Source organism: Conger conger, chromosome 16 (assembly GCF_963514075.1).
Source record: "Conger conger chromosome 16, fConCon1.1, whole genome shotgun sequence".
NCBI lineage: Eukaryota > Metazoa > Chordata > Actinopteri > Anguilliformes > Congridae > Conger > Conger conger.
Genome location: NC_083775.1, coordinates 11,417,082 through 11,561,260, shown reverse-complemented (window position 1 = coordinate 11,561,260; position 144,179 = coordinate 11,417,082). Strand labels below are relative to the sequence as shown.

The following is a 144,179-nucleotide window of genomic DNA, read 5'->3' as shown; positions in this document are numbered from 1 at the left end:
AGGTTCTTTCTGTATAATATACGCCGTATCCGTCATCTCCTGACTGAGAAAGCCACCCAGCTCCTAGTCCAGGCGCTCGTCATTTCCCGCCTGGATTACTGCAACTCCCTCCTAGCCGGTCTCCCAGCATGTGCCATCAAGCCCCTCCAGCTGGTCCAGAATGCTGCAGCCCGCCTGATCACCAGTCAGCCCAGGTCGGCTCATGTCACTCCGCTTCTCATTGGCCTCCACTGGCTTCCTATTGCCGCACGCATCCGTTTCAAGGCCCTAGTGTTGGCATTTCAGGCTGCTAAGGGGACTGCCCCACCTTACATACAATCCCTGATCACTCCCTACTCCCCAGCTAGACCACTCCGGTCTGCCAGCTCTGGTCGCCTTACGGTTCCCTCTCCAGGTGCACCTGGCGGTCGAGCTGCACTTTCACACCTGTTTTCCGTTCTGGTTCCTCAGTGGTGGAATGACTTGCCTACCACTGTCAGAACAGCAGAATCCCTCCCCCTATTTCGACGCAGACTCAAAACCCACCTTTTCAAACTCTACCTTAGTCCTCCCTCCTGATTTCCCCTGCCCCTCCTTTCTGATATCCCTATCCTTGTCTAACCCCCCCCCCCAAAAAAAAAAAAAAAAAAAGCACTTCTGATGACAACTATGTTTAGAACAGCATTTCCGGTGTATTTTGCTAGTTTCTGGATGTGATGCTCTGACTTATGGTAGAACCTATGCACTTGTAAGTCGCTTTGGATTAAAAGCGTCTACCAAATGACTAAAATGTACATGTAAAATGTCACAGTTTTTTGGATAAAATGGAAATAAACGCAACAATAATTTGAGACATTGATGACTCAAGCACAAGGGGGCAGAGTGGATGGGGCTAACCTGGATAACGTAACTAAAGTGTTGCATGTCACAACACATTGCATGTTTAATATGAAGAATATCACTCAGAATGCATTGCATGTTTAACCTGGAGGACATAACTAAAATAGTACATGTGTCAGAATACATGACATGTTCAACCTGGTGAATATCCCTAAAACACTGCAGCTGTCAACGCATTGCCTGTTTAACCTGGATAATGTAACGCAAAAACATTAAAAATTAGAGCCAAAGAGGCAAGTTTATTTCTAACATGCTGATGTGATCCGTCGCGATAGTGATTTCTTGTGACGGTGTGATACACTGTGACAGCCCTGACAGGTTCAGGGTCTGGTGACGCGGGTACCTTCATGATGGCGCTCCAGTTGTCCCCTGTAAATACCCTGAAAAGGGTGAGCAAGGCCATCCCAAAGTTCTCAAATGTGGCGTCACTGCCCAGACTCTCAAATTCTTCATTGCACTTCATTGTAGCTGGAAGCAGAGCAACCAAAAATTACACAGAGGCAGCCTTACTATAGAATACATATCTATGTGTGCATACAAACGTGCAGTACCAGTCAAAAGTTTTATTTCCACTGTTTGTAATTAAACAATTCATATGTCGTCAACTTGCAGATTCTCAGCTTTTATTAAAGCACGTTTTTATACAATTTGGTTTCACCATGTCGTAATTACAGCACTTTTTATACGTAGCCCCCCGTCAATGTTTGAGACAAATGAACATACTGTCAAATAAAATAGTCATTTTGTTGCATATCCATTGCAAACCATGACTTCATGTTGTCTGTGACCTATCAATATCACCAGAGTCTGGATATATTACTTTCAGGTTGTCCTGCTATCGATACTATAACTCTTTGTATTTGAATGGATCTCTATGGGAATTGGGGGGTGGGACTAGATTCAGCTGTAAACTATGCTGATACAGTATTGAACACATTTGTTGGCTGAATGGCTTTAAGTCATCAAGGGTCCGAGGTATCAGACCAGCCTCAAACAACCGTGCTGCTACTAGATATGCAGTAGATACTTAAAGGATTGTTTATCCTGAATAATTATTCCATTGAGTTCAATAGGAAAATCTGTCAGGAACAATATCCCTTGTAGTATCTACAGCACATCTGGCAGCAGCACAATGGTTTGAGGCTCATCTGATACCCTTTAGCCAACAAATGTATTGTGTATATACAGTCCTGGCAAAAATTATGCACTGCAATTACAGTATGAACAGATTTTTATGAATGCAATATTTTCCAACCATTCATTTTTATGGGATAATAAATATACACTCAGTAAGCATTTTATTAGGTATTTATTAGATTTTTATTTTTTTAAAACTTATTGGCCTTCTGCTGCTGTAGCCTGTCCACTTTGACGTGTTGTGTGTTCAGAGATGCTCTTCTGCAAACCACTGTTGTAATGTTATTTGCGGTACCATCAACTTCCTGTCAGCTTTGACCAGCTTTGACCACTCCTCTGACCTCTCTCATTAACAACACGTTTCTGCCCACAAAACTGCTGCTCCCTGGATGTTTTATGGTTTTTCGCACCATTCTCTGCAAACTCGAGAGACTTTTGTGTGACAATCCCAGTAGATCAGCAATTAGAGAAATACTGAAACCAGCCTGGCTGGCACCAACAATCATGCCACAGTCATGCCACACCGAGATCACATTTTTCCTCCATTGTATATTTATATTTACATGGCATTAATGTCATTGTGTGCTGTATGGCAGCAGTAGTACTCTCTGCTTTCCCCAAGGTGCACAGATTAGCCTTTATTTCCCAGTTACTGTATCTGGCGCTGAGACTGATCTGAACTGCCACTGCCCCCAGGACAGCTTCATCCTGATGTCATCCCTGATAATGGCAGCTCTTCATAGAAAGGTCACAACGGCAGAGAAACGTTTTACTGCAGATGCCTCCGGGAAGCAGGTGCCTTTGCTCTAACTCGTCCTTTTAACCTGGTTCAACAGTCCATGCAGAAGATCCATCAGATTAGAGGAGTCTCAGGTGCGCTTGTGTAGGGAGAACACAGTGTAAGGTGTGTACCTGTGACTGCATGGCTATGCACTGCACAGACCAAAAAATAACCAAATCTCATTAAGTATTTTAGTCTCATATTGAGACAACAAATCTTATTTTGGTGACTTTATTGGTAAATAAGAAAAACATACCCAATGAGGTAAGAAAATTTGACTCATTTCATGATTTCCCTATGGGGTATAAAAAATATGCTTGTCAACAGTAACTTAAAACAAGCTAATATTTACTTATTACAAGACTAAAATGCTTGTGAAGATGGCCATCTTTGCAGTGTTTAATCTTCCCGTTGTGCTCAGTGCACAGAAATGAATACGGTGATGTGAAGTGTGAAAATGCAACTGGCTGCACTGACCCAGTTTCCCAAAGAGCTCCACACCCAGTGCAGCATATAGAGAGAACAGCAACATGAAGAGCAGACCCAAATTCCACATCTGAGAGAGAGAGAGAGAGAGAGAGAGAGAGAGAGTGAGGGAGGGAGGGAGAGAAAGAGCAAGAGGGCAGGTGGAGAGAGGGGGGAGAGAAGATGGAGAAATGGGGGAGGTAAACATCCTCTGCAAAGTGAAAAATTGCCTGCACGCACACACATACACAAGCATGCATGCACACAAACATGCACACACATGGACACACACACACACACAAACAGACATACACGTACACAGACACACACACAAACAGACACACATACACAGACACAGCATGTTACCTGTGGCAAGGCTTGCATCACTGTGTCCAGCAGAGACTGCATCCCTGTAGCTTTTTTCAAAAGCTTCAGCACTAAGGACAAAACAAGGTCAGTGAGCATCCAACGCTAACACTACAACCATACACAATGCTAAACATAGCAGCCATGTGTAATGCTAACACTGCAACCGTACACAATGCTAAACATAGCAGCCATGTGTAATGCCAACGCTGCAACCGTACACAATGCTAAACATAGCAGCCATGTGTAAAGCTAACACTGCAACCGTACACAATGCTAAACATAGCAGCCATTTATAATGCTAAAACTGCAATCGTACACATTGCTAGACACTGCAGCCATTTGTAATGCTAGCACTGTAGACATGTGTAATGCTAACACTGAAGCTGTGTGTAACACTAACACTGAAGCTGTGTATAACTGTAACACTAACACGAACACTGAAGCTGTGTGTAACAGTAACACTAACACTGCAACTGTACACATCGCTAGACACTGCAGCCATGTGTAATGCTAACACTGCAACTGTACACAATGCTAAACATAGCAGCCGTGTGTAATGCTAACACTGCAACCGTACACAATGCTAAACATAGCAGCCGTGTGTAATGCTAACACTGAAGCTGTGTGTAACTGTAACAGTAACACTAACACTGAAGTTGTGTGTAACTGTAACACTAACACTGAAGCTGTGTGTAACAGTAACACTAACACTGAAGCTGTGTGTAACAGTAACACTAACACTGAAGCTGTGTGTAACACTAACACTGAAGCTGTAACTGTAACAGTAACACTAACACTGAAGTTGTGTGTAACTGTAACACTAACACTGAAGCTGTGTGTAACAGTAACACTAACACTGAAGCTGTGTGTAACAGTAACACTAACACTGAAGCTGTGTGTAACACTAACACTGAAGCTGTGTGGACTGGCAGTAAGGTGATGCCCGTTCACCTCTAGCGATGCGCAGGACCCTCATGATGCGGATGATGGGGGGTTTAATGGGTAAGGCCGCACTGTTTTTGATCTCCTCCAGAGTGATCCCCATGATGGAAAGCCCCACAATGGCCAGATCCAGCTGGTTCCACCTTGGGTGGGGAACAGACATGGCAATCAATCAATGGATATTCCAATAATCCACCATTCCAGACTACTCCTCACTTAGTTTTATATTGAAAATGGATGCATGTCTCTTTGAAATTAGTCAGGAATCTTCTGGAGTTTTTCTACAGAGTAGAATCTCACATTAAATCCAAGATTTCTGTCCAAATCTTCCTTGTATAGGCTGGGCTGTTAAACAACTGATGCTATTTGAGAACAGACTGTAAGATAATGGACTCCGCTGGGATACCGTTACCTGGACCAATCACAGCTCAGGACACTGTACTTCAGCCTCTGGAATGTGGGGAATTTATTTTATTTAAATCTCTTATTTTGAGATAACACAAGAAGATAGTGGATCCTGATAATTACATATTGGTGACAATTAAGAAACAGTGAATTGACCATTTATCAGAAGGTAAAGGCATGTATGTGTGGGCCAGAGCAGTTAACTATGCATCATATGAACACCAGGCAATGCATACATGAATTTCACAATTTTTTAATAATGTAAACATTTAAAGCTTCAAAATGTCAATATTATTTCAAACATAACTAATATTCACCCAGATGCAGAAAGGGTGTTCATGACGAGGCATTGAATTCATGCATGTATACAGGTACAAGCCTTAATTAACAGCACAAAAATATTTATTTAGGTTTAAATTCATACATTTGATGCTCAATTTCAGTGCCCCCAACAGCAATGAACATATCACATACGGTTAAAGTAAAAAGAATATATTATTTATACCAGGGCAAAACAAAACTGTATGTACACAAGGTCATTAGGTTTTGAAAGAAAATCCCATCAGAATTACACGTGGTAAAAATATGCATGGACTCCATCCAAAACCATACAAAAAGCTCCATGTATATATTTTTTTGACTCAATAAAGGGCTTATGAGTCAAAATCAGCAGGTACCATTGGGCACACGGGTTTCTTGTTGTGTCAGTTTGTTGTCCAAGCTTTCTCCTCTTTTTCAATACCAATAGCAAGGATAGGATCAGGTGGTTGGCCTTTGTTCCTTTTCCATTCTGAAGGGTTGTATGTGTCATTACTCCCAGATGGAGCCTCAAGTTGATTAGCTAATTGTCACTAACATGTGATTATCAGCTCTTTCTCTGCTCATTTACAGTAAAAGACGGTATAAATGGTGCCGTGGGAAAACGCTTGTTATAATGCTGAGCACTAAAGCATCTTTTTATACTGTGTGAAATAAATACAGACTTAGAAAAACACTTTGCCAAAAAAAGAGTGCCATTTAAAAAGCGTTCCTGTTGTTGTTAAATGAGAACCTAAGGAAGTATACTCCAGGCCCATTAGATCTAAACTGGAACTGTGATCCGTGGAACAGCAATCACTTCCGCTTCGGGAATAAGCAAATCCTAATGAAGGCCGGTGATGTGTTACAGTACATAATGATAACAAAGCTTTCACTACAGGGTCATAATAAGGGCCAGGCTAATGTGACCACTGGGGAGCCCTAACAAACTACTGCATATGCCATGCAGCCATCTTCAAACTTCCTGTAATGACAGCAGCGCCTCCCTCAGGCCAGGAGAGGAAGTAATGTTTATTTCTGCACATTGAGAGCGACAGGGCGCCATTGGGCTCTGGGGATGTCGGCACATTTCCTTGCGTTTTGTTGACCCTGCATGAGTTGAAAGAAAGAGCAAGTGCAAGCGGGATGGAGAAAGATCAGGTGATCACGAGGGGGCGGGGATGAGAGCGTTTTAGTCGTGGGTAAAACTGCTGAACCAAAATGGTTCAATACTGACCAGGACATATTTCAGTCCTACAAACAATACAGCTGACAAAACCCCCATTGGTTTCAATGACAGGTTTCAGTCATCAACAGAGCAATATCAATTCAATCAATTCATTTCCATGAGGAATGGAATAACATACACTCAGCGAGCACTTCATTAGGAACTGAGACTTGTTTTTTAGACTACTGCTGTAGCCTGTCCACTTAGAGTTATGATGCGTTGTGTGTTCAGAGATGCTCTTCTGCATACCACTGCTGTAATTTGTGGTTATTTGCGTTACTGTCAACTTCCTGTCAGCTTTGACCAGTCTGGCCATTCTCCTCTGATGTCTCATTAACAAGGTGTTTCTGTCTGCAGAACTGCTGCTCACAGTTTTTTTTTTTTTTGCACCATTCTTTGCAAATCCCGGGAGATCAGCAGGCTCTGAGGTACTCAAATCACCATGTCTGGCACCAACAATCATGCCATGGTTGAAATCACTGATCACATTTTTTCCCCATTCTGATGGTTGATGTTTTGAACATTAACTGAAGCTCCTTACCCGTATCTACATGATGGTATGCATTGCACTGCTGTTACACAATTGGCTAATGAGTGTATAAAAATGTTCCTAATAAAGTGCTCAGTGAGTGAACACGCAGCACTACCGAACCACCCTCAGGCACAACTCTCTGCATGTGACTTTAAGTCGACTTACCTGTCTTTCAAGAATCTGGTGAAGCCAAAAGCAATCAGCTTGAGCAGAGCTTCAAGGATGAAGGTGACGGTGAAGCCATAGTTGCAGTATTTCAGAGCCTCTTCAAGGTACTGCAGAGAGAAAAATCAACCATGTGGTCACTTTCCAGCGAGTCCCGATATACACTACTACGTGCGCAATATGCCTTATACCGTAGATTGAGTATCAAGATAGTAGTATTCAACTGCTCAAATGTGTGTGTGTGTTTGTACTGTATGTGAGTTTGTATGTACTGTATGTGTGTGTGTGTGTGTGTGTGTGCATGGAGAGCTTGTGTCATCTCTGAAATGCTACTAATTCTAGTTCTGCTGACAAATGACAAGTGTCATTTCATTTATAGCTGCTGATAGTCCCATTTCACAGAAGATAGAGCAGGAATTAAATGACAGTGCTGTTATGAGACACTTGCTCATGTGGGAATAAACAGAATTTTTTTTAAATTACCTAGACAGATACGATTACAGTCAGCAGGAAAGAGTGACGGGCAAATCAAATAAACCAAGTATAACAACAATTATAAACAGCACAAATCAATTCCACCACACTACAGAAAATACAGATAGAGCTACACAGACTGCAGGAGAAACTGTGGACTCTTGGGCAATTGAGTCCAGTAGGAAAAAAAGTTCATTTAACACAGAGCATGTAGTGACCTAGGAATTATAAGGTTCCATCAAATATCAGGGTCCAACGTCATTTTTGTGTGAAATTTCACATATATATTTAGCACCCAATAAACAACATATTTATGACACCAACGCATTTTCGCCAAAAATGTCAGTTAGAAGCTTATAATTCAAAAGTCTGGATGTTGCTGTGCAGAAAGGCAGAAGCTCCAGATGCCTCAGCAGACACGCGTCGCACGCCCTGTGAGGAGGACTCACCGGGGGCTGGTTGTAGTGCTCCATGGACATGGTGACCACGTTGATGGCGATGATGAAGGTGATGAAGAGGTCCAGGTAGTGGTTGGTGCACAGTGTGTGGATGTAGAGACGGACGGGGGAGTAGTCGGCATAGTACGGCCGCTGCTGGGCTTCTGCCGGACATAAACGCATCACAAAATGGCGTGAAGAGAGGGAGGGAGGGAGGGGGAGAGATAGAGAAAGAAAGGGGAAGGAGAGAGGGAGAGAGAAATAGGTAGAGCAGAAGAGGAGCGGGAGAGATTTAAAGAGAGAGAGAGAGAGAGAGAGCGAGCCTCCACTATCAATCAGTCCAATGGCAGGCATTAGACCATGTGGCCACCAGAACGTTTGTGAGCACAATGTTTTATCTTGTAAGATTATGATGTAAAATACATTAAGGGAGATAATTACTGTACTGCTATTGAACATTGATTGGCATAACTTTTGAATGCAGCGAGATCAAATAGACATCTGTTCTTTTGAAAGAATGACAAGTTCTTGTTAGCCTATCGCAGTTGGTGTGTGTACAGGTGAATGAGAGTCCATTTACAAATCAGGTCTTCATAGTTACTTTAACATTATGATACATGGACATCTAAGCAAAGCTAGACTATGCATTATTTACTGGAAATTAATTCTGATACATTTCCATAATTTCCATATTTCCTGCTGAGTGATCGTAGGGTGCCTTATTCCAAATTGCAGTGTGAGAACATAAATATTGAATATCCATACTAAGGGTGAGATTAAATTAATCTGGTCAACATAGGAGCACAATTTAAGCACCATGTTAACAACCATCTATCTATATCTGCTGATGAGCATGTGGACCACACTAAAATGAGCAATGGAAAGTTATTATTGGTCGCAAATTCAAATTTCTCTGAACAACTTTTTTCTCAGTTCTCTGAACTGCCAAATTAGTAAGAGACAAGAGACGTATTTAGCTGCTCAAATGTACGGAAGAATCACACTATGGTTAGATTGATCTTGGGACTTAATTTCATGCATGGTTTTCATGCTTGTGATCCGTTAGTACATGCAAACTGAGAATATGAATAACCAGTCATTGCAGAGTAATTGTTGGTACACAGACACAGTAATCTAATGTATTTGCTTGATCACTGAGATAGGAGATACTTCTTAATCATTTTTCCCTGCGCCGAAGCACACTCAACAATGATACTGGTTAATTTCAGTGCAATTACTAGTTTGCCGTTTTTCATTTTGCAATGATCACACACTCAGCTCAGCACAACCTAATAGGTTACCATCTGTGATAGAAAACTTGGTAAAAGGACAATCTATTTATAATGCTACAACATGGACTTAAACACCTATTACATGTATGGGAGCATGGACAATTAACATACTGAATAAGTGTGAGAACAAAGTGGCCAATTATAAGGATAGCACATGCTGTCTATGACACTGATACAAAAAGGGCTAACATTGGTGAATATTACCATATTTAGCCAGAACTAGGAAAATATTTTATCTTTCCACCTTGTCAATTAAGTGTAGACATACCATTAATACATTAAGAGTATCCATTGACTTTCAATGCAGTGATAACAAAGTGCTCGGTGAGTGTATATTTAGCTTTCTCAGATTTCCCACATACACTGAGGTCCGTAAGTACCTCACAACTAGTCCAAAATTCTGCTGCTAGACTTCTGTCTAATTCTAGTCGCAGATGCCACCATATTAGAAGACCAAAAGTAATTGGACAGTTGGCTTCTCGGCTGTTTCTGATTAGACAGGTTTATTCAATCGCTGCCTTAGTGCAGATATAAGAAAGCTTTCAATATTGAATCTTGATTCTAGGATTTTCACTGTTTCATTTCAAATCCAATGTAGAGAGCCAAAAGAACAGAAAATGTACCACTGTCAAAATACTTACAGACCTCACTGTATATCTAAACATGCATTTATTACACTTTGTAAGTAACATTTTCCCATATTTCATTACAGATTCCCCATTCCCCGTTTGTAATTGGTTTCAAAATACAGAATTATTGGGTCAAACAAAGCAAAGGTTGTAGAATTCTACATAGACATGCCTTTTGTTCACAGATTTTCTTCCAATAGAACTATTTGAAATGCAGCTATGCCATATGAATACCGCCGATGGCACCGAATATAGATGACACCAGGATCTGAGAAAATAATTTAGTATATAAAAAATAAGAATAAAAATAAAGTCTAATTTTAATCTCTTCCTGAAATGCCATCCCTCTTTCTAATATAACTGCTGCACTGCAGAAAAAAAGAAACCAAGAGGGACACAAATGTTATCAAGTAACACAATTCCAGGACAATATGGGGAAACGGTCACTTTTGTAATATCACACAGAACACTCAAACTGTGCTACTGATCATCACACCTGACTCCCAGGTAAAGGGAGGACGGCAGAGCAGCAGTTCTCAGCCCTGTGAAGGAGCTAGGGTGATACTTTTTCATGTGGGGTTTTTAGGGGATGCATGCGGGACATGCGCTGGAACTCGGTCACTCTCTGGTGTGGGGGTCCCTGTTCCCTTCACTTTCTCCCTCCCTCTCTCTCTCTCTCTCTCCCACCCCCTCTATCTTGCTCCTCCTCTCTCACTCCCTCTCTCTGCCTGTCTGTCCCTCTCCCTCCCTCCCTCCCTCCCTCTCCCCCTCCCTCCCTACATCTCACTCACTGGTTCAGGCTGTGGCAGCAGTCTCTCGCTCTCGCTCTCTCTCTCTCTCTCTCTCTCGTTCAGGCTGTGGCAGCAGGCAGGACACAGAAAGACAGACTACCGACCGGGCGCGGGCTCTCCCTTACTCCTGCGCCTTTTCTCCAGCCTTTTCAGCCTCTTCTCCTCCCGCAGCCGCGCCTCCTCCTCCTCCTGGTGCTGCTGGCACTTGTGGAAGTTCTCCACCACCAAGCCCACAAACATGTTGAGCACAAAGAAGCTGACGATGAGCAGGAAGGAGATGAAGTAGAGTAGCATCCAGGGGTTATAGTTCCGCCTTGGCTGGGAGGGGAGAGGGAGGAAGAGATGAGGGGGGGTGGGAGGGAGGGAGAGAGGGAAAGGAAAGAAGAGACAAAATAGAAAAAGGGATGATTAAAGCAGTCAATACAGACACAGCACAGAAACAGTACTGATACAGCAGCACAGCCATGTGAGCGTGTCTTCATGAAAGAAGCTTGTATACAGGTGTGACACTGTTAACGCTAGTTAAATCAGTGAAATTTGGCCAACTCAGTTCCTGGATGTTGCGAGCTGTTGATGAAAGCCGGCAGATTCAGTTCCATCGCTCTGCCTGTCACCATGACAACACCACACCTGCACGTCCACTGCTACGGCGTCCAGCCCGTCGTACATGACGTCCACCCATGCATCCAACGTTGAGAGGACGAACAGTGTCACGAGGGCCTGAGAAAGAGCCACAGAATGAGTGTTAGAACCAAAAGCCAAATCCCCCACACACACACAAGCCCCACACACAAACCCCGGGCACACACACACTGCACACAAACACCACACACACCCCACACACAAGCCCCATGAACACAAAAACCACACAGACCTCACATAAACACCACACACCGACTGCACACACAAGCCCCACACACACCTCACACAAACACCACACACACCACGCACATAAACCCTACACAATACTAAAGTTGTAATTTCATATTTAAAGTATCTTTTAGTCTGGATATACACTTACCGGGCACTTTATTAAGTGCTCGGTATTATACTATACTATATTGTACTAATACTGGGTAGGTCCTCCCTTTGCTCTCAAAACTCTTGTGGATTCCACAAGATGCTGAAAACATTCCTTTGAGATTCTGTTCAATGTTGACATGATTACATCCCGCAGTTTCTGCAGATTTGTCAGCTACACATTCATGCTGTGAACTCCCGTTCTACCACATCCCAAAGTTGTTCTACTGGATTCAGATCTGGTGACTGGGAAGGCCACTGAAGAACACTGATGCAATGATTGATTGGTATTAATGGCAGAAAAGTGTGCCAAGAAAACATTCCCTACACCATTGCACTTCATTTTAGACCCTACCGTTCATCAGACCAGGCTACGTCTTCAACAGTCCAGTTTTGGTGAACCTGTGCCCACTGCAGCCTCAGCCTTATGTTCTTGGCTGACAGAAGTGGAACCCGACATGGTGTCCTGCTGTTGTAGCCCATCCGTCTCAAGCTTTGATGCGCTGCGCATTCTAAGATGCTTTTCTGCTCACCACAATTGTACAGAGTGGTCATCTGAGTTACCATAGCCTTTCTGTCAGTACGAACCAGTTCACCGTTGACCTCTCTCATCAAGGAGTTGCCATCCGCTGAACTTCCACTCACTGGATGTTTTTTGTACCAAACTCTAGAGACTGTTGTCCGTGAAAAACCCAGGAGATCAGCAGTTACGGAAATACTCAAACAGCCCGTCTCGCACCAACAATAATGCCATGGTCCAAATCACTGAGATAACATTTTTTCCCCATTCTGATGGTTGACATGAACATTAGCTGAAGCTCCTGACCCGTATCATGATTTTATACTTTGCACTACTGCCACACAATTGGCTGATTAGATAATCACATGATAAAATAGGTGTACCGGTGTTCCTAATAAAGTGCTCAGTCAGTGTATATTCAATACAATTCAATTCAACTAAATGCAATCCTGGGCACATACAGTTTTTGATTTGACATTTCATTTTCAGATTTTTGCCTCCCAGCAAGTTCATTCTCATCACCTACGTCCGTGCATTTCTCTTCGACCTTTTAGGTCAGGTAGTACTTCAGCAACAGTCAATATCATGATTGATAAATCAATAAAATGTTTGGCAGATCTGCTTTATTCAGCAAAATTAATTAATAATGACTTGTTTTTGACACATGAAGCACATATGCTTTCTCCTACTCTCCCGTATTGCCTGATGTGTTTCAGAAGACAACTCGTCTTTAACCGGAATAAAATTATTATTTTTTTATCGATTGTGTCTTTTTTAGAGCAGGTCAGATCATCCCAATGCAGTGTCAATACAGTTCTAAATCAATTTGCGTTTGCCTCAGTCAGACGCATTGTTCACACAGACTGCCACATTATGTGATTATGATAAATAGTAATCCATCTCACCTGTCCAAGGTTGTCAAAGTTGTACTTCCGTCTGCTCCAGCGATTGTTAGTTGATAGCTCGCAGTCGGACCTGTTGGTGACATTCCTCGTGTCTGGTCCCTCACAGTGATAAAACTTCCCCTTGAACAGCTACATTCCACACAACAATTAGGTCTCAAGAGTCAATCTACCAGACACAATTTAAAAAAACAATAACTTTGTTTATAATCTCAATTATCTTTCATTAAAGACGGGCACAAAATATACCACAGCAGTCAATAACGGTTTTAAAAAGGTGTTCCGAACACAACACTGCTGCAGTATAAATCAACAGGGTGGGTCTCCCTGTTCCAGGTTTTAATTCAGTCTCCCATGATTCCTGATGAATCTCTAAGTTTTCCCCTTAGGTAAGTCCACTGAGGGCAGGGCAGCTTCCAGTGCCATCTAATGAGAGCATAATCTCAAATGTGAGCGTAATCTCTGATGTGAGTAGAATTTTTAATGCGATCAGAATCTCTAATGTGAGCGGAATCGCTAATGTGAGCAGAATCACTAATGCGAGCAGAATCTCTCAGGTGAGCAAAATCAGTATTGTGAGCAAAATCAGTAATGTGAGCAGAATCTCTCATTTGAGCGTAATCTCTAATGTGAGCGTAATCTCTAATGTGAGCGTAATCTCTAATGAGAGCAGAATCACTAATGTGAGCGGAATCTCTATTGTGAGCAGAATCTCTAATGTGAGCAGAATCTCTAATGTGAGCAGAATCTCTAATGTGAGCAGAATCTCTAATGTGAGCAGAATCTCGAATGCGCGGAGCCCTCACTATGCTCTGTGACCGGATTCTGTTCTCTCTGCTCTCCTGCTGTAATGATGAATGTGTGGCAGGCAGTGTAAACACGGCCTCCCGCCTCCTGAACCCTGCCTCATCTGAACCCTGAACCCCCGCGAGTCCAGCAGCTGCTAACGAGGCATGTTCACCGCGGGGAACGAGGAGGGAGGGGATCAGGAAGCCTTTTTCCAACAGGGCGGAGTCGGCTATGCCCGTATGATGATTCAGAGCTGTTTGTGCCAAAGGAGGGAACAAATGATGACATTGAGAAGCATCAGACTGTAAGCACAGCTGAATCTTTTTAGGAAAAATAGGGGGAAAGCAAATCCCACTGCTGTGGTGATGCAGCTGACCTATATTACACACAAATGTGTCTAAATTCAGAGGCATTCAGACATGAGATGCCATCATCCCCCCCTCTGCTTGCCAATTAATCTAGATCGACAGCACAGTCTGCAGTGGTCCCTGCATGCAGGATCTTCCGATCTCTGGCTCTCATCTTTTTGCTTTTTATATTGTTTGTTTCTCATTATGAATTATTTTTATTTGTTTTTTATTCACGCCAGTCTAGGGGTGGGGGTGGGGGGCAGAGGGAAAGCAATGAAGGGATCATGGGTGTGTCCTCTAGGATGCAGGGGGGTTGTGACCTATAGGAGGTGAGGGGTATGACTATGGGAGGTGAGTGGTATGACCTATGGAAGGTGAGGGGTATGACTATGGTAGGTGAGGGGTATGACTATGGGAAGTGTGGGGTATGACCTATGGAAGGTGAGGGGTATGACCTATGGGAGGTTAGTGTTCGCAGATTCTCACCTGCACCCCCAGGATGCCGAAGATGATGAAGAACGCACAGCAGATGAGCACAATGTTGCTGATCGGTCGCAGCGATGTGATCAGTGTCTCCACCACAAGCTTCAGGCCAGGAGCTCGACTGATCACCCTGAGGTCACACACACACATACACACAAAAACACAACACACGCACGCACACACGCACACTCACATGCACGCGAGCGCACATGCACACGCACACGTACACATACACACACATACACACTCACACACACACACGCACACACGCTCACACACGCACACACACAACACACACACACGCGCACACACACAGACACACACGCACACATGCTCACACGCACACACACACAGACACACGCTCACACGCACACACGCACAACACACACACACGCGCACACACAACACACACACACAACAAGCGCATACAACCCGCACACACAACACGCACACACACAAACACATGCACATACACACAATACACAAACAAGCACGCACACACACACACAAAAACACACACATGCATGCACAAAACACACACACAAGCATACACACATAAGTGCATGCACACACACACGCACACACACACACGCACACACACACGCACACACACACAGCATACACACACAACACACACATGCGCACAAACACAACACACACAAGCACACATGCACACAAAACAAAACATTTTGGGAAATGTTTCTCAGTCACTGAAGTTTTATGCAGTTTAACCAGTTCCCAGCTCTGAGTAAAGGGAAAATGGTTGGCATTTATATAGCACCTATAAAGTGCTGCACAATTGGTTCCTCAGTGACCCATTCACACACAACGGCAATTGGCTGCCATGCAAGGCACCAATCAGCTTGTCAGGAGCATTTGGGGGTTAGGTGTCTTGCTAAGGGACACTTTGACACGTCCCGGGTGGGAATCGAACCGGCAATCCTCCAACTGCCAGACGACTGCTCTTACTGCCTGAGCCAATGTCACCAACGAGTAACACACAGATACACTTGCTAACGGAAGCCAGGCTATGGTCCAACTCATTAAGGAAACCACTGTAAACATTGTGTAGCCATATCCTGGCAGCTCAGAATTTTCACAGAGAATGCTCCTGTTAATTTCCTCCAGGTTAAAACAGGGTCAATGGAGAACAGCGCCCCCTTGTGCTCACCTGAGCAAACGCAGAACCCGCAAAATTCCCAAAATCCGGTTCCCGCCGTCTGATGCCACGGACACCAGGATGTCCACCAGGGAGACGAAGACCAGCACGCCATCCAGGATGTTCCAGCCACTCTGCAGGTAGCTGTCCGTCCCTGAAAAGAATCCGTGCGCCACCACCTGCCCAGGGAAACAGGGTGCCCAGTTCAGAGGGTCCCGCGACTCAAAGCATGACACTTCCCCTCTCCTCTTCATTTTGTCCTTGCTTTGGGACTCTGATATTTACATAAATTTAAAAAATGCAGCGAATCTTAAAAGCTATTCAATTTGCTATATCAAGTGTTTGATTATAAACTGTATATCTCTATTCTGTTTTATTATATCATAACCCAAGCAGTAAAATAAACTCTACTTCACAGGGAAATATATGCCGTAATTATCATGGAACACCAATGTGGATTCCTTTCAGACAGTGATTTATTTCCTGTGTGACCTCTAGTGTTGACCTCAGAAGCAGAAATACTTATGCATTACAGAAAGGGAGACATCCCCAGATTTTCCCGGCATTTCCTGAGACACACACAAACTCCAATGATAAAAAAACTATTTTACCTTCATAATCATCTCTGCTACAAAGATCACAGTGAAGATGTAGTTTGACATGGTGAGAAATGCACGCTCCTGAAAAAGAAAGAAAAAAGAATGAAATCTGCATGGAAGAACTGTCATCAAAGCTTATACTTGGACAGAGAATGTTCCAGGAGAATATATAATATACACTCACTGAGCACTTTATTCAGGTGTAATGAGACACACTGAGACACACTGAGACACACTGAGACACACTGAGACACACTGAGATATATGGAGATACACTGATACACACTGAGACACACTGAGATATACTGAGCCACACTAAGATACACTGAGCCACACTGAGACACACTGAGACACACTGAGACACACTGAGCCACACTGAGACACACTGAGACACACTGAGACACACTGAGCCACACTGAGACACACTGAGACACACTGAGACACACTGAGACACACTGAACCAAACTGAGACACACTGAGACACAATGAGATATACTTAGACACACTGAGACACACTGAGCCACACTGAGCCACACTGAGCCACACTGAGACACACTGAGACACAATGAGCCACAATGAGACACACTGAGACACAATGAGCCACACTGGGACACACTGAGACACACTGAGACACACTGAGACACACTGAGACACACTGAGACACACTGAGCCACACTGGGACACACTGAGACACACTGAGACACAATGAGCCACTGACACACTGAGACACACTGAGACACACTGAGACACACTGAGACACACTGAGACACATTGAGACACACTGAGACACACTGAGCCACACTGAGACACACTGAGACACACTGAGACACACTGAGACACACTGAGCCACACTGAGCCACACTGAGACACACTGAGCCACAATGAGACACAATGAGCCACACTGGGACACACTGAGACACACTGAGACACAATGAGCCACACAGACACACTGAGCCACACTGAGACACACTGAGACACACTGAGATACACTGAGATACACTGAGATACACTGAGATACACTGAGACACACTGAGATATACTGAGACACACTGAGATATACTGAGACACCATGAGTACCGTGCTGAGGATGTTGGGCCTCTCCAGTGCAATGGTGGTGCAGTTCAGGAAGATAAACACCAGCACGATGTGATCAAACATCTTGTGTGCGATGACCCTCTGGAAGGCGACACGAAACCTGGGAGAGGAGAGAAGGGCCAGAGTGGGAGAGGGTTACAGCAACTATTCAAGATCTTCCCAGGACCAATTCAATTTAGGTTTATTTTATTTATTGAGTTTTTCCTAAGGGACCAATGACTGGAAACACTTGATAGGCACAAAAAAGAAAAGACTTGCACACTCACTTCTGCTCCAAAAAACAAATAATGACAATTTATTGTACCACGTGGACCCACAGACACTTTTTATGTTCCTATATGTGACCCAGCAATTGTTTTGTTGTGCGTTTTTGTTCTCTGTAAAGTGAAACAGACATTCTGGGCCAAAGCTCCTGAAGCCAGGATCAGGTGTGGCTGCAGTACTCACTGGTTCTGTGGGGAGAACAGGTACAGGGACCAGTCTTCACGCTGACGGCAGAACTGGGGCTTATGGGTCTCCAACGACTTCCGGATCCGCAAGCAGAAGCTCTGCGAGGAAGCAAGTGGGACAGAGACGGTGAGCTCAGCCCTACTCCCCCCATCCCCCACCGCCCAATGGAAACATACAGGACCATGAAAACCTAACCAGCTCAGCTGGAAACGATACAACGAAAAACAACAAGCCCAAAGGAAACGATTTCACAGTCACCTGAGCATATGGCATGTCTAGCTCTGCATCAGACTCCCATGGCTCCCTGCGCCAGCACCCCCCACTGAGCCCTGCTGTCTCCCAGAATCACCTTCTGCCCCCTTTTTACGGCCCTTCAAGCCCAAAATACCGCTCCCCTGAGCAGGCCTGATACTGCCCAACACCTGTGAGGTTTGTTTCCACCCACTCCTTTACTGGCTGGCCTGAATACATTACGGCACTGCAATTAGTCTCTGTACAAGCTTGGGAGGGGGGTTTCACACTGCAATGTCGCAACCCCTGGATTATCCTTGGCTCCAGGCGAAGCATAACCCAGAGCTAGTTTATCTTGTGTTCACACAAGCTGTTAAGTGTTGGGCTAAGTGTTTTGGCTATTTTGACACTAGAATAAGCGTTCACTCTGGCTATTTGTACTCTGGGCTAAGTGTTCACACTAGCTATTTGGACAGTGGGCTGAGTGTTCACACTGGCTATTTTGATTTGAGGGTCAGAGTCGATGATCACTACACTAGAGATGATGTGGTCGCTCACGTCGTCCTGGTCCTCCTCATAGTCCCGCTCATCCTTCCAGCAGTCAGGCTGAGTGGAGTGGTGCTGGGTGCGGCCGTTGCAGTCTTGGCGCGGCATGGGGACCTGCAGGGGCTCGGGGGGTTCGGGGGGTTCAGGGGACCGGGCCCGGTCCCCCACACTGGACTTCCCACCGTCTGAGCTGTCCTCCTCCGAGCTGCCCTGGCCCTCACCCGTCAGCAGGGACTCACGCTCCCCCGACGGGTCCTTCCGCTTCAGGCTCGGCCCACGGCTCAGGCTGTTCCAGCTGGACCGCCGGCTGCCCCAGTTACTGCCCGCACCCCAGGGCCCCCCGGGGGGGCTCCGCAGGCTGGACTAGAGGATAAAACATACCTCTGTAGCACTCACACATCACCTCAGTAACACAGGCATCACCTCTGTAGCACTCACACATCACCTCAGTAACACACACATCACCTCTGCAGCACTCACACATCACCTCAGTAACACACACATCACCTCTGTAGCACTCACACATCACCTCAGTAACACACACATCACCTCAGTAACACACAAAAATCACCTCTGTAACACACACACATCACCTCTGTAGCACTCAAACGTCACCTCTGTAACACACACATCACCTCTGTAACACAGGCATCACCTCAGTAACCCACACACACATAAACTCAGTAACACACACATCACCTCAGTCACACACACACATCACCTCTGGAACACACACATCACCTCAGTCACACACAAAAATCACCTCTGTAACACACGCACATCACCTCAGTAACACACTCACATCACCTCAGTAACACACACATCACCTCATTCACACACACATCACCTCTGTAACACAAACATCACCTCTGTAACACACACATCACCTCTGTAACACACACACATCACCTCTGGAACACACACATCACCTCAGTAACACACACACATCACCTCTGTAACACAGGCATCACCTCAGTAACACACACATCACCTCAGTCACACACACACATCACCTCTGTAGCACTCACACATCACCTCAGTAACACACGCACATCACCTCAGTAACACAGGCACCACCTCAGTAACACACACGTCACCTCAGTAACACACACATCACCACAGTCACACACAGAAATCACCTCTGTAACACACACACACATCCTCACTCCTGGTCCTGGAGAGCAGCAGGGTGTGCTGGCTTCCGTTGTTACTCAGCCGTTCACTGATCAATTAAAGCAGTTAATTACACAGTTGATACACCTCACTTTGTTTCTTGGGTTTTTAATTGGGTGCTGATTTTAAGGTGAAAACAAAAAAAAAACAGCACACCCTGCAGCTCTCTGGGACCAGGGTTGCTGACCTAGAGCTTCATGTGCAACCAACCAGAGATCCACTCACCAGGGACTTCTGGTCAGGGTCGATAGACGTGTTGCTGCCTCGCCGTGACTCGACAAAGGCGTGGGCTGAGTCTGTTCCCAGGGAGCTCTTGGGCGTGGGCATGGGTGTGGCCACGCTGGCACGTGGATCTGCGTACGCATTGGCTGTCATCATCAGTGCACACATCTTCAGCTCTGTGGGGGGGGGGGGGGGGGGGGAAACACCGCCATGCATGGTGATGGCTATCAGAAGCGCTTGGAAACACAGCAGGGCTTTCACCATCTGCCTGAGCGACTAAGCGCAGTCACAAGAGATCTACTGTGTGTGGCTGTTCACCCAGAGGAGGAATAACCCAGCGAGCCACCATTCGCTCCCAAATTACCAAGCCCTTTATATACCATGCTCAGAATGAAAATGCTAAAGACTAATAATGTACTCGTACATAAAGAAAGCGGGATTACTCTCTTCGGCTCTGAGGAACCATTAATGCTCATTTCATTTCATTCATGCTAAGAAACTAGTGGACTGTCTACCGGCAGGCCCTGCGATCTTTGGCAAGAGCCATCTCCTTGACTTCTATGCTCGTTTGGGGGCTTCTCCAAACAGCTTACGGCTCTTGGCCTGAGCTCCTTAGGCCTTAAATGGTTTGTCTCCTACCTGTCAGACAGGGACCAAAAGACTGAATGTCTCGGCCATCTTTCTAGACCACTGCCTGTGACGTGTGGGGTCCCACAAGGAAGTGTCCTAGGCCCTTTGCTGTTTTTAATATTTATAAACGATCTACAAGCTGCTTGTAATTCAAATTTGTTCCTTTACGCAGACGACTCAGCCATTTTGGCTTCCGATAAGAATGTGTCCAATCTTCAGGCCACTTTATCTGCAGAATTTGATAATATCAAGTCATGGCTCACTGATAACAAGCTGTCCCTCCACATGGCCAAAACTGAGTATATTTTATTTGGCTCTAAACCCAGGTTGAGCCGTTTATCATCACCTGATATTGTCCTTGGAGGCCAGATCTTCCCTGCTAAAAACTCAGTGAGCTATCTGGGTTGTATCTTGGACAGCAGCCTGGGTGGTGAAACCATGGCTCTCAAGACCATTAGTAAGGTCAATGGTAGAACCAAATTTTTAGCCAGAAAAGCTCCTTTCCTAGATGCAGCTAGCCTGTATTTGTTGGCTAGCTCTCTAGTTTTATGCTGTTTTGACTATGCCATCAGCTCGTGGTATGGAGGCCTGTCAAAAGCCCTCAAAGACAAACTTCAAGTTTCACAAAACAAACTAATTAGGCTAGTCCTGGGTCTATCTCCTAGAGACCATATAGGGAAAGAGCACTTTAAGCAGCTTGGCTGGCTCCCCATAGATGCCAGGGCAGTCCAGTTGCAGCTTAGCATGGTCCACAACATATGTAACAACAGGGCCCCCATGTATCTTAAGGATTATCTTAAGAGATGTGGTGACACTCATGATCACCATACAAGAGCCAGTGTTGCTGATCTTTGCCTGCCCAGGTTTAAAACCAACATGGGCAAAAACTCGTTCAGGTTTAGTGGAACTGTCAACTGGAACATGCTGCCCCTCGAGATCAAAAGTGTATCCAGTGTGCACTCCTTTAAGACCAAAGTAAAGTCCTGGCTCAGAGAAAATGTCTCTTAGTAACATGGTGTTTTAGTCTTATCTTCCTTTGTGCCTATTGTGCCTGTTCCTTGTTGTCTTGTTTGTCTGTCCTTGACCAAGGACCACAATGGAAACAAGTCTGTGACTTTATTGTGTTTTTATCCTTGATGAAGTTTGAGATGCATGTCCTCTGTTCCATGTATTCTTGGAACTATACATTGAATAAAATCAATCAATCAATCAATCATTATCACTTCAGCAGGGCCTGAGCTGTCTACTGAACACTGCTACCATCTCCTGAGCACAGCAACAGTCTATATAACACTGCTACAGTTGACTGAACACTGCCGACTGAACACAGCTACAGTTGACAGAGTATTATTGACTAAAGACAGCTATAGTCTACTGAACACTACTACAGTCAACCAAACACCGTCTCCTGAACACTGCTACAGTCGACTGAAAACTGTCTACTGAACACCATTAATGAAAACAGGAACCATTCATTCTCATTTCATTATCAGCAGGACCTGAGCTGTCTACTGAACACTGCTACCATCTACTGAACACAGCTACGGTCCACTGAACACTCCTACTATATATTGAAAACAGCAACAGTCTACTGAACACAGCTACAGTCCACTGAACGCTGCTACTACATATTGAAAACAGCAAGTCTGCTGAACATTGTCTACTGAACACTGCCAGTCTAGTGAACACTGCTACAATCTATTAAATACTGTCTACTGAACAAAGCTGCAGTCGACTGAACATTGTGTACTGAACATAGCTACAGTCTACAGAACTCTGCTACTGTTTATTGAACACTGCTACAGTCTACAGAACACTATAGTAGCCAATCGTCACAATGAACACATGAACACTTTAATCATTTCACAGACGCATTTAATCTAAAGTGACTTACAAGAAATGCAAGTTCCTCAACTAGTGAAAAACATCAAATCCATGTGAATAGCAGAACACTTGAATTTTGCAGGGTCATAAACATAAACAATAGTCACAGTAAGTGCAGATTTAGAATAATAATAATTGGGGAATAACAGAGGGATATGGGGGACGGCAAGGGTAAATCAGGAGGGAAGACTAAGACTAAGTTTGAAAAGGTGCATTTTCAGACTGCCTCGAAACAGGTGAGTAAAGCATTCACTCATTCGTTGTGGTGATTGATGTAGGATTGCGATGCTCAAAGTAAGATTGGTAGGCGGTCCAGAGCCTGTGACTGGTGCGGTAATCACCTGCAGCTTGAATCTCCCTCATTATCACCTCCTCAAAATTTGCTGAAATTCTCTCGTTGTCCGTGTCTGACCTTCTTGCATCTTCCTGTGTGGAACGAAAGGCATTTTGAAAGGAAAAACAAACAACACAGCAACAATAACGGAATCACAGGAGACAGCTAGTGGCAGCTATTTGGCAACTGCAGGAATATAATTCAGAGTGAGAGATAGAGACTGGTGATTGAGCACAGCCTAGAACAACACAACAAATGCAGGGGGGGTCTCTAGGCCAGTCACCAGGGTTCAGACCTGGGTCAAATATGTGATTCTCTTGGATTGTAATATTTTCTTGGCTTAACTGAGCTTGTCTAGTGCATTGGAAAAAATTAAATACTCTCACCCCCGCCATCTGGTCCTCTTGGTTGGCTCAATTGCACCAGACAAGATCAATCAAAGTATTAGAATCCAAAACAATTACATATTAGTCCCAGGTCTGTCCAGGTTGAGTAGTATCTCCTCCAAATCCACAAGCAGTGTGACAGGGATGAAACCATTCTATTGGATAACTCACTGGATGTGCCATAGGAGTGAGGCTTACCTCTGCTTGAAAACCTTCCACCAAAATGGCCACCAGCAGGTTTACCAGGACGTAGTTCCCAAAGGTCATCAAGGCCACGAAGTACAGAGCAGCCCAGGGGGAGGTGGAGGCCATCCCGTTATACAGAACCATGTTCCAGTCCTCCTGAGTTAGGATCTACACACACGCACACACACACACACAGACACACACACACACACATATACACCGTTATATAGAACCATGTTCCAGTCCTCCTGAGTTAGGATCTACACACACACCTTTATAAAGAACCATGTTCCAGTCCTCCTGAGTTAGGATCTACACACACACACACACACACACACACACGCACACACGCACACACACACACCGTTATACAGAACCATGTTCCAGTCCTCCTGAGTTAGGATCTACACACACACACACACACACACACACACACACACGCACACACACACACCATTATACAGAACCATGTTCCAGTCCTCCTGAGTTACGATCTTGGCACACAAACACACACACACACACACACACACACACACACACAGTTATACCAAACCATAATCCAGTCTTCCTGAGTCAGGATATACACACACACACACACACACACACAGATACACAGAGACACATGCACACACACAAAGAGTCTCCTCCACTGGCTCTCTTCTAACAGTGCAGATGTCGAGAACAAGATATGCCGGTAAATAATACAGCTGGGTTATCGATTGAGACCAATCAAAAGGAAGACTGTGAAGCGGAGCAGAATTCCAAGGCTGAGGAAGCCTGGTTATCAGCCATCTGAAATCTCAACAAAAATTTTCTGTTCCCTGCAGGCCAGAATGGACCGAGAATGTTTCACACTGTCTGCAGCAAGACCAACAAACAGACGGAGGTCCGGGGCTTGCCTGCCAGCATTTCTTGAGCGCTGTATGGAGTTCTGCAAGACCCCAAGCTGTTCTGTGTGTATGTGTGTGTGTGTGTGTGTGTGTGTGTGTGTGCGCACATGTAGCAGACACCGCCAGTTGCTTTTGCCATTCCCTAAGCTACCAGGAGGGAACAGGACGAAAACCAGATGCCTTTCGTCTGAATTCCCGTCCTCTGTAAAACCGGCCGGTGCCCGCCCTGCTGGCAGCAGGCCAGAGCGGGCTTGTGCCAGCTGGCAGGAGTGTATCCAGAGCACAATCTCTCCCTGGGGAACGGCACCTGTGTTAATCATGGCCATGTCTGCCATGCCCTACCATGTGCCACACCCCCAAACCAGGCACATGACCCCGCCCCGCACTGACCTGGAACACAGTGACAATCGCCCACAGCAACGAGTCAAAATTCTTCCTGTCTGGGAGTGTGTCTCCGTTCTCTGTCTCCAGGCTAAACTTGCACCCAAACAGATGCATTCCAAGTATGCTGTAAGTAACACAAAAAACATACATAAAAAAGCTGTTTAACTTTGTTCCCAGATGGTGGCCAATATTGCACTTAAATGCCTGCGTGAGAGAGTGCCTTTTAACTAAATGTGTCAGTAAGACTTACTGAACCCCACCACACTCCCAATGTTTATATACTGAATTTCAGTATTAATCAGTGTTACTGAACCCCATACAATCTTGTTCAGTGTTTATATTACACTAAAATTCAGTACTAAAGCCCCATACTACAGTATCACATTCCCAGTGTTTATATTACACTGCATTTCAGTACTAAAGCCCCATACCATCTCATTCCCAGTGTTCATATTACACTATAATTCAGTACAAAAGCCCCACACCATGACATACCTAGCGATTATGAACTTCAATGTGTATCAGCGACACTGAACACCATAGCATTATATTCAGTGTGTATATACTGCATGTCAGTATTATACTACAGTATTATACTAATCTGTATCATACAGTTTTTAAATGTGTATCAGTGTTTCTGAACCCCACACAATCCTGTGCCCAGTGTTTATGAACTGCATTGCAGTGAGTTTCAGTGTCACTGAAGAGTTGATTAGTTAAACAGTCACCTGAAGATGAAGATAAAGAACATTAGCAGCATGCAGAAGGTGGCCACGTTATCCATGGTCTTCTTCAGCACCTCCAGCTGCCGCCGAAGGGCGGGGAGGAAGCGTACCTGTGTCAGTACGCGAAGGAGCCGGAAGGTTCTGACCACCGACAGGCCCGTGCTCTCCCACACACTGCGACAGAGCAGAGTATGAGCATGTACACTCCCAGCCACAATTGGTGCGTGAGGGAACTGTGCACCATTAAAGGCCAGAAATGATGATTGCCCAACCAGCAGTGAAAATGCCCTGCGTTGACCTGCTAGTTCACATACATATGCACACATATGCACACACATGCACACACATGCACACACACACACTCACACACACACACACAGACATGAATATAGATACGTGCTTGCATGCTCACATATTCAGTATGCACATCCTCAGACAGACACACTCTCACACACATACACACACGCAGGAGATGAGGCAGCAGACCTGATGACCACGATGATCCCGTCAAAGATGTTGTAGGGGTTTCTGATGTAGCCGAAGATCCCGAAGGCCAGCACCTTGAGCACCATCTCCAGGGCGAACATGCTGGTGAAGACGATGTTGCTAATCTCCAGGAGTTCTGTCAGCTCCTCAGGCTGTGGAGGGAGAGGCCGGGCCATTAGGGACCACTGCTACTGAACACCAATACTGAACATCGATACTGCACAGCGATACTGAACACTGATACTGCACACCAATACTGAACACAGATACCAAACACTGATACTGAACACTGATACTGCACACCAATACTGAACACAGATACTGCACAGCGATACTGAACACAGATACTGCACAGCGATACTGAACACTGATACTGCACGCCAATACTGAACACAGATACTGCACGCCAATACTGAACAATGACACCAAACACCGATACCGAACACTGACACTGCACACCAATACTGAACACCGATACTGCACACCAATACTGAAAACTGATAGTGAACACTGACAGCAAACACTGCTACTACATACAAATACTGAACAGCTGCACGTTCACGCCTGTTTTCCGTTCTGGTTCCTCAGTGGTGGAATGACTTGCCTACCACTGTCAAGACAGCAGAACCTCCCCCTATTTCGACACAGACTAAAAACACACCTTTTCAAACTGTACCTTAGTCCTACCTCCTGATCCCCCCCCCCCCCTTTCTGATATCCTTATCCCTCTTGTCTAACAGAACTTCATGTGTATTTACTAGTTATGGATGTGTTGCTTTAACTTGTGGAAGAACTTATACACTTGTAAGTCGCTTTGGATTAAAAGCGTCTGCCAAATGACTGAAATGTAAATGAAATGTAATGTAAATGGATACTGCGTACCAATACTGAAAGCTGATACTGAACACAGATACTGCACACCAATACTGAACACTGATACTGCACATCAATACTGAACACTGATATTGAACACTGATACTGAACACTGATACTGCTCATCAATAATGAACACTGATTCTGCACATCAATACTGAACACTGATATTGAACACTGATAGTGAACATCAATACTGCACACCAATACTGAACACTGATACTGAACACTGATACTGCACATCAATACTGAACACTGATATTGAACACTGATAGTAAACATCGATACTGTACACCAATACTGAACACTGATACTGCACATCAATACTGAACACTGATATTGAACACTGATACTGCACATCAATACTGAACACTGATATTGAACACTGATAGTGAACATCGACACTGCACACCAATACTGAACACTGATATTGAACACTGATACTGAACATCAATACTGCACACCTCTACTGAACACTGATATTGCACACTGATAGTGAACATCGATACTGCACACCAATACCGAACAATGACACCAAACACAGATACCGAACACTGATACGGCACACCAATATTGAACACTGATAGTGAACATCGATACTGCACGCCAATACTGAACAATGACACCAAACACCGATACCGAACACTGATACTGCACACCAATACTGAACACCGATACCGAACAGCAATACCGCACACCGCTATGGAACACCAGTACTGCACACTGCTACATCACTCACTATGCGTAATGGTGTGTGCGTGTGCCTGTGCATACCTGCCCACACTGGATAAAACAGAACACTGTGTGTGCATGCCAGTCTACAAACCACATGATGGACAGAATGTCAGTGTGTGTATTATGGGCTTATTTGTAGCACTTGCTGCATGTGGCCTGCATCTTTGTGTCCTCTGATAGTCTTCTTCTTATCACATGATGGATTATAGAAGTGATCCACAGACTGTGATGCAAAGTGATTTTGAGCATGTGCGCAAGCGATCATGTGTCTGTGTGTGAATTTGCATGTGTCTGTGTGAATGTGTGTGCTTGATATCCACAGAGAAACTGAGAAATACATTGAGGGAATCTTTATGGACCAGGAGTAAGGGGTCAGGGGGGTGGGGGAGTAGGTGTTGTGCACATGGGGGTGCAGGTGGGGACTTTTTCTCTTGGCAGTATGTCTATAACATGGTGAGGGCTGTGCGTCCAATCCATGAAATATGCTGCAAATCTGATTCACAGAAAGGCAACAAGAATATACATGTGCGTGTAAGTATTCATGCACATGTATGTGCAGAGGTGTGAGAGTAAATTAGAGATTAATTCAGTGTGACAAGAAGTGAAGTGACCTCTTTTTGGTTCATATCTGAGGGTTTTCACCCACAGTTTACACCTTTTTGCCCTTGGAGGGCTTTTTTATTTGTAATTTTTTCTAAAGACAAATTCGCTCATGATTTCCATACGAACAGGCTACACCATTCTGGGTTCCAGACCTGGGTCAAATATTTAATTGTTTTGAATTCAAATACTTTTCTGTGCTCGACTGAACTTGCCTAGTGTAAAGTAAAGTAATTACTGAAACTGAGCCAACCAAGAGGACCAGAAGGTAGGGTTTGCGACAGTATTTCATAGGTTCCCAAAAAAAAGAAAAAAAGAAAAAACATATGTAAAAAATATATGTATTTGACCCAGGTGTGCTGAGTTCAATATCATTTGTTTTTTCTTGACTTGGTGGACCGTAGTGGTGTTGATACCATTTGTTCACCACAAATGGTATCAACAGGGAGTAAATGAGCATGCATTATAAATAAAGGTAAATATAAATTGACATGCTCGAATACCCCAGTCTCTACATAGCTGTGTGGGGGTCCGTGCAAACTTCCCATTGGCCTGCAACCCTATAAAAGCCTGTCCCCGCTGGCCCCAATAGCCAAACAGACACTGCCACAATTCTCAATAAACAGTCAAAATCTGCTCTGTTCCACAAGAACAGATCAACAAAATAGATAGATCAGATAACACACATCTCAAAATCCAGCCCTGGTTCTCTTTTCCCTTGGGTAATTAGTGCTACTAAATTGGGCAGACCTTCACAGCTGACTCCGAGGGAGGATGGAAAGCAGCAGTTCTCTGTGGGGACTGTGAGTTGCTGATCACCCTGCTCTTACGACACGGATATTCACAGCGGTGGATTTGGGTGCTGGCACTCACTCACCTGCTGGTGGTACTCAATGCCCATGCTGAGTGCGTTGATGAGGATGGCGATCATAATCCCGTGGTTGAAGTACTCACTCTTCGCAATGCGTTTCAGCTTCTTGCGGAAAACCTCCCAGCAGAAGGCCAGGCAGTTCCTGTCCCGGACCTGTGCTCGTCGCCGCTGGCTACAGGAGCGCCCTGGGCGACCCTCGTTGCCACGGCAGCGGTCCTGGGTGAACTCGTATATCCCGTCGGCTGCGGAGACGCCAATGTCCGATTCGCTGAGCTCCAGTTCGGGGTTCTTCCTCCGCTTGCTCTGGCAGCTGCTGTAGAGGCGCAGCAGACGCCGCTTCACCTTGCGGTACAGGTGGCCGATGTAGCGCAGCATCTCCTCGTAGCAGCTGCCCGGCTCCGAGAAGCTGGCCAGCGTGCTGTCGTTGGAGCGGAAGCGCGCCCGCTGCTGCTGCATCAGCCGGTTCTCCCGCTGCTTGGTCTCCGAGAACTGGGTGGCGATCACGACCAGGCACAGGTTGATCATGAAGAAGGAGCCCACCTGCCGGACACACAAGCAGCAGCACATCAGTTATTCTGCTCGGCAACCGCCCCAACAAATTAACTAAAACTACAGGCTACAGTATAACAGAGCTGTTAGTTCGAAGCTTTGCCTCAATCGTCTACAGCAGGGGTCATCAAATCTGGTGCTCGAATCCAAATCAGTTTTCTTTTCTCACAGGTAATTAACTGAACAATTAGTGCTACTGATTGCCCAGGCTGTCTTCACACCTGACTCCCAGGTAAAGGGAGGGTGGAAAACCAGTGGTTAACAGGGCAGTTAACTTAACTTCACAGATTTTAAAGAGTTTCTTTCCAGGGCTTTTGTTGAACTGTGCGAAGCGCAGCTTTTTGCAGGCAGTCTGAGTGCAAGGTTACACAGTCGGGGAGTAAGCAGTGTGCACCACTGCTTGGTATGGTGCCAGCACCACAGATAACACCACTGCAGAATATACTCATATTGTCTGCTGTAACATAAATACGATCTGCACCATTTCATTGATTTGAACTAATATGCAATAAAGCAGCACATTACATTTCATGCACAAAAAAAATTCAATACATAAATGAACAAAGTTTACTTACTATTATGAGCAATATAAAATATATAAAGTTGTAAAAGGAATGTGCATCCATTACATAATACATGATGTCCACCCATCCTTCCAAGGTTATGACCTGCAGGGAGAACAGAAGGGAGAGAGTTAAAATGGAGGGGGTCAACCCAGCGCACATTTCAATTCCACAAAGCGGTGCTTAACTTCAGTTCATAAGTGTGGATTTTAAATGACCTCATACTCAAAATGTCTACTGTTATTCTACTGTCACCAAGATCACATATTCAAATGAGCCTTCTTCCCCCAAGCAGTTTATTGGGTTTACCCAGTTCTTTCTGTGTAAATAATGACTTTGCTCAGAGCAGATTTGCATCCACACCATCCAGCAAGAAAATGAACAATAAGGAATTATGTTTTTGTATGGCTTTCCTTTGATATTTATTGAATATTTATAAAACTTCAATCCTGAAGTGAAAGAATAAAGGTCTTGAATTCTGCAAACATTTTCCAATTTCCATGCAATCAGATTCTGATCCAGGCAATTAGCTTAGAGATCATACAGGCAAATATTAACTTCTACCAAGCAAGAAAATTAATATTTTTAAGGAATTGTACTAGGTGGAGTTTTAGGTTCTCTTTTTACCTATTTCTTATTGAAGTGAACAAATATGTGTTAAAATTTTGCAATTACCAAGCAATCATTCTGAGAGACTGGCTTTGATATCACAGGCAAATATTGGCAAAAACAATTATTCAGTCTCATCCTTTCTTCAGTCCAGCCCCAGAAGTACCTAATTGAGAGCAATCTACCTGCACACACACACACACACACACACACACACACTTGCAGGCACTCACTCACTCACACTGCAGACAACTATCAGCTGAAAGTGTTCACCTCTGTGGAGAACCTTCTAGAAAAACTGTCTCTTGACTACAAAGCTTGACTGCAACATTTTTTTGTGTGTGCTTGCGGTTTCTCAGAAGTGAGTGGTAGCCAAACACAAAAGGAGAAACAATGGGGTGGAAATGAGGATAAACCTTGACTGCACTTTTCAGCAGCAAAGAACGACAGCCAGCTTGTTAGTGCAGCAAACTCCTGTAGTGAAATCTATATGGTCTGGACTTCATCGTATTTTCAGCATTACTTTTAAAGACACGTGTACTGTGCTGTACTTCAGAAGAAGACAGTATCACACATTACTGTGCTGCTGTGGATTTGAACATGGAACACCAATGCTTGACTTGACTACAGCAATCATTACACCCAGGCATTTTCTACGCTTTACTAAACTTGTCTATTATACTGGAACCTATGAAACACTCTATGAAACCACCTTCTGGTCCTCTTGGTTTGCTCAATTGCACCAGGAAAGGTAAATCCAAAACAATGACGTATTTGACCGAGGTCTGATGAAACACATGGCACATTAGGATTGCTTTGATGGAGTGGTGTCTTAAGTGAATGAAGAGCACAAGACCCAGAAGGGACTGTTACTCCCCTCACAAACCCTGTTTAACCCCCACGCCCCTGTCCTGGATGTGGAACAGGCTGCTCTGCGACCCCGCGTTATCCAGCACACATCCAATCACAGCTCGCGTGGTGCCTGATCCACGCTCTTCCCAAATGCTCCTGCGCCCTCATTGGGAGGGCTTCGTTCACAGAGAGGGTCATTTAGCCTCATCGCAACACGTATTAAATGTGCGGCCATTCCATCTGGTGCCTGGTTGCTCTCCCTGACAGGCTCTGGGACCAAAGACCTCAAACAGTGCCCAGCAGCAAGAACCCATCTACAGGCAACTTGAGGCCTGATGAACCAATAGGTAGTTAATACCCATAATGCTGTTTTTAATGTTGTTATTCTTTAGCATTTCATCCACTGAAACTTCCAGAACTGCTCCCTTCTCAACGTGTCATTCACAGCACAGGTCAGACTCTCCTTTACACCCAGTTACTCAGGGGTGTAAATTTTACTATAGCAACTCCAGCCAGTTACTCAGGGGTGTACATTTTACTAGAGCAACTCCAGCCAGTTACTCAGGGGAGTAAAGTCTACTGTCGTAACTCCTGCCAGTTACTCAAGGGTGGAAAGTCTATTGTAGTACCTTTCCAAGGGTATAAAGTCTACTCAATGGTAGGGGTAGACAATTCCTGTCCTTCAGGGCTGGTGTTTATACAGGTTTTTAGTTTCATCAATTACCCTGACCAACTGAGTCAATTTGCTATATACACCATCACTGGTTCACTCATAGATTAGATCACAGTAAAACATCTCATATAGGGACCCAAGAACAGTGTTTGGCTGTCATTCATGCGCTTATCAAGAAGCATTGCTAAACTGTCAGATGGCGTAAATGTTAGGACTAATTAAGTAACAGACACAGCCCTCCTTGTCCCCCAACTGCTCAAGGGTGTAACTTTTGGAATTAACCTGGGATGTGAACTCCTAACCTTCAGGTTTCAAGCCCAGTTACCCCAGTTTGCCAGGCTGTATTTGATGAGGGAGGTCTGGCAGCACACCTGGAAAATGACAATCAACGCGTATCCGATGTTGTCGAAGTTGACGGCCTCCTTGTCGGGGTTGTGATCCCCCGGCTTGCACTGGTTGTAGTACTGGTTCCAGTTGATGCAGCTGTTCCGGCCGGCCCCGTCCAACCCGTACAGGGCCAGGTTTTGGTGGGAGACGTTGAGTCGGCACTCCACCTTGTCCTGCTTGAGGGGGGGGAGGTTATGGCAGCGCAGCATGCCGTTGTGGCTGGCAGTGGAGCAGATGGAGGGGCTCTCCTGGCCCTCCTCCTGCCTGTAGTACGGGCTCAGGTGCGACAGGTTGTACTCCCTGATGAGAGCAAAGCAAGACGCAGGCGTTACTGAACATTCACAACAGCCGAGCATCATGGGGCCTGATGGGAGAATGAATTAAGCTCACTTGAGAGTGAGCAAGAGAGAGAGCGAGACAGAAATCAATAGAGTGAGAGATAGAGTGAGCGAGAGTGCAAGAAAGAGCGAGCATGAAAGTGAGCGAGAGGGAAAGAGAGTGAGAGAGCACAAGTGTGAGAGAGTGAGAGATAGCAGGAGAGAGTGAGATAGAGAAACAGAGTGAGAGAGAGAGTGAGAGCGAGAGAGAGAGAGAGTGAGAGTGAGAAAGCAGGAGAGAGAGATAGAGAAACAAAGAGTGTGAGAGAGAGAGAGAGATAGAGACAGTGAGAGAGAGAGGGAGAGTGAGAGTGAGAGAGGGAATTAGAGTGTGAGAGAGTGAGAGAGAGAATGAGAGAGAGAGAGGGAGGGATTGAGAGTGGTGGCTCTTACGTCTTCAGATCATCCTGTAAGAAGCAGCGGTTCCTCAGAAGCCCGGCCCAGAGCTGCACCCCCACGATGCCGAAGATGAAGAAGACAAAGAAGCAGAGGAGCAGGATGTTCCCCAGCATCGACAGCGAGTCTAAGAGCAGTGTCACCAGCATTCTCATACCTGCAGAATAGCCGATACACCCGCCCTGTTACACAGTCTCACAAACCTGGGCTGCTGATTACCCAAAAAACACATCACCCTGTGTCAAATTCCCAAAGACCTTTCACTGTGACTGCTACATGAATAATTACAGAAAGTAAACAGGCATACACATGTACATACATACATACATACATACATAACACAGCTGTGCCTCTCATCTTTTAAACACAAACACACACACAGTTGCTGGAAACACCGATGTGTGGGGGAAGCCTTATTACAGACATGACAGCATTTGAGAGAATATCCAGAGCGTGATCTTGGTGCTGAATGAACCGGACTGAAACACTGCCATAGGCTCTTAAATGACACTCCCCTCATCCTCCTGGGTGACTTCAATCTCAACTCAGAGTCCACCCAGTCTACCTTTCTCTCCCTCCTTTCTTCTTTTGACCTTACCCTCACACTTTCCCCTCCCACCCACAAAGCAGGCAACCTTCTTGACCTCATCTTCACAAGGAGCTGCACAACAACCAACCTCTCTGTAACACCACTCCATATATCTGACCACTCCTTCATCTCTGTTTCTCTTCCACTCTCCTCTAACACCCATCCATCTCTCCCACCATCCACTGTCACCTGTCGGTGGAACCTACGCCACCTGTCTACCTCCACCCTCTCATCTGCAATCCTCTCCTCCCTACCATCCGCGGAGTCTTTCTCTCGAATGTCTCCCGATGATGCTGCTACAACCCTCATGTCCTCCCTCTCATCTTCCTTTGACTCTCTGTGTCCCCTCACCACCAAATTAGCTTGGGCCTCCCCCCCCCAATCCCTGGCTTTCTGATGCTCTACAAGCTGTCCAAACCCAACCGCAGGCAGCGAAAAAATGGAAAAGGTCCTGTCTCCCCAGTGATATAGCTTCCTTCCATGCCCTCCTATCATCTTTTCACTCCTCTGTCTCTACCTCTCTTCTGGCCCCCCCTCCCCCCCCACCCCCCTCATCACTCACACCTGATGACTTTGTCTCCTTCTTTGAAAAGGTTGATGCCATTCGCAATTCCTTCTCCCAACCCTCTCCCCCTGCTGACCCTCCTACCTTCCCCAACTCCCTAACCTCATTTTCTCCCCTCTCTGACTCCGACACATTGAAACTCCTTACATCCCACCGCCCGACCACCTGTCCTCTTGACCCCATCCCCTCTCCCCTTCTACAATCTATATCTAATGACATTCTCCCTTTTCTCTCCTCTCTAATCAACACCTCCCTCTCTTCCGGCACCATGCCCTCTTCCCTGAAGAGGGCCAGAGTCACTCCCCTGCTCAAAAAATCTACTCTTGACCCCTCTGCTCTGAGCAACTACCAGCCTGTCTCTCTTCTTCTCTTTCTCACTAAGACTCTGGAACAGGGGATCTGCTCGCAGCTGTCCACTTATCTTCTTCACAACAATCTCCATGACCCAAACCAGTCCGGCTTCAAGAGTGGCCACTCCACTGAGACCGCCCTGCTCGCGGTCACTGAGGCACTCCACTCTGCTAAAGCCAAATCCCTCTCCTCTGTCCTCATCTTCCTCGACCTGTCGGCCGCCTTCGATACAGTCAACCATGAGATTCTTCTCTCATCACTGACTGGGATGGGTGTCACAGGATCTGCACTCGCTTGGTTTTCCTCCTACTTTTCTGGTCGCTCCTACCAGGTGACTTGGAGGGGCTCAGTCTCTGACCCTCCCCCCTACAAAATGGAGTCCCGCAGGGCTCGGTTCTCGGTCCTCTCCTCTTCTCGCTATACACTATGTCTCTTGGTTCTGTTATCTCTTCCCATGGCTTTTCTTATCACTCTTACGCCGATGATACCCAACTCTTTATTTCCTCCCCCCCGATACCCAGGTCACCACACAGATCTCTGGCTGCTTGGCTGATATCTCTGCGTGGATGACTTCCCACCACCTGAAGCTTAACCTTGCCAAAACTGAGCTTCTCTACATCCTGGCTAAGTCCTCTCCGTCAATCGACCTCTCACTGACTGTTGAGGACTTTCTAGTTTCCTCCTCCCATACGGCAAAGAATCTTGGGGAAATGCTTGATAACTGCCTCACCCTGGCTCCACAAGTATCCTCCACTGCCAGAACCTGCCGGTTATTTCTGGACAATATACGCCGTATCCGTCATCTCCTGACGGAGAAAGCCACCCAGCTCCTAGTCCAGGCACTCGTCATTTTCCGCCTGGATTACTGCAACTCCTTCTTAGCCGGTCTTCCAGCGTGTGCCATCAAGCCCCTCCAGCTGGTCCAGAATGCTGCAGCCCGCCTAAATCACCAATCAGCCCAGGTCGGCTCATGTCACCCCGCTTCTCATTGGCCTCCACTGGCTTCCTATTGCCGCACGCATCCGATTCAAGGCCCTAGTGTTGGCATTTCAGGCTGCTCAGGGGAGTGCCCCACCTTACATACAATCCTTGATCACTCTCTACTCCCCAGCTAGACCACTCCGGTCTGCCAGCTCTGGTCGCCTTATGGTTCCCTCACTATGAGCACCTGGCGGCCGAGCTGCACGTTCACGCCTGTTTTCCGTTCTGGTTCCTCAGTGGTGTAATGATTTGCCTACCACTGTCAGGACAGCAGAATCCCTCCCCCTATTTCGACGCAAACTAAAAACACACCTTTTCAAACTCTACCTTAGTCCTTCCTCCTGATTTCCCCCACCCCCTTTCTGATATCCCTATCCCTCTTGTCTAACTTATAATGATTATATGTTTAAAACAGCACTTCCTATGTATTTTCCTAGTTATGGATGTGAAGCTTTGACTTGTGGAAGAACCTATGCACTTGTAAATCGCTTTGGATTAAAAGCGTCTGCCAAATGACTAAAACGTAAATGTAAAATATAAAGGCAGCTACAGAAAAGAAGGAAATCACGGATCCCAGGCTGTTCAATGCATTTCTGTCACTATCCGCTGTAGGCAGCTCCCAACACTGATGTCAGTACAGCTGAACCGTCCGCATCAAATGAGGGGGAATATAAACTGTCGCCTGCCTCTTCACTGTGGTTACACTACACTATTGGCACTTGGAAGACGCTCTTATCCAGAGCAACGTACAGTTGATGAGATTAAGCAGGAGACAATCCTCCCCTGGAGCAATGCAGGGTTAAGGGCCTTGCTCAAGGGCCCAAAGGCTGTGCGGATCTTATTGTGGCTACACCGGGATTAGAACCACCGACCTTAGGTGTCCCAGTCATTTTACCTTAACCACTACGCTACAGGCCGCCGTTTATTAATGGCTGCAACAAAATACATCCCCATTCCTCTCCCACACTGGGTGTGAGCCTGCACCGTTTGTCTTATGAAAAAATGCCACCATAAGAGAGAACAGTTCATTACACCTAATGAGAGCTAAAGGCAGTGTTTCCCAGGAAATGTGTTATTCGTTATGTACCGCAGTAGGCTCCTATCTCATGCATTGCAAATGGCTCCCTGAAGATGCACGCTTGATGCACGCGTGGAGAGAAATGTTAATACGCTGAAATTGTTAGGTAAATCACACTCACATGCAGAAGAATGCAATGGATAAGCCGGACAAGACAGCACTTTGTAGGATATCTTAAAATTATGACTTCATTTAAATATGTTTTATTCTCCTTCATGAGACTGCACACATGGTTAAACTGTTAATCATGAGAATCCATCCATCCATCCATCGTCACCCGCTTATCCGGAGTCGGGTCGCGGTGGCAGTAGGCAAAGAGAGATATATAATCTCTCCAGCGGGTTCTGGGTCTACCTTGGGGTCTCCGCCCAGTTGGACGAGCCCGGAAATCCTCCAGAGGGTGGCGCCCGGGAGGCATCCTAATCAGATGCCCAAACCACCTCAGTTGGCTCCTTTCGACACGAAGGAGCAACGGCTCTACTCCGAGCTCCCTCCGGATGTCCGAGCTCCTCACCCTATCTCTAAGGCTGAGCCCGGCCACCCTACGGAGGAAGTTCATTTTGGCCGCTTGTATACGCAATCTCGTTCTTTCGGTCACTACCCAAAGCTTGTGACCATAGGTGAGGGTTGGGACGTAGATCAACCGGTAAATCGAGCTCCCTCTTCACCACGACGGTCCGGTGCAACGCCTGCATTACTGCTGATGCTGCACCGATCCGCCTGTCGATCTCACACTCCCTTCTACCCTCACTCGTGAACAAGACCCCGAGATACTTGAACTCCTTCACTTGGGGCAAAGACTCATTCCCAACCGGGAGGGGGCAATCCACCGTTTTCCGGCAGAGAACAAAGTCACCAAACCGGACACTCTCCTCACCTCGGCTGCGCCTTGAGATCCTGTCCATGCAATACCACAAACAGGACCGGTGACAAAGGGCAACCTTGGGCGGAGTCCAACACCCACTGAAAAAGTGCTTGACTTTGTGCCGAGAATGCGGACACAGCTCTCACTTTGGTTATACAGGGACCGGATGGCTCGTAACAACGGCCCCGGTACCCCATACTCCCGCAGTACACCCCACAGGGTTCCCCAGGGGGACACAGTCGAAAGCCTTCTCCAAGTCCACAAAGCACATGTGGACTGGATGGGCAAACTCCCATGACCCCGCCAGCAACCCCGCCAAGGTAAAGAGCTGGTCCACTGTTCCACGACCAGGACGGAAGCCACATTGCTCCTCCTGAATCTGAGGTTAGACTGTCGCTGCTCCTTTCCAGCACCCTAGAGTAAGCTTTCCCAGGGAGGCTGAGGAGTGTGATACCCCGATAATTGGAGCACACCCTCCGGTCCCCCTTCTTCAAAATGGGGACCACCACCCCGGTCTGCCACTCTGCAGGTACTGTCCCTGACCTCCACGTGACACTGAAGAGGCGTGTCAGCCAAGACAGCCCAACAATGTCCAGAGCCTTCAGCATCTCAGGGCGAATCTCATCCACACCCAGCGACCTGCCACTGAGGAGCTTTTTGACTACCTCAGCAACTTCCTCCAGGGATATAGGTGCAGATTCCCCCGAGTCTTTGGGCTCTGCCTTTTCCACAGAGGACGTGTTGTTCGGGTTCAGGTGCTCTTTCCACCGCCCGACAATATCCCCAGTCCGGGTCTGCAGTTCTCCTTCCCTGCTGAAAACAGCCTGAGACAAGCCCTGCTTTCCCTTTCTCAGTCGTCGGATGGTTTGCCAGAATTTCCTCGAGGCCAACCGAAAGTCCTTCTCCATAGCCTTCCCGAACTCCTCCCATACCCGGGTTTTTGCTTCAGCGACTGCCAAAGCCACAGCCCTTCTGGCCACCCGGTACCTGTCTGCTGCTTCAGGGGACCCCCGGGCCAGCCAAGCCCGAAAGGCCTCCTTCTTCAGTTTGACGGCCTCCCTCACCGCTGGTGTTCTTGGGTTGCCGCCCCGACAGGCATCGATGACCTTCTGGCCACAGATCCTGCTTGCCGCCTCTGCAAAGGAGGCTTTGAACATGGCCCACTTGGACTCCATGTCCCCAGCCTCCCCCGGGATGTGTGAGAAGTTCCTCCGGAGGTGGGAGTTTAAGACCTCACGAACAGGGGCCTCCATCAGACGTTCCCAGTTCACCCTCACTACACATTTGGGTTTACCGGGTCTGTCCGGCAGCCACCCTGGCCACTTGATCCAACTCACCACCAGGTGGTGATCAGTTGACAGCTCTGCTCCTCTCTTCACCCGAGTGTCCAAGACATACGGCCACAGGTCTGATGATACGACCACAAAGTCGATCATCGATCTTTGGCCTAAGGTGCTCTGGTACCAAGTACACTTATGAGCTACCCTATGCTCGAACATGGTGTTTGTTATCGGCAATCCATGACCAGCACAGAAGTCCAATAACAAGACACCGCTCGGGTTCAGATCAGGCAGGCCATTCCTCCCAATCACCCCCTTCCAGGTTTCTCCATCATTGCCGATGTGAGCGTTGAAGTCGCCCAGCAGAACTATGGAGTCTCCGGGCGACACCCTTTCCAGGATGCCACCCAGTGACTCCAAGAATGCCGGATACTCTGAACTGCCGTTTGGTGCATAAGCACAAACGTCAGTCAGAGCTTTCCCCCCAGCGACACGTAGTCACAGAGAGGCGACCCTCTCGTTCCCCGGGTGGAACTCCAACACAGTGGCGCTCAGCCGGTGGCTTGTGAGTATCCCCACACCCGCCCGGCACCTCTCACCTTGAGCAACTCCAGAAAAGAACAGAGTCCAGCCCTTCTCCAGGAGTTTGGTTACGCAATCAAACAATGCCAATGCCAACAAACATTGGTCCTTAACTTTGACCAAAACAGCTAGGTGTACAGGGAAAGGTTTGGTGAGTTCAGGATTTCCGTTAGTGAAATGTACTGGCCAAAATGTGCTTTGTAAAGAAACACTTTTGGGTAGTGTGTGTAGTCTGTGTGTATGTGTGTGTGTGTGTGTGTGTGTGTGTGTGTGTGTGTCTGTGCATGTGTTTGTGTAGTGTGTGTGTGTGTGTGTGTGTGTGTAGTGTGTAGTCTGTTTGTGTGTGTGTGTGTGTGTCTGTGCATGTGTTTGTGTAGTGTGTGTGTGTGCGTGTGTGTGTGTGTGTGTGCGTGTGTGTGCCATGGCGGTCACTCACTGGGGACTCTGTTGATGGCGCGGAGGGGGCGGAGCACACGAACGGTGCGGATGGCTGATGTGGCGTTGTGGCCTCCCAGCGAGTACTCCAACATCCTGGAGAGAAGCACAGCGCAGCATGAGTCCAACCAATCACAAGGCAAGGACCGCCAATCCAGCTGACATCACTTCCTGTTTCACAAACCTGCAGGGCTTCCCCTGGTGAGAGTACACTGAAGAGAATTTCAAAACAGCAACATGTTAACATCTGCTCTCCAAAACTATAAATGGCACTGTTACAACACATGTTACATCAATACAACAAGTCTATCTCTTAATCTGTCCACTTAGCTACTCCATAACACCGTATTATTATCAGATCCAAAGGCTGTTATTATGACAATCATAGTACAAGTTATGATAAAGGCTGTATCATAGTTATAATCATCTTGATTATAATTTCACTTGTGAGAAATTCCCTTCCCTTAAAGGAGTGATCCCATTCCCTCTGCTTATTATTTTGGCAGTAAAAATGTATTTACACTCAAAAGGTAATGAGTAAAGATCTTTATGCAGCCAATTACAATTATGAAATAGTACAGAACAGAAAGAGACTTTTCTTTGGCTCTGTATTCCAGCAAATTGTCCTGTACCTTCATAAAACACCAGTCCTACATATTGCCAGAAGTTATTAAGTATTAAGCTGATGTTTAAATGATAATGATCGTCCAAAGACAAACACAGTTTCACTGGCGACTGCAGAAGACTATGCATATTTTCACCTCATCATTATTACATTTGAGTTAGAATTTTGAATTGACTTTTTGAGAAAGCATCTGAATTAAGTGTAACTGCAACCTTATTTCAGTAAAATGTTTTGGTGTAAAACTTTTTAACAGCCTTTCAGTTTCGCCATGCACAAAAACACATAAAATAAGCTTTTAAGGGAATGTGTGAGACCCGGCAACACCACAATGTTTCATCAACATAAGAAAAAAATTAAATGAGAGAGAGAGAGAGAACATGAGAGAGAGACAAGCAGTGAGAGTGTGAGAGTGAGAGAGAGAGAACGAGAGAGTGAGAGAGAGAGAGAGAACGAGAGAGAGTGAGAGAGTGAGAAAGAGGGACTGAGAATGAGAGACAGGGAGTGAGAGAAAGAGTGAAAGAGAGTGAGAGAGAGAGTGAGAGAGAGAGATAGAGATATTGATTTAAGGTGTTTGATTACTGGGGAATTGCCACCCTCCAAGCAGGTACTTAACCCAAACTGCAGCTCTAAAAACGGTTTGTATGTTGAAGGAATGCAAGCGGAGCGAGTCGCTCAGGATGAGGGGAACACTGAAGGCCTGAGCGTGAATGTAATGGCAGAAGCTGAAAGAACATTGTGTTCTGTCTGTCTAGGAAACCTCATGGACCAAACGCCAGACTTGCTGAAGTTAGGGCGACATTGCGGTATGTTCCGGTGCTTCGCTGTAAATCACCCCCACCAGGGCGAGCAGGCCGGGCCTGCCGTCCCCCTCACCCCCTCTGGGGGAACACAAGCAGGCACACGCAGAGGGGGTAACTCCAGGTGCCCGAGTACCTGCCCCTTTTGCCCCAAGTGGCCAATGTGCCCCTTTGACTTGATTTAAGTGATAGAAAATGCATTATTACTGTTGCTATGATTAATTTCCATTCACTCATGGGGGTAAAATATATTCTGTACAATAACTGGGTGTGGTCTAGGTTGCTGAGGCTGTTTCCCATGAACAGGCCCTGTGGAGCCCTGCTGCTCAGCGTTGACTCCAGAGAGCGTTTTAGCCCACCGCGGCGCACCATTAGCCTTCCCATCAAATCATACACACACGTGTGAGAGTGTGTGTGTGTGTGTGTGTGTGTGCGTGTGAGTGAGTGTGTGAAAGAGAGTCAGAGAGATGTACTGACCCGGCCATGACGATGAAGAAGTCAAGCCGGTTCCATGGGTCGCCCAGGTAACATTTAGACCCGAAAATCCCTAGCGCCAACATTTTGAGGACCATCTCCACAGCAAAGAACGCAAAAATGAAGTCATCAAAAACCTGTGGAAGAGCAAAGTCAGACACAAAGGATCACCTGGAGCCACATTAAACAGGCTGCAGTGGCAATGCTACAATCAAACAGCATCTCCCCAGCCTATTACACAGTCTAAAAGATGATTTGTTAAAAACAACACATAATGTGTCATTTTTTTAACACATCTCCACATCTAGTTAAGGACAACACATTTTCTGCTACTTTTAACACAGTCTTCCTTTGTAACACATATATTGTATAGTTGTCACACAAAAGTAGTTAGTAGTAAATTGTCAAAGACATGAATTTCAAATTAATCTCCAAAGCTAAACAAAGACAGTCGACAGTAAGTGTACCTCCAAACCATCAACAATTACACATGAAATTGACCCCCCCCCCACTCACAAAAAAATACACAGGTATAAGCATCCCCCCTTCACAATTACACATAGACAAAGGTGAACCCAACCCCCTACCACTACACACACTCATGTACAGAAAGACACACACACACTTACGCATGCACAGACATGCATAGACACACACACACACTCACGCAGACATACATACACATTCACACACACACACTCACAGACACACATACACATACATATACACACTCATACAGACACACACTCATGCACGCAGACACACACAGACAGATACACACACACACACACACTTGCGCACAGACAGACACACTCACGGACAGACACACACATGCACACACACACACGCACAGACAGACACACACAGAGACACACACTTATGCACAGACACACATGCATACACACACACTCACACACGCACGCACAGGCAAACACACACACAAACTCACGCATACAGACACACACTCATGCACAGACATACACACACCCACACGCACACACACACATACACTCGCACAGACACACATATGCACTCACGAAGACACGCACACGTACATACACTCACGCAGACACACAGACACATACTCACACACGCACAGACACGCGCAGAAAGACACACAGACAAGCGCAGACACACACACAGACACACACACAGTCATGCAGACACACACACGCATGCACAGACAAACATACATACACATACACACCAACACAAACGCACACACACTCACGCTCGCACAGACACACGCTCACGCATAGACAGACACACACACACACAGACGCACAGACACACACTCACGCACAGGCAAGACACACAAACAGACAGACACACACACACACACACACACTCACACACAGGCAGACACACAAACAGACAGACACACACACACTCACACACAGGCAGACACACACACACACACAGACACAAACTCACCTGCAGGAGGGTGGACCATTTGAACTCACAGGGCTGGAACATTCCCAGGGTCACACAGTTCAGGAGGATGACCAGCATGCTCATGTACTCGAACCACGTGCACAGGAGTCAAGGACAACCACGAGAGACAACCCACCGACACCTCAGCAAGCCTACGTGTATTTAATTTCAAAATTAAATACACACATTAAATTAGAAAATACTGTGTTTTCGTTCATTACAACACATCTAACTACCAATGTATCCAACTACTCAAAAAGATAAATAACTGCAACGTTCCTGCTAAAGCATAGTTTCATGGAAACTCCCCATCCCTCCCTACCTCCCTGTGAACCTTAATTGTTGTCTCTGTGACTTGCTTTGTGTATCGGTATTTTTAGTTGGCTAGGTAAGCAGTGTTTGGATAGTTAACTTTGGTGACTTTTGCTCTGTTTGTTTGTTTGTTTGTTCAAAAAAAAAAAAAAAAAAAAAAAAATGATTCCACTCTCTTCTACTGTTTCCACTATTCCCTTTATTTAGAACCACAAAAAGACCATACTGAAACATATATCAAGTATACAGTAAACAACTAAAAAGTAAAGCTATAGGTATCTTTTGTGTGGGCAATCTAAACAAATGTTCCCATAGTATTTCATGAAAAATGAGGAATTTGAACCAATGAGTTTGGAAGTGCAAGATTTCTTCAAAGATATGAATGCACAGTGCATGATTTGAACAGGCGAATGGGCTGTTACAAGTGCTTACCATTAAGTGTTGCATCTAAGGTTTAGAAAATTAAGCAGAAGCTTGTGAGATTAGGGTCGAAGTCATTGTAAAAAATTGTAATGTGACAGCCTGTAAATGTTGTCGCCATTTTGTTGCAGGTGGATACACATCCTTACTCCTGCTCTTACCACCATGTAAAATCAATCATCAGTCATTTGACCACCAGCTCAAAACAGCTCAACCTCTGTGACAAAGGATGGTGATGCAATATTACATTCAATGATAATGTTGTAAAATTGATCCTGTTCCAAAGAAAAAAAAGTGTCAATCGATAAATTTATCCTAAAACATTTGTGATATGATCTAAACATGGAATGTTGTTACAAGTAATCTTTTTCCATAAAACTATGTTTTCGGAGTAATGTTTCAGTTATTTATCATTTTGAGTAGTTGGATACATCGGTAGTTAGATGTGTTGTAATGAATGAAAAGACAGTATTTTCACATTTAATGTGTATATCTGATTGTGAAATGCTAATACTTTGAATGTTAAGTTGTATCATCAAGTGATTTGGTTCAATGAACAAATTATTTTTGGTTTATGTATATTGTACCCAAGCAATTGATGTTTAGAAAGAGTTAAGAGTTGGAAAATGTGCATTTTGATTATCCCTTTTGAGTTTTGTGTCTATAGTTCTGAAAAATGACCTCAAGGTAGTGTCAAAGTGATTGTAAAAAACTGTAATAAACCTGGCCTCATTTACTGAGAATCTATGATACAAAATAATGTAATGTATGGATAAAGGCAGTATATGAATGCCAACCATTTATTTATAAAACCTTTTTTTTTTTTTTACATTTTCTGGGAAATTATTATTGAGGTCAAAGACAACCATTTTTATTTGTGCTGCAGGATGGCATATGGCATATGGTGACCAACTACCAACTCTAGGTGTGATATCTGCACCTGAATTGTTTATGTTTAGGGATCATTTTTAGGTGAATGTGACATTTCGATATCAAATGTCATCGGTGTTGAGTGCATTTCCAGAAGTTATGGGTTAGTTAAGCAGCAGGCCAAAGCTGGGAAAAATCCTGCTTCCAAATAACAAAGTGTGGAGAGGACATGGCTAAGCCACTCATCCTGGAAGTGAGAGCATTACGGTATGTCTGAAAATTAAACCTCAAAAATGAGAAAAACAGAGGGGAAAAGAGGGAAGGGGGAAGATGAACACAGACGCTCAGAGGAAAGGGGGAAGATGAACACAGATGCCCACTGACGTTCTATCTGACTAAGGGAGATAACGCCAGGCCTTTAGCCTTCGCTGCCCCGTGCTCCTTTCATGGAGTCTGAAATCAAGGTTTTCAGGTGATCTAACGCACTCAGCCATGTAAAACTCTGCTGTCTACAGGAAGGCACACAGAGAGCACTGCACTGGATTACATAACTAATCAGGCGTCTTCACTCCAGACTGACAGGCTCCAACAGGTTTACACCAACAGGGCAGAATTAATGCGGCCTTGTTTATCAGGACTCAAACTGCCACTCTTCAAGAAAATGACCCAGTTTAAATATGTTTTAAATAAGAACACTCTGTAGCCATTCCACATTCAGAACACAGAACCACAACAACACAACATCCTTTTACATGCACTGAAATATTCATCAGTAGAACCATCCCCACCTCTCTTTATTTAATACAGACCACCCACAATGTATAATGATTTTGGAATTAATTAAATTAAATGGGTATTCTTCCCTCCCCTTTACAATGAGGCCTAGAGGACCTTGACCTTCCCTGAGCCATCAATCTGTCCTATTCAGGCCAACAGCCGTTATGGAAACAAACCAATTACCTGCATTAAGCTATTGCCTCCTGAAAAAGAGCATTTCATATTTAAACAAATACATGTTTTATGCTGAAAAGCTGCAGGGTGTAGATATAGTGGTTAGTGGGGACTGGGACTTTGGCTGCCATGCTTTTCTGTTCTTTTGCTTTTTTTTGCTTATGCATCTGAAATAAATATTTGGCATGAGCAAGCTTGTGAGAGCGCACATTCTTCCTCGCCTGATGTCTGCCAGCACGCAAACTGTGAAACAAGACCCAGAGAGGACATATTGTGATGTTGGAAATTAAACAGATTTCTACACCGGAGGAACTAAGAGACTGGTCACCGTTTCATTGCCATCTGAAGAAAATCATCATCAACAACATGTTGTTAGTTATATCCTGGGACACGAGTTCCTTAAGCAGGAAATAAGTAGCAGTCATTACTGAGCTGTGAGCAGCTTCAGACAGTGTTGCTGTTTCTTTGAGAAAAGAAAACCAAGAGAGTTAAATACATTAAATAATTTGCTTCACTTACAGTTGATTAGACTAAGCAGGAGACAATCCCACCTGGAGCAATGTGGGGTTAAGGGCCTTGCTCAAGGGCCCTACAGCTGTGTGAATCGTGGTTTTCTACAGCCACTGACCCAAAGACAACCCCTACTTCATGCAAACCCCAAAATTGCGCAATTTAAACTTTTCCCCCACATTCTACTGTGACATGTGCATGGTTTTTACTTTACAATCAATGTTTATAACTTAAACATTTGAAATATACCTTCTGACAGATTGGTCAAGCATGTATACTCTTTTTAATTTGGAACATATATGACCTCAAAAAATACTTCATCAATCAATGTGATTTCAGTGACTTTGACCGTGGAATGATTGCTGGCACCAGACAGGGTGGTTTGAGTATCTCAGAAACTGCTGATCTCCTGGGATTTTCACACACAACAGTCCCTACAGTTTGCAGAGAATGGTGCGAAAAACAAAAAAAAGCATCCAGTGAGCAGCAGTTCTGTGGGCAGAAACGACTTATTAACGAGAAAGGTCTGAGTAAAAGGCCCAGACTGGTCAAATCTGACATGAAGGTGACAGTAATACAAATAACCACACATTACAACAGTGGTATGCAATAGAACATCTCTGAACACACAACACATCAAACCTCTATGTGGATAGGCTACAACAGAAGACTTAATAAGTCTAAAAAATAAGTCTAATAAATACCAAACAAAGTGCTCACTGAGTGTATGTGTGGGGACATATATGGTAAATGGAAAATTGTGGGCATTCATACAGCGCCTTTATCGAAAGCGCTGTAAAATTAATGCTTCTCATTCACCCATTCATACACCAACAGCGATTGGTTGTATAATTTATCACTATTTCCATTTTTTCAGTTGCTATCTTGCCAGCCTTTTTCTGAATCAGCTCCAGTGTGTTATTTTCCTATGTTACCCAGAACTATTTTCACCTCCCCCCTATGTGGTAAGGGGTGCAGTGAACACAGCCAGCTAGATTGACAGCTGACATTAATTAGTTAGCTGAAAGTGCTTAGCTGAAAGACTCAAACTTGGATTTTTGACGCTGCTAGCACTGCAGAAATCAGTATGACCACTTGATAAATGATTGATTTCTCTCAGTAGGAGTACTGCAGATTGTGGATTTGTGGGGCTGAAATTAAGATTTGATACTTATAGCTGGTGCAATAGCAAGTTGAAGACTCTTCAACTCTACTATTATTATTACCGTGCCTGCTGTGATAATATCACCCTGTCACGTCATGTTGTCTACCGAACTACCGAGTTCAACTGTGAAAAATTGAATTACTACACAAAATCATAGACTGGGCTGCATTTTACATTGCCAATATGCACCTTATAACAGTGTCAAAGTGCTTTAGGCCGAGGTTTTCTGGAGTTGAGGCTGGCAGCGGGCCGACCCACGGTTCAGGGGGAGGTGGGACAGACAGTCTGCTGGCGGGGTAACTGCGCTGGCCACCAAGCAGAAATACGCCGGAATATTCTGCAGCTGCTCTGAATGCTGGATATTTCTGTATCTGGGGCAATCGAACCTCAAAGCTCTGACTCAGCTGCAGAATATGAAAGGGCTGCACGATACACATCTTTTTTAATAAGAATAAACACCACTATGCCGATCGTTGGCCTCATTCTGACCTGATGTGGGAGTACACCACCAAACCAAACACCACCATAAACAGGTCATGTGAAATGCTTCCAGAAAAAGTCTCACCGATATCTGTATATATTGATAAGACAGCCAATCAGCAGCAAGGCCTTGCAGCCTCCATGTCATTGAAAAGAAACAAATCACATGATCACACAGAAGCTGTACAACCTTGCTGCAGATTGCCTGTCTTACCAACACCAATAGACATCAGTGATGTTTGTTCCAAGAAGCATATCACATGGCTTCTGGTGCTTGGTAGTTTACGACAGCATCAGATACAATAAATTTTTTTTAAAGTGAAGACAAAATGGCGGCGGTAATTCTTACTACACTAAACAAACTACAATATACACTGCGCAGCACTTGTTTGGAGTAGAAACATAATGGAGAAACACAGTGCTCCTTTCCTTCTCCAAAGTTCTGCAGAAGAGACCCTCAGGGTGTTAGCGATACCTCAGTCGGGCTAATCCTCAGTGAAGCCAGAGTGGATGTGACATCACGGTAGCGCAGCTCCAGGTCGCCACGGTGACGTGCAAATGTGCATCCGCGCGGCAGAGTGCCGATGTGCCCTTTGACCAAACTCTGACCTGCTGAACTGGGTCCAGCAAATGCAGTGAAAACACACGGCCCAACTCTGTCAGTGCCACTCTTACTGCTAATATTCCTGTTCTCTGTCAGTGCTGCTCTTACTGATAATATTACTGTACATAATAGCTTTACAAAAGAGTTCCACAGTTACAAAATGATTTTGAAAATGGTTTAGACAGAGCTTGGATTATTTCATATGAATTCAAATGTACTTATTTATTGTATTACTTTGTTTTAAGGCTTAACCTGAATGGGACAGCATATATTTTCAAACCTTGTAAAACCTTTTGTGATTCAAAATATTAATTACAAATATGTATATTCATTTCATGGAATATTAAATTGGAGCCGCTTGATGTTTATTACATCAAACCATTAGAAGTACAGAGCAGCATGAAAACAGCCTGACAATACTGAGAAACCCTGTGTGCCAAACACATACATGTCATACAGGACAACAGCCTGACAGCACAGAGGAATACAGGACAACAGCCTGACAGTACAGAGTCATACAGGACAACAGCCTAAGTGACTGGAAGCAGGAAGTAGGGAGGGGCTAACCTGTAGAAGGACAACTACGTCCTGGAACTTTGGTGCTTCCATACTGATTTGTCTTTTCCCATCTATGAATGCTAAAACATAAGGTCTGCATTTTACAATGCATATTTGAATAGATTCAGCATAATCTGAAGGTCAAAGGCATTGGCTGTACTTCTTTCAGGCAAGAGTATGCATTGGGGCCATGCAACATCAATCAATGACATCCAAACACAAACACTGCAGCCATAATCTGTGCAGTTTTTGGCACCTCTGTCCAGTAATCTCCTGGCTATCCTGTTTTTCTCTCCCTCCAGTGGTCTGGCTGTCTGTCAATCACCACGCGGACTGGAGACTGCAGCAGAAATCATTGCTTTGTGTGCCGAGTCCACAGTCAGGTCTATTACTGACGCCCTAGATAAAGACAGCTTCAGACAGTGTTGGTGTTTTTTGAGAAAGAAAACCAAGAGAGTTAAATACATTAAATAATTTGCTTCACTTACAATTGATTAGACTAAGCAGGGGACAATCCCACCTGGAGCAATGCAGGGTTAAGGGCCTTGCTCAAGGGTCCAACGGCTGTGCGGATCTTATTGTGGCTACAACGGGGATCGAACCACCAACCTTGCGGGTCCCTTAACCACTACACTACAGGCCGCACCCTCTTTGTCTCTTTCGGACACAAAACTTAATGTTGTTCACAGGAAAAAACAGCTGACTAAAGTTAGCAGCAGTGGTTATCTAACTGGGTCAATTGGGTATGTGCCTGAGGTGCTTATTTGGGGCAGGTGTACACACCACCTACTTACACAGCTGAGCAGGAGCACTTCTTGGAGAATTCATTATAGTTCTAGTTAGAACCTCCCCTCTTCATTTTAATGGAACATTTATTTTCTAAGAATGCGATGCAACACTTACGCAAAAACACAGATACACAAACTCACAACCTTCTGATTACTTGACCAGTCCACCAAATAACACCACAGGACAAGGCCTGCAACGACAGGGCACCATGAACAACATGTTGAGAAACACTGCTGTGACAACAGCACAGCCTAGCACAGCCACTGCCTCAAAGAACAGCATATTTCCACACAATCAGACAGCAGGTACCAAATTACATCACAGCGACTGAGCATGACCGCCCGTGTGAAGGGGCATTGAGAGTATGGTCACGTGTGCAAAGGGAAAGTCACACAGTCAGGCCCAACACTGAACACAAGCCCCTGGTTCTAGAGTGAGACCAAGCTCCTTCTCCCATCACACAGTCAGGCCCAACACTCAACACGAGCCCCTGTTCTAGAGTGAGACCAAGCTCCTTCTCCCATCACACGGAGTCAGGCCCAACACTCAACAAGAGCCCCTGTTCTAGAGTGAGACCAAGCTCTTTCTCCCATCACACAGAGTCAGGCCCAACATTCAACACGAGCCCCTGTTCTAGAGTGAGATCAAGCTCCGTCTCCCATCACACAGCTCAGTTAAACACAAACCACACTCCACAAAACGCAGAACTTTCAGAGGAACTCAGATATTCTGTATAACGGCTTTCATAACGACCATAGTTTGACCACGGCCGGTAGCGGTGGTCACAGAACTGGGGCAGCTGGCTGTCGATCTGCCTGTCACACATGACGCATAACCGTCTGGAGGCTTCCAGGGAGGGGCCGGTGTGGTTGCACTACTGATCTCCTGAAACGTCAGCAAAGTCCCACACTGGCTAACTGCCCATGTTGGTACGGCAACCTCCTCTTGCAGCCAACATACCCACAGTAGTAGAAGCTTTTTATTTTATTTACTCATTATTGCATTACATAATTTATTTGCTGTGCAGGCATCCTCATCCACCAATCTACAATGGACACAGTGCTGGATGAAGCTAAATTTCATTGCTTCCATTGGTGCCCTGAAGCTTTTGACTGCAAATTTACCTTTTTCTCATTCCGATACACAAATCTATATACAGGTGCATACGAAGTCTAGCCAGGGACACTCCAGGGGCGACATGGCTCAGGCAGTAAGTCTGGCAGTCGGAGGGTTGCCGGTGCGATCCCCCGCCCGGGCTGTGTCCAAGTGTCCCTGAGCAAGACACCTAACCCCTAAATGCTCCTGAAGAGCTGATCGGTGCCTTGCATGGCAGCCAATCGCCGTTGGTGTGTGAGTGTGTGTGTATGAATGGGTGAATGAGAAGCATCAATTGTACAGCCCTTTGGATAAAGGTGCTATATAAATGCCAACCATTTACATTTACACTCCAGACCACATGATAAAGAGTTTAATTAACACGGAACAGTTTACTGTGTTTGACCCCATTTCTCCTTGTTTTACGTTTGTCAGTCAAATGGACAAATTTCACATGGGAACAATTCGTAACCATCTTAAGTCAGCAAAGGAAAAACAGTACTTTCACTTAATTGCAAGCACCCAATTACCTTTATAGCTACAGTATTATGCTCTGCTAAAAACCACCAACCTTCCTCGGACACACTGGTGTTCTTCAATGAGAACATAATTATTTATCAGGCCATCCATTTATTAGGCCTATTTTTTTCCTTTGCAGTTGGATTTGGCCTCCTAAAATTTAAAATCAATTGTTCTTTACTTATAAATAACAGTTGTACTTGAACTTGTAATTGGCCTCAGCAGGAAGTTTTAAGTGATCCATGATCTATGGTTAAATAAAATAGCAACCCTCTGTGGCATACACATTTAAATCGCAGAACTAATATGCATTAATGAATCAAGATTTTATGGAAGAGGCAGTCTCCATCAAATGCCTGCTTGTCTGCACACTACAATCGAATACAAGTACTCAATTTTCAATATCCATCCTCGGGCGTTCTCGGCGCACCAAGCGATTAACACTCCTTAATACAAACTGCGGCACGAGGCTAGAACAGCAGCGCGTGCGAGGCGCAGCGCAAAGGATATGGGTTACAAACCACCATCAGACACCAGCTACGAGGACGCGTGGTCTGTTTAACACAGAAGAAGACCACGGGAGCGAGGGCAGGATAGGGAACCTGCTCCTCGTCATCCGAGACCAGATCCGGGGTTGGATCGCGTCCGCCGGATTCCCGAAATACAGTCCGGTCGGGAATAGGAATTCTAGTTGTTCCCCCTTCTTCGTCATCCCTCAGGGTTTCACCCTGACCCGGGCCATGATCCGATACCGGTTTAGGTGCCGTCACCTCCTCGTCATCAGTCATGATAGTGCCGCTGGTAATGGGGCCCTGTAATAGCGCGGGTGAGGGTCAAACAGCATCGTGATATACGGGCTTTATTTTTCAAACGAATCCATCGATAGCATCATAAGACAAAAAGCACGAAAATAAAACGTAGCCTACCATAAAACATTAAAATGTTAATTAATCTAATACATTCCGTAAATTAAATGGAAATGTTTACTTCGTAAAAACGAAAATGTTTATTTTTTGCCATGAATGAAACAATGGGGACGATAGACGTTCGGTCACCTCTTACAACTGACTGATGAACACCAATCGAAGAAGTGCAGAACAGTCATTCAAAATGTACCTTACAGTTGTGGAGTGACAAGTTCCTGTAACCATTGCGTTTGGTGTCAATGTACAGTAATCCCTCCCGAAGCGAAGCAGTCTTTTATCGCAATCCATCTGCACGCTCCCAATGGGTTTTTTTTTCTTTCTTGCTTTACATTTTACGTAGGTCCAGATCAACTCATAAGCGAGTGTAATGAAAAAAAAGAAATCACACGAAGTTGTCTGTGCCGTGCGAATTCTGAAAATCGTATCCATTATCAACAAATTGGCTGCAGCATTGAAAGCGTCTGTATCCACCGCGGTTCCTTCTCGTTCTGAGATTCCAAACTTGTGTTTTACCGAGAGCTCGGGCACGTGATGCCGGGTCGGAGACCGTAAAGAGTCAAGACTCCTGGGGATTCCGGCACCAGCAACCCAATGGCTGGGGTACATCACATGTGGCACTTTATGCTTGTTTTAAAATATAAAACAGATGGAAATATATTCGCCAGATGGAAAGCTAGTGTGTCCACTTCTCTATTTCCATTGCGATATGGTCGTTGGAGATTTCGTTTAAAAACGCATGCTACGCATTCAAATTAGACACGGAATAACGAAGAGCTAAAATAAAAAATATAAATATTTATATTTACTGCGACGTGCGTGCTATTACCTGGGCGTATATTTTCAGTATGGAGGAACCCGCGTGCGTAAAAGGACTGGCCGCCCACTGCTAAACTGAAGGGGATCATTCGGGTTAGCCTGATCGGTAGAAATAAAGACAGCGAGAATAGCGCAACGAATTTCTGAAAAACGAGCTCGTTTCACAGCTGACAAGACTCCCTGGCCTCGTTTCCTACCGCTTTCTGCACCTCCGCTTTTGGAGAAGAGACGAGCATGCAACTATTTAGCACATTATAAAGAAATCAATTAATATTCCATTACACAAAGCGCATTCTTAAAATTCGTTATTATTGCGAATAAGTTGGTGTTGACGCTGTTTTAATTGAGGAATGATCATATATATCAGTGGTTCTTAAACTTTTTGTCTGGCGACCCCACAAAAAATACTGGGGAGGTCTGGCGACCGCACTTTCCCAAAACCCATTCCAAACCCATGTTAACAACTGTCAATCAAGCAAAAACGAATAAGGCAATGTAAGAAATAGCCTAGGCTACAACAATTTATTAAAACTAACAAGAACCGGAACAAAAAAAAGCAATCACGATAAAACAAATGCACAAATCATCAGATCCAGTCCAGATCTAAAACGGGAGCCAAGAGTCACAACACCAGAGCAGCTAATCTGGAGGCGGAGAGAGACAGAAACACGGCTATAACGATCTCACTTTATTTATTTTAGTTTCTTCCTCTGGTTTATTTTCTTTAAAAACATACATAGGCTATGTTAATGAGAAGGATCATCGGGATGTCGGCTTTCGAGATGTCGTTTCATTTTGACAGGTTTTAAACTCTCATTTGCCAGAACATCGCCGCAAATTACACATTGTGGGTGGTCGAACTCATTTTTAACTTGGCACATGAATCCATATTTCTGAAACTCCTTCTGATAGTGGCGACGTCTCGTTGGTGTTTCTTTTTTATTCTCACCGGCCTGTAGACTTGTCCCATCTGAGGATCGCGGAAGATTCTTTTAGCAGCCACCTGTCCATTTTCCATGCAAGTTATCGTGGTTAGTAACGCAAGAAACTGAGATGTACACATATTTCACATTTTAGTAGCCAATAGAGATAGACTCAACAAGGAAATCAAAATTGCATAAGTACCTGGTGAAAACTCATTTAGTTTACCTTGCAATATTGTACTGCAGTTGTATTTGTATGGGTGTACACCACCCATACGTGGTTCATGAATATTCACATTCCGATGGTTTACTGCAAATTAAAGGACATGGTTTGGTTCTTTAACCCACCCCCGAAGCCCTAGTGTCTGCCCATGATGGCCAGTCGTAGCAGCACAGGGCCCATCAGCTTCCTGGTAAAAACACCAGTCACAGCACCACAGTTTCCACAGACCAGCAGGGCTGTGCAGAGACTTTTTCTAGGGTAGGTGCTAAAAGTAAGAGAAGAGCACGCCAGCCTAGAAAAACCTTTACAACACCCAGATATTGCCCGTAATATATTTTATCAAAATGAATGAATGAAAATTAAAGACACCAGTAATAATATACCAGACTGTACAGGATACACTCATCGTACACCAGTCTGTACAGGGTATACCCAGCATACAACAGGCTGTACAGGGTATACCTGTAGCAAAACAGGCTTGCAGGAGAACAGTGTATTAATGTGCAGGCGAACAGGATACAGACAAGCAGGAGAACAGGGTACAGACAAGCAGGAGAACAGGGTACAGACAAGCAGGAGAACAGGATACAGACAAGCAGGAGAACAGGATACAGACAAGCAGGAGAACAACATACAGACGAGCAGGAGAACAACATACAGACGAGCAGGAGGAAGGGGAGACTCAGATATAGGATGTCTATGGTCTGTGGACATGGTGAGTCTTCTGCTCTGCAACATTTAAATGCTTGTGTTTCCTAAAGAAGCACATGCAAATTCCATCAGGTGTCACAGACGGCTTGTCAGCCACATTTCTCTGCCCTCCCTTCAACCCCTCTTCTCTCTCTCACCACTCACCACTCTCCACTCTTTTATTTCTGCCACTGCTCACTTTTGGCAGTTGTCTTGGGTTTTAAAGCGAGGCTGCTTTCAATCAGTACCCATTTTAACTCTGGCAATGTGGGCAATCTCATTGTAAGTGCTGTTTTCATCTGTATCAAGGGCTGCCTGAAGCCCATTCATTTCAATCAGAAGCAGCCAAGAAGAAGCCAAACGAGAGAAAGTAAAACGTCCATGACAGCAGCCCCAGTTGGGCATTCAAGACACCAACCTTCTACCCATGTAGCACCATTAACGTTGCCATAACTCCGTCTTAGTCACGGGTGCCTTTCTGAGAAACAGCTGGGTGGTCCAATCCACAAAGCTGCTTTAACCCTTCAAACATGATCTCCCCCCACCCACACCACCCTCTCGTCATCCCGCCATCCCTACAGCCATCTGGACAGCGGCTGGTGCTGCTGCAGGCTTCCGCCCCATCAGTATGCACTGCCTGTCGTAGGAAGGGGATTCAGGACCTGTCCATAGGGAGTGTGGGTGTGGTGGGGCTTCCTTGGGGCTGGACATTGATCTGGAAACCCCTACCCATAGAGAGTGTGGGTATTGTGGGGGATTCTTTGGTTTGAGTTTATTATTGATCTGGCATCCCATGTCTATAGAGACTGTGGGAGGGGCAAGGATTCTTTAGTATTAGCTGGACATAGATCTAGCCACCCCTGACCATAGAGTGTATGGATGTGGCAGGGATTATTTTGTAGAGGAACAGTCTGGTAAGAAAGCTCCCCCCTTCACTTCACAGTATGTTTCATTTTGGGCTTCAGGCTAATGCACTATTGGTCTGTAGCTCACTTTAGACTAACATGCTATTGGTGCATAGTATGCTTTCGGCTAACATGCTATTGGTGCATAGTATGCTTTAGGCTAACATGATATTGGTGCATAGTATGCTTTAGGCTAACATGATATTGGTGCATAGTGTGCTTTAGGCGAACATGCTATTGGTGCATAGTATGCTTTAGCCCAGGGGTCTCCAATCTTATCCTAAAAGGGCCGGCGTGGGTGCAGGTTTTTGTTTTAACCCAGCAGTAACACACCTGATTATACTAATGAACTAATCGTGGTCTTTAATCAAGACCTAGATGAGTAGAATCAGCTGTCTTAGTCCTGTGCTAAAACAACAACCTGCACACACACCGGCCCTTTCTGGATAAGATGGAGACCCCTGCTTTAGCCTAACATGCTATTGGTGTATAGCCTGCTCCAGGCTAAAAGACTATCAGTGCAGTTTTTAACATGAATATTCCAGCTTCAGACACAGATGTAATCATGCCACTGCACTTCCTTTCTGAGAGAAACTTCTCTGTTAGCTCTGTTAGTTTCTCTGGGTCTCAAACAGAAGCTCTGCAGTGCTCTGACAGCTCTTTTTACAGTTCTCTGTTGCCATACCTGTTGGTTTTTGTCATTTCAATATTTGGGAATTGTATTAGCTGCTGTCGTGCTCCTGTTCCATTTTCGGTTCTGTGTTGCGCTTAACGCGCGGGTCCCTGGCTGACACTCTTAGTTCACAGTTATGTTTGACTGGGTTCCATTTGGGGTGCGGTGATGTGATTCAGTTTGACTTGATTGTATTAATCGATTTAATGGCATATCCATTAAATCGAATCAAAGCATTTACTGAGTCCATATTTAATGGGGGTTCATAAAAGAGGGCTTAGGTAGCACTTGGCTTGGGTAGAGACCTAGTTGCTGATGGAAGCGGTGGACCAGTAGGGGGCAGCCTTTCCAGGTGAGGGGCATTCCATCACTGAGGACATTATTCCAGGTATTGATTCTCCATTCTCATGACAAAATGGGTACAACCTGCCGCTCTGAATCTGGCTATCTGACCCCCCCCCCTCCAAAGCTGCTAATGCTCTGCCTCCCCAGGCTGTAGGCAGGCCCAACATGTCAATAGACTGGTTATCTCAGAACGGTTATACTGCTTCATTGGATTAGATGAACACAGCATTTCTTCTATCAAATTGCTTAGCATTACAGCAGCCGGTGCTGTTTTGGTATTGAATCCGAAAGCAGATTTAATTTGAAGAAATATAAGCTGTATTCCTTATTGATTGTGTGAACACAGAAACAGGGTTTAGGTAACTGTACTCAGCATCGTAGCTTTCTAATACAGAAATGTTGTGAAATCAATTTCCTTTTTTCGGCCCCCTGGGTTTCTCTGCGTATGGATCCCATAATTTCCATTTTTAATAGTCTCTTATTGATGTCATCACCTCTTCTTTATGAGTGAGACTTTTTCCAGTTCTGCAGTGCAGAAGTAATGGTTTCTGATAAGGTATTTACAGTCTGCCATTCTTACGAAGTGTCCAATGGTCTTAGACTGTCTGTGCTTCCTTTTACCACCATAAAGAAGAAACGTAGGTGAATATGAGCAGGATTATACCTAAAGAATGTTTTCAGAGGACACCTCTCACGACGATGGATTGGCGGCCTGTCCAGGGTATATTCACCGCCCTCCTCATCAGGAATAAGTGGGTTAGATAATGGATGGTTGGATGGTTGGATGGATGGACCCACATCTTACTCGTATGTGGGTGTGAGATGGTAAAAGCTCTGCACAGGTAACGTTTGAGGTGGCACCTGTCACACCTGTAATAACCTGCATGGGGCAGAAATGAGGATATGAGTGACAGCTGCGTACAGATTTGTATGTAATATTCATATATTGTAATATGTTATTTTAAAATTGTTTTTGCACTGTTTTGAGAAATAATTGTATTGAATTCTTCATTTTTTTTAAAACAGTCCACATACTTACAATATGTTCAATTTCAGGGTTTGTCATGAGCAGATCCAATAAGTGCATCCTACAAGATCAGCATGTGTATGAAATATCATATTTTGTATGTACGGCAAGAACCTACATTTGTGCTAACCTGGCATTGGTGCCATAGAACTACACACTGGCATACTTTAATACCTTAGTTCCATAATACCATGCAATACCAGTATTCTTTTGCGAGAAGGAGCATTCAGTCCACCCTCAGCAAGAGGCCAGTATAGAGTCTTCTTTGATTGCAGATATCCTCCTTGATACGTCACTTGTCACTCAACGATGATTGACAGCCATGTTCCCACTTTGGGTCATGCTGCATTCAGTGTGGTTATTAGAAGCGCAAGCAGAATAATATTTTCATAATGCTGCTATTTGTTTTATCTGGGAGTTCAGTCAAGTGTGCATACCTGGCCTAACATACCCATCCCCAGCCTGAAGGAATTGAAAATTGTTGAAAAGGCTAAACGAACTGGTTGAAAGAAGCACAGCTTATGTGTACCAAGTGTATACTGGTGCACTTGATCGCTTGATCAGGTCATTGAACTTGTTCTCCTCTTTCCTTTAGGAAAATGAGGTGCTTGAACGATGGTCACAATGAGCCATGAATTGTGTGATTATTCATGCAATCATGCTAATCCAGTGCATGCAGGGACTCCATGAAGATATTGATTGTAATACACGTTTACATCCCGGTGGGTCACACGTACAGTGTGGCCTTTAGTGTAGTGGTTAAGGTACATTACTGGGATCCGCAAGGTCGGTGGTTCGATCCCCGGTGTAGCCACAATAAGATCCCCACAGCCGTTGGGCCCTTGAGCAAGGCCCTTAACCCTGCATTGCTCCAGGGGAGGATTGTCTCCAGCTTAGTCTAATCAACTGTATGTTACATTACATTACATTACATTATTGGCATTTGGCAGACGCTCTTATCCAGAGCGACGTACAACAAAGTGCATACCCATAACCAGGGATAAGTTCGCTGAAAGACCCTAGAGGGAAGTACAATTTCAACTGCTACCTGTACAACAAAGATAAGGACGAGGGCCAATTTTTTTATTTTTTTTATTTTTTTTGAACAAAGAAACAAACAACAGAGCAAAAGTGACCAAAGTTCACTATCCAAACACTGCTTACCTAGCTAACTAAAAATACAGATACACAAAGCACATCACAGAGACAACAATTAAGGTTCACAGGGAGGTAGGGAGGGATGGGGAGAGGTGCTGCTTGAAGAGGTGTGTCTTCAGCTTGCGCTTGAAGGTGGGGAGAGATTCTTCAGTTTTGACCTCAACGGGGAGTTCGTTCCACCACCGTGGAGCCAGAACAGACAGTAGTCGTGAGCGTGAGGTGGAGGTTCGGAGAGGGGGAGGTGCCAAGCGGCCTGTGGAGGCTGAACGAAGAGGTCTGGTAGGGTCTGATGATTGTTTGTAGATAAGCTGGGGAAGACCCCTTAACTGCTTGGAAGGCTAACACCAATGTTTTGAATTTGATGCGAGCCATAACAGGCAGCCAGTGGAGGGAAGTAAGCAGGGGGGTGACGTGTGAGTATTTGGGAAGGTTGAAGACCAGACGAGCTGCTGCATTCTGGATAAGTTGGAGGGGTCAAGAGGGAATTGCAGTAGTCCAGGCAGGATAGAACCATCGCTTGGAGCAGGAGCTGGGTCGAGTAGGGGGTGAGAAAGGGGCGGATTCTCCGTATGTTGTGTAGGAAGAACCTGCAAGACCGGGTCACCGCCGCAATGTTCTCGGAAAGGGACAGTCTGCTGTCCATCACCACGCCGAGGTTTCTTGCACTGGGTGATGGCGTGAGTGTGGTATCCCCGAGGGAAATGGAGAGATCCAGATGAGAAGAGGTATTAGCAGGGATGAGTATCATTTCAGTCTTGCCTGGGTTGAGCTTTAGATCGTGGTTGTCCATCCAGCTCTGGATGTCTCTCAGGCAGGCGGAGATACGGGTAGAGACCTGTGTGTCTGATGGGGGAAAGGAGCGAAAGAGTTGGGTGTCATCAGCATAGCAATGATATGAGATGCCATGAACAGAGATAACGGGGCCAAGGGATCTTGTGTAAATGGAGAAGAGGAGGGGTCCAAGGACCGAGCCCTGGGGGACTCCCGTAACAAGGGGGCGAGGGGTTCACACTCTTCCAGCCCAGGACACCTGGGAGGACTGGTCAGAGAGATAAGATTTAATCCACTCTAAGGCTGTGCCATAGATCCCTGTAGATGCCAGGGAGGCTAAGAGGATGGAGTGGTTGACCGTGTCGAACACCTCAGAGAGGTCAAGAAGGATCAGGACAGAGGAGAGGGAGGCTGTTCGTGCAGCCTGAAGGGACTCATTGACGGAGAGGAGTGTGGTCTCCGTCGAGTGGCCAGGTCTGAAGCCAGACTGGTGGGGGTCCAGCAGGCTATTCTGTGAGAAGGAAGAGTTGGTTGGAGGCATCTTGTTCAATGGATTTGGATACCGGACGGTAGTTTTGAATGCGGGAGGGGTCTAGCAGTCTAACTCTCTCTCTGTCAGTATCCTCATCTGACATCATGTGTATTATTAACTGCAAGGCACACACATACACGAACACACATCATCATCATCGTCCTCGTGTTTTTCTTATTAGGCTACCACACGCACTTGCGTGAAAACACTTTGTACGCTGCTCATAAGAATCTCACATGCACGTGTAGTTTGGAAGGTCTTAACGCACGGTTGACTGGATGGAAATGTCAGTAGGCTACCATATATTTTTTCACTTTGGGCTATGCAATATTGTTTTGGTCTGGGTCAAATATCAAAACAAGCTGGAACAAATATTTCCTTCAGATAAGGCGGAACATTGGGTTTGAGCTATCACGTTAGGACGGTTGTCCTTGCTTTATTTTCCAGAAGTTGGAAGGCTTATTAAAATGGATGCAATTCACAATTCCCATACCCTGCCCATTTACCTTTGAAACAGTGTTCCCTTGTAAAACCAGTCACAGTATTAAGATGGACTGAGAGGGATGAAAACCAATTTCGTTACTTTCGTGTTGACGGCTCCCCGGCTCTCCGCTTGTAGCCTATTTGAAGAGTTTAAAACTAGCGCTGATTGGTCGAAGTCTTCTTTTCCCAACAGGTTGCTGCCCAATGCGGTTACACCCATAGACGAGTTGCCTAGTGCGTGAATGCACAGACAGTTTAACTCAAATGGCTTTTCGCGTATTTTCAAGTGACAAATCGTAGCAGCGTAGTTTGGTGTCTAAATGCGTATCTGCTACGCAAAATGCGTAAAGGTTGGCAGGTCTGCTGTGGTAGCTGTCATTGTTCCCTCTGTGCTCACGTTCCTTATCTTGCTCCGTTTTATTGACAGGCTCTTGGGGCTTTGGCCGGGTATCAGGAGGGAGAGTAACTGGCTTGAGCAAACAAACTGCCCCATTGCCCTTTCAGAGCGGTGATTAGGGGGTGGGGGGATGGGTGGGGCGACTTGGCAAAAACATGCACCCTGTAAACCCAGCGCTTGTCCGCTTCACTCTGAAAGTGGCCACTTATTCGTGTCAATCTGAAACCCACTAAGATTCATTTCTGTGGGGCTCAAATGCTGGAGACGGTTTAGAGTAGGCCATCCTCTCATCTTTCCGTCGCTTTGTCCATTGGAGGGACTGTAGTGTGTACGTGATCACCAGCCAATTAGAAAAGAAAAGGTGGGGGCGGTCTTCTGCGTTTCCAACATGGTCAAACGGAGTGCTATAGCAACAGCCCGAAGGTTGTGTTTGTTAGGAGTCTTCCTTTGTTAACTTCCTGATTCTTTACCTTCTTATGTCAAATAAGAAAAAAGCACCACACCTCCACTACACATTCTAGATTGATATGAAAGCATAGTGACAAATAAGTCAGCGATTTTTATACATTTCATCTCAGGAAATATTCACTCAACATTGACTTTCAGGTATTTCCTGTAGCTGTCGACTGAGGTCCTAACACCCTCGCGTATTTGGTGATGTGAAACCCTTATGGAATTGCACACGCAAGGGGCAGGTCTGCATCTCCCAATTAAGATATATTCATAAACCTGTCTTAAAAAAATACCGGTCATACCAACAATTATTAATTCTGTTTAATCTCATAATGTTTTATTGAACTTGTACTGTTAGCAGACTCTTACCCAGAGTGACTTATACCTCAGACTGTTTTCGTAGAGAATCCATTCATACATTAAGCGTATTGACCGAAGTGATTCAGATGAAGTCACTTTACTAACGGGTACAGTGATTCAGTGAGCCTCCAGGGCATTGCATCTGAGCCACAAGCCCAGCCCTGCAAACACAAAATGTTCTCACAATGTTACTGGAATGTTCTGTCTAGAGTTGTACACTCCTAGATAAATAAGTGGTGCAGGGCGTATTATGGGGAATGTACATGCATTTATCACATTTCAATAAGAAATTATCTGAAAAAAAGGACATTATACATAGAACACCTACAAAGATTTACATAATTTAATGAAAATGTGTCTCCCCTTTCATACAGAAATGATCAAAGAAAAAGCAGAGAGATTTACACAGAAATATGAATGTATACAGGATTCAACTGCATAATGATGAAAAATGAAAATTGCATTTACAGTTCTGGGGATTTTCAAAAAGGAAAAATTATTTTTGTACGTTCTCCTCATCATCTTCTTCTTCTTCTTCTTCCTCTACCTCTCCCCCCCCCCTCTTCCTCATCATCATCATCATCATCATCATCAAAGTATCGTTCTTCAGCATCGCGGCTCACGATATCCAGATTGTCATAGTCTGGATTCTCATCCACTTCGCTGCGATACAAAATTGGAAGAGGGTAACGTAAGAATAACGTCGCAATAACATTACAGTAGCATCCCGGCGCACACACAAACTGTTCTCGCAATGTCTGCATTCACTCTGCAGTGGCTGAAAGGGGCAGCGGTGTAGGAAACGGTGACCGGACTGGTGACACAATTGTAACCAGGTCGCAGTTTCAATACCCACGTAAGTCACTGCCATTGTAGCCTTGAGCCAGCCAACACAAACTGTCCTCGCAACGTTACTGGAAGGTTCTGTCAACGTTATAACATTGGCACTACATGGGAGAGCATACATCGTGAGATCGTTTTTGTGTCGCTGTAAAAAGTAAAAACCTACTTTAGTTAACTTGTAGGCACTTTTACTGTCCGCTCGAAATATTTATTTTCAGCGAGGTTTACTCCTACTGTCATTTAACTTGAATGCAATGCAAGTAGCTTCCTAACTTGGTAGCCAACTGTCAATGCGTGTTCATCGTTGTACCGTTAGTAACGTTAGCTGACTAACGTAACTAGCTAGTTAATTAATCCGAGATATTTGGCAGTAATTGCTTAATTACTATACCCACAGCAGGCTTTCACAATCCAAAACGTATAAATTACGTATGCAGTCGTTCAGTTCAAATAATGCAGCACCAAACAATACGGCAAGCTTGCAAGCATGTCGCTAATAGAAATCTAGAAACTTGAAAACGTTATCCATAGCTGTCTGTTATTTCAATACGTAAAACATAAAAGATGTGTTGTTAACGTAAAATTGTCTTCAAATGATACAAGTAATTTCTACCTGTGATGCATGTTTCTTCTTCTTCTTCCACAGTCACGCGTTGGTCTTCCTGGTTCTACGTTGTTATTGGTCCCCGGTGATGGTGTAGAGTAGTTCCCCATCACGATAGTTACAGGTTGCAGCGGCAAAACAATTTATCTGAATTCGTATAGCAGTTTTAGTACTTTTTTTGAAAGACTAACTAGAATTCGTCTGGTTTAACACGTATTCCTTATTCTTACATAACGTTAATAAATATGAAACATTCTCTCCCTTTAATAAACACTCGGTTGCGATCTTGAAATTGGCCACTAGGTGTCACTCGTCATGCATTCTTACAGAAAAGAACATGGCAGCCTGGCGCTCATGGTTGTGCTTTGTGTTCTGAGCAGTGAATAAAAGTCTCTCACCACCACCATACTACTACTTATACTACTAACTACCTCACCACCACTGCTACTACTAATATTACTACTACAGAGATTCAGCCATTCATCAGCTCCAGAAAGATCAAAGATGATCTACAATTACCTGTAAGTATTGTTACAGTCAGAAAGACGTTTGACCGAAGCTAAGCTATCATCAAGAAGCCCCCGTAAAGCACCATGTGCAGAATCGGTTAAAATTTGACAAGGAACACATCGACTGGCCCAAAGAGAAATGGCGTAACATTCTGTGGACTGATGAAGAATTGTTCTTTTCAGGTCTAGTGGTTGTCGACAGTACGTCAGACGACCCCCGGGTACTGAATTCAAGCCACAGTACACTGTGAAAACAGTGAAGCATGGTGGCACTAAAATCATGGTATGGGGATGTTTTTCATACTACAGTGTTGGGTTCATATACCAGGGATTATGGTCAGTTTGAACACATCAAAAATGTTTCAACAAGACAAGGACACCAAACACACGAGTAAGCGAGCAACTTCTTGGTTCCAGACAAAAAGGATTGAGGTAATGGAGTGGCCAGCTCAACCCCTCGACCTCAACCCCATTGAAAACTTGTGGGGTGACATTAAAAATTCAGTTTCTGAAGCAAAACCCAAAAATGCACAGGAGCTGTGGAATGTAGTTTGTTCATCCTGGGCTGAAATACCTGTTTTTAGGTGCCAGAAGTTGGTTGACTCAATGCAACGCAGATGCACAGCAGTTATCAAAAACAATGGTTATGCAACTAAATATTAATTCAGTAATTTAAAGTTAAATCTTGAAAAATTCAGTTCATACAGTTTGAAGAGAGTTTGAAGAGAAATTTCAACACTGCCATTTTTTTCAACAGACTAATATTCCTTTGCTTACTATAAAAGAATAACGCAGATTTGTTCAAATTTGCTAATGTTTTGATTTTGATTGAATATGTAATGTTTCCACTACATTTGAAATATGGAACTAAAAGCGATTAAAAATGAGCTATTTATTCTCTTTTTAATGCACTGCTATTTATTTGAACAACTATATATGTGAAATTAACCCACAAGTGAATGGCATCTCTTATAAATCCAAACAAACATCCAAACAATCTTAAGTGTTTCTTACACTGATATCCATTAATTTCAGCTCTCTCTGTGTTTCTACCAGGCAAAAAAATAATGGCTGTGTGAGAGGTCGATTCCTCAGGAAAAGAGTCAAAGTTCAGGGCTGGTGGATAAAAAGTTTTTTTTATTGCAATAATATTCTGGTCCAGAAGAGTAATACACAAGTAAAAAGCCAAAAGCTAGAGCACTAAACATCTCTTGGTCATTCCAGTCTTTATACCTTTTTTCAAAACTTGTCATCAGTCACAAGATGCTGGCTCAATGCCAGCAGACCCCCGCCCCCACCCCCAACTCCCACCTGAGTTTTACTGATAACTTGCTAAGTATCTTGCATGGTGTATTTATTCTCAATAAGCATTTAACTCTCATTAATGTTTGCTGATACATATCATAATTCATGAGTACAATAAACCATAATATAACATAAATTTAGTAGTAGGACAATATTGTTCTTTGATATACATATGTTTCACATGAGGGCGGCACGGATGGTGCAGTGGGTAGCACTGCCGCCTCACAGCAAGGAGGTCCTGGGTTCGAATCCCCGTCGGCCGGGGCCTCTCTGTGCGGAGTTTGCATGTTCTCCCCGTGTCTGCGTGGGTTTCCTCCGGGTACTCCGGTTTCCTCCCACAGTCCAAAGACATGCAGGTTAGGCTGATTGGAGAGTCTAAATTGCCCGTAGGTATGAGTGTGTGAGTGAATGGTGTGTGTGCCCTGAGATAGACTGGCGACCTGTCCAGGGTGTATTCCTGCCTTTCGCCCAATGTATGCTGGGATAGGCTCCAGCCCCCCTGCGACCCTGTTCAGGATAAGCGGGTTCAGATAATGGATGGATGGATGGATGTTTCACATGTGACATAGGTTCCAGTACACACGGTTCTCTTCCAAGAACAACCTTATAAACTTGGGCTTATCAAGGCACGAAGGTAGATAGGTCACATGCAAACTGGATAAGTTACATTACATTAATAGCATTTGGCAGACACTCTTATCCAGAGTGACATACAGTTGATTAGACTAAGCAGGAGACAATCCTCCCCTGGAGCAATGGAGAGTTCAGGGACTTGCATAATGAAATGTCTTAAAACAAATAATTTCTCCAGGCAAAGGTGTTGGAGGAACACCTCCTGGTTTTGAAAATTGCAACATGACATTTCATTATTGGCATTTAGCTGACGCTGTTATCCGGACGCTCTTGCCCAATGGGCAGTAGGCAAAGGCGGGGATCCGGGCATGCTGATCCTCGGCGTCGCAGACTGGTTCTGGGGACGTGGAACGTCACCTCTCTGGTGGGGAAGGAACCGCAGCTAGTGCGGGAGGCGGAGCGGTACCAACTAGATATAGTTGGGCTCACCTCCAGGCACAGCACTGGTTCTGGAACCAAACTCCTGGAGAGGGGCTGGACTCTGTTCTTTTCTGAAGTTGCTCAGGGTGAGAGGCGCCGGGCGGGTCTGGGGATACTCACAAGCCACCGGCTGAGTGCCACTGTGTTGGAGTTCCACCCGGGGAACGAGAGGGTCGCCCCTCTGCGACTACGTGTCACTGGGGGGAAAGCTCTGACTGACGTTTGTGCTTATGCACCAAACGGCAGTTCAGAGTATCCGGCCTCCTTGGAGTCACTGGGCGGCATCCTGGAAAGGGTGCCACCCAGAGACTCCATAGTTCTGCTGGGCGACTTCAATGCTCACGTCGCCAATGACGGAGAAACCTGGAAGGGGGTGATTGGGAGGGATGGCCTGCCTGATCTTAACCCAAGCGGTTTTTTGTTATTGGACTTCTGTGCTGGTCATGGATTGTAGATAAACACCATGTTCGAGCATAGGGTAGCTCATAAGTGTACTTGGTACCAGAGCACCTTAGGCAAAAGATCGATGATCGACTTTCTGGTCGTATCATCAGACCTGCAGCCGTATGTCTTGGACACTCGGGTGAAGAGAGGAGCAGAGCTGTCAACTGATCACCACCTGGTGGTGAGTTGGATAAAGTGGCTGGGGAGGCTGCCGGACAGACCCGGTAAACCCAAACGTGTAGTGAGGATGAACTGGGAACGTCTGGCGGAGGCCCCTGTCTGCGAGGTCTTCAACTCCCACCTCCGGAGGAACTTCTCACGCATCCCGGGGGAGGCTGGGGACATGGAGTCCAAGTGGGCCATGTTCAAAGCCTCCATTGCAGAGGGGGCAAGCAGGAGCTGTGGCCAGAAGGTCATCGGTGCCTGTCGGGGCGCCAACCCAAGAGGGAGGGAGGCCGTCAAACTGAAGGAGGAGGCCTTTCTGGGATGGCTGGCCCGGGGGTCCCCTGAATCAGCAGACAGGTACCGGGTGGCCAGAAGGGCTGCGGCAGTCGCTGAAGCAAAAACCTGGGTATGGGAGGAGTTCGGGGAGGCTATGGAGAAAGACTTTCGGTTGGCCTCGAGGAAGTTCTGGCAAACCATCCGACGACTTAGGGCTTGTCTCAGGGCTTGTCTCAGGCTGCTTTCAACCGTGTCCCCTGGGGAACCCTGTGGGGGGTACTGCGGGAGTATGGGGTACCGGGGCCGTTGTTACGAGCCATCCGGTCCCTGTATGACCAAAGTGAGAGCTGTGTCCGCATCCTCGGCACAAAGTCAAGCAGGTTTCCAGTGGGGGTTGGACTTGGTCAAGGTTGCCCCTTGTCACTGGTCCTGTTTGTGATATTCATGCACAGGATCTCAAGGCGCAGCCGAGGCGAGGAGAGTGTCCGGTTTGGTGACCTCAGAATTGCGTCTCTGCTTTTTGCGGATGACGTGGTCCTGCTGGATCATCGGACCGTGACCTTCACCTGTGCTGTCCTCAGGCGCCTGTGCTGACCAGTCACGGAAGCTGCAATAGGGGCGGAGTAAAACCACACCGTTCCAGTTTTTCCATCCGCTTGCTTCGGCCCCAAGGCACAGCTGCAAGTGTGTTCTCTCGCCCAGAACCACAAGTGGAAGGGCTTTCTCGCATCTGGAAGGCGAAGGGCTGGTGCTCCTCTTTTAATCCGATTGAACCTTCCATTTCCGGTCCAGAAATGTCTGGCTTTAGAAATCCTGCCAGTGCTTGATGAAACAATTTTGGGCTATTGTTAAACCCTTGTGGGAGGCGTGTCCATGTCCATTGACACCCCCTGCAGTAAAAGCACATTTATCCTGTGATGTGGGGGAGGCCATAAATAAAAATATGTATGGCCTCCCCCCACATCATTCAAAATAGTAGCAGGATTAGCCAGTAGAGGGTGCAGTTTCTCTGTGACAGCACTTAGTCCTGTATAATCAATCGTCAACCCACAACTCCCGTCAGGTTTTCTGACAGGCCAGACTGGTGAGTTTGTTGGGGATTGGGCTGGTCTCCTTTGTAATAGGATATAGTCTTCTTGTAATTCTCCTCCACCATGGCCACCACCATGTTGAACAGCAGGAACTGGGCGATCAGCACGAAGGTGATGAAGTAGACCGGGGAGATGAAGCGTAGGTAGGGCAGGCCGCAGTCCCCCAGCATGTCCTGTGTCACAACACAGCACTTGTGACTAAAACAATGCATGTCACAAAACAGCGTATGTTTAACCTGGAGAATATGACATTATATTAATGTAATGTAATCTAATATGACTAAAACAATGCATATCACAACACAGCGCATGTTTAACCTGGAGAATATGACTAAAACAACGCTGTCACAACATAGCGCATGTCTAACCTGCAGAATATGACTAAAACAATGCATGTCAGAATATAAAGACAATTCATCTTTTATTCACTTATATGAGAGTATGTTTTTATAAATCTCTCCAAAGTGTTCAAAAAGGAATTACTCAACCTAATGTTTTCTAACAAACCTGCATCACATTTGAAATTGACCTTTATTTCAAAATTATGTTAAACAGCCCCATTAGCCTGAACAAATACAGGTTTATCGACATATTTATGTCCAAATCCTGTAATTACGTCTGTATATTAATCCTGCTGTGTGAACGCAGTGATATTCCTAAACTGTCCGGCCCCAGACTATGGCACATTATACCTTGTTAGAAAGGGTAGGAAACCCTACACAAGAAGTGAGGCATGTTTTACATTAGTCCACTACTGAAATAGCCTAGCAATGCATTTAAGCAACAATAACAAGTACAGTTGGTATAGTCCCAGCAAAAACATAGTTTTCTTGAAAATGGCTGAATGGATTACGAAATTAACTTTTCTGACTGTTAGTCAGAAAACAGTCGTAGCTTCATTACCAGGTCATTTGGTTCTATAAATATGTCTGTATCGAATAATTTACAAAACATGTTCGAAGAAACAAATTTGTATTTCTACCAAACTGGAAATATGTTGGCTGGACGTGGAATAAGAGTGAACTAAAAAAAAGCCAATGTCTTTTTTCATGCTTTTTTAAATTTATTTTTTATTCATGTTTATTCTGAATGGTATATTTTTGTTTTTATAGTGGAACATGATTTTTTGACATCGAGAAATAGTATCAAGGATTGTTAGAATATGCCTTTTATTGTCTGAGTCTGTGACCAGGTGTACACTGTTAGTGTGGCATGGGGTAGACTGCTGTTTTATTGGCCTGCATTGCAAATATGAGACTGCTGTTATCACTAACGGAGTCTTTTGGGAGATCTGGCATCGCCATTTCACGGTTTTATTACGTCACCTGAACTCACTTTAGTGTGCATTATTGTTCTGCAGTGGGTTGGTTGCATTTTCTGTATTCAGCGTCTGTGTTATTTAAGCAGTTGTGTAGCGCACCAGTGGCAGCTGTGTGCGGCAGCCTCGGCTACTTGCCTCGGCGTACGAAGTCGCAGGTGTACAAAGTCGAGGGTGTCTATCTACGGGTGTCCATCGAGGCTGTCCGAGAGCCTGATGTTTGATTTTGTTTTTGCTGCCTGCCCTCATTCCACTGTGTAGTATTCCCCTTGTCCTCCCTAGTTCCCTCCATGTGTTTCCTTCCCATCCCTGTCCTCTCTCCTCTCCCCAGGTCCCAGTCAGGTAGGAGGTTCGCCTCCTGCCAACATGGGCAGAATATCTCTAACCTCATCTTTCCTCCCAGATCCCCTGGTATTGATCTCTGTGTGGCTGGTGGCCTCTGGAACGGCCAGTCCGCCGTCCAGAAAGCGGACTTCATATCTGCCTATGCCTCCCACCTCAATCTTGACTTTCTTGCTTTAACTGAAACGTGGCTCTCACCAGAGAACACGGCCACCCCGGCTGCCCTTTCCTCTGCCATCTCTTTTTCCCACACACCCAGATCCTCTGGCAGAGGAGGTGCCACAGGTCTCCTAATCTCATCCTCATGGAGATCTAGTGTCTTCTCCTCATCCCTCTCCTTCTCCTCTTTTGAATTTCATGCGGTTTCTGTTACTCTGCCGTGCAAACTGTTTATTATTGTTGTTTATCGCCCCCCGGGTCCTCTGGGGAACTTTTTGGATGAGATGGACATCCTCCTCAGCTCCTCACCTGTCAATGACACCCCCCTGATCCTCCTGGGTGACTTCAACCTCAACTCAGAGTCCACCCAGTCTACCTTTCTCTCCCTCCTCTCTTCTTTTGACCTTACCCTCACTCTTTCCCCTCCCACCCACAAAGCAGGCAACCTTCTTGACCTCATCTTCACAAGGAGCTGCACAACAACCAACCTCTCTGTAACACCACTCCATATATCTGACCACTCCATCTCTTTCTCTCGTCCACTCTCCTCTAACACCCATCCATCTCTCCCACCATCCACTGTCACCTGTCGACGGAACCTACGCCACCTGTCTTCCTCCACCCTCTCATCTACAATCCTCTCCTCCCTACCATCTGCGGAGTCTTTCTCTCGACTGTCTCCCGATGATGCGGCTACAACTCTCATGTCCTCCCTCTCATCTTCCTTTGATTCTCTGTGTCCCCTCACCACCAAACTAGCTTGGGCCTCCCCCCCCAGTCCTTGGCTTTCTGATGCTCTACGAGCTGTCCGAACCGAACTGCGGGCGGCGGAGAGAAAATGGAAAAGGTCCTGTCTCCCCAGGGATATAGCTTCCTTCCATGCCCTCTTATCATCTTTCCATTCCTCTGTCTCTCTAGCTAAATCTTCCTTCTTTCACTCGAAAATTAACGCGGCCGCCTCTAATCCCCGCAAACTGTTTTCAACTTTCTCCTCTCTTCTGGCCCCCCCCCTCATCACTCACACCTGATGACTTTGTCGCCTTCTTTGAAAAGAAGGTCGATGCTATTCGCAATTCCTACTCCCAACCCTCCACCCCTGCTGACCCTCCTACCCTCCCCAACTCCCTAACCTCCTTTTCTCCCCTCTCTGACGCCGACACACTGAAACTCCTTACTTCCCACCGCCCAACCACCTGTCCTCTTGACCCCATCCCCTCTCCCCTCCTACAATCTATATCTGTGGACATTCTCTCTTTTCTCTCCTCTCTAATCAACACCTCCCTCTCTTCCGGCACCATGCCCTCTTCCCTGAAGAGGGCCAGAGTCACTCCCCTCCTCAAAAAACCTACTCTTGACCCCTCTGCCCTGAACAACTACCGGCCTGTCTCTCTTCTTCCCTTTCTCGCTAAAACCCTGGAACGGGCGGTCTGCTCCCAACTGTCCACTTATCTTCTCCACAACAATCTCCATGACCCCAACCAGTCTGGCTTCAAGAGTGGCCACTCCACTGAAACCGCCCTGCTCGCGGTCACTGAGGCACTCCACTCTGCTAAAGCAAAATCCCTCTCCTCTGTCCTCATCTTCCTCGACCTGTCAGCCGCCTTCGATACAGTCAACCATGAGATTCTGCTCTCATCGCTGTCTGGGATGGGTGTCACAGGTTCTGCACTCGCTTGGTTTTCCTCCTACCTCTCTGGTCGCTCCTACCAGGTGACTTGGAGGGGCGCAGTCTCCGACCCTCACCCCCTACGAACTGGAGTCCCACAGGGCTCGGTTCTTGGGCCTCTCCTCTTCTCGCTATACACCATGTCTCTTGGTTCTGTTATCTCTTCCCACGGCTTTTCTTATCATTCCTATGCTGATGACACCTAACTCTTCATTTCCTTCCCCCCCGACACCCAAATCACCACACGGATCTCTGCCTGCTTGGCTGATATCTCTGCGTGGATGACTTCCCATCACCTGAAGCTCAACCTTGCCAAAACTGAGCTTCGCTACATCCCTGCTAAGTCCTCTCCGTCAATCGACCTCTCATTGACTGTTGAGGACTTTGTAGTTTCCTCCTCCCGTACGGCAAAGAATCTTGGGGTGACTCTTGATAACTGCCTCACCCTGGCTCCACAAGTATCCTCCAATGCCAGAACCTGCAGGTTCTTTCTGTATAATATACGCCGTATCCGTCATCTCCTGACTGAGAAAGCCACCCAGCTCCTAGTCCAGGCGCTCGTCATTTCCCGCCTGGATTACTGCAACTCCCTCCTAGCCGGTCTCCCAGCATGTGCCATCAAGCCCCTCCAGCTGGTCCAGAATGCTGCAGCCCGCCTGATCACCAGTCAGCCCAGGTCGGCTCATGTCACTCCGCTTCTCATTGGCCTCCACTGGCTTCCTATTGCCGCACGCATCCGTTTCAAGGCCCTAGTGTTGGCATTTCAGGCTGCTAAGGGGACTGCCCCACCTTACATACAATCCCTGATCACTCCCTACTCCCCAGCTAGACCACTCCGGTCTGCCAGCTCTGGTCGCCTTACGGTTCCCTCTCTACGTGCACCTGGCGGTCGAGCTGCACTTTCACACCTGTTTTCCGTTCTGGTTCCTCAGTGGTGGAATGACTTGCCTACCACTGTCAGAACAGCAGAATCCCTCCCCCTATTTCGACGCAGACTCAAAACCCACCTTTTCAAACTCTACCTTAGTCCTCCCTCCTGATTTCCCCTGCCCCTCCTTTCTGATATCCCTATCCTTGTCTAACTCCCCCCCCCCCCAAAAAAAAAAAAAAAAAAGCACTTCTGATGACAACTATGTTTAGAACAGCATTTCCGGTTTATTTTGCTAGGTTCTGGATGTGATGCTCTGACTTATGGTAGAACCTATGCACTTGTAAGTCGCTTTGGATTAAAAGCGTCTGCCAAATGACTAAAATGTAAATGTAAAATGTCACAGTTTTTTGGATAAAATGGAAATAAACGCAACAATAATTTGAGACATTGATGACTCAACCACAAGGGGGCAGAGTGGATGGGGCTAACCTGGATAACGTAACTAAAGTGTTGCATGTCACAACACATTGCATGTTTAATATGAAGAATATCACTCAGGATGCATTGCATGTTTAACCTGGAGGACATAACTAAAATAGTACATGTGTCAGAATACATGACATGTTCAACCTGGTGAATATCCCTAAAACACTGCAGCTGTCAACGCATTGCCTGTTTAACCTGGATAATGTAACGCAAAAACATTAAAAATTAGAGCCAAAGAGGCAAGTTGATTTCTAACATGCTGATGTGATCCGTCGCGATAGTGATTTCTTGTGACGGTGTGATACACTGTGACAGCCCTGACAGGTTCAGGGTCTGGTGACGCGGGTACCTTCATGATGGCGCTCCAGTTGTCCCCTGTAAATACCCTGAAAAGGGTGAGCAAGGCCATCCCAAAGTTCTCAAATGTGGCGTCACTGCCCAGACTCTCAAATTCTTCATTGCACTTCATTGTAGCTGGAAGCAGAGCAACCAAAAATTACACAGAGGCAGCCTTACTATAGAATACATATCTATGTGTGCATACAAACGTGCAGTACCAGTCAAAAGTTTGGACACACCTAGCCCTTTTCTGGCTTTTTTTTATTAATGTTTTATTTCCACTGTTTGTAATTAAACAATTCATATGTCGTCAACTTGCAGATTCTCAGCTTTTATTAAAGCACGTTTTTATACAATTTGGTTTCACCATGTCGTAATTACAGCACTTTTTATACGTAGCCCCCCGTCAATGTTTGAGACAAATGAACATACTGTCAAATAAAATAGTCATTTTGTTGCATATCCATTGCATACCATGACTTCATGTTGTCTGTGACCTATCAATATCACCAGAGTCTGGATATATTACCTTCAGGTTGTCCTGCTAGCGATACTATAACTCTTTGTATTTGAATGGATCTCTATGGGAATTGGGGGGTGGGACTAGATTCAGCTGTAAACTTTGCTGATACAGTATTGAACACATTTGTTGGCTGAATGGCTTTAAGTCATCAAGGGTCCGAGGTATCAGACCAGCCTCAAACAACCGTGCTGCTACTAGATATGCAGTAGATACTTAAAGGATTGTTTATCCTGAATAATTATTCCATTGAGTTCAATAGGAAAATCTGTCAGGAACAATATCCCTTGTAGTATCCACAGCACATCTGGCAGCAGCACAATGGTTTGAGGCTCATCTGATACCCTTTAGCCAACAAATGTATTGTGTCTATACAGTCCTGGCAAAAATTATGCACTGCAATTACAGTATGAACAGATTTTTATGAATGCAATATTTTCCAACCATTCATTTTTATGGAATAATAAATATACACTCAGTAAGCATTTTATTTGGTATTTATTAGATTATTTTTTTTAAAACTTATTGGTCTTCTGCTGCTGTAGTCTTTCCACTTTGACATGTTGTGTGTTCAGAGATGGTCTTCTGCAAACCACTGTTGTAATGTTATTTGTGGTACTATCAACTTCCTGTCAGCTTTGACCAGTCTGGCCCCACTCCTCTGACCTCTCTCATTAACAACACGTTTCTGCCCACAAAACTGCTGCTCCCTGGATGTTTTATGGTTTTTCGCACCATTCTCTGCAAACTCGAGAGACTTTTGTGTGACAATCCCAGTAGATCAGCAGCTAGAGAAATACTGAAACCAGCCTGGCTGGCACCAACAATCATGCCACAGTCATGCCACACCGAGATCACATTTTTCCTCCATTGTATATTTATATTTACATGGCATTAATGTGAGTGTGTGCTGTATGGCAGCAGTAGTACTCTCTGCTTTCCTCAAGGTGCACGGATTAGCCTTTATTTCCCAGTTACTGTATCTGGCGCTGAGACTGATCTGAACTGCCACTGCCCCCAGGACAGCTTCATCCTGCTGTCATCCCTGCTAATGGCAGCTCTTCAAAGAAAGGTCACAACGGCAGAGAAAAGTTTGACTGCAGATGCCTCCGGGAAGCAGGTGCCTTTGCTCTAACTCGTCCTTTTAACCTGGTTCAACAGTCCATGCAGAAGATCCATCAGATTAGATGAGTCTCAGGTGCGCTTGTGTAGGGAGAACACAGTGTAAGGTGTGTACGTGTGACTGCATGGCTAGGCACTGACCAAAAAATAACCAAATCTCAAAAAGTATTTTAGTCTCATATTGAGACAACAAATCTTATTTCGGTGACTTTATTGGTAAATAAGAAAAACATACCCAATGAGGTAAGAAAATTTGACTCATTTCATGATTTCCCCATGGGGTATAAAAAATATGCTTGTCAACAGTAACTTAAAACAAGCTAATATTTACTTATTACAAGACTAAAATGCTTGTGAAGATGGCCATCTTTGCAGTGTTTAATCTTCCCGTTGTGCTCAGTGCACAGAAATGAATACGGTGACGTGAAGTGTGAAAATGCAACTGGCTGCACTGACCCAGTTTCCCAAAGAGCTCCACACCCAGTGCAGCGTATAGAGAGAACAGCAACATGAAGAGCAGACCCAAATTCCACACCTGAGAGAGAGAGAGAGAGAGAGAGAGAGTGAGAGTGAGGGAGGGAGAGAAAGAGCAAGAGGGCAGGTGGAGAGAGGGGGGAGAGAAGATGGAGAAATGGGGGAGGTAAACATCCTCTGCAAAGTGAAAAATTGCCTGCACGCACACACATACACAAGCATGCACGCACACAGACAAACATGCACACACATGGACACACACACACACAAACAAACAGACACACACGTACACAGACACATACACATACACAAACAGACACACGTACACAGACACGGCATGTTACCTGTGGCAAGGCTTGCATCACTGTGTCCAGCAGAGACTGCATCCCTGTAGCTTTTTTCAAAAGCTTCAGCACTAAGGACAAAACAAGGTCAGTGAGCGTCCAACGCTAACACTACAACCGTACACAATGCTAAACATAGCAGCCATGTGTAATGCCAACGCTGCAACTGTACACAATGCTAAACATAGCAGCCATGTGTAATGCCAACGCTGCAACCGTACACAATGCTAAACATAGCAGCCATGTGTAAAGCTAACACTGCAACTGTACAAAATGCTAAACATAGCAGCCATGTATAATGCTAAAACTGCAATCCTACACATTGCTAGACACTGCAGCCATGTGTAATGCTAACACTGAAGCTGTGTGTAACTGTAACACTAACACTAAAACTGAAGCTGTGTGTAACAGTAACACTAACACTGCAACTGTACAAAATGCTAAACATAGCAGCCGTGTATAATGCTAAAACTGCAATCGTACACATCGCTAGACACTGCAGCCATTGGGAATTTGCTAACACTACAACTGTATACATCGCTAGACACTGCAGCCATGTGTAATGCTAACACTGCAACTGTACATAATGCTAAACATAGCAGCCGTGTGTAATGCTAACATTGCAACCGTACACAATGCTAAACATAGCAGCCGTGTGTAACGGCTGTGTGTAACTGTAACAGTAACACTAACACTGAAGTTGTGTGTAACTGTAACAGAAACACTGAAGCTGTGTGTAACAGTAATACTAACACTGAAGCTGTGTGTAACAGTAACACTAACACTGAAGCTGTGTATAACTGTAACACTAACACTATCCCTGAAGCTGTGTGTAACAGTAACACTAACACTGAAGCTGTGTGTAACAGTAACACTAACACTGAAGCTGTGTGTAACTGTAACACTGAAGCTGTGTGTAACACTAACACTGAAGCTGTGTGTAACATGAACACTGAAGCTATGTGTAACACTAACACTGAAGCTGTGTGTAACAGTAACACTAACACTGAAGCTGTGTGTAACACTAACACTGAAGCTGTGTGGACTGGCAGTAAGGTGATGCCCGTTCACCTCTAGCGATGCGCAGGACCCTCATGATGCAGATGATGGGGGGATTAATGGGTAAGACCGCACTGTTTTTGATCTCCTCCAGAGTGATCCCCATGATGGAAAGCCCCACAATGGCCAGATCCAACTGGTTCCACCTTGGGTGGGGAACAGACATGGCAATCAATCAATGGATATTCCAATAATCCACCATTCCAGACTACTCCTCACTTAGTTTTATATTGAAAATGGATGCATGTCTCTTTGAAATTAGTCAGGAATCTTCTGGAGTTTTTCTACAGAGTAGAATCTCACATCAAATCCAAGATTTCTGTCCAACTCTTCCTTGTATAGGCTGGGCTGTTAAACAACTGATGCTATTTGAGAACAGACTGTAAGATAATGGACTCCGCTGGGATACCGTTACCTGGACCAATCACAGCTCAGGACACTGTACTTCAGCCTCTGGAATGTGGGGAATTTCTTTTATTTAAATCTCTTATTTTGAGATAACACAAGAAGATAGTGGATCCTGATAATTACATATTGGTGACAATTAAGAAACAGTGAATTGACCATTTATCAGAAGGTAAAGGCATGTATGTGTGGGCCAGAGCAGTTAACTATGCATCATATGAACACCAGGCAATGCAGACATGAATTTCACAATTTTTTAATAATGTTTAATAAATGTTTAATAACATTTAAACCTTCAAAATGTCAATATTATTTCAAACATAACTAATATTCACCCAGATGCAGAAAGGGTGTTCATGATGAGGCATTGAATTTACGCATGTATACAGGTACAAGCCTTAATTAACAGCACAGAAATATTTATTTAGGTTTAAATTACTACATTCGATGCTCAATTTCAGTGCCCCAAACAGCAATGAACATATCACATACGGTTAAAGTAAAAAGAATATATTATTTATACCAGGGCAAAACAAAACTGTATGTGTCAGTTTATTGTCCAAGCTTTCTCCTCTTTTTCAATACCAATAGCAAGGATGGGATCAGGTCGTTGGCCTGGGGTTTGTTTGTTCCTTTTCCATTCTGAAGGTTTGTATGTGTCATTACTCCCAGATGGAGCCTCAAGTTTATTAGCTAATTGTCGATAACGTATGATTATCAACTCTTTCTCTGCTCATTTACAGTAAAAGACGGTATAAATGGTGCCGTGGGAAAACGCTTGTTATAATGCTGAGCACTAAAGCATCTTTTTATACTGTGTGAAATAAATACAGACTTAGAAAAACACTTTGCCAAAACAAAGTGCCATTTAAATGTGTTGCTGTTGTTGTTAAATGAGAACCCATTAGATCTAATATATACTCCAGACCCATTAGATCTAAACTGGAACTGTGATCCGTGGAACAGCAATCACTTCCTCTTTGGGAATAAGCAAATCCTAATGAAGGCTGGTGATGTGTTACAGCACATAATGATAACAAAGCTTTCACTACAGGGTCATAATAAGGGCCAGGCTAATGTGACCACTGGGGAACCCTAACAAACTACTGCATATGCCATACAGCCATCTTCAAACTTCCTGTAATGACAGCAGCACCTCCCTCAGGCCAGGAGAGGAAGTAATGTTTATTTCTGCACATTGAGAGCGACAGGGCCCCATTGGGCTCTGTGGATGTCGGCACATTTCCTTGCGTTTTGTTGACGCTGCACGAGTTGAAAGAAAGAGCAAGTGCAAGCTGGATGGAGAAAGATCAGCTGATCACGAGGGGGGGGGGATGAGAGCGTTTTAGTCGTGGGTAAAACTGCTGCATCCTGAAACAGTGTGATCCAAAATGGTTAAATCCTGACCAGGACATATTTCAGTACTACAAACAATACAGCTGACCACTGGTCTCATGGGAAACAAGAGCCCTCCCTTGACAGGTTTCAGTCATCAACATAGCAATATCATTCAATTCATTTCCATGAGTAATGGCTGGATACAAAGTCCTCCTTGGAATAACATACACTCAGCGAGACTTCTACTGCTGTAGCCTGTCCACTTAGAGTTATGATGCGTTGTGTGTTCAGAGATGCTCTTCCGCATACCACTGCTGTAATTTGTGGTTATTTGCGTTACTGTCAACTTCCTGTCAGCTTTGACCAGTCTGGCCAGTTTTGCACCATTCTTTGCAAATCCCGGGAGATCAGCAGGTTCTGAGGTACTCAAATCACCCTGTCTGGCACCAACAATCATGCCATGGTTGAAATCACTGAGATCACATTTTTTCCCCATTCTGATGGTTGATGTTTTGAACATTAACTGAAGCTCCTTACCCGTATCTACATGATGGTATGCATTGCATTGGTGTTACACAATTGGCTAATGAGTGTATAAAATAAAGTAATAAAGTGCTCAGTGAGAGAACACGCAGCACTACCGAACCACCCTCAGGCACAACTCTCTGCATGTGACTTTAAGTCGACTTACCTGTCTTTCAAGAATCTGGTGAAGCCAAAAGCAACCAGCTTGAGCAGAGCTTCAAGGATAAAGGTGATGGTGAAGCCATAGTTGCAGTATTTCAGAACCTCTTCAAGGTACTGCAGAGAGAAAAATCTATCAATCAGCTGTTATGAGACACTTCCTCATGTGGGAATAAACAGAATTAAAAAAAAAATTACCTAGACAGATACGATTACAGTCAGCAGGAAAGAGTGACGGGCAAATCAAATAAACCAAGTATAACAACAATTATAAACAGTACAAATCAATTCCACCACACTACAGAAAATACAGATAGAGCTACACAGACTGCATGAGAAACTGTGGACTCTTGGGCAATTGAGTCCAGTCGGGAAAAAAGTTCATTTAACACAGAGCATGTAGTGACCTAGGAATTATAAGGTTCCATCAAATATCAGGGTCCAACGTCATTTTTGTGTGAAATTTCACACCTTTATTTAGCGCCCAATAAACAACATATTTATGACACCAACGCATTTTCGCCAAAAATGTCTGTTAGAAGCTTATAATTCAAAAGTCTGGATGTTGCTGTGCAGAAAGGCAGAAGCTCCAGATGCCTCAGCAGACACGCGTCGCACGCCCTGTGAGGAGGACTCACCGGGGGCTGGTTGTAGTGCTCCATGGACATGGTGACCACGTTGATGGCGATGATGAAGGTGATGAAGAGGTCCAGGTAGTGGTTGGTGCACAGTGTGTGGATATAGAGACGGACGGGGGAGTAGCCGGCATAGTACGGCCGCTGCTGGGCTTCTGCCGGACATAAACGCATCACAAAATGGCGTGAAGAGAGGGAGGGAGGGAGGGAGGGGGAGAGATAGAGAAAGAAAGGGGAAGGAGAGAGGGAGAGAGAAATAGGTAGAGCAGAAGGGGAGAGGGAGAGATTTAAATCTTGTAAAATTATGATGTAAAATACATTGAGGGCGATAATTACCGTGCCGCTATTGAACATTGGCATAACTTTTGAATGCAGCGAGATCAAATGGACATCTGTTCTTTTGAAAGAATGACAAGTTCTTGTTAGCCTATCGCAGTTGGTGTGTGTACCGGTGAATGAGAGTCCATTTACCATCAGGTCGTCATAGTTACTTTAACATTATGAAACATGGACATCTAAGCAAAGCTAGACTATGCATTATTTACTGGAAATTAATTCTGATACATTTCCATAATTTCCATATTTCCTGCTGAGTGACCGTAGGGTGCCTTATTCCAAATTGCAGTGTGAGAACATAAATATTGAATATCCATACTAAGGGTGAGATTAAATTAATCTGGTCAACATAGGAGCACAATTTAAGCACCATGTTAACAACCATCTATCTATATCTGCTGATGAGCATGTGGACCACACTAAAATGAGCAATGGAAAGTTATTATTGGTCGCAAATTCAAATTTCTCTGAACAACTTTTTTCTCAGTTCTCTGAACTGCCAAATTAGTCAGAGACAAGAGACGTATTTAGCTGCTCAAATGTACGGAAGAATCACACTATGGTTAGATTGATCTTGGGACTTAATTTCATGCATAGTTTTCATGCTTGTGATCCGTTAGTACATGCAATATGAGAATATGAATAACCAGTCATTGCAGAGTAATTGTTGGTACACAGACCAACTGATCACTGAGATAGGAGATACTTCTTAATCATTTTTCCCTGCGCCAAAGCACACCCAACAATGATTCTGAATTTCAGTGCAATTACTAGTTTGCCGTTTTTCATTTTGCAATAATCACACACTCAGCTCAGCACAACCTAATAGGTTACCATCTATGATAGAAAACTTGGTAAAAGGACAATCTATTTATAATGCTACAACATGGACTTAAACACCTATTACATGTATGGGAGCATGGACAAATAACATACTGAATAAGTGTGAGAACAAAGTGGCCAATTATAAGGATAGCACATGCTGTCTATGACACTGATACAAAAAGGGCTAACATTGGAGAATATTACCATATTTAGCCAGAACTAGGAAAATATTTTATCTTTTCACCTTGTCAATTAAGTGTAGACATACCATTAATACATTAAGAGTATCCATTGACTTTCAATGCAGTGATAACAAAGTGCTCGGTGAGTGTATATTTAGCTTTCTCAGATTTCCCACATACACTGAGGTCCGTAAGTACCTCACAACTAGTCCAAAATTCTGCTGCTAGACTTCTGTCTAATTCTAGTCGCAGATGCCACCATTTTAGAAGACCAAAAGTAATTGGACAGTTGGCTTCTCAGCTGTTTCTGATTAGACAGGTTTATTCTATCGCTGCCTTAGTGCAGATATAAGAAAGCTTTCAATATTGAATCTTGATTCTAGGATTTTCAGTTTCATTTCAAATCCAATGTAGAGAGCCAAAAGAACAGAAATTGTACCACTGTCAAAATACAGACCTCACTGTATATCTAAACATGCATTTATTACACTTTGTAAGTAACATTTTCCCATATTTCATTACAGATTCCCCATTCCCCGTTTGTAATTGGTTTCAAAATACAGAATTATTGGGTCAAACAAAGCAAAGGTTGTAGAATTCTACATAGACATGCCTTTTGTTCACAGATTTTCTTCCAATAGAACTATTTGAAATGCAGCTATGCTATATGAATACCGCCGATGGCACCGAATATAGATGGCACCAGGATCTGAGAAAACGTTGCACAGTCTAATTTTAATCTCTTCCTGAAATGCCATCCCTCTTTCTAATATAACTGCTGCACTGCAGAAAAAAAGAAACCAAGAGGGACACAAATGTTATCAAGTAACACAATTCCAGGACAATATGGGGAAACGGTCACTTTTGTAATATCACACAGAACACTCAAACTGTGCTACTGATCATCACACCTGACTCCCAGGTAAAGGGAGGAAGGCAGAGCAGCAGTTCTCAGCCCTGTGAAGGACCTAGGGTGATACTTTTTCATGTGGGGTTTTTAGGGGATGCATGCGGGACATGCGCTGGAACTCGGTCACTCTCTGGTGTGGGGGTCCCTGTTCCCTTCACTTTCTCCCTCCCTCTCTCTCTCTCTCTCTCTCCCACCCCCTCTATCTTGCTCCTCCTCTCTCACTCCCTCTCTCTGCCTCTCTGTCCCTCTCTCCCTCACTCCTTCCCTACCTCTCTCCCTCCCTCTCTCTTTCTCCCACCCCCTCTATCTCGCTCCCCCTCTCTTGCTCCCTCTCTCTGCCTCTCTGTCCCTCTCTCCCTCACTCCTTCCCTACCTCTCTCCCTCCCTCCCTCTTTCTCTCTCCCTCCCTACCTCTCTCCCTACCTCTCTCTCTCTGTCCCTACCTCTCTCTCTCTCCCTCTCTCCCTCCTTCCCTCTCGCTCCCTACCTCTCTCCCTCCCTACCTCCCTCTCTCTCTCTCCCTCCCTCACTCCCTGGTTCAGGCTGTGGCAGCAGGCACTCTCTCTCTCTCTCTCTCTCGTGCGCGCTCTCTCTCTCTCTCTCTCTCTCTCTCTCTCTCTCTCTCTCTCGGTCAGGCTGTGGCAGCAGGCAGGACACAGAAAGACAGACTACCGACCGGGCGCGGGCTCTCACTTACTCCTGCGCCTTTTCTCCAGCCTTTTCAGCCTCTTCTCCTCCCGCAGCCGCGCCTCCTCCTCCTCCTGGTGCTGCCGGCACTTGTGGAAGTTCACCATCACCACACCCACAGACAAGTTTAGCACAAAGAAGCTGACGATGAGCAGGAAGGAGATGAAGTACAGTAGCATCCAGGGGTTATGGTTCCGCCTTGGCTGGGAGGAGAGAGGGAGGGAGAGATGAGGGAGGGTGGGAGGGAGAGAGGGAAAGGAAAGAAGAGACAAAATAGAAAAAGGGATGATTAAAGCAGTCAAGACAGACACAGCACAGACACAGCACTGAAACAGTACTGATACAGCAACACAGCCATGTGAGCGTGTCTTCATGAAAGGTGTGACTCTGCCTCTGTTAGCTCTAGTTAAATCAGTGAAATTTGGCCAGCTCAGTTCCTGGACGTTGCGAGCTGTTGATGAAAGCCGGCAGATTCAGTTCCATCGTTCTGCCTGTCACCATGACAACACCACACCTGCACGTCCACTGCTACGGCGTCCAGCCCGTCATACATGACGTCCACCCACGCATCCAATGTTGAGAGGACGAACAGTGTCACGAGGGCCTGAGAAAGAGCCACAGAATGAGTGTTAGAACCAAAAGCCAAATCCCCCACACACACACAATCCCCACACACACCCCACACACAAGCCCCATAAACACAAAAACCACACAGACCTCACACAAACACCACACACACCACGCACACAAACCCTACACAATACTAAAGTTGTAATTTCATATTTAAAGTATCTTTTAGGTAAATATACACTCACCGGGCACTTTATTAAGTGCTCAGTATTATACTATACTATATTGTACTAATACTCCCTTTACTCCCTCAATTCTTTGTGGCATGGATTCCACAAGATGCTGAAAACATTCCTTTGAGATTCTGTTCAATGTTGACATGATTACATCCCGCAGTTTCTGCAGATTTGTCAGCTACACATTCATGCTGTGAACTCCCGTTCTACCACATCCCAAAGGTGTTCTACTGGATTCAGATCTGGTGACTGGGAAGGCCACTTTCATGTTCATGAAACCAGCTTGACACAACTTTTGTTTTGTGAAATGGAGCATTATCATGCTGTAAGTAGCCCTTAGAAAATGGGTACATTGTGGCCATGAAGGGATGCACATGGTCAGCAACAACACTCAAATAGGCTGTGACATTCCAAGCAATGATTGATTGGTATTAACGGCAGAAAAGTGTGCCAAGAAAACATTCCCTACACCTTTGCACTTCATTTTAGACCCTACCGTTCATCAGACCAGGCTAAGTCTTCAACAGTCCAGTTTTAGTGAGCCTGTGCCCACTGCAGCCTCAGCCTTATGTTCTTGGCTGACAGAAGTGGAACCCGACATGGTCTCCTGCTGTTGTAGCCCATCCGTCTCAAGGTTTGATGCGTTGCGCATTCTAAGATGCTTTTCTGCTCACCACAATTGTACAGAGTGGTCATCTGAGTTACCATAGCCTTTCTGTCAGGACGAACCAGTTCACCATTGACCTCTCTCATCAAGGAGTTTCCATCCGCTGAACTTCCACTCACTATTTATGATAAATAGTAATCCATCTCACCTGTCCAAGGTTGTCAAAGTTGAACTTCCGTCTGATCCAGCGATTCTTAGTTGATAGCTCGCAGTCGGACCTGTTGGTGACGTTCCTCGTGTCCGGTCCCTCACAGTGATAAAACTTCCCCTTGAACAGCTACATTCCACACAACAATTAGGTCTCAAGAGACAATCTACCAGACGCAATTTAAAAAAACAACAACTTTGCTTATATTCTCAATTATCTTTCTTTAAAGTCGGGCACAAAATATACTACAGCAGTCAATAACGGTTTTAAAAAGGTGTTCCGAACAGAACACTGCTGTATGCAGTATAAATCAAAAGGGGGGGGGGGGGGGGGTCTCCCTGTTCCAGGTTTTAAAGGGTGGCCTGTAGCGTAGTGGTTAAGGTAAATGACTGGGACACACAAGGTCGGTGGTTCTAATCCCGGTGTATCCACAATAAGATCCGCACAGCTGTTGGGCCCTTAAGCAAGGCCCTTAACCCTGCATTGCTCCAGGGGAGGATTGTCTCCTGCTTAGTCTAATCAACTGTACGTCGCTCTGGATAAGAGCGTCTGCCAAATGCCATTAATGTAATGTAATGTAATGTAATGTAATGTAATTCAGTCTCCCATGATACCTGATGAATCTCTAAGTTTTCCCCTTCGGTAAGTCCACTGAGGGCAGGGCAGCTTCCAGTGCCATCTAATGAGAGCATAATCTCTAATGTGAGCGTAATCTCTGATGTGAGTGGAATCTTTAATGTGAGCAGAATCTCTAATGTGAGCAAAATCACTTATGTGAGCAGAATCTCTAATATGAGCGTAATCTCTCCTGTGAGCAAAATCACTAATGTGAGCAGAATCGCTAAGGCGAGCAGAATCTGTAATGTGAGCAGAATCTCTAATGTGAGCAGAATCACTAATGTGAGTGTAATCTCTAATGCGAGCACAATCTCTAATGTGAGCGTAATCTCTAATGTGAGCAGAATCTGAAATGTGAGCGTAATCTCAAATGCGCGGAGCCCTCATTATGCTCTGTGACCTGATTCTGTTCTCTCTGCACTCCTGCTGTAATGATGGATGTGTGGCAGGCGGTGTAAACACGGCCTCCCGCCTCTTGAACCCTGCCTCATCTGAGCCCTGAACCCCCGCGAGTCCAGCAGCTGCTAACGAGGCGTGTTCACCGCGGGGAACGAGGAGGGAGGGGATCAGGAAGCCTTTTTCCAACAGGGCGGAGTCGGCTATGCCCGTATGATGATTCAGAGCTGTTTGTGCCAAAGGAGGGAACAAATGATGACATTGAGAAGCATCAGACTGTAAGCACAGCTGAATCTTTTTAGGAAAAATAGGGGGAAAGCAAATCCCACTGCTGTGGTGATGCAGCTGACCTATATTACACACAAATGTGTCTAAATTCAGAGGCATTCAGACATGAGATGCCATCATCCCCCCTCTGCTTGCCAATTAATCTAGATCGACAGCACAGTCTGCAGTGGTCCCTGCATGCAGGATCTTCCGGTCTCTGGCTCTCATCTTTTGTTTGTTTCTCATTATGAATTATTTTTATTTGTTTTTTATTCACGCCAGTCTAGGGGTGGGGGTGGGGGGCAGAGGGAAAGCAATGAAGGGATCATGGGTGTGTCCTCTAGGATGCAGGGGGGTTGTGACCTATAGGAGGTGAGGGGTATGACTATGGGAGGTGAGTGGTATGACCTATGGAAGGTGAGGGGTATGACTATGGTAGGTGAGGGGTATGACTATGGGAAGTGTGGGGTATGACCTATGGAAGGTGAGGGGTATGACCTATGGGAGGTTAGTGTTCGCAGATTCTCACCTGCACCCCCAGGATGCCGAAGATGATGAAGAACGCACAGCAGATGAGCACAATGTTGCTGATCGGTCGCAGCGATGTGATCAGTGTCTCCACCACAAGCTTCAGGCCAGGAGCTCGACTGATCACCCTGAGGTCACACACACACATACACACACACACACAACACACGCACGCACACACGCACACTCACATGCACGCGAGCGCACATGCACACGCACATGCACACATACACACACATACACACTCACACACACACACGGACACACGCTCACACACGCACACACACACACGCACACACACAGACACACACGCACACATGCTCACACGCACACACACACAGACACACGCTCACACGCACACACGCACAACACACACACACGCGCACACACAACACACACACACAACAAGCGCATACAACCCGCACACACAACACGCACACACACAAACACATGCACGTACACACAATACACAAACAAGCACGCACACACACACATAAAAACACACACATGCATGCACAAAACACACACACAAGCATACACACATAAGTGCATGCACACACACACGCACACACACACACGCACACACACACGCACACACACACAGCATACACACACAACACACACATGCGCACAAACACAACACACACAAGCACACATGCACACAAAACAAAACATTTTGGGAAATGTTTCTCAGTCACTGAAGTTTTATGCAGTTTAACCAGTTCCCAGCTCTGAGTAAAGGGAAAATGGTTGGCATTTATATAGCACCTATAAAGCGCTGCACAATTGGTTCCTCAGTGACCCATTCACACACAACGGCAATTGGCTGCCATGCAAGGCACCAATCAGCTTGTCAGGAGCATTTGGGGGTTAGGTGTCTTGCTAAGGGACACTTTGACACGCCCCGGGTGGGAATCGAACCGGCAATCCTCCAACTGCCAGACGACTTACAGCCTGAGCCAATGTCACCAACGAGTAACACACAGATACACTTGCAGGACAGCCACTGCTAACGGAAGCCAGGCTATGGTCCAACTCATTAAGGAAACCACTGTAAACATTGTGTAGCCATATCCTGGCAGCTCAGAATTTTCACAGAGAATGCTCCTGTTAATTTCCTCCAGGTTAAAACAGGGTCAATGGAGAACAGCGCCCCCTTGTGCTCACCTGAGCAAACGCAGAACCCGCAAAATTCCCAAAATCCGGTTCCCGCCGTCTGATGCCACGGACACTAGGATGTCCACCAGGGAGACGAAGACCAGCACGCCATCCAGGATGTTCCAGCCACTCTGCAGGTAGCTGTCCGTCCCCGAAAAGAATCCGTGCGCCACCACCTGCCCAGGGAAACAGGGTGCCCAGTTCAGAGGGTCCCGCGACTCAAAGCATGACACTTCCCCTCTCCTCTTCATTTTGTCCTTGCTTTGGGACTCTGATATTTACATAAATTTAAAAAATGCAGCGAATCTTAAAAGCTATTCAATTTGCTATATCAAGTGTTTGATTATAAACTGTATATCTCTATTCTGTTTTATTATATCATAACCCAAGCAGTAAAATAAACTCTACTTCACAGGGAAATATATGCTGTATTTATCATGGAACACCAATGTGGATTCCTTTCAGACAGTGATTTATTTCCTGTGTGACCTCTAGTGTTGACCTCAGAAGCAGAAATACTTATGCATTACAGAAAGGGAGACATCCCCAGATTTTCCCGGCATTTCCTGAGACACACACAAACTCCAATGATAAAAAAACTATTTTACCTTCATAATCATCTCTGCTACAAAGATCACAGTGAAGATGTAGTTTGACATGGTGAGAAATGCACGCTCCTGAAAAAGAAAGAAAAAAGAATGAAATCTGCATGGAAGAACTGTCATCAAAGCTTATACTTGGACAGAGAATGTTCCAGGATAATATATAATATACACTCACTGAGCACTTTATTCAGGTGTAATGAGCCACACTGAGCCACACTGAGCCACACTGAGATACACTGAGATACACTGAGACACACTGAGACACACTGAGACACACTGAGATACACTGAGATACACAGAGACACACTGAGACATACTGAGACACACTGAGATATACTGAGCCACACTGAGACACACAGAGCCACACTGAGACACACTGAGATATACTGAGCCACACTGAGACACACTGAGAAACACTGAGACACACTGAGCCACACTGAGACACACTGAGATATATGGAGACACACTGAGATACACTGATACACACTGAGACACACTGAGATATACTGAGCCACACTAAGATACACTGAGACACACTGAGCCAGACTGAGACACACTGAGCCACACTGATACACACTGAGACACACTGAGATACACTGAGCCACACTGAGACACACTGAGCCACACTGAGCCACACTGAGACACACTGAGCCACACTGAGATACACTAAGCCACACTGGGACACACGGAGACACACTGAGACACACTGAACCAAACTGAGACTCACTGAGCCACACTGAGACACAATGAGATATACTTAGACACACTGAGATAAACTGAGACAGACTGAGACACACTGAGATATACTGAGACACACTGAGACACACTGAGATACACTGAGACACATTGAGACACACTGAGACACACTGAGCCACACTGAGAAACACTGAGCCACACTGAGACACACTGAGCCACAATGAGACACACTGAGATATACTGAGACACACTGAGACACCATGAGTACCGTGCTGAGGATGTCGGGCCTCTCCAGTGCGATGGTGATGCAGTTCAGGAAGATAAACACCAGCACGATGTGATCAAACATCTTGTGTGCGATGACCCTCTGGAAGGCGACACGAAACCTGGGAGAGGAGAGAAGGGCCAGAGTGGGAGAGGGTTACAGCAACTATTCAGGTAAAGATCTTCCCAGGACCAATTCAATTTAGGTTTATTTTATTTATTGAGTTTTTCCTAAGGGACCAATGACTGGAAACACTTGATAGGCACAAAAAAGAAAAGACTTGCACACTCACTTCTGCTCCAAAAAACAAATAATGGCAATTTATTGTACCACGTGGACCCACAGACACTTTTTATGTTCCTATATGTGACCCAGCAGTTGTTTTGTTGTGCGTTTTTGTTCTCTGTAAAGTGAAACAGACATTCTGGGCCAAAGCTCCTGAAGCCAGGATCAGGTGTGGCTGCAGTACTCACTGGTTCTGTGGGGAGAACAGGTACAGGGACCAGTCTTCACGCTGACGGCAGAACTGGGGCTTATGGGTCTCCAACGACTTCCGGATACGCAAGCAGAAGCTCTGCGAGGAAGCAAGTGGGACAGAGACGGTGAGCTCAGCCCTACTCCCCCCATCCCCCACCGCCCAATGGAAACACACAGGACCATGAAAACCTAACCAGCTCAGCTGGAAACGTTACAACGAAAAACAACATGCCCAAAGGAAACGATTTCACAGTCACCTGAGCATATGGCATGTCTAGCTCTGCATCAGACTCCCATGGCTCCCTGCGCCAGCACCCCCCACTGAGCCCTGCTGTCTCCCAGAACCACCTTCGGCCCCCTTTTTACGGCCCTTCAAGCCCAAAATACCGCTCCCCTGAGCAGGCCTGATACTGCCCAACACCTGTGAGGTTTGTTTCCACCCACTCCTTTACTGGCTGCCCTGAATACATTACGGCACTGTAATTAGTCTCTGTACAAGCTTGGGAGGGGGGTTTCACACTGCAATGTCGCAACCCCTGGATTATCCTTGGCTCCAGGCGAAGCATAACCCAGAGCTAGTTTATCTTGTGTTCACACAAGCTGTTAAGTGTTGGGCTAAGTGTTTTGGCTATTTTGATACTAGAATAAGCGTTCACTCTGGCTATTTGTACTCTGGGCTAAGTGTTCACACTGGCTATTTGCACAGTGGGCTAAGTGCTCACACTGGCTATTTTGATTTGAGGGTCAGAGTTGATGATCACTACACTAGAGATGATGTGGTCGCTCACGTCGTCCTGGGTGGAGTGGTGCTGGGTGCGGCCGTTGCAGTCTTGGCGCGACATGGGGACCTGCAGGGGCTCGGGGGGTTCGGGGGGTTCAGGGGACCGGGCCCGGTCCCCCACACTGGACATCCCACCGTCTGAGCTGTCCTCCTCCGAGCTGCCCTGGCCCTCGCCCGACAGCAGGGACTCACGCTCCCCCGACGGGTCCTTCCGCTTCAGGCTCGGCCCACGGCTCAGGCTGTTCCAGCTGGACCGCCGGCTGCCCCAGTTACTGCCCGCACCCCAGGGCCCCCCGGGGGGGCTCCGCAGGCTGGACTAGAGGATAAAAATACCTCTGTAGCACTCACACATCACCTCAGTAACACAGGCATCACCTCTGTAGCACTCACACATCACCTCAGTAACACAGGCATCACCTCTGTAGCACTCACACATCACCTCAGTATCACACACATCACCTCAGTAACACACACATCACCTCAGTAACACACAAACATCACATTACATTACATTACATTATTGGCATTTGGCAGACGCTCTTATCCAGAGCGACGTACAACAAAGAGCATACCCATAACCAGGGATAAGTTCGCTGAAAGACCCTAGAGGTAAGTACAATTTCAACTGTAACACACACACATCACATCACCTCAGTAACACACACACATCACCTCTGTAACACACACAAATCACCTCTGTAACACACACACACATCCTCACTCCTGGTCCTGGAGAGCCGCCGTTCACTGATCAATTAAAGCAGTTAATTACACAGTTGATACACCTCACTTTGTTTCTTGGGTTTTTAATTGGGTGCTGATTTGAAGGTGAAAACAAAAAAAACAGCACACCCTGCAGCTCTCTGGGACCAGGGTTGCTGACCTAGAGCTTCATGTGCAACCAACCAGAGATCCACTCACCAGGGACTTCTGGTCAAAGGTGGGGTCGATAGACGTGTTGCTGCCTCGCCGTGACTCGACAAAGGCGTGGGCTGAGTCTGTTCCCAGGGAGCTCTTGGGCGTGGGCATGGGTGTGGCCACGCTGGCACGTGGATCTGCGTACCCATTGGCTGTCATCATCAGTGCACACATATTCAGCTCTGTGGGGGGGGGGGGGGGGGGGGGAAACACCGCCATGCATGGTGATGGCTATCAGAAGCGCTTGGAAACACAGCAGGGCTTTCACCATCTGCCTGAGCGACTAAGCGCTGTCACGAGAGATTTACTGTGTGTGGCTGTTCACCCAGAGGAGGAATAACCCAGCGAGCCACCATTCGCTCCCAAATGACCAAGCCCTTTATATACCATGCTCAGAATGAAAATGCTAAAGAGTAATAATGTACTCGTACATAAAGAGAGCGGGATTACTCTCTTTGGCTCTGAGGAACCATTAATGCTCATTTCATTATCACTTCAGCAGGGCCTGAGCTGTCTACTGAACACTGCTACCATCTCCTGAGCACAGCAACAGTCTATATAACACTGCTACAGTTGACTGAACACTGCCTACTGAACACAGCTACAGTTGACAGAGTATTATTGACTAAAGACAGCTACAGTCAACTGAACAATGCTACAGTCGACTGAACACTGTCTACTGAACACTGCTACAGTTGACTGAACACCATCTACTGAACACATCTACAGTCAACTGAATACTGTCTACTAAACACTGCAACAGTCTACTGAGGACAGCTATAGTCTACTGAACACTACTACAGTCAACCAAACACTGTCTCCTGAACACTCCTACAGTCGACTGAAAACTGTCTACTGAACACCATTCATGAAAACAGGAACCATTAATTCTCATTTCATTATCAGCAGGACCTGAGCTGTCTACTGAACACTGCAACCATCTACTGAACACAGCTACAGTCTATAGAACTCTGCTACAGTCGACTGAGTACTATCTACTAAAGACAGCTAGTCTACTGAACACTGCTACAGTCAACTGAATACTGTCTAATAAACACTGCTAACCTACTGAATACTGCTTACTGAACACAGCTACAGTCGACCGAGTACTATCTACCGAAGGCAGCTACAGTCTACTGAACACTGCTACAGTCAACTGAAAACTGTCTACTGAACACCATTAATGTACACAGGAACCATTCATTCTCATTTCATTATCACTTCAGCAGGACCTGAGCTGTCTACTGAACACTGCTACCATCTACTGAACACAGCTACGGTCCACTGAACACTGCTACTATATATTGAAAACAGCAACAGTCTACTGAACACAGCTACAGTCCACTGAACACTGCTACTATATATTGAAAACAGCAAGTCTGCTGAACATTGTCTACTGAACACTGTCACAGTCTAGTGAACACATTGTGTACTGAACATAGCTACAGTCTACAGAACACTGCTACTGTTTATTGAACACAACTACAGTCTACTGAACACTGACTACAGAACACTGCTACAGTCTACAGAAGACTATAGTAGCCAATCGTCACAATGAACACACTTTAATCATTTCGCAGACGCATTTAATCTAAAGTTCCTCAAAAAGTGAAAAACATTAAATCCATGTGAATAGCAGAACACTTGAATTTTGCAGGGTCATGAACATAAACAATAGTCATAGTAAGTGCAGATTTAGAATAATAATAATTGGGGAATAACAGAGGGATATGGGGGACGGCAAGGGTAAATCAGGAGGGAAGACTAAGGTAAGACTAAGTTTGAAAAGGTGCATTTTCAGACTGCCTCGAAACAGGTGAGTAAAGCATTCACTCATTCGTTGTGGTGATTGATGTAGGATTGTGATGCTCAAAGTAAGATTGGTAGGCGGTCCAGAGCCTGTGACTGGTGCGGTAATCACCTGTGGCTTGAATCTCCCTAATTTTCACCTCCTCAAAATTTGCTGAAATTCTCTCATTGTCCGTGTCTGACCTTCTTGCATCTTCCTGTGTGGAACGAAAGGCATTTTGAAAGGAAAAACAAACAACACAGCAACAATAACGGAATCACAGGAGACAGCTAGTGGCAGCTATTTGGCAACTGCAGGGATATAATTCAGAGTGAGAGAGATAGTGACTGGTGATTGAGCATAGCCCAGAACAACACAACAAATGCAGGGGGGGTCTCTAGGCCAGTCACCAGGGTTCAGACCTGGGTCAAATATGTGATTCTCTTGGATTGTAATATTTTCTTGGCTTAACTGAGCTTGTCTAGTGCATTGGAAACAATGAAATACTCTCACCCCCGCCTTCTGGTCCTCTTGGTTGGCTCAATTGCACCAGAAAAGATGAATCGAAGTATTTGAATCCAAAACAATTACATATTAGTCCCAGGTCTGTCCAGGTTGAGTAGTATCTCCTCCAAATCCACAAGCAGTGTGACAGGGATGAAACCATTCTGTTGGATAACTCACTTGGATGTGCCATAGGAACAGAGTGAGGCTTACCTCTGCTTGAAAACCTTCCACCAAAATGGCCACCAGCAAGTTTAACAGGACGTAGTACCCAAAGGTCATCAAGGCCACGAAGTACAGAGCAGCCCAGGGGGAGGTGGAGGCCATCCCGTTATACAGAACCATGTTCCAGTCCTCCTGAGTTAGGATCTACACACACACACACACACACACACACACACACACACACACACATAAACACCGTTATACAGAACCATGTTCCAGTCCTCCTGAGTTAGGATCTACACACACACACACACACACACACACACACACATACACCGTGATACAGAACCATGTTCCAGTCCTCCTGAGTTAGGATCTACACACACACACACATATACACCGTTATACAGAACCATGTTCCAGTCCTCCTGAGTTAGGATCTACACACACACACACACACACACACACACACACACACACACACACACATATACACCGTTATACAGAACCATGTTCCAGTCCTCCTGAGTTAGGATCTACACACACACACACACACACACATATATACACCGTTATACAGAACCATGTTCCAGTCCTCCTGAGTTAGGATCTACACACTGTGGTGGCCCGATCGGAAATCGGTACACCACTGGAGTGGAACGGCCCGTGCGCCGGCGACAAGTGCTAGGAAAAGTTATTAAAAACGTGTATTTCCCCAGGTCGTATCTAACAGAGCCGCACCGGAGAGAGAGCCGGCGAGGAGAGTCAGAACCATGGCCAGCGACACGGGGAAAGACGCGTGGGGAATGTGAGGAAGAGACAATTAACCCTTCTCATTGGACAGGCGCAGCCGGACCGACTCCGAGAGAGAGAGGAGCCGTACAAAAGACGAGGCGCAACCACAGAGCGGGGCTGAGTACGGAGGGAGACGGAGGCGAAGCCCAGTGAGGGGGAAACAGCCACGGGAAAGCAAATAACGACACCACGGTGGAAGCGGGTCTTCGGAGGCCCTACCAAAAGGCGCGGCCGGCACAGACCACCCAGAACCACCGACGGACCGGGAAACCTAATTTTTTGGCCGGTGACTTTTTTTTCGTTTTTCTGAGAAAGAAAGTTTATTTTTGGGACGTTGTAAAAGTGCCCTGAAGGCACACCAGAACCTCATTAAAATACCAGTTTGAGGAACTACTCTTGCTCTCTCGGCCTCTCTCTCCCCACAGGGCGCCACAACACACACACGCACACACACACACACACACATACAAATGCACACATCGTTATACAGAACCATGTTCCAGTCCTCCTGAGTTAGGATCTACACACACACACACACACACGCACACACACACACATACATACGCACACATCGTTATACAGAACCATGTTCCAGTCCTCCAGAGTTACGATCTACAGACACACACACACACACATACGCACACATCGTTATACAGAACCATGTTCCAGTCCTCCAGAGTTACGATCTACAGACACACACACACACACACTTACACACACACACACACACACACACAAATACACACACACACACCGTTATACAGAACCATGTTCCAGTCTTCCTGAGTTAGGATATATATATACACACACACACTGTTATACAGAACCATGTTCCAATCTTCCTGAGTTAGGATCTACACACACACACGCACACACACACACACACACACACATACACTGTTATACCAAACCATAATCCAGTCCTCCTGAGTCAGGATATACACACACACACACACACACACATATACACAGAGACACATATACACCGTGATACAGAACCATGTTCCAGTCCTCCTGAGTTAGGATCTACACACACACACACACATATACACCGTTATACAGAACCATGTTCCAGTCCTCCTGAGTTAGGATCTACACACATACACGCACACACACACACACATATACACCGTTATACAGAACCATGTTCCAGTCCTCCTGAGTTAGGATCTACACACACACACACACACACACATATATAGACCGTTATACAGAACCATGTTCCAGTCCTCCTGAGTTAGGATCTACACACACACACGCACACACACACATACAAACGCACACATCGTTATACAGAACCATGTTCCAGTCCTCCTGAGTTAGGATCTACACACACACATGCACACATACACACACATCGTTATACAGAACCATGTTCCAGTCCTCCAGAGTTACGATCTACAGACACACACACACACACACTTACACACACACACACACACACACACACACACAAATACACACACACACACACACCGTTATACAGAACCATGTTCCAGTCTTCCTGAGTTAGGATATATATATACACACACACACTGTTATACAGAACCATGTTCCAATCTTCCTGAGTCAGGATATACACACACACACACACACACACACACAGATACACAGAGACACATGCACATACACAAAGAGTCTCCTCCACTGGCTCTCTTCTAACAGTGCAGATGTGGAGAACAAGATAAGCTAGTAAATAATACAGCTGGGTTATCGATTGAGACCAATCAAAAGGAAGACTGTGAAGCGGAGCAGAATCCCAAGGGTGAGGAAGCCTGGTTATCAGCCGTCTGAAATCTTTTCTCTTCCCTGCAGGCCAGAATGAACCGAGAATGTTTTACACTGTCTGCAGCAAGACCAACAAACAGACGGAGGTCCGGGGCCTGCCTGCCAGCATTTCTTGAGCGCTGTATGGAGTTCTGCAAGACCCCAAGCTGTTCTGTGTGTGTGTGTGTGTGTGTGCACACGTGTAGCAGACACCGGCAGTTGCTTTTGCCATTCTCACTCAGTGATGATATTAAAATAACAACTGAGCTCCCAGATAAATATGGTTTCCTCCCCTGGTGATGGGTGGAAGAGGAGCCCGAAGCTACCAGGAGGGAACAGGACGAAAACCAGATGCCTTTCGTCTGAATTCCCGTCCTCTGTAAAACCGACCGGCTGGCAGCAGGCCAGAGTGGGCTTGTGCCAGCTGGCAGGAGTTTATCCAGAGCACAATCTCTCCCTGGGGAACGGCACCTGTGTTAATCATGGCCATGTCTGCCATGCCCTACCATGTGCCACACCCCCAAACCAGGCACATGACCCCGCCCCACACTGACCTGGAACACAGTGACAATCGCCCACAGCAACGAGTCAAAATTCTTCCTGTCTGGGAGTGTGTCTCCATTCTCTGTCTTCAGGCTGAACTTGCACCCAAACAGATGCATTCCAAGTATGCTGTAAGTAACACAAAAAACATAAATAAAAAAGCTGTTTAACTTTGTTCCCAGGTGGTGGTCAATATTACACTTTAATGCCTGCATGAGAGAGTGCCTTTTAACTAAATGTGTCAGTAAGAGTTACTGAACCCCACCACACTCCCAATGTTTATATACCGCCTTTCAGTATTAATCAGTGTTACTGAACCCCATACAATCTTATTCAGTGTTTATATTACACTAAAATTCAGTACTAAAGCCCCATACTACAGTATCACATTCCCAGTGTTTATATTACACTGCATTTCAGTACTAAAGCCACATACGATCACATTCCCAATGTTTATATTACACTGCATTTCAGTACTAAAGCCACATACGATCACATTCCCAATGTTCATATTACACTGCATTACAGTACTAAAGCCACATACGATCACATTCCCAATGTTTATATTACACTGCTTTTCAGTACTAAAGCCCCATACCATCACATTCCCAGTGTTCATGTTACACTATAATTCAGTACAAAAGCCCCACACCATCACATACCTAGCGATTATGAACTTCAATGTGTATCAGCGACACTGAACACCATAGCATTATATTCAGTATGTATATACTGCATGTCAATACCAAATAAGTATTCTACTAATCTGTATCATACAGTTTTTAAATGTGTATCAGTGTTTCTGAACCCCACACAATCCTGTGCCCAATGTTTATGTTCAGTGTCACTGAAGAGTTGATTAGTTAAACAGTCACCTGAAGATGAAGATAAAGAGCATAAGCAGTATGCAGAAGGTGGCCACGTTGTCCATGGTCTTCTTCAGCACCACCAGCTGCCGCCGAAGGGTGGGAAGGAAGCGTACCTGTGTCAGTACGCGAAGGAGCCGGAAGGTTCTGACCACCGATAGGCCCATGATCTCCCACACACTGTGAGAGAGCAGAGTATGAGCATGTATACTCCCAGCCACTGCAGGGGGGGTGCTAGTTCACATACATATGCACACACATGCACACACACACACACACAAACACATGTGCATGCGCACACACACATGCATGCTCACATATACAGTATGCACACACAGACAGACACACTCTCACACACGCACACACACACACACGCAGGAGAAGAGGCAGCAGACCTGATGACCACGATGATCCCGTCGAAGATGTTGTAGGGGTTTCTGATGTAGCCGATGAACCCGAAGGCCAGCAGCTTGAGCACCATCTCCAGGGCAAACATGCTGGTGAAGAAGATGTTGCTGATCTCCAGGAGTTCTGTCAGCTCCTCAGGCTGTGGAGGGAGAGGCCGGGCCATTAGGGACCACAGATACCAAACACTGATACTGAACACTGATACTGCACACCAATACTGAACACTGATGCTGCACACCAATATTGAACACAGATACCAAACACTGATAGTGAACATCGATACTGCACACCAATACTGAACACAGATACCAAACACTGATATTGAACACTGATAGGAATGTTCCATTTCAGCCCAAATCTTGGATCATCAACCTTCATCAAGCCTTCAAATCCAAATCCAGCCCTGGTTCTCTTTTCCCCTGGGTAATTAGTGCTACTAATTGGGCAGACCTTCACAGCTGACTCTGAGGTAAAGGGAGGATGGAAAAGCAGCAGTTCTCACCCCTGGAAGACTGTGAGCTGCTGATCACCCTGCTCTTACGACAAGGATATTCACAGCGGCGGATTTGGGTGCTGGCACTCACTCACCTGCTGGTGGTACTCGATACCCATGCTGAGTGCGTTGATGAGGATGGCGATCATAATCCCGTGGTTGAAGTACTTGCTCTTCACAATGCATTCCAGCTTCTTGCGGAAGACCTCCCAGCAGAAGGCCAGGCAGTTCCTGTCCCGGACCTGTGCTCGTCGCCGCTGGCTATGGGAGCGCCCTGGGCGACCCTCGTTGCCACGGCAGCGGTCCTGGGTGAACTCGTTTATCCCGTCAGCTGCGGAGACGCCGCTGTCCGATTCATTGAGCTCCAGGTCGGGGTTCTCCAGTGCCTGGACACAGTAGGGGCAGTTCAGCAGGTCTGCGCCCACCACCACGCCCTCCATGGGCAGCCCGGACCGGCTGGCATCTCGGGACACGCCTGAGGGAGTGAGAGATATGGACTCATTTAGCGAGACTTCAGCGTAACTACCAGAAAATCCCAAGAATGCCATATGGCACTCTCGACCCTATACTTTTTCAACCAATCAAAATTACTGCTATACTATTGTTTTGAGTCCCTAAACCCAACTAAATTTGCTCAACTTTCTCAACCAAAGCAAAAACCTGTGGGGCCATTTGGGTGGAGCCACTTCACATTGGGCTCTAGCTACCTCTTTACCGGCTCAGTGTACGTGTCAGAATGAAACATCAAATCCCAGAGCGGTGCCAGGAAGCTCTCCACACAGCTGGCCGTGATTGGCAATGATTACACCCGCACGATGAACTTGGCCGGCACGCCCCCTCTCACGGTCTAGAGCGGTAAAAACTTGGAATTTCCATATGTAGGCTGGGGAAACCATGACACACAGACCTCCATCTCTGCTGGGGGACACAGAACAGTATCCCTGATCCCTCACACTGCAAATTACATTACATTACATTACATTACGTGGCATTTAGCAGACGCTCTTATCCAGAGCGACGTACAACAAAGTGCAAATCAATCACAAGAACAAGTGCAAAAGTAGACCTGAGAGGACAGTACAGTTCCGAGTCCTAGTGTAAACATACAGAAATTCAGAACCCTTGAAGAGTACAATCAACATTCAAACTAGCATACCACTGTTGGCAGCTAGAATACAACAACAGCCAATAAAAACAACAATACCTATACAAGTAACGATATCTATACATAAGTGCCATTACGGTCTAAGGCTAATCACAGTGATTGTGAGTTGGGGAGGGAAAGGTGTAGCCTGAAGAGATGGGTCTTCAGTCTGCACTTGAAGGAGGTCAGAGACTCTGCTGTTCTGACATTCACCGGGAGGTCATTCCACCACCGTGGGACCAGGACAGACAGCAGTCGTGAGCGTGAAGTGCAGGTGTGGCGAGGGGGAGGCGCCAGACGGCACAAAGTGGCAGAACGGAGGGGTCTTGTTGGTGTATAGGTCTTGATAAGGGATTGAATATATACAGGGGCTGATCCTTTAACTGCCTGGTATGCGAGCACCAAAGTTTTAAATTTGATGCGAGCCATAACAGGCAGCCAGTGGAGGTTGCTGAGCAGGGGGGTGACATGTGAATGTCTGGGAACATTGAATACCAGACGGGCTGCAGCATTCTGGATGAGTTGTAGGGGTCTGATGGCAGATGCTGGAAGGCCAGCCAGCAGAGAATTGCAATAGTCCAGGCGGGACAGGACCATTGCTTGAACAAGGAGCTGAGTGGAGTAGGTGGTGAGAAAGGGTCGGATTCTCCGGATGTTGTACAGGAAGAACCTGCACGCCCGGGTCACCGTAGCGATGTTCGTGGAGAAGGATAGCCTGTTGTCCATCACCACTCCAAGGTTTCTTGCACTAGGGGATGAGGTCACTGTGGTATCCCCTAGTGAGATGGAGAAATCAGAGAAGGGAGAGGTTAAAGCAGGGATGAAGATCACCTCCGTCTTATCTGGGTTGAACTTTAGATGGTGGTTGCCCATCCAGCTCTGGATGTCTCTCAGGCGGGCGGAGATACGGGTAGAGACCTGTGTGTCTGATGGGGGGAAGGAGAGAAAGAGTTGGGTGTCATCGGCATAACAATGATAGGAGATGCCATGAGCAGAGATAACGGGGCCAAGGGATCTCGTGTAGATGGAGAAGAGGAGGGGTCCGAGGACTGAGCCCTGGGGGACTCCTGTAACAACGGGGGAGAGGGGTTGACACTCCTCCAGCCCAGGACACCTGGGAGGACCGGCCAGAGAGATAAGATTGGATCCACTCTAAGGCTGTGCCACAGATCCCTGTAGATGCCAGGGAGGCTAAGAGGATGGAGTGGTTGACCGTGTCGAACGCCGCAGAGAGGTCAAGAAGGATCAGGACAGAGGAGAGAGAGGTTGCTCGTGCAGCCTGAAGGGACTCGTTGACAGAGAGGAGTGCAGTCTCCGTCGAGTGGCCAGGTCTGAAGCCGGACTGGTGGGGGTCCAGCAGGTTATTCTGAGAGAGGAAGGAAGAGAGTTGGTTGGAGGCGGCTCGTTCAATGGATTTGGATAGAAAAGGAAGGAGAGATACCGGACGGTAGTTTTGAATGCAGGAGGGGTCAAGAGTGGGTTTCTTTAGGAGCGGGGTGATGTAGGCCCTCTTGAATGATGAGGGAAAGCAGCCAGAGGACAGAGAGGAGTTAACAAGGGCGGTGACAAACGGGAGGATGTCAGGCGTGATTGCCTGAAAGAGGTTTGAGGGGATGGGGTCCAGGGCACAAGTAGTAGGGCGGTGGGAGAGCAGGAGGTGAGACACATCAGTATCTGTAAGGGGACAGAAAGAGGAGAAACAGGGGGCAGACACAGAAATGGAGGCAGGCATAGAAGTGGTGGTGGTCGCGAAGGTGCTGCGGATATCTGCAACCTTTTCGTCAAAAAATACCGCAAAGTCATCAGCAGTGAGCGAGGACTGAGATAGTGGGGGAGGTGTGCTGAGGAGAGAGGAGAAAATGGAGAACAGTTGACGAGGGTTAGAAGTGGAGTTCTGGATTTTTGTTTGGTAGTAATTTCTTTTGGCAGTGGTGATAGCGGAGGAGAATTCCGCCAGGAGAGACTGGTAGGAAGACAGGTCCGACGGGTCTTTTGATTTCCTCCACTTCCTCTCAGCTGCACGTAGGCTTGGCCTGGAGGAACGTAGAAGGTCAGAAACCCATGGGCTGGGAGGGGAGGATCGAGCAGGCCGAGAGACAAGAGGACAGAGAGAGTCAAGGGCTGAGGAGAGAGAGGAAAGCAGCACGGAAGATGCAGAATCAGTGGGTAGTTTGGAGAAGGATTCAAGAGGAGGGAGGGAATCGGTGACTCTGGGGGCAAGGGAGGAGGGCGATAGAGAGCGGAGGTTATGCACATATGCACATATATCGCATCTCAGCCATGGATTTTCTGTCACATGATGTAAGCTACACTGGTCTGACTCAGTGTGACACCAGCTGTCAGCTAAAACCACACCTCACTCATGAGCCTGCATGGGACTACATGAGATCACATCTCAAATCACATCACATCACACTGCGGCATACAGCAAAACCATAAAATAAATTGAGGCAGTTTTGATTTGCCAATGCCTAATTGCACTTATCAAGCAAACAGTGCCTTAAAACAATTTTATACTTGAGAAAAAAGTCATATTATGGGATTAAAATGCTCAGTGCATATGGGCATTTAGCACACACTTATACACACATACACAGGTTTAAGCAATAATGAACATTGCTGATGCCAAGTCATTATGGTCACAGCCAATAGTAATCATCTGAACACTAAATAAATAAAGTAAATACTCATAGGGGTAATGGTAGGGGGAGGGGGTTAGGATGATTCCAAGGGCCTTGACTGACAGGAGTCCTCAAAACATAGAGAACATAGTATTCTCTGTTTTGGTGGGGTCTGAAGTGAGATCTCCTTATGGAGCCCAAATCGCAGGTGACAACCCTGTGAATACCATGGAGAATGACCTACTATGGAATATGGGTTACATAATCCAGATTTAGCACAGACAGGGCTAGGAAACACTTGCAAAATGTTCAGAGTTCAGCATTAGGCGAGTCAGGGTACAGGTTAAACCAGTATGTTTTCAGTCTTCAGCAACAGATGGGCAGTGACTCTGTAGCTCCATGACAGTGAGGACCTCCCACCACAGTGGGAGGAGACATGACAGGTCTGAAGAGATAAAAAGACCTACCATACTCCCCCACGCTCAGGGTCAGGCTCATCAAGTGGTTGGCCACCCTCCTGCCCCGGGCCCTGGGGCTGAGGGCAGTGGAGGGGCAGATGAGAGAGGGCCGGATGGTGGGGTAGTTCATGCCCCCATTGACTCTCCCCAGTAGCGCTCCTGAAGGGGAGTTGTTGGCCTGTGGGACCTGCAGGAGGCCCTCGTTGTCCTCGGCCGCCCCGGAAACTGACTCGGCCCCCGCTGGAGGGGCCGGGGGGTCGTCGGACAGGGCTGGCAGCCTCAGCTCGGGCGGTGCCACCAGGGGCTTCATCTCCACCATGTCCACGACCTCTCCGCAGGGCGTGCCGTTGCTGAGGTGATGGTGGTGGAGGTGATGGTGATTTATGAGGTGGTGGATGGACTGGTTCCACCTCCTCCTGCTGCGCCCGTTGGCCCCGCCGCCCGCTCCCCAGACCCCGCCGTCACCGTTGGGGTTGACTTTCTTCCTCCGCTTGCTCTGCCAGCTGCTGTAGAGGCGCAGCAGACGCCGCTTCACCTTGCGGTACAGGTGGCCGATGTAGCGCAGCATCTCCTCGTAGCAGCTGCCCGGCTCCGAGAAGCTGGCCAGCGTGCTGTCGTTGGAGCGGAAGCGCGCCCGCTGCTGCTGCATCAGCCGGTTCTCCCGCTGCTTGGTCTCCGAGAACTGGGTGGTGATCACGACCAGGCACAGGCTGATCATGAAGAAGGAGCCCACCTGCCGGACACACAAGCAGCAGCGCATCAGTTATTCTGCCCGGTAACCGCCCCAACAAATTAACTAAAACTACAGGCTACAGTGAAACAGAGCTGTTAGTCCGAAGCTTTGCCTCAATCGTCTACAGCAGGGGTCATCAAATCTGGTGCTCGAATCCAAATCAGTTTTCTTTTCTCACAGGTAATTAACTGAACAATTAGTGCTACTGATTGGCCAGGCTGTCTTCACACCTGACTCCCAGGTAAAGGGAGGGTGGAAAACCAGTGGTTCTCAGCCCTTGAGGACTGTGATTTGAGGAACATGGCAGTTAACTTAACTTCACAGATTTTAAAGAGTTCCTTTCCAGGGCTTTTGCTGAACTGTGCGAAGCGCAGCTTTTTGCAGGCAGTCTGAGTGCAAGGTTACACAGTCGGGGAGTGAGCAGTGTGCACCACTGCTTGGTATGGTGCCAGCACCACAGATAACACCACTGCAGAATATACTCATATTGTCTGCTGTAACATAAATACGATCTGCACCATTTCATTGATTTGAACTAATATGCAATAAAGCAGCACATTACATGTCATGCACAAAAAAATTCAGTACATAAATGAACAAAGTTTACTTACTATTATGAACAATATAAAATAAATAAAGTTGTAAAAGGAATGCGCATTCATTACATAATACATGATGTCCACCCATCCTTCCAAGGTTATGACCTGCAGGGAGAACAGAAGGGAGAGAGTTAAAGCGGAGGGGGCTGAACCCAGCGCACATTTCAATTCCACAACTTCAGTTCATAAGTGTGCATTTTAAATGACCTCATACTCAAAATGTCTACTGTTATTCTACTGTCACCAAGATCACATATTCAAATGAGCCTTCTTCCCCCAAGCAGTTTATTGGGTTTACCCAGTTCTTTCTGTGTAAATAATGACTTTGCTGAGAGCAGATTTGCATCCACACTATCCAGCAAGAAAATGAACAATAAGGAATTAAGTTTTTGTATGGCTCTCCTTTGATATTTATTGAATATTTATAAAACTTCAATCCTGAAGTGAAAGAATAAAGGTCTTGAACTCTGCAAACATTTTCCAATTTCCACGCAATCAGATTCTGATCCAGGCAATTAGCTTAGAGATCATACAGGCAAATATTAACTTCTACCAAGCAAGAAAATTAATATTTTTAAGGAATTGTACTAGGTGGAGTTTTAGGTTCTCTTTTTACCTATTTCTTATTGAAGTGAACAAATATGTGTTAAAATTTTGCAATTACCAAGCAATCATTCTGAGAGACTGGCTTTGATATCACAGGCAAATATTGGCAAAAACAATTATTCAGTCTCATCCTTTCTTCAGTCCAGCCCCAGAAGTACCTAATTGAGAGCAGTCTACCTGCACACACACACACACACACACACACACACACACACGCACTCACTCACTCACACTGCAGACAACTATCAGCTGAAAGTGTAGTGTTCACCTCTGTGGAGAACCTTCTAGAAAAACTGTCTCTTGACTACAAAGCTTGACTGCAAAATTTTGTGTGTGCTTGCGGTTTCTCAGAAGTGAGTGGTAGCCAAACACAAAAGGAGAAACAATGGGGTGGAAATGAGGATAAACCTTGATTGCACTTTTCAGCAGCAAAGAACGACAGCCAGCTTGTTAGTGCAGCAAACTCCTGTAGTGAAATCTATATGGTCTGGACTTCATCGTATTTTCAGCATTACTTTTAAAGACACGTGTACTGTGCTGTACTTCAGAAGAAGACAGTATCACACATTACTGTGCTGCTGTGGATTTGAACATGGAACACCAATGCTTGACTTGACTACAGCAATCATTACACCCAGGCATTTTCTACGCTTTACTAAACTTGTCTATTATACTGGAACCTATGAAACACTCTATGAAACCACCTTCTGGTCCTCTTGGTTTGCTCAATTGCACCAGGAAAGGTAAATCAAGCACAGAAAGTATCTGAATCCAAAACAATTACGTATTTGACCGAGGTCTGATGAAACACATGGCACATTAGGATTGCTTTGATGGAGTGGTGTCTTAAGTGAATGAAGAGCCAGGAGGGACTGTTACTCCCCTCACAAACCCTGTTTAACCCCCACGCCCCTGTCCTGGATGTGGAACAGGCTGCTCTGCGACCCCGCGTTATCCAGCACACATCCAATCACAGCTGGCGTGGTGCCTGATCCACGCTCTTCCCAAATGCTCCTGCGCCCTCATTGGGAGGGCTTTGTTCACAGAGAGGGTCATTTAGCCTCATCGCAACACGTATTAAATGTGCGGCCATTCCATCTGGTGCCTGGTTGCTCTCCCTGACAGGCTCTGGGACCACAGACCTCAAACAGTGCCCAGCAGCAAGAACCCATCTACAGGCAACTTGAGGCCTGATGAACCAATAGGTAGTTAATACCCATAATAATGTTTTTAATGTTGTTATTCTTTAGCATTTCATCCACTGAAACTTCCAGAACTGCTCCCTTCTCAACGTGTCATTCACAGCACAGGTCAGACTCTCCTTTACACCCAGTTACTCAGGGGTGTAAATTTTACTATAGCAACTCCAGCCAGTTACTCAGGGGTGTACATTTTACTATAGCAACTCCAGCCAGTTACTCAGGGGAGTAAAGTCTACTGAAGTAACTCCTGCCAGTTACTCAGGGGTGTAAAGTCTACTGTCGTAACTCCTGCCAGTTACTCAAGGGTGGAAAGTCTACTGTAGTACCTTTCCAAGGGTATAAAGTCTACTCAATGGTAGGGGTAGACAATTCCTGTCCTTCAGGGCTGGTGTTTATACAGGTTTTTAGTTTCATCAATTACCCTGACCAACTGAGTCAATTTGCTATATACACCATCACTGGTTCACTCATAGATTAGATCACAGTAAAACATCTCATATAGGGACCCAAGAACAGTGTTTGGCTGTCATTCATGCGCTTATCAAGAAGCATTGCTAAACTGTCAGATGGCGTAAATGTTAGGACTAATTAAGTAACAGACACAGCCCTCCTTGTCCGCCAACTGCTCAAGGGTGTAACTTTTGGAATTAACCTGGGATGTGAACTCCTAACCTTCAGGTTTCAAGCCCAGTTACCCCAATTTGCCAGGCTGTATTTGATGAGGGAGGTCTGGCAGCACACCTGGAAAATGACAATCAACGCGTATCCGATGTTGTCGAAGTTGACGGCCTCCTTGTCGGGGTTGTGGTCCCCCGGCTTGCACTGGTTGTAATACTGGTTCCAGTTGATGCAGCTGTTCCGGCCGGCCCCGTCCAACCCGTACATGGCCAGGTTTTGGTGGGAGACGTTGAGTCGGCACTCCACCTTGTCCTGCTTGAGGGGGGGGAGGTTATGGCAGCGCAGCATGCCGTTGTGGCTGGCGGTGGAGCAGATGGAGGGGCTCTCCTGGCCCTCCTCCTGCCTGTAGTACGGGCTCAGGTGCGACAGGTTGTACTCCCTGATGAGAGCAAAGCAAGACGCAGGCGTTACTGAACATTCACAACAGCCGAGCATCATGGGGCCTGATGGAAGAATGAATTAAGCTCACTTGAGAGTGAGCAAGAGAGAGAGCGAGACAGAAATCAATAGAGTGAGAGATAGAGTGAGCGAGAGTGCAAGAAAGAGCGAGCATGAAAGTGAGCGAGAGGGAAAGAGAGTGAGAGAGCACAAGCGTGAGAGAGTGAGAGATAGCAGGAGAGAGTGAGATAGAGAAACAGAGTGAGAGAGAGAGAGTGAGAGCGAGAGAGAGAGAGAGTGAGAGTGAGAAAGCAGGAGAGAGAGATAGAGAAACAAAGAGTGTGAGAGAGAGAGAGAGATAGAGACAGTGAGAGAGAGAGGGAGAGTGAGAGTGAGAGAGGGAATTAGAGTGTGAGAGAGTGAGAGAGAAAATGAGAGAGAGAGAGGGAGGGATTGAGAGTGGTGGCTCTTACGTCTTCAGATCATCCTGTAAGAAGCAGCGGTTCCTCAGAAGCCCGGCCCAGAGCTGCACCCCCACGATGCCGAAGATGAAGAAGACAAAGAAGCAGAGGAGCAGGATGTTCCCCAGCATCGACAGCGAGTATAAGAGCAGTGTCACCAGCATTCTCATACCTGCAGAACAGCCGATACACCCGCCCTGTTACACAGTCTCACAAACCTGGGCTGCTGATTACCCAAAAAACACATCACCCTGTGTCAAATTCCCAAAGACCTTTCACTGTGACTGCTACATGAATAATTACAGAAAGTAAACAGGCATACACATGTACATACATACATACATACATACATAACACAGCTGTGCCTCTCATCTTTTAAACACAAACACACACACAGTTGCTGGAAACACCGATGTGGGGGGGGGGGAAGCCTTATTACAGACATGACAGCATTTGAGAGAATATCCAGAGCGTGATCTTGGTGCTGAATGAACCGGACTGAAACACTGCCATAGGCTCTTAAATGACACTCCCCTCATCCTCCTGGGTGACTTCAATCTCAACTCAGAGTCCACCCAGTCTACCTTTCTCTCCCTCCTTTCTTCTTTTGACCTTACCCTCACACTTTCCCCTCCCACCCACAAAGCAGGCAACCTTCTTGACCTCCTCTTCACAAGGAGCTGCACAACAACCAACCTCTCTGTAACACCACTCCATATATCTGACCACTCCTTCATCTCTGTTTCTCTTCCACTCTCCTCTAACACCCATCCATCTCTCCCACCATCCACTGTCACCTGTCGGTGGAACCTACGCCACCTGTCTACCTCCACCCTCTCATCTGCAATCCTCTCCTCCCTACCATCCGCGGAGTCTTTCTCTCGAATGTCTCCCGATGATGCTGCTACAACCCTCATGTCCTCCCTCTCATCTTCCTTTGACTCTCTGTGTCCCCTCACCACCAAATTAGCTTGGGCCTCCCCCCCCCAATCCCTGGCTTTCTGATGCTCTACAAGCTGTCCAAACCCAACCGCAGGCAGCGAAAAAATGGAAAAGGTCCTGTCTCCCCAGTGATATAGCTTCCTTCCATGCCCTCCTATCATCTTTTCACTCCTCTGTCTCTACCTCTCTTCTGGCCCCCCCTCCCCCCCCACCCCCCTCATCACTCACACCTGATGACTTTGTCTCCTTCTTTGAAAAGGTTGATGCCATTCGCAATTCCTTCTCCCAACCCTCTCCCCCTGCTGACCCTCCTACCTTCCCCAACTCCCTAACCTAATTTTCTCCCCTCTCTGACTCCGACACATTGAAACTCCTTACATCCCACCGCCCGACCACCTGTCCTCTTGACCCCATCCCCTCTCCCCTTCTACAATCTATATCTAATGACATTCTCCCTTTTCTCTCCTCTCTAATCAACACCTCCCTCTCTTCCGGCACCATGCCCTCTTCCCTGAAGAGGGCCAGAGTCACTCCCTTGCTCAAAAAATCTACTCTTGACCCCTCTGCTCTGAGCAACTACCAGCCTGTCTCTCTTCTTCCCTTCCTCACCAAGACTCTGGAACTGGAGTCTGCTCGCAGCTGTCCACTTATCTTCTTCACAACAATCTCCATGACCCAAACCAGTCCGGCTTCAAGAGTGGCCACTCCACTGAGACCGCCCTGCTCGCGGTCACTGAGGCACTCCACTCTGCTAAAGCCAAATCCCTCTCCTCTGTCCTCATCTTCCTCGACCTGTCGGCCGCCTTCGATACAGTCAACCATGAGATTCTTCTCTCATCACTGACTGGGATGGGTGTCACAGGATCTGCACTCGCTTGGTTTTCTGGTCGCTCCTACCAGGTGACTTGGAGGGGCTCAGTCTCTGACCCTCCCCCCTACAAAATGGAGTCCCGCAGGGCTCAGTTCTCGGTCCTCTCATCTTCTCGCTATACACTATATCTTTTGGTTCTGTTATCTCTTCCCATGGCTTTTCTTATCACTCTTATGCCGATGATACCCAACTCTTTATTTCCTTCCCCCCCGATACCCAGGTCACCACACAGATCTCTGGCTGCTTGGCTGATATCTCTGCGTGGATGACTTCCCACCATCTGAAGCTTAACCTTGCCAAAACTGAGCTTCTCTACATCCTGGCTAAGTCCTCTCCGTCAATCGACCTCTCACTGACTGTTGAGGACTTTCTAGTTTCCTCCTCCCATACGGCAAAGAATCTTGGGGAAACGCTTGATAACTGCCTCACCCTGGCTCCACAAGTATCCTCCACTGCCAGAACCTGCCGGTTATTTCTGTACAATATACGCCGTATCCGTCATCTCCTGATGGAGAAAGCCACCCAGCTCCTAGTCCAGGCACTCGTCATTTCCCGCCTGGATTACTGCAACTCCCTCTTAGCCGGTCTCCCAGCGTGTGCCATCAAGCCCCTCCAGCTGGTCCAGAATGCTGCAGCCCGCCTGATCACCAATCAGCCCAGGTCAGCTCATGTCACCCCGCTTCTCATTGGCCTCCACTGGCTTCCTATTGCCGCACGCATCCGATTCAAGGCCCTAGTGTTGGCATTTCAGGCTGCTCAGGGGAGTGCCCCACCTTACATACAATCCCTGATCACTCTCTACTCCCCAGCTAGACCACTCCGGTCTGCCAGCTCTGGTCGCCTTATGGTTCCCTCACTACGAGCACCTGGCAGCCGAGCTGCACGTTCACGCCTGTTTTCCGTTCTGGTTCCTCAGTGGTGGAATGATTTGCCTACCACTGTCAGGAAAGCAGAATCCCTCCCCCTATTTCGACGCAAACTAAAAACACACCTTTTCAAACTCTACCTTAGTCCTCCTTCCTGATTTCCCCCACCCCCTTTCTGATATCCCTATCCCTCTTGTCTAACTTATAATGATTATATGTTTAAAACAGCACTTCTTATGTATTTTCCTAGTTATGGATGTGAAGCATTGACTTGTGGAAGAACCTATGCACTTGTAAATCCATCCATCCATCCATTATCTTAACCCGCTTATCCTGAACAGGGTCGCAGGGGGGCTGGAGCCTATCCCAGCATACATTGGGCGAAAGGCAGGAATACACCCTGGACAGGTCGCCAGTCCATCGCAGGGCACACACACCATTCACTCACACACTCATACCTATGGGCAATTTAGACTCTCCAATCAGCCTAACCTGCATGTCTTTGGACTGTGGGAGGAAACCGGAGTACCCGGAGGAAACCCACGCAGACACGGGGAGAACATGCAAACTCCGCACAGAGAGGCCCCGGCCGACGGGGATTCGAACCCAGGACCACCTTGCTGTGAGGCGGCAGTGCTACCCACTGCACCATCCGTGCCGCCCACTTGTAAATCGCTTTGGATTAAAAGCGTCTGCCAAATGACTAAAACGTAAATGTAAAATGTAAAGGCAGCTACAGAAAAGAAGGAAATCACGGATCCCAGGCTGTTCAATGCATTTCTGTCACTATCCGCTGTAGGCAGCTCCCAACACTGATGTCAGTACAGCTGAACCGTCCGCATCAAATGAGGGGGAATATAAACTGTCGCCTGCCTCTTCACTGTGGTTACACTACACTATTGGCACTTGGAAGACGCTCTTATCCAGAGCAACGTACAGTTGATGAGATTAAGCAGGAGACAATCCTCCCCTGGAGCAATGCAGGGTTAAGGGCCTTGCTCAAGGGCCCAACGGCTGTGCGGATCTTATTGTGGCTACACCGGGATTAGAACCACCGACCTTAGGTGTCCCAGTCATTTTACCTTAACCACTACGCTACAGGCCGCTGTTTATTAATGGCTGCAACAAAATACATCCCCATTCCTCTCCCACACTGTGTGTGAGCCTGCACCGTTTGTCTTATGAAAAAATGCCACCATAAGAGAGAACAGTTCATTACACCTAATGAGAGCTAAAGGCAGCGTTTCCCAGGAAATGTGTTATTCGTTATGTACCGCAGTAGGCTCCTATCTCATGCATTGCAAATGGCTCGGTGAAGATACACGCTTGATGCACGCGTGGAGAGAAATGTTAATACGCTGAAATTGTCAGGTAAATCACACTCACATGCAGAAGAATGCAATGGATAAGCCGGACAAGACAGCACTTTGTAGGACATCTTAAAATTATGACTTCATTTAAATATGTTTTATTCTCCTTCATGAGACTGCACACATGGTTAAACTGTTAATCATGAGAATCCATCCATCCATCCATCGTCACCCGCTTATCCGGAGTCGGGTCGCGGTGGCAGTAGGCAAAGAGAGATATATAATCTCTCCAGCGGGTTCTGGGTCTACCTTGGGGTCTCCGCCCAGTTGGACGAGCCCGGAAATCCTCCAGAGGGAGGCGCCCGGGAGGCATCTTAATCAGATGCCCAAACCACCTCAATTGGCTCCTTTCGACACGAAGGAGCAACGGCTCTACTCCGAGCTCCCTCCGGATGTCCGAGCTCCTCACCCTATCTCTAAGGCTGAGCCCGGCCACCCTACGGAGGAAGTTCATTTTGGCCGCTTGTATACGCAATCTCGTTCTTTCGGTCACTACCCAAAGCTTGTGACCATAGGTGAGGGTTGGGACGTAGATCAACCGGTAAATCGAGCTCCCTCTTCACCACGACGGTCCGGTGCAACGCCTGCATTACTGCTGATGCTGCACCGATCCGCCTGTCGATCTCACACTCCCTTCTACCCTCACTCGTGAACAAGACCCCGAGATACTTGAACTCCTTCACTTGGGGCAAAGACTCATTCCCAACCGGGAGGGGGCAATCCACCGTTTTCCGGCAGAGAACAATGGCCTCAGACTTGGAGGTGCTGACTCTCATCCCAGCCGCTTCGCACTCGGCTGCAAACTGCTCCAGTGCGGTCCGATGAAGCCAGCAGAACCACGTCATCCACAAAAAGCAGAGATGCGATTCTGAGGTCACCAAACCGGACACTCTCCTCACCTCGGCTGCGCCTTGAGATCCTGTCCATGCAATACCACAAACAGGACCGGTGACAAAGGGCAACCTTGGGCGGAGTCCAACACCCACTGAAAAAGTGCTTGACTTTGTGCCGAGAATGCGGACACAGCTCTCACTTTGGTCATACAGGGACCGGATGGCTCGTAACAACGGCCCTGGTACCCCATACTCCCGCAGTACACCCCACAGGGTTCCCCAGGGGGACACAGTCGAAAGCCTTCTCCAAGTCCACAAAGCACATGTGGACTGGATGGGCAAACTCCCATGACCCCGCCAGCAACGCCGCCAAGGTAAAGAGCTGGTCCACTGTTCCACGACCAGGACGGAAGCCACATTGCTCCTCCTGAATCTGAGGTTAGACTGTCGCTGCTCCTTTCCAGCACCCTAGAGTAAGCTTTCCCAGGGAGGCTGAGGAGTGTGATACCCCGATAATTGGAGCACACCCTCCGGTCCCCCTTCTTCAAAATGGGGACCACCACCCCGGTCTGCCACTCTGCAGGTATTGTCCCTGACCTCCACGTGACACTGAAGAGGCGTGTCAGCCAAGACAGCCCAACAATGTCCAGAGCCTTCAGCATCAATAACAGCTTCAGGGTTCCCCAGGGGGACACAGTCGAAAGCCTTCTCCAAGTCCACAAAGCACATGTGGACTGGATGGGCAAACTCCCATGACCCCGCCAGCAACCCCGCCAAGGTAAAGAGCTGGTCCACTGTTCCACGACCAGGACGGAAGCCACATTGCTCCTCCTGAATCTGAGGTTAGACTGTCGCTGCTCCTTTCCAGCACCCTAGAGTAAGCTTTCCCAGGGAGGCTGAGGAGTGTGATACCCCGATAATTGGAGCACACCCTCCGGTCCCCCTTCTTCAAAATGGGGACCACCACCCCGGTCTGCCACTCTGCAGGTACTGTCCCTGACCTCCACGTGACACTGAAGAGGCGTGTCAGCCAAGACAGCCCAACAATGTCCAGAGCCTTCAGCATCTCAGGGCGAATCTCATCCACACCCAGCGACCTGCCACTGAGGAGCTTTTTGACTACCTCAGCAACTTCCTCCAGGGATATAGGTGCAGATTCCCCCGAGTCTTTGGGCTCTGCCTTTTCCACAGAGGACGTGTTGTTCGGGTTCAGGTGCTCTTTCCACCGCCCGACAATATCCCCAGTCCGGGTCTGCAGTTCTCCTTCCCTGCTGAAAACAGCCTGAGACAAGCCCTGCTTTCCCTTTCTCAGTCGTCGGATGGTTTGCCAGAATTTCCTCGAGGCCAACCGAAAGTCCTTCTCCATAGCCTTCCCGAACTCCTCCCATACCCGGGTTTTTGCTTCAGCGACTGCCGAAGCCACAGCCCTTCTGGCCACCCGGTACCTGTCTGCTGCTTCAGGGGACCCCCGGGCCAGCCAAGCCCGAAAGGCCTCCTTCTTCAGTTTGACGGCCTCCCTCACCGCTGGTGTTCTTGGGTTGCCGCCCCGACAGGCATCGATGACCTTCTGGCCACAGATCCTGCTTGCCGCCTCTGCAAAGGAGGCTTTGAACATGGCCCACTTGGACTCCATGTCCCCAGCCTCCCCCGGGATGTGTGAGAAGTTCCTCCGGAGGTGGGAGTTTAAGACCTCATGAACAGGGGCCTCCATCAGACGTTCCCAGTTCACCCTCACTACACATTTGGGTTTACCGGGTCTGTCCGGCAGCCACCCTGGCCACTTGATCCAACTCACCACCAGGTGGTGATCAGTTGACAGCTCTGCTCCTCTCTTCACCCGAGTGTCCAAGACATACGGCCACAGGTCTGATGATACGACCACAAAGTCGATCATCGATCTTTGGCCTAAGGTGCTCTGGGGTACCAAGTACACTTATGAGCTACCCTATGCTCGAACATGGTGTTTATTATCGGCAATCCATGACCAGCACAGAAGTCCAATAACAAGACACCGCTCGGGTTCAGATCAGGCAGGCCATTCCTCCCAATCACCCCCTTCCAGGTTTCTCCATCATTGCCGATGTGAGCGTTGAAGTCGCCCAGCAGAACTATGGAGTCTCCGGGCGACACCCTTTCCAGGATGCCGCCCAGTGACTCCAAGAATGCCGGATACTCTGAACTGCCGTTTGGTGCATAAGCACAAACGTCAGTCAGAGCTTTCCCCCCAGCGACACGTAGTCACAGAGAGGCGACCCTCTCGTTCCCCGGGTGGAACTCCAACACAGTGGCGCTCAGCCGGTGGCTTGTGAGTATCCCCACACCCGCCCGGCGCCTCTCACCTTGAGCAACTCCAGAAAAGAACAGAGTCCAGCCCTTCTCCAGGAGTTTGGTTACGCAATCAAACAATGCCAATGCCAACAAACATTGGTCCTTAACTTTGACCAAAACAGCTAGGTGTACAGGGAAAGGTTTGGTGAGTTCAGGATTTCCGTTAGTGAAATGTACTGGCCAAAATGTGCTTTGTAAAGAAACACTTTTGGGTAGTGTGTGTAGTCTGTGTGTATGTGTGTGTGTGTGTGTGTGTGTGTGTAGTGTGTGTGTCTGTGCATGTGTTTGTGTAGTGTGTGTGTGTGTGTGTGTGTGTGTGTAGTGTGTAGTCTGTGTGTGTGCGTGTGTGTAGTGTGTGTGTGTGTGTGTGTGTGTGTAGTGTGTAGTCTGTGTGTGTGCGTGTGTGTGTGTGCGTGTGTGTGTGTGTGCCATGGCGGTCACTCACTGGGGACTCTATTGATGGCGCGGAGGGGGCGGAGCACACGAACGGTGCGGATGGCTGATGTGGCGTAGTGGCCTTCCAGCGAGTACTCCAACATCCTGGAGAGAAGCACAGCGCAGCATGAGTCCAACCAATCACAAGGCAAGGACCGCCAATCCAGCTGACATCACTTCCTGTTTCACAAACCTGCAGGGCTTCCCCTGGTGAGAGTACACTGAAGAGAATTTCAAAACAGCAACATGTTAACATCTGCTCTCCAAAACTATAAATGGCACTGTTACAACACATGTTACATTAATACAACAAGTCTATCTCTTAATCTGTCCACTTAGCTACTCCATAACACCGTATTATTATCAGATCCAAAGGCTGCTATTATGACAATCATAGTACAAGTTATGATAAAGGCTGTATCATAGTTATAATCATCTTGATTATAATTTCACTTGTGAGAAATTCCCTTCCCTTAAAGGAGTGATCCCATTCCCTCTGCTTATTATTTTGGCAGTAAAAATGTATTTACACTCAAAAGGTAATGAGTAAAGATCTTTATGCAGCCAATTACAATTATGAAATAGTACAGAACAGAAAGAGACTTTTCTTTGGCTCTGTATTCCAGAAAATTGTCCTGTACCTTCATAAAACAGCAGTCCTACATATTGCCAGAAGTTATTAAGTATTAAGCTGATGTTTAAATGATAATGATCGTCCAAAGACAAACACAGTTTCACTGGCGACTGCAGAAGCCTATGCATATTTTCACCTCATCATTATTACATTTGAGTTTGAATTTTGAATGTACTTGAGAAAGCATCTGAATTAAGTGTAACTGCAACCTTATTTCAGTAAAATGTTTTGGTGTAAAACTTTTTAACAGCCTTTCAGTTTCGCCATGCACAAAAACACATAAAATAAGCTTTTCAGGGAATGTGTGAGTCCCGGCAACACCACAATGTTTCATCAACATAAGAAAAAAATTAAATGAGAGAGAGAGAGAGAGAACATGAGAGAGAGACAAGCAGTGAGTGTGAGAGTGAGAGAGAGAGAGAACGAGAGAGAGTGAGAGAGTGAGAAAGAGGGACTGAGAATGAGAGACAGGGAGTGAGAGAAAGAGTGAAAGAGAGTGAGAGAGAGAGTGAGAGAGAGAGATAGAGATATTGATTTAAGGTGTTTGATTACTGGGGAATTGCCACCCTCCAAGCACAGGTACTTAACCCAAACTGCGTGAGTAAACACGCAGCTCTATAAACGGTTTGTATGTTGAAGGAATGCAAGCGGAGCAGGCACACGCAGAGGGGGGTAACTCCAGGTGCCCGAGTACCTGCCCCTTTTGCCCCAAGTGGCCAATGTGCCCCTTTGACTTGATTTAAGTGATAGAAAGTGCATTATTACTGTTGCTATGATTAATTTTCATTCACTCATGGGGGTAAAATATATTCTGTACAATAACTGGGTGTGGTCTAGGTTGCTGAGGCTGTTTCCCATGAACAGGCCCTGTGGAGCCCTGCTGCTCAGCGCTGACTCCAGAGAGCGTTTTAGCCCACCGCGGCGCACCATTAGCCTTCCCATCAAATCATACACACACGTGTGAGAGTGTGTGTGTGTGTGTGTGTGTGTGTGTGCGTGTGAGTGAGTGTGTGAAAGAGAGTCAGAGAGATGTACTGACCCGGCCATGACGATGAAGAAGTCAAGCCAGTTCCATGGGTCGCCCAGGTAACATTTAGACCCGAAAATCCCTAGCGCCAACATTTTGAGGACCATCTCCACAGCAAAGAACGCAAAAATGAAGTCATCAAAAACCTGTGGAAGAGCAAAGTCAGACACAAAGGATCACCTGGAGCCACATTAAACAGGCTGCAGTGGCAATGCTACAATCAAACAGCATCTCCCCAGCCTATTACACAGTCTAAAAGATGATTTGTTAAAAACAACACATAATGTGTCATTTTTTTAACACATCTCCACATCTAGTTAAGGACAACACATTTTCTGCTACTTTTAACACAGTCTTCCTTTGTAACACATATATTGTATAGTTGTCACACAAAAGTAGTTAGTAGTAAATTGTCAAAGACATGAATTTCAAATTAATCTCCAAAGCTAAACAAAGACAGTCGACAGTAAGTGTACCTCCAAACCATTAACAATTACACATGAAATTGACCCCCCCCCCCCCACTCACAAAAAAATACACAGGTATAAGCATCCCCCCTTCACAATTACACATAGACAAAGGTGAACCCAACCCCCTACCACTACACACACTCATGTACAGAAAGACACACACACACTTACGCATGCACAGACATGCATAGACACACACACACACTCACGCAGACATACACACTCACACACACGCATACTCACGCACAGACAGACACACACACACTCACGCGCGCACACACACACACATACACATGCACACACACACACTCACAGACACACATACACATACATATACACACTCATGCACAGACACACACTCATGCACGCAGACACACACAGACAGATACACACACACACACACACTTGCGCACAGACAGACACACTCACGGACAGACACACACATGCACACACACACACGCACAGACAGACACACACAGAGACACACACTTATGCACAGACACACATGCATACACACACACTCACGCACGCACGCACAGGCAAACACACACACAAACTCACGCATACAGACACACACTCATGCACAGACATACACACACCCACACGCACACACACACATACACTCGCACAGACACACATATGCACTCACGAAGACACGCACACGTACATACACTCACGCAGACACAGACACATACTCACACAGGCACAGACACGCGCAGAAAGACACACAGACAAGCGCAGACACACACACAGACACACACACAGTCATGCAGACACACACACGCATGCACAGACAAACATACATACACATACACACCAACACAAACGCACACACACTCACGCTCGCACAGACACACGCTCACGCATAGACAGACACACACACACACACAGACGCACAGACACACACTCACACACAGACAAGACACACACACCCACTCACACACACTCACGCACAGGCAGACACACAAACAGACAGACAGACACACACACACACACACTCACACACAGGCAGACACACAAACAGACACACACACACACACTCACACACAGGCAGACACACACACACACACAGACACAAACTCACCTGCAGGATGGTGGACCATTTGAACTCACAGGGCTGGAACATTCCCAGGGTCACACAGTTCAGGAGGATGACCAGCATGCTCATGTACTCGAACCACGTGCACAGGAGTCAAGGACAACCACAAGAGACAACCCACCGACACCTCAGCAAGCCTACGTGTATTTAATTTCAAAATTAAATACACACATTAAATTAGAAAATACTGTGTTTTCGTTCATTACAACACATCTAACTACCAATGTATCCAACTACTCAAAAAGATAAATAACTGCAACGTTCCTGCTAAAGCATAGTTTCATGGAAACGGATTACTCGTAACAACATTCCATGTTTAGATCATGGAGAAGTGGTAGAGTAAGGATGTGGTCCATCTGCAACAACATAGCACCAACATGGAGCAGTCAGATGATCCATGTGAGAATAGAGATCAAACTGTGAGAGGAGGAGGAAGAGGAGGTGGAGGTGGTGAATGGAATGGCAGACGACAAGTACTCCTTCAGAGAGGTGGCCTTGTTTCTCGTCATAAATAAACAAGGCCACAAGATGCTTGTTTGCAATTGTAAAAAAAATAATAATAATTTTACTGTGAAACAAACCCATAGTATGTTATAATTATATACATTATATATATTTTAAATATAGAGTATACATTATTCTCATTTTTTTTTCAATGATTCCACTCTCTTCTACTGTTTCCACTATTCCCTTCATTTAGAACCACAAAAAGACCAGACTGAAACATATATCAAGTATTTTTTTAAGTATACAGTAAACAACTAAAAAGTAAAGCTATAGGTATCTTTTGTGTGGGCAATCTAAACAAATGTTCCCATCGTATTTCATGAAAAATGAGGAATTTGAACCAATGAGTTTGGAAGTGCAAGATTTCTTCAAAGATATGAATGCACAGTGCATGATTTGAACAGGCGAATGGGCTGTTACAAGTGCTTACCATTTTGAGTGTTGCATCTAAGTTTTAGAAAATTGAGCAGAAGCTTGTGAAATTAGGGTCGAAGTCATTGTAAAACATTGTAATGTGACAGCCTGTAAATGTAAATGTGACTGCTCCATGTTGTCGCTATGTTGTTGCAGGTGGATACACATCCTTACTCCTGCTCTTACCACCATGTAAAATCAATCATCAGTCATTTGACCACCAGCTCAAACGTGTACGTCGTCAAAAAAGGTTGAAAACCTTTGTGACAAAGGATGGTGATGCAATATTACATTCAATGATAATGTTGTAAAATTGATCCTGTTCCAAAGAAAAAAAAGTGTCAATCGATAAATTTATCCTAAAACATTCGTGATATGATCTAAACATGGAATGTTGTTACAAGTAATCTTTTTCCATAAAACTATGTTTTCGGACTAATGTTTCAGTTATTTATCATTTTGAGTAGTTGGATACATCGGTAGTTAGATGTGTTGTAATGAATGAAAAGACAGTATTTTCACATTTAATGTGTATATCTGATTGTGAAATGCTAATACTTTGAATGTTAAGTTGTATCATTGTGAACAAGTGATTTGGTTCAATGAACAAATTATTTTTGGTTTATGTATATTGTACCCAAGCAATTGATGTTTAGAAAGAGTTAAGAGTTGGAAAATGTGCATTTTGATTATCCCTTTTGAGTTTTGTGTCTATAGTTCTGAAAAATGACCTCAAGGTAGTGTCAAAGTGATTGTAAAAAACTGTAATAAACCTGGCCTCATTTACTGAGAATCTATGATACAAAATAATGTAATGTATGGATAAAGGCAGTATATGAATGCCAACCATTTATTTATAAAACTTTTTTTTTTTTTTTACATTTTCTGGGAAATTATTATTGAGGTCAAAGACAACCATTTTTATTTGTGCTGCAGGATGGCATATGATGGACCACATCATGACCAACTACCAACTCTAGGTGTGATATCTGCACCTGAATTGTTTGTGTTTAGGGATCATTTTTAGGTGAATGTGACATTTCGATATCAAATGTCATCGGTGTAGTGTGCATTTCCAGTTATGGGTCAGTTAAGCAGCAGGCCAAAGCTGGGAAAAATCCTGCTTCCAAATAACAAAGTGTGGAGAGGACATGGCTAAGCCACTCATCCTGGAAGTGAGAGCATTACGGTATGTCTGAAAATTAAACCTCAAAAATGAGAAAAACAGAGGGGAAAAGAGGGAAGGGGGAAGATGAACACACTCAGAGGGAAGGGGGAAGATGAACACAGACGCTCAGAGGAAAGGGGGAAGATGAACACAGATGCCCACTGACGTTGTATCTGACTAAGGGAGATAACGCCAGGCCTTTAGCCTTCGCTGCCCCGTGCTCCTTTCATGGAGTCTGAAATCAAGGTTTTCAGGTGATCTAACGCACTCAGCCATGTAAAACTCAGCTGTCTGCAGGAAGGCACACAGAGAGCACTGCACTGGATTACATAACTAATCAGGCGTCTTCACTCCAGACTGACAGGCTCCAACAGGTTTACACCAACAGGGCAGAATTAATGCGGCCTTGTTTATCAGGACTCAAACTGCCACTCTTCAAGAAAATGACCCAGTTTAAATATGTTTTAAATAAGAACACTCTGTAGCCATTCCACATTCAGAACACAGAACCACAACAACACAACATCCTTTTACATGCACTGAAATATTCATCAGTAGAACCATCCCCACCTCTCTTTATTTAATACAGACCACCCACAATGTATAATGATTTTGGAATTAATTAAATTAAATGGGTATTCTTCCCTCCCCTTTACAATGAGGCCTAGAGGACCTTGACCTTCCCTGAGCCATCAATCTGTCCTATTCAGGCCAACAGCCGTTATGGAAACAAACCAATTACCTGCATTAAGCTTTTGCCTCCTGAAAAAGAGCATTTAATATTTAAACAAATACATGTTTTATGCTGAAAAGCTGCAGGGTGTAGATATAGTGGTTAGTGGGGACTGGGACTTTGGCTGCCATGCTTTTCTGTTCTTTTGCTTTTTTTTGCTTATGCATCTGAAATAAATATTTGGCATGAGCAAGCTTGTGAGAGCGCACATTCTTCCTCGCCTGATGTCTGCCAGCACGCAAACTGTGAAACAAGACCCAGAGAGGACATATTGTGATGTTGGAAATTAAACAGATTTCTACACCGGAGGAACTAAGAGACTGGTCACCGTTTCATTGCCATCTGAAGAAAATCATCATCAACAACATGTTGTTAGTTACATCCTAGGACACGAGTTCCTTAAGCAGGAAATAAGTAGCAGTCATTACTGAGCTGTGAGCAGCTTCAGACAGTGTTGCTGTTTGTGAGAAAAGAAAACCAAGAGAGTTAAATACATTAAATAATTTGCTTCACTTACAGTTGATTAGACTAAGCAGGAGACAATCCCACCGGGAGCAATGTGGGGTTAAGGGCCTTGCTCAAGGGCCCTACAGCTGTGTGAATCGTGGTTTTCTACAGCCACTGACCCAAAGACAGCCCCTACTTTGCGCAATTTAAACTTTTCCCCCACATTCTACTGTGACATGTGCATGGTTTTTACTTTACAATCAATGTTTATAACTTAAACATTTGAAATATACCTTCTGACAGATTGGTTAAGCATGTATACTCTTTTTAATTTGGAACATATATGACCTCAAAAAATACTTCATCAATCAATGTGATTTCAGTGACTTTGACCGTGGAATGATTGCTGGCGCCAGACAGGGTGGTTTGAGTATCTCAGAAACTGCTGATCTCCTGGGATTTTCACACACAACAGTCCCTACAGTTTGCAGAGAATGGTGCGAAAAACAAAAAAAGCATCCAGTGAGCAGCAGTTCTGTGGGCAGAAACGACTTATTAACGAGAAAGGTCTGAGGAAAAGGCCCAGACTGGTCAAAGCTGACATGAAGGTGACAGTAATACAAATAACCACACATTACAACAGTGGTATGCAATAGAACATCTCTGAACACACAACACATCAAACCTCTATGTGGATAGGCTACAACAGAAGACTTAATAAGTCTAAAAAATAAGTCTAATAAATACCAAACAAAGTGCTCACTGAGTGTATGTGTGGGGACATATATGGTAAATGGAAAATTGTGGGCATTCATACAGCGCCTTTATCGAAAGCGCTGTAAAATTGATGCTTCTCATTCACCCATTCATACACCAACAGCGATTGGTTGTATAATTTATCACTATTTCCATTTTTTCAGTTGCTATCTTGCCAGCCTTTTTCTGAATCAGCTCCAGTGTGTTATTTTCCTATGTTACCCAGAACTACTTTCATCTCCCCCCTATGTGGTAAGGGGTGCAGTGAACACAGCCAGCTAGATTGACAGCTGACATTAATTAGTTAGCTGAAAGTGCTTAGCTGAAAGACTCAAACTCTGAGATTAACCTGGATTTTTGACGCTGCTAGCACTGCAGAAATCAGTATGACCACTTGATAAATGATTGATTTCTCTCAGTAGGAGTACTGCAGATTGTGGATTTGTGGGGCTGAAATTAAGATTTGATACTTATAGCTTGTGCAATAGCAAGTTGAAGACTCTTCAACTCTACTATTATTATTACCGTGCCTGCTGTGATAATATCACCCTGTCACATCATGTTGTCTACCGAACTACCGAGTTCAACTGTGAAAAATTGAATTACTACACAAAATCATAGACTGGGTTGCATTTTACATTGCCAATATGCACCTTATAACAGTGTCAAAGTGCTTTAGGCCGAGGTTTTCTGGAGTTGAGGTTCAGGGGGGAAGTGGGACAGACAGTCTGCTGGTGGGGTAACTGCGCTGGCCACCAAGCAGAAATACGCCGGAATATTCTGCAGCTGCTCTGAATGCTGGATATTTCTGTATCTGGGGCAATCAAGCCTCAAAGCTCTGACTCAGCTGCAGAATATGAAACTGTAGACCTGAGAGCTACTGCAGTTTGGAGGAGGGCTGCACAATACATGAATCACTGTCTTTTTTAATAAGAATAAACACCACTATGCCAATCATTGGCCTAATTCTCACCTGATGTGGGAGTACACCACCAAACCAAACACGACCATAAACAGGTCATGTGAAATGCTTCCAGAAAAAGTCTCACCGATATCTGTATATATTGATAAGACAGCCAATCAGCAGCAAGGCCTTGCAGCCTCCATGTCATTGAAAAGAAACAAATCACATGATCACACAGAAGCTGTACAACCTTGCTGCAGATTGCCTGTCTTACCAACACCAATAGACATCAGTGATGTTTGTTCCAAGAAGCATATCACATGGCTTCTGGTGCTTGGTAGTTTACGACAGCATCAGATACAATAAAAAATGTTTTAAAAGAAGACAAAATGGCGGCGGTAATTCTTACTACACTAAACAAACTACAATATACACTGCGCAGCACTTGTTTGGAGTAGAAACATAATGGAGAAACACAGTGCTCCTTTCCTTCTCCAAAGTTCTGAAGAAGAGACCCTCAGGGTGTTAGCGATACCTCAGTTGGGCTAATCCTCAGTGAAGCCAGAGTGGATGTGACATCACGGTAGCGCAGCTCCAGGTCGCCACGGTGACGTGCAAATGTGCATCCACGCAGCAGAGTGCCGATGTGCCCTTTGACCAAACTCTGACCTGCTGAACTGGGTCCAGCAAAGTGCAGTGAAAACACACGGCCCAACTCTGTCAGTGTCACTCTTACTGCTATTATTCCTGTTCTCTGTCAGTGCTGCTCTTACTGATAATATTACTGTACATGATAGCATTACAAAAGAGTTCCACAGTTACAACTCCGAAAATGATTTCGAAAATGGTTTAGACAGAGCTTGGATTATTTAATATGAATTCAAATGTACTTATTTATTGTATTACTTTGTTTTAAGGCTTAACCTGAATGGGACAGCATATATTTTCAAACCTTGTAAAACCTTTTGTGATTCAAAATATTAATTACAAATATGTATATTAATTTCATGGAATATTAAATCGGAGCCGCTTGATGTTTATTACATCAAACCATTAGAAGTACAGAGCAGCATGAAAACAGCCTGACAATACTGAGAAACCCTGTGTGCCAAACACATACATGTCATACAGGACAACAGCCTGACAGTACAGAGGAATACAGGACAACAGCCTGACAGTACAGAGTCATACAGGACAACAGCCTGACAGTACAGAGTCATACAGGACAACAGCCTGACAGTACAGAGTCATACAGGACAACAGCCTGACAGTACAGAGTCATACAGGACAACAGACTGACAGTACAGTCATACAGGACAACAGCCTGACAGTACAGAGTCATACAGGACTAAGTGACTGGAAGCAGGGAGCAGGGAGGGGCTAACCTGTAGAAGGACAACTACGTCCTGGAACTTTGGTGCTTCCATACTGATTTGTCTTTTCCCATCTATGAATGCTAAAACATAAGGTCTGCATTTTACAATGCATATTTGAATAGATTCAGCATAATCTGAAGGTCAAAGGCATTGGCTGTACTTCTTTCAGGCAAGAGTATGCATTGGGGCCATGCAACATCAATCAATGACATCCAAACACAAACACTGCAGCCATAATCTGTGCAGTTTTTGGCACCTCTGTCCAGTAATCTCCTGGCAATCCTGGTTTTCTCTCCCTCCAGTGGTCTGGCTGTCTGTCAATCACCATGCGGACTGGAGACTGCAGCAGAAATCATTGCTTTGTGTGCCGAGTCCACAGTCAGGTCTATTACTGACGCCCTAGATAAAGACAGCTTCAGACAGTGTTGGTGTTTTTTGAGAAAGAAAACCAAGAGAGTTAAATACATTAAATAATTTGCTTCACTTACAATTGATTAGACTAAGCAGGGGACAATCCCACCTGGAGCAATGCAGGGTTAAGGGCCTTGCTCAAGGGTCCAACGGCTGTGCGGATCTTATTGTGGCTACAACGGGGATCGAACCACCAACCTTGCGGGTCCCTTAACCACTACACTACAGGCCGCACCCTCTTTCTCTCTTTCGGACACAAAACTTAATGTTGTTCACAGGAAAAAACAGCTGACTAAAGTTAGCAGCAGTGGTTATCTAACTGGGTCAATTGGGTATGTGCCTGAGGTGCTTATTTGGGGCAGGTGTACACACCACCTACTTACACAGCTGAGCAGGAGCACTTCTGGGAGAATTCATTATAGTTCTAGTTAGAACCTCCCCTCTTCATTTTAATGGAACATTTATTTTCTAAGAATGCGATGCAACACTTACGCAAAAACACAGATACACAAACTCACAACCTTCTGATTACTTGACCAGTCCACCAAATAACACCACAGGACAAGGCCTGCAACGACAGGGCACCATGAACAACATGTTGAGAAACACTGCTGTGACAACAGCACAGCCTAGCACAGCCACTGCCTCAAAGAACAGCATATTTCCACACAATCAGACAGCAGGTACCAAATTACATCACAGCGACTGAGCATGACCGTCCGTGTGAAGGGGCATTGAGAGTATGGTCACGTGTGCAAAGGGAAAGTCACACAGTCAGGCCCAACACTGAACACAAGCCCCTGGTTCTAGAGTGAGACCAAGCTCCTTCTCCCATCACACGGAGTCAGGCCCAACACTCAACAAGAGCCCCTGTTCTAGAGTGAGACCAAGCTCCTTCTCCCATCACACAGAGTCAGGCCCAACACTCAACAAGAGCCCCTGTTCGAGAGTGAGACCAAGCTCCTTCTCCCATCACACAGAGTCAGGCCCAACACTCAACACGAGCCCCTGTTCTAGAGTGAGATCAAGCTCCGTCTCCCATCACACAGCTCAGTTAAACACAAACCAAACTCCACAAAACGCAGAACTTTCAGAGGAACTCAGAGATATTCTGTATAACGGCTTTCATAACGACCATAGTTTGACCACGGACGGTAGCGGTGGTCACAGAACTGGGGCAGCTGGCTGTCGATCTGCCTGTCACACATGACGCATAACCGTCTGGAGGCTTCCGGGGAGGGGCCGGTGTGGTTGCACTACTGATCTCCTGAAACGTCAGCAAAGTCCCACACTGGCTAACTGCCCATGTTGGTACGGCAACCTCCTCTTGCAGCCAACATACCCACAGAAGCTTTTTATTTTATTTATTCATTATTGCATTACATAATTTATTTGCTGTGCAGGCATCCTCATCCACCAATCTACAATGGACACAGTGCTGGATGAAGCTAAATTTCATTGCTTCCATTGGTGCCCTGAAGCTTTTGACTGCAAATTTACCTTTTTCTCATTCCGATACACAGCACCAATGTAACAGCTTCCCACAGGAAGCCGGTGCTGAAAAACTGAATGACCTTTCCGTATGAGTTCTCAAATGTCTATTGAAATTTGACGTGGTTGCTCCCGCATCTTTTAATTTATTTTTGGCTACTTGGAATCATTTTGTCCGGCTTGCTGAGCCTGAAGTATTTAAATGCAACTGTAATCTGAGCGAGCGATGCTGCAGTGTAGGGTGTTGCTATGGTTGCAACTGAAAGATGCATGGTGTGGCATGTAAAACAACGTCGGGTGTGTTTTAACTAAGGAATATCTTTCATATAAATAATTGAAAAATAATAATTGGCTGTGACATTATTCACTTCGTCATTTCCATGATGGTATTTTCCAGACTCTTATTGTTCACAAGTCCTTATTGATGAGTCCGAGTCGAGTCTCAAGTAATTTTTGGACGAGTCCTAGTCAAGTCTGGACCCCATGTTTGTGCAACTCGAGTCCCCATCTCTGCCACACAGTCATACCAGTAAGTCTGGCAGTCGGAGGGTTGCCGGTGCGATCCCCCGCCCGGGCTGTGTCCAAGTGTCCCTGAGCAAGACACCTAACCCCTAAATGCTCCTGACGAGCTGGTCGGGGCCTTGCATGGCAGCCAATCACCGTTGGTGTGTGAGTGTGTGTATGAATGGGTAAATGAGAAGCATCAATTGTACAGCCCTTTGGATAAAGGTGCTATATAAATGCCAAACATTTACATTTACACTCCAGACCACATGATAAAGAGTTTAATTAACACGGAACAGTTTACTGTGTTTGACCCCATTTCTCCTTGTTTTACGTTTGTCAGTCAAATGGACAAATTTCACATGGGAACAATTCGTAACCATCTTAAGTCAGCAAAGGAAAAACAGTACTTTCACTTAATTGCAAGCACCCAATTACCTTTATAGCTACAGTATTATGCTCTGCTAAAAACCACCAACCTTCCTCGGACACACCGGGGTTCTTCAATGAGAACATAATTATTTATCAGGCCATCCATTTATTAGGCCTATTTTTTTCCTTTGCAGTTGGATTTGGCCTCGTAAAATTTCAAATCAATTGTTCTTTACTTATAAATAACAGTTGTACTTGAACTTGTAATTGGCCTCAGCAGGAAGTTTTAAGTGATCCATGATCTATGGTTAAATAAAATAGCAACCCTCTGTGGCATACACATTTAAATCGCAGAACTAATATGCATTAATGAATCAAGCTTTTATGGAAGAGGCAGTCTCCATCAAATGCCTGCTTGTCTGCACACTACAATCGAATACAAGTACTCAATTTTCAATATCCATCCTCGGGCGTTCTCGGCGCACCAAGCGATTAACACTCCTTAATACAAACTGCGGCACGAGGCTAGAACAGCTGCGCGTGCGAGGCGCAGCGCAAAGGATATGGGTTACAAACCACCATCAGACACCAGCTACGAGGACGCGTGGTCTGTTTAACGCAGAAGAAGACCACGGGAGCGAGGGCAGGATAGGGAACCTGCTCCTCGTCATCCGAGACCAGATCTGGGGTTGGATCGCGTCCGCCGGATTCCCGAAATACAGTCCGGTCGGGAATAGGAATTCTAGTTGTTCCCCCTTCTTCGTCATCCCTCAGGGTTTCACCCTGACCCGGGCCATGATCCGATACCGGTTTAGGTGCCGTCACCTCCTCGTCATCAGTCATGATAGTGCAGCTGGTAATGGGGCCCTGTAATAGCGCGGGTGAGGGTCAAACAGCATCGTGATATACGGGCTTTATTTTTCAAACGAATCCATCGATAGCATCATAAGACAAAAAGCACGAAAATAAAACGTAGCCTACCATAAAACATTAAAATGTAAATTAATCTAATACATTCCGTAAATTAAATGGAAATGTTTACTTCGTAAAAACGAAAATGTTTATTTTTTGCCATGAATGAAACAATGGGGACGATAGACGTTTGGTCACCTCTTACAACTGACTGATGAACACCAATCGAAGAAGTGCAGAACAGTCATTCAAAATGTACCTTACAGTTGTGGAGTGACAAGTTCCTGTAACCATTGCGTTTGGTGTCAATGCACAGTAATCCCTCCCGAAGCGAAGCAGTCTTTTATCGCAATCCATCTGCACGCTCCCAATGGGGTTTTTTTTTCTTTCTTGCTTTACATTTTACGTAGGTCCAGATCAACTCATAAGCGAGTGTAATGAAAAAAAAGAAATCACGCGAAGTTGTCTGTGCCGTGCGAATTCTGAAAATCGTATCCATTATCAACAAATTGGCTGCACCATTGAAAGCGTCTGTATCCACCGCGGTTCCTTCTCGTTCTGAGATTCCAAACTTGTGTTTTACCGAGAGCTCGGGCACGTGATGCCGGGTCGGAGACCGTAAAGAGTCAAGACTCCTGGGGATTCCGGCACCAGCGACCCAATGGCTGGGGTACATCACATGTGGCACTTCATGCTTGTTTTAAAATATAAAACAACCGCAAATATTTAAAACGAGTTTGTATGTTCAACATTCTTACACAGTGGAGAAGGATTCCGTAAAATCTGTGTAGCCTGCGCTGTTTGTATATTTTACCTCGTTGGAGATTTCGTTTAAAAACGCCTGCTACGCATTCAAATTAGACACGGAATAACGAAGAGCTAAAATAAAAAATATAAATATTTATATTTACTGCGACGTGCGTGCTATTACCTGGGCGTATATTTTCAGTATGGAGGAACCCGCGTGCGTAAAAGGACTGGCCGCCCACTGCTAAACTGAAGGGGATCATTCGGGTTAGCCTGATCGGTAGAAATAAAGACAGCGAGAACAGCGCAACGAATTTCTGAAAAACGAGCTCGTTTCACAGCTGACAAGACTCCCTGGCCTCGTTTCCTACCGCTTTCTGCACCTCCGCTTTTGGAGAAGAGACGAGCATGCAACTATTTAGCACATTATAAAGACATCAATTAATATTCCATTACACAAAGCGCATTCTTAAAATTCGTTATTATTGCGAATAAGTTGGTGTTGACGCTGTTTTAATTGAGGAATGATCATATATATCAGTGGTTCTTAAACTTTTTGTCTGGCGACCCCACAAAAAATACTGGGGAGGTCTGGCGACCGCACTTTCCCAAAACCCATTCCAAACCCATGTTAACAACTGTCAATCAAGCAAAAACGAATAAGGCAATGTAAGAAATAGCCTAGGCTACAACAATTTATTAAAACTAACAAGAACCGGAACAAAAAAAAGCAATCACGATAAAACAAATGCACAAATCATCAGATCCAGTCCAGATCTAAAACGGGAGCCAAGAGTCACAACACCAGAGCAGCTAATCTGGAGGCGGAGAGAGACAGAAACACGGCTATAACGATCTCACTTTATTTATTTTCTTCCTCTGGTTTATTTTCTTTAAAAACATACATAGGCTATGTTAATGAGAAGGATCATCGGGATGTCGGCTTTCGAGATGTCGTTTCATTTTGACAGGTTTTAAACTCTCATTTGCCAGAACATCGCCGCAAATTACACATTGTGGGTGGTCGAACTCATTTTTAACTTGGCACATGAATCCATATTTCTGAAACTCCTTCTGATAGTGGCGACGTCTCGTTGGTGTTTCTTTTTTATTCTCACCGGCCTGTAGACTTGTCCCATCTGAGGATCGCGGAAGATTCTTTTCGCAGCCACCTGTCCATTTTCCATGCAAGTTATCGTGGTTAGTAACGCAAGAAACGTGGCTAGTTGGCTATGTCGTTTTGTTTTGTTCTATTTTTAAAAAACCGGGAAGAAGTTGAGAAGTTGATTTACATTTTATTGACATTTTATTGTTTGTTGTTTCACCTGGCGTAATAATAGGCTAATTTCCGACTGAAGAAACAAATCATTTGGCGACCCCACAAAAGTTTTTGGGTGCATAAATATGGCATCCAAATGGGGTCGCGAACCCTAGTTTAAGAATCACTGAATATATGACCATAATGCCATATTTATGCATTTCATTGTTATGAGATCAAGTAAGGAAGGAGTAAGGAAAAGGAATATTCTTATCAGTCAAATGACTGTTTTTGTATTCGGAGTGTTATGGAACACGCTGTAACCCAAATCTTCTAATACAAGGTGAAAACATGAATATTTATAATACTTGACGACGTTGTCGAAGAAAATGCTGGCTTAGTGTTACTCACCTTTGATTTGATGAGTTAAATGTTCAGGGTACAGAAACCATGATCCATGATTTGATTCAACTTACTAAGTATAGAAGTCTAAATAGGTTCAAAAGCTTACCACTGAGGTGGTACTGAGATGTACACATATTTCACATTTTAGTAGCCAAAAGAGATAGACTCAACAAGGAAATCAAAATTGCATAAGTACCTGGTGAAAACTCATTTAGTTTACCTTGCAATATTGCACTGCAGTTGTATTTGTATGGGTGTACACCACCCATACGTGGTTCATGAATATTCACATTCCGATGGTTTACTGCAAATTAAAGGACATGGTTTGGTTCTTTAACCCACCCCCCGAAGCCCTAGTGTCTGCCCATGATGGCCAGTCGTAGCAGCACAGGGCCCATCAGCTTCCTGGTAAAAACACCAGTCACAGCACCACAGTTTCCACAGACCAGCAGGGCTGTGCAGAGACTTTTTCTAGGGTAGGTGCTAAAAGTAAGAAAAGAGCACGCCAGTCTAGAAAAACCTTTACAACGCCCAGATATTGCCCGTAATATATTTTATCAAAATGAATGAATGAAAATTAAAGACACCAGTAATAATATACCAGACTGTACAGGATGCACTCATCGTACACCAGTCTGTACAGGGTAAACCCAGCATACAACAGGCTGTACAGGGTATACCTGTAGCAAAACAGGCTTGCAGGAGAACAGTGTATTAATGTGCAGGCGAACAGGATACAGACAAGCAGGAGAACAGGGTACAGACAAGCAGGAGAACAGGATACAGACAAGCAGGAGAACAGGATACAGACAAGCAGGAGAACAGGGTACAGACAAGCAGGAGAACAACATACAGACGAGCAGGAGAACAACATACAGACGAGCAGGAGGAAGGGGAGACTCAGATATAGGATGTCTATGGTCTGTGGACATGGTGAGTCTTCTGCTCTGCAACATTTAAATGCTTGTGTTTCCTAAAGAAGCACATGCAAATTCCATCAGGTGTCACAGACGGCTTGTCAGCCACATTTCTCTGCCCTCCCTTCAACCCCTCTTCTCTCTCTCACCACTCACCACTCTCCACTCTTTTATTTCTGCCACTGCTCACTTTTGGCAGTTGTCTTGGGTTTTAAAGCGAGGCTGCTTTCAATCAGTACCCATTTTAACTCTGGCAATGTGGGCAATCTCATTGTAAGTGCTGTTTTCATCTGTATCAAGGGCTGCCTGAAGCCCATTCATTTCAATCAGAAGCAGCCAAGAAGAAGCCAAACGAGAGAAAGTAAAACGTCCATGACAGCAGCCCCAGTTGGGCATTCAAGACACCAACCTTCTACCCATGTAGCACCATTAACGTTGCCATAACTCCGTCTTAGTCACGGGTGCCTTTCTGAGAAACAGCTGGGTGGTCCAATCCACAAAGCTGCTTTAACCCTTCAAACATGATCTCCCCCCACCCACACCACCCTCTCGTCATCCCGCCATCCCTACAGCCATCTGGACAGCGGCTGGTGCTGCTGCAGGCTTCCGCCCCATCAGTATGCACTGCCTGTCATAGGAAGGGGATTCAGGACCTGTCCATAGGGAGTGTGGGTGTGGTGGGGCTTCCTTGGGGCTGGACATTGATCTGGCAACCCCTACCCATAGAGAGTGTGGGTATTGTGGGGGATTCTTTGGTTTGAGTTTATTATTGATCTGGCATCCCATGTCGATAGAGACTGTGGGAGGGGCAAGGATTCTTTAGTATTAGCTGGACATAGATCTAGCCACCCCTGACCATAGAGTGTATGGATGTGGCAGGGATTATTTTGTAGAGGAACAGTCTGGTAAGAAAGCTCCCCCCTTCACTTCACAGTATGTTTCATTTTGGGCTTCAGGCTAATGCACTATTGGTCTGTAGCTCACTTTAGACTAACATGCTATTGGCGCATAGTATGCTTTCGGCTAACATGCTATTGGTGCATAGTATGCTTTAGGCTAACATGATATTGGTGCATAGTATGCTTTAGGCTATATTGATATTGGTGCATAGTGTGCTTTAGGCGAACATGCTATTGGTGCATAGTATGCTTTAGCCTAACATGCTATTGGTGCATAGTATGCTTTAGCCTAACATGCTATTGGTGTATAGCCTGCTCCAGGCTAAAAGACTATCAGTGCAGTTTTTAACATGAATATTCCAGCTTCAGACACAGATGTAATCATGCCACTGCACTTCCTTTCTGAGAGAAACTTCTCTGTTAGCTCTGTTAGTTTCTCTGGGTCTCAAACAGAAGCTCTGCAGTGCTCTGACAGCTCTTTTTACAGTTCTCTGTTGCCATGCCTGTTGGTTTTTGTCATTTCAACATTTGGGAATTGTATTAGCTGCTGTCGTGCTCCTGTTCCATTTTTGGTCCTGTGTTGCGCTTAACGCACGGATCCCCGGCTGACACTCTTAGTTCACAATTATGTTTGACTGGGTTCCATTTGGGGTGCGGTGATGTGATTCAGTTTGACTTGATTGTATTAATCGATTTAATGGCATATTTAATGGGGGTTCATAAAAGAGGGCTTAGGTAGCACTTGGCTTGGGTAGAGACCTAGTTGCTGATGGAAGCGGTGGACCAGTAGGGGGCAGCCTTTCCAGGTGAGGGGCATTCCATCACTGAGGACATTATTCCAGGTATTGATTCTCCATTCTCATGACAAAACGGGTACAACCTGCCGCTCTGAATCTGGCTATCTGACCCCCCCCCCCCCCCCCCCTCCAAAGCTGCTAATGCTCTGCCTCCCCAGGCTGTAGGCAGGCCCAACATGTCAATAGACTGGTTATCTCAGAACGGTTATAACTGCTTCATTGTATTAGATGAACACAGCATTTCTTCTATCAAATTGCTTAGCATTACAGCAGCCGGTGCTGTTGTGGTATTGAATCCGAAAGCAGATTTAATTTGAAGAAATATAAGCTGTATTCCTTATTGATTGTGTGGACACAGAAACAGGGTTTAGGTAACTGTAAAGCATCGTAGCTTTCTAATACAGAAATGTTGTGAAATCAATTTCCTTTTTTCGGCCCCCTGGGTTTCTCTGCATATGGATCCCATAATTTCCATTTTTAATAGTCTCTTATTGATGTCATCACCTCTTCTTTATGAGTGAGACTTTTTCCAGTTCTGCAGTGCAGAAGTAATGGTTTCTGACAAGGTATTTACAGTCTGCCATTCTTACGAAGTGTCCAATGGTCTTAGACTGTCTGTGCTTCCTTTTACCACCATAAAGAAGAAACGTAGGTGAATATGAGCAGGATTATACCTAAAGAATGTTTTCAGAGGACACCTCTCACGACGATGGACTGGCGGCCTGTCCAGGGTATATTCACCGCCCTCCTCATCAGGAATAAGTGGGTTAGATAATGGATGGTTGGATGGTTGGATGGATGGACCCACATCTTACTCGTATGTGGGTGTGAGATGGTAAAAGCTCTGCACAGGTAACGTTTGAGGTGGCACCTGTCACACCTGTAATAACCTGCATGGGGCAGAAATGAGGATATGAGTGACAGCTGCGTACAGATTTGTATGTAATATTCATATATTGTAATATGTTATTTTAAAATTGTTTTTGCACTGTTTTGAGAAATAATTGTATTGAATTCTTCATTTTTTTAAAACAGTCCACATACTTACAATATGTTCAATTTCAGGGTTTGTCATGAGCAGATCCAATAAGTGCATCCTACAAGATCAGCATGTGTATGAAATATCATATTTTGTATGTACGGCAAGAACCTACATTTGTGCTAACCTGGCATTGGTGCCATAGAACTACACACTGGCATACCTTAATTCCATAATACCATGCAATACCAGGATTCTTTTGCGAGAAGGAGCATTCAGTCCACCCTCAGCAAGAGGCCAGTATAGAGTCTTCTTTGATTGCAGATATCCTCCTTGATCACTTGTCACTCAACGATGATTGACAGCCATGTTCCCACTTTGGGTAATGCTGCATTCAGTGTGGTTATTAGAAGCGCAGGCAGAATAATATTTTCATAATGCTGTTATTTGTTTTATCTGGGAGTTCAGTCAAATGTGCATACCTGGCCTAACATACCCATCCCCAGCCTGAAGGAATTGAAAATAGTTTGTTGAAAAGGCTAAACGAACTGGTTGAAAGAAGCACAGCTTATGTGTACCAAGTGTATACTGGTGCACTTGATCGCTTGATCAGGTCATTGAACTTGTTCTCCTCTTTCCTTTAGGAAAATGAGGTGCTTGAACGATGGTCACAATGAGCCATGAATTGTGTGATTATTCATGCGATCATGCTAATCCAGTGCATGCAGGGACTCCATGAGGATATTGATTGTAATACACGTTTACATCCCGGTGGGTCACACGTACAGTGTGGCCTTTAGTGTAGTGGTTAAGGTACATTACTGGGATCCGCAAGGTCGCTGGTTCGATCCCCGGTGTAGCCACAATAAGATCCCCACAGCCGTTGGGCCCTTGAGCAAGGCCCTTAACCCTGCATTGCTCTAGGGGAGGATTGTCTCCAGCTTAGTCTAATCAACTGTATGTTACATTACATTACATTACATTATTGGCATTTGGCAGACGCTCTTATCCAGAGCGACGTACAACAAAGTGCATACCCATAACCAGGGATAAGTTCGCTGAAAGACCCTAGAGGGAAGTACAATTTCAACTGCTACCTGTACAACAAAGATAAGGACGAGGGCCAATTTTTTTTTTTTTTTTGAACAAAGAAACAAACAACAGAGCAAAAGTGACCAAAGTTCACTATCCAAACACTGCTTACCTAGCTAACTAAAAATACAGATACACAAAGCACATCACAGAGACAACAATTAAGGTTCACAGGGAGGTAGGGAGGGATGGGGAGAGGTGCTGCTTGAAGAGGTGTGTCTTCAGCTTGCGCTTGAAGGTGGGGAGAGATTCTTCAGTTTTGACCTCAACGGGGAGTTCGTTCCACCACCGTGGAGCCAGAACAGACAGTAGTCGTGAGCGTGAGGTGGAGGTTCGGAGAGGGGGAGGTGCCAAGCGGCCTGTGGAGGCTGAACGAAGAGGTCTGGTAGGGTCTGATGATTGTTTGTAGATAAGCTGGGGAAGACCCCTTAACTGCTTGGAAGGCTAGCACCAATGTTTTGAATTTGATGCGAGCCATAACAGGCAGCCAGTGGAGGGAAGTAAGCAGGGGGGTGACGTGTGAGTATTTGGGAACGTTGAAGACCAGACGAGCTGCTGCATTCTGGATAAGTTGGAGGGGTCTGATGGCGGACGCTGGGAGGCCAGCCAAGAGGGAATTGCAGTAGTCCAGGCAGGATAGAACCATCGCTTGGAGCAGGAGCTGGGTCGAGTAGGGGGTGAGAAAGGGGCGGATTCTCCGTATGTTGTGTAGGAAGAACCTGCAAGACCGGGTCACCGCCGCAATGTTCTCGGAAAGGGACAGTCTGCTGTCCATCACCACGCCGAGGTTTCTTGCACTGGGTGATGGCGTGAGTGTGGTATCCCCGAGGGAAATGGAGAGATCCAGATGAGGAGAGGTATTAGCAGGGATGAGTATCATTTCAGTCTTGCCTGGGTTGAGCTTTAGATCGTGGTTGTCCATCCAGCTCTGGATGTCTCTCAGGCAGGCGGAGATACGGGTAGAGACCTGTGTGTCTGATGGGGGAAAGGAGCGAAAGAGTTGGGTGTCATCAGCATAGCAATGATATGAGAAGCCATGAACAGAGATAACAGGGCCAAGGGATCTTGTGTAAATGGAGAAGAGGAGGGGTCCAAGTACCGAGCCCTGGGGGACTCCTGTAACAAGGGGGCGAGGGGTTCACACTCTTCCAGCCCAGGACACCTGGGAGGACTGGTCAGAGAGATAAGATTTAATCCACTCTAAGGCTGTGCCATAGATCCCTGTAGATGCCAGGGAGGCTAAGAGGATGGAGTGGTTGACCGTGTCGAACACCTCAGAGAGGTCAAGAAGGATCAGGACAGAGGAGAGGGAGGCTGTTCGTGCAGCCTGAAGGGACTCATTGACGGAGAGGCGTGTGGTCTCCGTCGGGTGGCCAGGTCTGAAGCCAGACTGGTGGGGGTCCAGCAGGCTATTCTGTGAGAAGGAAGAGTTGGTTGGAGGCATCTTGTTCAATGGATTTGGATACCGGACGGTAGTTTTGAATGCGGGAGGGGTCTAGCAGTCTAACTCTCTCTCTGTCAGTATCCTCATCTGACATCATGTGTATTATTAACTGCAAGGCACACACATACACAAACACACATCATCATCATCGTCCTCGTGTTTTTCTTATTAGGCTTATTAGGCCTACCAAAACACTTTGTACGCTGCTCATAAGAATCTCACATGCACGTGTAGTTTGGAAGGTCTTAACGCACGGTTGACTGGATGGAAACGTCAGTAGGCTACCATATATTTTTTCACTTTGGGCTATGCAATATTGTTTTGGTCTGGGTCAAATATCAAAACAAGCTGGAACAAATATTTCCTTCAGATAAGGCGGAACATTGGGTTTGAGCTATCACGTTAGGACGGTTGTCCTTGCTTTATTTTCCAGAAGTTGGCAGGCTTATTTAAATGGACGCAATTCACAATTCCCATACCCTGCCCATTTACCTTTGAAACAGTGTTCCCTTGTAAAACCAGTCACAGTATTAAGATGGACTGAGAGGGATGAAAACCAATTTCGTTACTTTCGTGTTGACGGCTCCCCGGCTCTCCGCTTGTAGCCTATTTGAAGAGTTTAAAACTAGCGCTATGATTGGTCGAAGTCTTCTTTTCCCAACAGGTTGCTGCCCAATGCGGTTACACCCATAGACGAGTTGCCTAGTGCGCGAATGCACAGACAGTTTAACTCAAATGGCTTTTCGCGTATTTTCAAGTGACAAATCGTAGCAGCGTAGTTTGGTGTCTAAATGCGTATCTGCTACGCAAAATGCCTAAAGGTTGGCAGGTCTGCTGTGGTAGCTGTCATTGTTCCCTCTGTGCTCACGTTCCTTATCTTGCTCCGTTTTATTGACAGGCTCTTGGGGCTTTGGCCGGGTATCAGGAGGGAGAGTAACTGGCTTGAGCAAACAAACTGCCCCATTGCCCTTTCAGAGCGGTGATTAGGGGGTGGGGGGATGGGTGGGGCGACTTGGCAAAAACATGCACCCTGCAAACCCAGCGCTTGTCCGCTTCACTCTGAAAGTGGCCATTTATTCGTGTCAATCTGAAACCCACTAAGATTCATTTCTGTGGGGCTCAAATGCTGGAGACGGTTTAGAGTAGGCCATCCTCTCATCTTTCCGTCGCTTTGTCCATTGGAGGGACTGTAGTGTGTACGTGATCACCAGCCAATTAGAAAAGAAAAGGTGGGGGCGGTCTTCTGCGTTTCCAACATGGTCAAACGGAGTGCTATAGCAACAGCCCGAAGGTTGTGTTTGTTAGGAGTCTTCCTTTGTTAACTTCCTGATTCTTTACCTTCTGATGTCAAATAAGAAAAAAGCACCACACCTCCACTACACATTCTAGATTGATATGAAAGCATAGTGACAAATAAGTCAGCGATTTTTCTACATTTCATCTCAGGAAATATTCACTCAACATTGACTTTCAGGTATTTCCTGTAGCTGTCGACTGAGGTCCTAACACCCTCGCGTATTTGGTGATGTGAAACCCTTATGGAATTGCACACGCAAGGGGCAGGTCTGCATCTCCCAATTAAGATATATTCATAAACCTGTCTTAAAAAAATACCTGTCATACCAACAATTATTAATTCTGTTTAATCTCATAATGTTTTATTGAACTTGTACTGTTAGCAGACTCTTACCCAGAGTGACTTATACCTCAGACTGTTTTCGTAGAGAATCCATTCATACATTAAGCGTATTGACCGAAGTGATTCAGATGAAGTAACTTTACTAACGGGTACAGTGATTCAGTGAGCCTCCAGGGCATTGCATCTGAGCCACAAGCCCAGCCCTGCAAACACAAAATGTTCTCACAATGTTACTGGAATGTTCTGTCTAGAGTTGTACACTCATAGATAAATACGTGGTGCAGGGCGTATTATGGGGAATGTACATGCATTTATCACATTTCAATAAGAAATTATCTGAAAAAAAAGACATTATACATAGAACACCTACAAAGATTTACATAATTTAATGAAAATGGGTCTCCCCTTTCATACAGAAATGATCAAAGAAAAAGCAGAGAGATTTACACAGAAATATGAATGTATACAGAATTCAACTGCATAATGATGAAAAATGAAAATTGCATTTACAGTTCTGGGGATTTTCAAAAAGGAAAAATTATTTTTGTACGCTACTGCATCTCCTCATCTTCTTCTTCTTCTTCTTCCTCTACCTCTCCCCCCTCTTCCTCATCATCATCATCATCATCATCATCAAAGTATCGTTCTTCAGCATCGCGGCTCACGATATCCAGATTGTCATAGTCTGGATTCTCATCCACTTCGCAGCGATACAAAATTGGAAGAGGGTAACGTAAGAATAACGTCGCAATAACATTACAGTAGCATCCCGGCGCACACACAAACTGTTCTCGCAATGTCTGCATTCACTCTGCAATGGCTGAAAGGGGCAGCGGTGTAGTAAACGGTGACTGGACTGGTGACACAATTGTAACCAGGTCGCAGTTTCAATACCAACGTAAGTCACTGCCATTGTAGCCTTGAGCCAGCCAAGACAAACTGTCCTCGCAACGTTACTGGAAGGTTCTGTCAACGTTATAACATTGGCACTACATGGGAGAGCATACATTGTGAGAAAGTTTTTGTGTCGCTGTAAAAAGTAAAAACCTACTTTAGTTAACTTGTAGGCACTTTTACTGTCCGCTCGAAATATTTATTTTCAGCGAGGTTTACTCCTACTGTCATTTAACTTGAATGCAATGTAAGTAGCTTCCTAACTTGGTAGCCAACTGTCAATGCGTGTTCATCGTTGTACCGTTAGTAACGTTAGCTGACTAACGTAACTAGCTAGTTAATTAATCCGAGATATTTGGCAGTAATTGCTTAATTACTATACCCATTGTCTACACAGCAGGCTTTCACAATCCAAAACGTATAAATTACGTATGCAGTCGTTCAGTTCAAATAATGCAGCACCAAACAATACGGCAAGCTTGCAAGCATGTCACTAATAGAAATCTAGAAACTTGAAAACGTTATCCATAGCTGTCTGTTATTTCAATACGTAAAACATAAAAGATGTGTTGTTAACGTAAAATTGTCTTCAAATGATACAAGTAATTTCTACCTGTGATGCATGTTTCTTCTTCTTCTTCCACAGTCACGCGTTGGTCTTCCTGGTTCTATTGGTCCCCGGTGATGGTGTAGAGTAGTTCCCCATCACGATAGTTACAGGTTGCAGCGGCAAAACAATTTATCTGAATTCGTATAGCAGTTTTAGTACTTTTTTTGAAAGACTAACTAGAATTCGTCTGGTTTAACACGTATTCCTTATTCTTACATAACGTTAATAAATATGAAACATTCTCTCCCTTTAATAAACACTCGGTTGCGATCTTGAAATTGGCCACTAGGTGTCACTCGTCATGCATTCTTACAGAAAAGAACATGACAGCCTGGCGCTCATGGTTGTGCTTTGTGTTCTGAGCTGTGAATAAAAGTCTCTCACCACCACCATGCTACTACTTATACTACTAACTACCTCACCACCACTGCTACTACTAATATTACTACTACAGAGATTCAGCCATTCATCAGCTCCAGAAAGATCAAAGATCATCTACAATTACCTGTAAGTATTGTTACAGTCAGAAAGACGTTTGACCGAAGCTAAGCTATCATCAAGAAGCCCCCGTAAAGCACCATTGTTGAAAAAAGGGCATGTGCAGAATCGGTTAAAATTTGACAAGGAACACATCGACTGGCCCAAAGAGAAATGGCGTAACATTCTGTGGACTGATGAAGAATTGTTCTTTTCAGGTCTAGTGGTTGTCGACAGTACGTCAGACGACCCCCGGGTACTGAATTCAGTACACTGTGAAAACAGTGAAGCATGGTGGCACTAAAATCATGGTATGGGGATGTTTTTCATACTACAGTGTTGGGTTCATATACCAGGGATTATGGTCAGTTTGAACACATCAAAAATGTTTCAACAAGACAAGGACACCAAACACACGAGTAAGCGAGCAACTTCTTGGTTCCAGACAAAAAGGATTGAGGTAATGGAGTGGCCAGCTCAACCCCTCGACCTCAACCCCATTGAAAACTTGTGGGGTGACATTAAAAATTCAGTTTCTGAAGCAAAACCCAAAAATGCACAGGAGCTTTGGAATGTAGTTTGTTCATCCTGGGCTGAAATACCTGTTTTTAGGTGCCAGAAGTTGGTTGACTCAATGCAACGCAGATGCACAGCAGTTATGGTTATGCAACTAAATATTAATTCAGTAATTTAAAGTTAAATCTTGAAAAATTCAGTTCATACAGTTTGAAGAGAGTTTGAAGAGAAATTTCAACACTGCCATTTTTTTCAACAGACTAATATTCCTTTGCTTCCTATAAAAGAATAACGCAGATTTGTTCAAATTTGCTAATGTTTTGATTTTGATTGAATATGTAATGTTTCCACTACATTTGAAATATGGAACTAAAAGCGATTAAAAATGAGCAATTTATTCTCTTTTTAATGCACTGCTATTTATTTGAACAACTATATATGTGAAATTAACCCACAAGTGATGGCATCCCTTATAAATACAAACAAACATCCAAACAATCTTAAGTGTTTCTTACACTGATATCCATTAATTTCAGCTCTCTCTGTGTTTCTACCAGGCAAAAAAATTATGGCTGTGTGAGAGGTCGATTCCTCAGGAAAAGAGTCAAAGTTCAGGGCTGGTGGATAAAAAGTTTTTTTTATTGCAATAATATTCTGGTCCAGAAGAGTAATACACAAGTAAAAAGCCAAAAGCTAGAGCACTAAACATCTCTTGGTCATTCCAGTCTTTATACCTTTTTTCAAAACTTGTCATCAGTCACAAGATGCTGGCTCAATGCCAGCAGACCCCCGCCCCCACCCCCAACTCCCACCTGAGTTTTACTGATAACTTGCTAAGTATCTTGCATGGTGTATTTATTCTCAATAAGCATTTAACTCTCATTAATGTTTGCTGATACATATCATAATTCATGAGTACAATAAACCATAATATAACATAAATTTAGTAGTAGGACAATATTGTTCTTTGATATACATATGTTTCACATGTGACATAGGTTCCAGTACACATGGTTCTCTTCCAAGAACAACCTTATAAACTTGGGCTTATCAAGGCACGAAGGTAGATAGGTCACATGCAAACTGGATAAGTTACATTACATTAATAGCATTTGGCAGACGCTCTTATCCAGAGTGACATACAGTTGATTAGACTAAGCAGGAGACAATCCTCCCCTGGAGCAATGGAGAGTTCAGGGACTTGCATAATGAAATGTCTTAAAACAAATAATTTCTCCAGGCAAAGGTGTTGGAGGAACACCTCCTGGTTTAGAAAATTGCAACATGACATTTCATTTTTGGCATTTAGCTGACGCTGTTATCCGGACGCTCTTGCCCAACGGGCAGTAGGCAAAGGCGGGGATCCGGGCGTGCTGATCCTCGGCGTCGCAGACTGGTTCTGGGGACGTGGAACGTCACCTCTCTGGTGGGGAAGGAACCGGAGCTAGTGCGGGAGGCGGAGCGGTACCAACTAGATATAGTTGGGCTCACCTCCAGGCACAGCACTGGTTCTGGAACCAAACTCCTGGAGAGGGGCTGGACTCTGTTCTTTTCTGGAGTTGCTCAGGGTGAGAGGCGCCGGGCGGGTGTGGGGATACTCACAAGCCACCGGCTGAGTGCCACTGTGTTGGAGTTCCACCCGGGGAACGAGAGGGTCGCCTCTCTGCGACTACGTGTCACTGGGGGGAAAGCTCTGACTGACGTTTGTGCTTATGCACCAAACGGCAGTTCAGAGTATCCGGCCTCCTTGGAGTCACTGGGCGGCATCCTGGAAAGGGTGCCACCCGGAGACTCCATAGTTCTGCTGGGCGACTTCAATGCTCACGTCGCCAATGACGGAGAAACCTGGAAGGGGGTGATTGGGAGGAATGGCCTGCCTGATCTTAACCCAAGCGGTTTTTTGTTATTGGACTTCTGTGCTGGTCATGGATTGTAGATAAACACCATGTTCGAGCATAGGGTAGCTCATAAGTGTACTTGGTACCAGAGCACCTTAGGCACCTTAGGCACCTCTGGTCGTATCATCAGACCTGCAGCCGTATGTCTTGGACACTCGGGTGAAGAGAGGAGCAGAGCTGTCAACTGATCACCACCTGGTGGTGAGTTGGATAAAGTGGCTGGGGAGGCTGCCGGACAGACCCGGTAAACCCAAACGTGTAGTGAGGATGAACTGGGAACGTCTGGCGGAGGCCCCTGTCTGCGAGGTCTTCAACTCCCACCTCCGGAGGAACTTCTCACGCATCCCGGGGGAGGCTGGGGACATGGAGTCCGAGTGGGCCATGTTCAAAGCCTCCATTGCAGAGGGGGCAAGCAGGAGCTGTGGCCAGAAGGTCATCGGTG

At 45.6% G+C, this 144,179-nt stretch overlaps 2 protein-coding genes and 1 long non-coding RNA gene across 3 annotated transcripts in view; all 3 read right to left on the bottom strand.

The window, feature by feature from the left end:
- Positions 1-52,623, bottom strand: part of LOC133115330 (voltage-dependent T-type calcium channel subunit alpha-1H-like) — a 56,422-nt gene extending 3,799 nt beyond the window's left edge. The window contains 29 exon segments of the mRNA XM_061225183.1: positions 1,223-1,347; positions 3,275-3,353; positions 3,629-3,699; positions 4,583-4,716; positions 7,201-7,310; positions 8,124-8,275; positions 10,928-11,141; positions 11,454-11,543; positions 13,269-13,397; positions 14,891-15,027; positions 16,051-16,225; positions 16,658-16,726; positions 17,723-17,840; positions 18,188-18,288; positions 18,980-19,330; positions 20,366-20,538; positions 23,218-23,302; positions 23,795-23,950; positions 25,063-25,180; positions 25,785-25,955; positions 26,268-26,419; positions 29,353-29,886; positions 30,471-30,563; positions 32,964-33,279; positions 33,750-33,909; positions 40,480-40,574; positions 42,378-42,511; positions 43,809-43,905; positions 52,592-52,623. Coding sequence (XP_061081167.1) covers positions 1,223-1,347; positions 3,275-3,353; positions 3,629-3,699; positions 4,583-4,716; positions 7,201-7,310; positions 8,124-8,275; positions 10,928-11,141; positions 11,454-11,543; positions 13,269-13,397; positions 14,891-15,027; positions 16,051-16,225; positions 16,658-16,726; positions 17,723-17,840; positions 18,188-18,288; positions 18,980-19,330; positions 20,366-20,538; positions 23,218-23,302; positions 23,795-23,950; positions 25,063-25,180; positions 25,785-25,955; positions 26,268-26,419; positions 29,353-29,886; positions 30,471-30,563; positions 32,964-33,279; positions 33,750-33,909; positions 40,480-40,574; positions 42,378-42,511; positions 43,809-43,905; positions 52,592-52,608 — 4,356 coding nt within the window. The 5' untranslated portion in view covers positions 52,609-52,623.
- A 10,461-nt stretch (positions 52,624-63,084) lies between these two features.
- LOC133113977 (uncharacterized) lies at positions 63,085-64,384 on the bottom strand. The gene is made up of 2 exons (XR_009705524.1): positions 64,220-64,384; positions 63,085-63,426 (listed from the first exon to the last, which is right to left on the bottom strand). It is a non-coding gene; the product is annotated as an uncharacterized LOC133113977 (long non-coding RNA).
- A 4,584-nt stretch (positions 64,385-68,968) lies between these two features.
- Positions 68,969-128,850, bottom strand: LOC133114037 (voltage-dependent T-type calcium channel subunit alpha-1H-like). The gene is given in 32 exon segments (XM_061223233.1): positions 68,969-69,226; positions 74,245-74,369; positions 76,333-76,411; positions 76,695-76,765; positions 77,766-77,899; positions 80,188-80,297; positions 80,819-80,970; positions 83,766-83,958; positions 84,270-84,359; positions 85,377-85,505; positions 87,187-87,323; positions 88,345-88,519; positions 88,952-89,020; positions 89,913-90,030; positions 90,383-90,483; positions 91,109-91,483; positions 92,089-92,267; positions 94,007-94,091; positions 94,592-94,747; positions 97,660-97,777; positions 98,524-98,694; positions 98,910-99,061; positions 99,511-99,871; positions 102,619-102,625; positions 103,648-104,371; positions 104,983-105,075; positions 107,520-107,835; positions 108,308-108,467; positions 115,951-116,045; positions 117,614-117,747; positions 119,156-119,252; positions 128,819-128,850. Coding segments are annotated over 32 exon segments (5,145 nt in total). The 5' UTR covers positions 128,836-128,850; the 3' UTR covers positions 68,969-69,004.
- Between the last annotated feature and the right edge of the window lie 15,329 nt (positions 128,851-144,179).